We start from the raw sequence: 144,179 nt of genomic DNA on the forward strand, positions 1-144,179 counted from the left end.
CTAGTAATCGATTTCTATATGCATGTAATCGATTACATTAAGATTTTTTTCACATAAACCTATTCTTAATTGATTACCAGCACCTTGTAATCGATTACATTATTAAATTTTCGTTTTCAAATAATTTTTACTCCATTCTAAGGGTCCCTTAATCGATTAATGAGGGTCAGTTTGAATTCCATTCATTAAAAAAAATGATTAAGAACTTCCATATTTTTTGACATCATAAGCAAAGAAAATAAACAAAATAAATTAGGGCAACCACCTATATTTAGTATTCTCGCGCTCATCCACAAACCATCCAGAATTTATATCTTATTCTTCGGCAGATATTGGTGGTTTTATATCTCTAGTTTGGATGAAAAGCTCAATGTAGGTGCAATCATCTCTGATCGAGAAGGTTTTTCGTGCATTCGAATTGAATTCAAGATCTAAAGCATAAGCACTATCTGTGATACTAGCGCTTCTCAAAGGTCCACCATAATAAATAATTGTTGGTGAAGTTAGGATGGAGTTTGAGGATGACGATGGGGTGTTCGGAGTTAAAAGAGAAAGAATTTCTTCAAATGATCTTGTAAATGTCACATACAACTCAATCATTGTGTTTAAAGGAAAAGAATACTTACATTACAACATTTGAAAAATATCTTCATCCGTCTTCAATTTAGATGCCTCATACATAGTATGTCCTTCAAAAGTGATGGTGGGTCGTCTAAAGTAGAGGTTGTTTATGGATGTGTTTGAGGAGCAGGGAATGGTTGCGCACACTTTTTGTTTTAGCATGTTGTATGTGCAGTTGTATGGAATGCAAAATATTTGAGGACTATCACATATGAACTTCACTCCATCCTCAAAGAGTTTCATTTCGTCGTTTGCAAATAAGGTCGTACGTGAAATCTTGAGATTCTGTGATGCCAAACATTTTAGTGGAGAAATTATCCATGTATGGGTTGTGAATGAAGAAGGAAGGGCAAAGGAGATGGAATGAAATCAATTAAATTTTTAAGAGTTGAATTTGTGCAATTGATATAATGGCATGGGCTTCCTATTTATATCCATCATGGATCAATTATTGAGTGATATGAAAAAATATATATGTTTTGCATTGCAAATGTAGAATTGAAGTGGTAAAATTTAAATAGCATCAAATTAAAGTACATGAAGGCCTCACAATTACATTATTTTATTATACAATTACATTCATCAACGATGGTCGCCTATGCCACATGTTGCCCTTCGTGTGGGTCGTTGAGCTTGTCTTTCAGGTTGCGCACACTTTTTGTTTTAGCATGTTGTATGTGTAGTTGTATGGAATGCGAAATATTTGAGGACTATCACATATGAACTTCACTCCATCCTCAAAGAGTTTCATTTCGTCGTTTGCAAATAAGGTCGTGATGCAAATAAGGTCGTACGTGAAATCTTGAGATTCTGTGATGCCAAACATTTTAATGGAGAAATTATCCATGTATGGTTGTGAATGAAGAAGGAATGGCATGGGCTTCCTATTTATAACCATCATGGATCAATTATTGAGTGATATGAAAAAAAAATGTTTTGCATTGCAAATGTAGAATTGAAGTGGTAAAATTTAAATAGCATCAAATTAAAGTACATGAAGGCCTCACAATTACATTATTTTATTATACAATTACATTCATCAGCGATGGCCGCCTTGCCACATGTTGCCCTTCGTGTGGGTCGTCGAAGTTGTCTTTCAAGTTATGGTGGAGGAGGGGGTGACTCACTTTCCTCATCAGTTTCTTCAACTTTGACGGATTGAGAAGCTTCATCAAAGCAATGAAATGGCATTTCTGGTCGAGTCATTGTTGATGTCCCAAACATTTGTGATGGAGCACCACCATAGCTGGTATGAATGTGGCACTGTGGAACCACCATAAATTTGGATGGACCCAAGCCAAAGGTAGACGGCGGTGGGAAAAAACCATACGATGTGGGAACCTGATGAAACGATGATAGAGGTTGCATTTTTTGGACCCTGTTTCCAAAACCAGGAGTTCGATTTTGTGAGTGAAGGAAGCAAGAAAAAGGGCCTATCAATATGCTGCGGGTGATGTGAAGGCAGTTCAAGATATTGTTCAGGCATGTCATACTAATATAGGAACAATAATTAATTGACATGTTTGAAATTTAATAATACAAATTATAAATTATGAAATACAAATAAATAAAACATTCCCACTTCATCATCAAATGATTGGTCAACAAGCGAAATGTATCGGATGGTATGAGTGATGTACCATTGCATGTATGGTGAGTTATCATGCACATAGCCACTCCTGTTGAATGGTTTGCCTCAAATAAGCGAATTGTGACGATTATTCGACAATGTTATATATCGATGATGATATTGTCTCTAATTAATATTCGCCCTCCCTTGGAGATCAATTATGTAAACCTCATACAGGTTAGTCGGGTCTAGTGGGATGCTCTATCGCCAACCAAATTTTTTGACCACCAGGTCAACTTGGTGAAATTCCACAGTCGCAAAAGAGATTAGAGGAACCAATGCCCAAATAATTGGAGAAATATTTATGGTGATTAAGTGATTCACCATTGGTTGCAAATAAGGTGTCCAAAGGAATTGCAAAAATTAAGCCAAAATATTAAATAAAACCAAAAATCAAACTAATATGTACAAAAATGTAATGGAGAAAACGTGTTAAGGAACCTGTTTCAGTTGTATTTTATCAAATTTCTTGCGAAACTCGACCACAATTGTTTGGTCATGGAAGATGGAATGCGTAATTTGACACCATTTTATGCTTAGGGGGAATGCTAACCCAACCACAATGTCGTCATTCGTGACTCGTTCAATTTTGGGAGAGATACATGTCAATCTCTCCCAGGCCCAACACTATAGCAGTAACATGCATCCTCCGATGTTGTCCTGTTGGAACTTAGTATCGTGATCTAGTGCATGATACAAACAAGCCAACACTACTAATCCCCAGCTGAAGTTTGAAACATTAGACAAGTCTCTTAATAGTGGCAAATACATAAAATGAACAAGACTCGTTGATGTATCAAACATCAACATACTACCAATTAGTATGAGGATATGCGTACTTGCATACTATTCAATTGTGCCATGGTCGGTGTTAGCTGGTTATTCCCGAAATCTAGTATTCAACCATGACAACTTGATTCAGTTACATATGAACATATTTTCAAGTGGAATATCCCCAATAATTCTTGGCAGAATTCCATCAGGTTCCCATAAGTAGATCTGGTGACGGGTTCGCCATCTATAAGCACACCCAATTGAAGTGAAACATCCTCCAACGTGACAGTTGTTTCTCCAAGTGGCATGTGGAAGGTGTGAGTTTCAATCCTCCACTTTTCACATAGTGTAGTTACTAATATATGGTTGATCTCCATATTGTCAACCTTCAAAATATGCCCAAAACCAACTAGATCAATTAAATTTCTAATTCTAGGGTCAACCTAATCAATATGTTTTAAAATCCATATTGAATGTCGTCTTGGTCAGAGAATTCTCTCGTTCCCTTGTCATATATCATTTGTAATGTGGTCATCTTGATGACACAAGACTGACATGTTACCCGGAAGATAGTTGTTTTCAGTCATCATCAACTACATCATACAAAAATTAAAATCATTGACAGCATATCATTTCAAGATATTGAAAATAATTTATATAAACAAAATAGGATAATAAATTCCACCGTACCTATGAAATTGACAGGTGATAATCATAAATTTGCATATTGCCATGTTCAACGCTACAATCGAGATAATTCATAATTCGATGTGCAAGAGATGTCGAGCCCCCATCAATATCGGCCAAAACCAATCTCATTCACTGTCAAATTAAATTATTGGTGGTTTGATTGTGGTCACTTCCAAGTCATTTGTCTTTTGTGTCATCACGTCATAGTTGTTTGCTCGTTTGCTCATATGCAAATTACAAATTTTATCGATCATGTTTACAACCTTAATACATAAATAAGGCCTATCAAGTCCAATTCCACCCGTTGCAAAATGAGGACTATTGGTCAACATATACAGGTCCAAATTTCATTCCAAACCCTCAAACTAGGTGCAAGGCTTCCGGACGACCATCAATGACAAGGATCCATAACGAAATGGATCAACCAATTCCAGATAAACTGAAAAAATGTTCTTATTGTTGCACTAAGGGTCATCATAGGGGCCAATGCCCATTTCGCCAATGAATTACGTTCATTTTTAATTTCAATAACTTTATTTTTCAATGTTCTTTTCTTCTATCTTGTATGTCAATATTAATAAAAAAATTTATGCCATTATCATATCTTCTACCTTCATCCATTAAATTTTAGTAAACTTTATTCTCTAATGCATTACAAAAACCTAGAAACTCAATTCATGCACTTGTAATCGATTACAACACTCAAGTAATCAATTACATAATTCTAGAAACTATATTAGGCTATTTGTAATCGATTACAATGTACATGTAGTCGAGTACACAAAGCTGGAAATATAAATTCTTCAAAGGTAATCGATTACAAACAATATGTGATTGATTACATGTTGAAATCGTGCAGGGCGCACACGATTTCTGCTTTGAAATCGTCTTGTATGCACATGATTTCTCTTTTGAAATCGTCATGGGTCCACCACAATCCATTTTGAACGGAAATCGTGTAGGAGGTGAACATTTTCTATTTGAGAAATCATGTGGGGACAGAACAATTTGTCCATATCCATAATTTTTTTTAAACATGTCCATTACTATAATTATCGTGGATGATTTGCCTAGTAAAAAAAAAAAACCATGTCACTGAATCAATAAATATTTAGTCTTCAACGTTCAGTCCTCCAACCACTTATTTCAACGCTTAACCATAATTCAATTAAATAGCTTTAGATAAAGATGTAATTGTTGGATAAATGGTAACTTTAAATGCATGTCAGTTAAAATAAATATTTTCTCTATTGAGTTGGAAAATGTAGCGTTTATGGACACTTTTGCTATGAATTACTAATGATTGAAGAGAGCTCTCTTTAGGATATTAAATCACAGCACTGCGAACATTCAAACATGCCGTAAGAGTGGAGAAACTATAAAACAGGGCTAAAAGGAAAATTCATATAAATAAGTTGGTATTATATTATTGAAAACGAAATATACTACCTGTAAAATAGAAATTAAATATTTAAATTGAATGAGAATGTTTATAAGTTATGGTTGTTTATAATCAATGGAGATATTTTTAGGATTTCTTTTTATTTATTTTTTGTATGTTTTTGAATCTTGCATTTTTACTTTTGTTCTAATTTTTCTTAAAAAAATAATAACATTTTTTCTAAAATGATCTAAATTTAAAATAACCTTTTATCGTAATATATATTGTTTTACATAAATTTAAAATGCAATATAGTTATTTAACGATATTTATTGTAGATTTTAATTACAATGTTTATACCATTCTTTATACATTCAAAGTATTTATCCATTATACATTTGACATGATAACTAATCAGTTTAATTTTTTAAGTTTTGTACGTATTTAAAAATTGAAATAATGATTAGCATATAACCTAAATATTTAAAAACAATTATATCATTTTTTTAACGCCTTATCCTCGAATTCTCTCTAATGTCATTGACTTGAAATTCTTACTTTAAAAACCAAAAGTTCAAAGTAGTAATTACTGTACGACTTGATATATAGTTTTAATATTTTCCCCATTATAATTAATAAACTACAAATGCTTAAAACTAGTCTGATGAACATAAAAGTCCACGATCATTCAAAACAATTTTAATCGAAGTCCAAAAATTTTCCTGAGTAAGAATTGTTGGATCATCACTTCTTCGATTAATACATAAAATACAATAAAAAAATTTAAGAAAAAATTTGTCCTTTGCTCAAAATAAGGACAAACGGAAGAAGTTTGAAATAATAAAAAATTTTCAATTTATTTTTAGAACTCTTTGAAAAGGTTTTTAAAACCAGATATTTAGTATAAATCATAGTATTAAGTTTTTTAAAATATATTTTCTATATTCCGTGTTCTACGTACTAGATTAAATATACCACGAAATTCAATTCAGACATTTTAAATTTCACTTAGATTTAAAGTGGTTAATGATTCCACAATCCATTTATGGCTTAATGGCAAACATAGATTAGGTGAGATGAACCCTGAAGACAAATGCGAAAAATTATAACAGTAAAAAAGTAGGAAGGAATTTCAGTACTATATTATATATTATTATTACATGCAACAACCAACTGAGACAAATTTCAGAAGACACAACAAAAGTGGAGCAAAGTCTGAAACAACTAAGGGACACACCGACACCAAGAGAGACTCGCACAAGTGGAGCCCTCGTCGACCTCCCTTTATTTTTCATTACCTATATGTCTACGTTACTATCATAAATTCTGCCACTGAAAAATTTCCCTCCTTGCCATCTCTTCCTTTCACCACATCCATCTTTCAGAACTTGATGCTGCAATATTTCACAAACCATCAAACACATTAGCTTAAACATAATCATTACACTTTCAAACTAAAATGAACGCAAGACCCTAGTTCTACAACTTCAGAACATATTTCAGACAACTCTCAAGAAATTTTAACTCACCATTAAAAAGGAGGTTAAATACACTTTCAGGTTGTTGAATTAATTAGAGTAATTAGTGTAATGAGGTTATTAGTGAAAGAAATGAGTGAGGAAATAAGTGGTGTGTTGAACATACGTATTGCAGTTGGTGGAGGGGCTGATAGTGTAGGGTATGCTGACGCCACATTTGCTTGGGAGCGAAGCGGTGCGGCCGGGGTTGAGACCGCTGATGCCATTGGAAAGGTTTTTCAGGCAGTTGCACGCGGTCCTGCGGTCAGCGGAGGTCTTCGCGGCGGCGTTCAGGCTCCTCACTCCGTTGCAACATGCCGCCGGCAGGGCTCCGCCTTTTTGGAGGTAGCCGATGCATGGACCCACAGAACCGGCAACTTGCCCGCACGTGATCGCATGTGCTATGGGTGCACTCACGACGACCATGAACACCATCGCAACGATGCATGCAACCTTCATGCTCGCCATCGCCACAGATCAGAGGAACAAATGAGAAGGAAAGTATCACAATATATGTTTGGTTTTGGTGAGTCTCTTGCTCGGTGCTTGCTTGGTATGTAAAATTGTGCAAGACTAGGGTTTATATAGAACATGAGATAGTACTAAGAAGATATTAGGTTGGCCATCATCATAATTCAATATAGTTACGACTTTTGTTCTTCTTTAATTAATTTAATTATTGTGATTTAAAATTTAAGAAATAAAAAAAAAAAAGGTTTTCTGCAACTACATATTCATGAATCGTCGTGATCCTCTTCTATCAAAGAATTTGTGAACACAAATGCTCAAGTGCATGTGTGACAGGTTTTGGTTTGTTGGTAGTTGAGCAAAATTTAATGCAGTGTGGTACATGGTGTAATCGTTGAGCCCACCTGGCATAATGTGACGGTAGATTTGGTGACGGTTGAATGGGATGGTTAAGGCCAAGACACTGGTCAAAGTTTCACTCTTTCTATTTACTGTCACTAATAATGACAAAGGTTTTGAAATGGGTTACCTACATCACTGTTTTCGAGTAACTTTGCTAGTAAATACTGTAGTAGCAGTGTTTGTATTGTAGCAAAGTTCAGTTTTTGCTGGTATGGGAAAGGACCAAAGCAACGTTAGTCACGGCACCGAATTCCGAAAATGCTTTGACGAATCTATTGCATTGCATCTTCTGATTGGTTTGGATGGAGGCACACACTACTACTAAACATTTCAGGGTTAATGGTGTTAAAAAGAAGATAAAGAAACAACTAAGTCATAAATACAATGAGTAACATGGTGTAAAAGGGAAAACTGAGAAGAAAAGCTGGATGTACATTCTCTGTTTACAAAATAATGCCTAGAGAACAAGATATTATCCCCTCATTGCTACTCTAGTAATTTAATAACATTTAATTCCAGTCATATGTAGTTTACTTGTAAAAAGTTTTTTTTATAACGATTTCATATGATTGTGCCACAATATTGTAATTTTTAAGTTTTCTAATGTTTATACAAAATCTCATTCGCATCATCCTATTTATTTTGTACATGGTTACTATATAAAGAAAGTAGTTAAAATTGAGATGATAAATAAGATAATAAGGGATTCGTATAATCGTAAATTATAAAATCGTAACACGAATCATAAATTTTTACTTTTTATAATATATATATATATATATATATATATATAATTATTTAATTTTATAAAGAGAAAAAATTAATCTAGTTTTATTTTTGAGATTTTAAATTACATTTATTAAAATAATTAATGTAATAAAGTATGAAAATACGAAAAAAAATTAAAATAAAATAATAAAGGAAAAACAAATAAAAGAAGACAATTTGTTATTCGTCTTCATAAATATATTAATATAAATTTCTTTATACAATAAATAATGAATAGTAATGTTATAGTTAATAAATACGAGAAGCAATAAATACTAACGTTATAATTAATAAATACTAAATGTATGTTTTGGGTCTATATGTGCTGCAAAATTGGAAAATTTTAATTGTATTAAATTTTAATTGAAAAGTGTTGTAGCTAGATTTAATTGTATTAATTTTTTTATTGAGAAATGAATTTTAATTGTATTAATATTTAATTTAATTAGGTGAAAGGTGGTTGTGTGATTGTGAACACATATAAAATGTATAATTTTAATTATTCATCAAAGAATATGAACAAGTAGTACAACAAAAAATGAAGATTTTACGATTTTGTTCGATGATCCTACTGTATTACAATTATGCATGGGATCTGACTCATAAATACTAAAAAAATCGTAGGATCTTACGATTTTATGATTTAAATCTTGATTTTGACTACCTTTTGTGTAACAGGTGTTGTGGTATTTTTTTCGGAGACCAATCAATGTACTTCATTACTTTGGGTTCATAAGCAGTTTAATCTAATTATTATGGTCCATAAAAAGTTCATTTAAGATGGTGTGGACACAATATTGTAATTTTCCAAGTTTTTGCAAACTTGTACAAAAAGTCATTCGTAGCATCCCATTGATTTGTACATGGTTATTGTTAGGATTAGGGATGGCAACGGGGCGGGACGGGGACGGGGACGGGTTTCGCTATCCCATACCCATCCCCGCAGAAAAAATTCATCCCCATCCCCTTACCCAAACCCAACGGGTATCAAACTTTTGTCTTATCCCCATCCCCACCGGGTAACGGGTATAATCTCGTACCCATACCCGTACCTGTGTTCTAACTACTTCAATATTAATTTTTATAAAAGAACAAAAATTACGGTAAAGAAAACATAATATTATCAAATATTCAATATTAAGAGGATAATTGTTTCTTCCATATCAAATACTTTGAAATAAATTATAATTGTCTACATTTTAGATTAGAATACCAAATAAAATTTCATAAGAACCAAAACATTTATTAAATTTGCAAATTACAACATTGATGAAACTTAGTTGATAAAATTAAAAATATTTCAAAAAAAATATAAAAGGAAAACAAATATTCAAATTAAAATATATTTTAAATGTTTGTTTACTTCAATTTTTAAAATTCTAATGAATCTCTTTTTTATACACTAATAAAAGTTATAATACATCACTTGATCAAAATGACACAAAAAAAAACAAATAATAAACATAACAATAAAATTTTGACATAGATTTTGTATCTTTTGAACTTCAATATATATTGGATAGTGACAAAAAAAATATTCATAGCAATTACATTAAATTTTTATATTGTAGTAAATAAAATTTATTTATACAATTAAAGTAAAAAAATTACAGTAGGATTTATAATGAATTATAAAATAACAAATAATTAGATAGAATATATCGAAATATTATTCTACATGATGAAAATAAACAATAAATAAAAATATTAAAAAACTAACAAATGTGTGTTTTAAAAATAATTTGAGAGACTATTGAAAGAAGTCGCACAAAGAAAATCAAATATATAATTAAGGTATGATAAGATGAAAAATACATTAGAGAACTAATTATTAGATTATGTTTGAAGTGGTTAAAATTTAATAGAAATATCTTTGTCATTAAATTACAAATAAATTAGTAATTAAATTGGTCACTAAATCAAGTACTGATTCAATTATTGAATCGGTCACTAATTTAATCACTGATTCAGACAATAAATCAACTACTACCACCAATGACGAAAAATAGTGACTGATATGGGTTAATGACTAAATCAGTCATTATTTCATGTTTTTCTTGTAGTGAATTATCATATACTATTCCTAAATATCATTATATATATATATATATATATATATATATATATATATATATATTTTAACCACTTCAAACAAAATTTAAAGTTAAAAAATTACAGTATGATTAATAATGAGTTATAAAATAAAAAATAATTAGATAGAATATATCGAAATATTATTTTACATGATGAAAATAAACAATAAATAAAAATATTAAAAAACTAACAAATGTATGTTTTAGAAATAATTTGAGAGACTATCGAAAGAAATCGCACAAAGAAAATCAAATGTATAATTAAGGTATGATAAGATGAAATGAAAAATATCTTAGAGAACTAAGAAAACTTTTCAAATATCAACATATATACTCAATGGTTGAAAAATAACGAAAATTATTTTAATGAAATAAAAGAGTTCTTCAAATTAAACAAAAATTAATAATAATAATAATAATAATAAGTAAAGAATTTTTTTTATATTACCTTAAATTGAGAGTATAAACATTCTCATGTGAAAGGAAAATATATAATAAATAAAAATATTAAAAAATAATAGAAATATTCAAATGTGAGGCATAAATTTTTTTTAATTAACATACATCATTTTAACATAATTACATAAAGGTTATGGTAAGATAAAAAATATATTGGAGATGCGAATGATGTTCATGACAAACCAAATAATTAAAAGAAAAAAAAATAGAAAAAAAATATATATATATATATATATAGGATTACTTAATTAATTGTGAATATTTTAATAATTTAAACGAGAATGAAGATATGGCGGGGACAGGTATTATGGCGGGGATATGTATATCCCCATACCCATCCCCATACCCAACTGAAAAAGTCGGGGATTCCCCATACCCAGTCAATGCGGGGATTCCCCGTCAAAACGGGGACAGGTTCGAATAATACCCACGGGGACAGGTTTATTTGCCATATCTAGTTAGGATTACAGAGGGGGTTTCACTAGGGAGATACAACACACAAAGGAGACCTGAGCTCAACCACATAAGGCATTGACACCACTCTCAACCCAAAACCTTAAGGTAATGGGATACAACACACAAATGAGACCTGAGCTCAACCACATAAGGCATTGACACCACTCTCAACCCAAAACCTTAAGGTAATGGGTTTATGGGTCTTTATTTGAGATGTGAAGGTTGGATTGGCCTCCAAATGCCCCCAAATGAATACCATGAAAGTCTTGGTGCACAAAAGTTTTGAGTTGGTTGGGTTTTGCACATGGCCAAGTTGGTCGGTGCACCACGGCATAGGTAGATGGCTTGGTGGGGAGTTTTGTGAAAAAATGAAATCCGTGGTTTTTGAGATGTGAGGGTTGGAAAGGCCTACAAATGTCCCCAAATGAATACCATGAAAGTCTTGGTGCACAAAAGTTTTGAGTTGGTTGGGTTTTGCACATGGCCAAGGTTGTCGGTGCACCACGGCATAGCTAGATGGCTTGGTGGGAAGTTTTGTGAAAAAATGAAATTCATGATTTTTGAGATGTGAGGGTTGGAATGGCCTACAAATGTCCCCAAATGAATACCATGAAAGTCTTGGTGCACGAAAGTTTTGAGTTGGTTGGGTTTTGCACATGGCCAAGGTTGTCGGTGCACCACGACATAGCTAGATGGCTTGGTGGGGAGTTTTGTGAAAAAATGAAATTCATGGTTTTTGAGATGTGAGGGTTGGAATGGCCGACAAATGTCCCCAAATGAATACCATGAAAGTCTTGGTGCACGAAAGTTGTGAGTTGGTTGGGTTTTGCACATGGCCAAGTTGGTCGGTGCACCACGACATAGGTAGATGGCTTGGTGGGGAGTTTTGTGAAAAAATGAAATTCGTGGTTTTTGAGATGTGAAGGTTGATTTGGCCTCCAAATGCCCCCAAATGAATACCATGAAAGTCTTGGTGCACAAAAGTTTTGAGTTGGTTGGGTTTTGCACATGGCCAAGGTTGGCGGTGCACCACGGCATAGGTAGATGGCTTGTGGGAAGTTTTGTGAAAAAATGAAATTCGTGGTTTTTGAGATATGAGGGTTGAAAAGGCCTCCAAATGTCCCCAAATGAATACCATGAAATTCTTGGTGCACGTAGGTTTTGAGTTCGGAGGGTTTTGCACATGGCCAAGGTTGGCGGTGCACCACGGCATAGCTAGATGGCTTGGTGGGGAGTTTTGTGAGGTAATGGGTTTATGGGTCTTTATTCTTATATAGTGCTCCACTTTCTCATTTTTAGCTAATGTGGGACTTAGAATCACACTTGGATTCCTAACAATTCCCCCTTAAGGGTGAGTCCCTTCAACCACATTGGTACACTCCCCCTCCAGCGGAAGCTACCCCAACCACGAGTACTCCTTTTATGTACTACCATTCTTCTTAATGGGACACGCTTACCTGAAACTCTTTTCAAGAAGACTTTTGATACAAGGACCATACTGCACTCGTCTGAGCCGGTTTCGACCATCGGCTCTAATACCACTTGTTAGGATTATAGAGGGGGTTTCACTGGGGAGATACAACACACCAATGAGACCTGAGCCCAACCACATAAGACATTGACACCACTCTCAACCCAAAACCTTAAGGCAATGGATTTATGGGTCTTTATTTTTATATAGTGCTCTACTTTCTCATTTCTAGCCAATGTGGAACTTAGAATCACACTTGGATTCCTAATAGTTATCACATATGTTTGAGAGCACAAAATACGTCACTTTGCATGAATGCCAACAACAAATATGTAAAAGCAAATTTAAAGTTAGGTTCTAAATAATCACAAAAAATGTAGACGTATACCTTATTCTCCTCACTACATTCACTAATTTCACTACCTTTACTCATCATTCTTCTACTTCAATCCAAGAACACAACAAATAGAAAAAATAGGAATATCGAACAATGGAAGATTTGCTTCGTCCAAACAATATGAACGTATTGTCAATTGTGGGTCCTCATCCACAAACTATCATTACCGGTAGAGGATCGTGGTTGCACAACACTATTGTGACCTAGGTTTTCTTCCCTTCAATTCCAAACCCATCCAAATACACACATGGAAAACCCAAGTGATTCAAATGATTAGGGAAAAAAATGAAGAGGCTTAAATACTACTTTTGTCCCTATTTTCATTGAGTTTGTTCAATTCAGTCTTAATATTTTGTTTTTGTTCAATTTGGTCCTAATTTTCATCAATTTTGTTCAATTTAGTTCTTTTTGCTAATGTTGTATAAATAATTAACGGACAGTGAATGATGTATACCATGTGTCAATTCATAGTTTTTTTATCTTTTTTTAATTTTTTAATTTTTTTATTTAAAAAATGTTCACATGTCAATTCAGCATTGTGTCACGTGACACTAGCAATATCATGTGTCAATGTAGTGTCACATGTTAGTGTCTCATATTCAATTTGGTCCCTATTTAGTTATTTATGCTCAATTTGTCCCAATTTTTTTTAAATGGATCAATCTTATCTTTCTCCAAATTAAAATCAAATTTAATTTTTATATAAATATTATATTTATCAAAATTCACATTTTTATTTAATTTTTTTTAGGGTTACAAATGATTTAAAATTAGAACAAAAATTTAAAAAATAAGGACTAACACCATTAAAATTTTAAGAGGTTAAAAATCACATAAAATATTAAATATTAAATAAGAGGTTTAAAATTATGTGTAAAATTTACAAAGTTATCTAAAGTTATCTAATTATGTTTGTTGAAAAACTAAGTTTCAGTATTATAAAATTGATTTAGTTTGATAATAAAAATCTTTAAAAATAAACACCTCAATTCAACATTTAAACTTATACAAGGTAAGAAGTAAATTCTGTTAGGTTGATTTGTAGTACAATGGCTAAAATCAAAAGTATGTTATATACTTCCTCTATTTGGTACATTAAGGTGCCTTTCAATGACAAAGATGTAACAAAATATTAAATTTTAAAGAGGACAATATATCAAGTATATGGTAATAATGTTATACATTTTTTTCCCTCCATCCTATTTCAAAGCAATTTCATTCTCACCAAATAAAGTACAATTGAAGAGTTATAGAATAAAATTAATTTTTTACTGTGATTCAACTATAAATAATCATATATAAAAAAACTATTAATTTCATAACAATTATTTTAAATTTATATGTATAATAATTTTAAAAAAAGAATCCTATAAATTATTTACACAGTGGACCAGTGTACTCACCAACCTCAACTGTACATAAGAAGAGAAAATTAATGAAGGAATGACTTTTTCCACCAATACTGGTTTAAATTGGTCCCGCTCAAACCACAAACAATTGAAAATTGCTTTTAGATACCTTCTTTCAACATCATTTCTTTAAAAGGACAGCAAATTCACAAACAGATTCATCTAGATTGCAATTTTTGTAACATCAAAACTGAAAATTCTACTAGCATCTTATTTTCTTGTCGTTTCTGAAGGACTCTCTTGATATTATTATTTATAATTTATAATTACAACCAGACAGTAAGAGAAAGATTTTTAGACTAATCTGCACTCCACAGGAGTGTGTAGGTTTATATATATTTTTTAATTTTTAATATAGTTTTTTTTTTATATATTTAGGTAACGATTTAAACAACTTTTATTTACAAATTCGTAATCTATCAGTCACTAAATATACTTTTTCTTTTTGTTTTTATTAGTTGATTATATATTGTTTAACGTGGAGTCACCGTTTAACATGCTAATTTCACAAGATAAACATGACTAGCAAAAATTAAAGTCCTTTTAGAAATATGAATTATACAAACAAATTTCAGGGTGGATTTATGCCTGTATATACTTAAAAGAAAATTATATTTTGACACGCATAATTTTTTCTATATTTCCACTTTACAAAACACCTTTTAATAATAAAATATTATATTTAAATAATACTAATGAATACAAACAAAATTTTAAAATAAAATAATAACTATTGAAGTTATTAAATAGAGGTATAAACAAAGAAGAGTTTCAAAATAACATGATTTATACTTAAATCAACATGTTTATATAATTAAAGTCTACTATTTTCCAATAGCTAATTTGTTTATATACAATGCAATAAATATGATGGCTTTTTTTGTACCAGTTGAGAAAGCTTATTATTGTAAAGGAAATGGAAAAAAAGGTGTGACAAAATATTAAAAAGATATTACAATAAAAGTATTTTTTTTCAGAATCAAATAATTTCCTTTTTCCCACTATTTTGTTTTTTACTCTTTTATTCTTTTGTCTCTAGAAAAGAATTTTGCCCTCCAAAGCTTTCTCATACTTTAGACTACCCTCTTTAGAAAGCAAGGCATGTGTGGTAAGTGTAACATGTACATAAGTTTAGGTCCTACTTATCCATCAGTCATAGGTATAGGTCCTACACATTCTGCACAAATTTTAGGTCGGTAGATCTGCCATAAATGCTGTACGAAAAGTCCTACATCATACTAAAATTATGAACAAAATAAAAAATAATGTTTTTTTTTTCAAAATTGATGAAAGCAATTTACACACTATTTAAACATGTCATGTAAAGAACTTTCTTTACTTATGAGCATTTAACGCACTGTTTAAAGATAAATCACATATTAACCTTATTTAAATTACCAACAACCATTTATATTCATTAAAATGATAATACTCATCTACCGACACGCTTGTCATTACACGTGGATAATACTCATTTACCGACTCACTAGCAATTACGAGTGGATAAAAGATAATTAAAAATGAACATTTTTTATGGAAATACAGCATTTCGTCATTTACTAAACGTTTTCTACTACTTTTCTTTGGAATTAGTATTTTAAAATGTAAATTTTATAGTTAAAAATATGTATTCCGGAATGAGTGAAAATTTGGAATTTTTTTGGACTCCACAATTTTTTTATGAAATCTCAAATGTATTTTGGAATGTATTTTGAAAAGTTCATTTGACACAAAAAATAATAATAATAAATACAGAGTGAAGAAAATTCTAGAAATTTTATTCTAAAACATCTGTTAGAAAATTCTGTTCTGGAAGATTCGTTTTGGAAATAATTATTTTAAAATATGAGGGTATGGGAAGAAAAAACTTTTATTACTCTTTTGTGGTTCACACATTCCTCAGGTTTTCTCATGTTAGTTAAGCTCTAATGGGCCTCTTAATCTGAACCGACCCAACAACTTTGCTTGGCCGTTTCTCCCTGCACCTCCGATAATTTCTTCCACACATCCAAATATTTCAAAAATTTTCAAAATAATATTTCGACTTTAACCCACTAACTAATATGCAAACCAAAAAATAAAAAATACCAGATGTTAAAATCCAGTTAAGAGAATAATTTAACCATATTTTTACATCCAGAATATATATATATATATATATATATATATATATATATATATATATATATATATATATAAAGAGTAAAGTGAAAAAACATATTTTCAGGATAAAAATATTCTTAGTATTTTGGTAATAATTAAGAAAAAGTATTTCAAAAATTTTCTATATATTTCAAATTTTATTTTCTTATTTTTATTAACTAGTGCAGATTTGATATTTTACCTCGCCTTATAGGCTTCGGTTATGGCGGAACTGAAGCCTATAAGGAGGCGGTTTTCATCAACCTATATTGCTTCGGTTCTACAAACAACCGGTGTCGTAAACAGTTTTAGGCCTCGGTTCATTAAGAACCGAAGCCTATTAGGCAGCCCAGAAATGAAAATTTTAAAATTGCCACCAACAAGAACACATTTGGCCTCGGGTGCTTTTGGACCGAGGCAATATTAGGTTGTTTTAGGCCTTGGTTGAAATAGAACCGAAGCCTATAACCTTGCCCAGAAACCCTAATTTAATAATTTCATCAGTGCCACCCCTTTGGCTTCGAGTCCCCTTTCACCGAGGCCATTGAGCCACTTTAGGCCTCGGTTCTTTGAATAACCGAGGCCATAAAGCCTGTTAAAATCCCCAATTCGCGAACCCTGATCATTATTCATCTTCTTCCCCAATTCTCTCTGCACGAACGCTGCGCCGCCCTCTGCCACCATCAGTTCCGACGCTGTCGTCGACCAGCTGCCGTCACCGTCCGTGGGTTTTCGTCGCCTCCATCTCCTCATCCATTTCTCTCTACTGCTCCATTTCTCTCCAAGCCACTTGCACCTCCATCAGACCAGCCACCATTCACGAAGCCATTGCAGCACCTCATCCATTAAAAACGCAGCAGGTCCACCATGCCTCGAAGGAGAAGAACGAAACCTCCACTGCAGCGCCTGGAGTCGAACGAAACGCAACCCACCACCGCGCCTGGAGTCAAACACCTTTGATGAAGCACTCTTCCACGTTCACACGAAGCCTCTCCGGAGAGTCTACCTCTTGCAACTACATCATTAACACAGATTTGCATAAACGACGTTCACGCAGCCAACTAAAACGCGCATCTGGCAGATCTGGAACGCTGAGAAGCAGATCTAGAATGTCGGGAAGCAAATCTGGAATGTCGGGAAGTAGATCTGGAAAACAGATCTATGGCTTCGGTTCAGGCGTGACCAAAGCAGAAAAACGTCTCTATGGCTTCGGTTGACAACCGAGACCAAAAATCAACCATTTTGGCCTCATCCTAATATGTCTCGATTCTAAAACTGGGGCAGAATATCAAAAACAACCAGGACCAAAAGACCTTACTACACTGGTAATTAAAAATAAAAAGGATGAGATATAAAAGAGATGTCAGGAATAAAATAGTTATTTATTTTCTCCGAGGCATACTTAAAGTCCTATAACAATATACATTATTAAATTATTAAATTATGTTAGTACAATAACTTGCCAACCAACATATCTTTGAATTTTAAAATACACTTTCATTCTTGTTATTGAACTACTTTTAATTTTAACTTTTAATTAGCGTTGGATTGTTCCAAATATGAAGATTTATCACCGTCTCTATGTCACATTTTTTTTTCATTATTCAATCTGAAGCATGCATACATACATACATATATATATATATATATATATATATATATATATATATATATATATATATATATATATATACATATACATATATATATATATATATATAAATTTCATATAATATATTAAAAATAAATAATATTTGGAAATAAATTAAAATAAAAAGTAATTAATCTATTAATATATATATATATATATATATATATATATATATATATATATATATATATATATATATATATATATATATATATATATATATATATATCAGGTTAATTTTTTCTGATATTCGATACCTTTGTTAAAGATGCAGATTAGGTAGTGAATTAAAGTAAAAAAAAATATTTTGAAAATTTTTAAAAAATTTGGAGGTACCTAAGAAACATGCCATCATTTTAAAAAATATTTTAAATTTTTTTAAAATACTTCTTTTTCCCTAATTTTTGTTAAATTTTCTCATATCAGTCTTAATTTTGTTTTTATGCTCAAATAGATTCTAATTTTTGTTAATTTTGTTCAATTAGATATTATTCGATACCACTATTTAAATAATTAACTAATTAACGACAATGTGTAACACCCCAGATGGATATTACTAGATAAAGCATATTTCATAAAATTTCTTTTGGAAATTCAGACATTATATAAAGTTCCCAAGCGTGGAAAAATTGAAAACTTTTCTCGCGATAATCCAATCATACTATTCTATTTTTATTACATGTTCGTAATAGATAAAAGCATCATAATGTCTATTACAAAATACAGGAAATTAAAATATAATGAAAAATCTCCCATCGTCAGTCCCGCTCTGTCGCTAAGCATCAGCGTTCTCACCTGAATTCACATCTGCTCCCACGTAACAAGTCACGTGATCATCGCCAAACACAAACACACAAACAAGAAGGGTGAGCTGAGAAAGAAAAATAATACAAACAATAAGATAATAAGAATTGACCCTCACCCAATCTAACTTAGCCAATTTTAGTTTATTGACCTTTTTATAACATTATACCCCCAATCTCATAACCTATATGAGAAAGATCCATTCACAGCCTTGGTCCTTAGGGATTATCATGCTCCCACGAACCTACCCGCTCGTGGTCTAACTCTACGGACCTCCCCGCCCGTAGTCCAACTCTACGAACCTGCCCGCTCGTAGTCCAACATGCGTGAACACCTACTGTGAACCTCCCCGCTCATAGTAGCCTCAAGTGTGAGCACGGAACATATGAACCCACCCGCTCGTATCTCCACACAAGAGTACAACAGATACGGACCTCCCCGCCCGCATTAATCACACATCTCAAATCTCCATTATGAACCTCCCCGCTCGTAACTAATCCAGCATATCCTAGACCAAGACCCTCACAACAATCCATGCATAATGCATAACACACTATAAGCGCATTTGCCACTGCATGCATTATCTTAAAACCAACAGTTTTTCTTTTCAAGTCTATATAAAACCTAAAATTATAATGTCTCTAACATAACCCTTACATATAGAAATAGATTTAAAGGCTATGTCATTTATTTCTCATGATGGCACCACTTCATATGCCATATGCTACCGTTAAGGACAAAATGAAAGGCTCGCATCACAATACCTAACTAACCTCCACTTTAACGAAATTTTCCAAATAAATGGACACTCACACCTGAATCTTTATTTTTAATACTCCTGTTTTAGCATTTTCCATTCGCCTAATAAAGTTGCATACAACTCATGCCAACACATTTTCACTCACTATTTTTAGTAATCAATTCATCCCTGTTAAGAACAAAATTGTACCGCAACTTGGTACCATATATCCAACTAGATAGCATCATTGATCCATATGATAGTTTTCGGTTACGTAAAAGATTCAAGTTGCCACTAAGTCATTAATAAATATATTCGGTTATCGCAACACATTCAACAAATTATATAATAAAAAAAATCCCTTTTAGTTTTAATTTTATTTATTTATTTTTTTAAATAAACTTGCACCACTTCCTACACACTTCATAGTATATTTCATTCATGTTTTACAATTTAATCACTTATGCAAACCAACCGTCAACCAAAGAATTCATGATTCAACCCAAGAAAAAAAGAATTGCACCATTTAAATTTCATACATCCCTACAAAATTTATGCAACCCTAAACTCCAAACACATGTGCTTACCCACTAAAATTTTCCCGTGCTCTTAACTCTATAAAACTGCATCAAATATAATCATTATCATATTATCTATCCCAACGAAATACTTCCAGTAGATTTTACTATATTTGATTATTGGTGATAGCTACAAGCAAAGTAATGAATCTTTACCAAAATATGTTGTAATTCTCTCCACCAATTTCTCCTTAAATTGCACCTAAAAAAAAATTTAAATAATCTTTATCATCCAAGATTTTGATTCCACATTTCATGCTTTTTCTATAATCCATACGATAGAAATTGTCCCAGACGGAAGATTATATATTTACACTTTCCTAATACATCAAGAGTAACTAATCATATCATGACTACACACCTCTCACCATAAATTAATTAAAAGAAATTATAATCATATAATCTTCTATGAATAATACAATCATTATACCACAGAAGAAAAAAAAAAGAAAAGAAAATTTTAAGTAAACAATTTTGAACCACAACCTTCTGCTTTATTCCCAAAACCAAGACATGATACAAAAATCACTAACCCGCAACTGCTATTAATCTACATACTATCATAAGAACTAAAACACAATTACAATAATAATGTCAAGGCCATAGTTTGAATGCCACCACCAAAATAATTCACGGACATTACCAAAGTTCCGAATGACCCAACCTCCATTTATATATCTTATAGTTTTGCCACTGTTCATGTATATTTTTGTTCTTTTGATCTAGATAAAGTAATAGTACTTAATATCATATAGCATCAATACACACAAAAATTATAGAGTATATAAATAAATATATACTACCACAGAGACACCAGTAATAACTTTTTTAAAACAATCAAAACAACAACTTTCTATTACTGAAGCATGATCTGTATAAAAAAAAATATGTAAATTTTTTTTTTATATTCCGCAAGCCTGAAAGTCCTACCAAAAAAAAAAATTAAAACCATCGGCATATGCTCGACGTAAGAACATGCTGAAATTGTGCTCGCAAAGGGAATAAAACACATACCAATCTCATACATGCACAGAAATAATTATCTCAAAATTAAGACAAATAGTGCAGCTCCCCTTACCTGGTGTTTTAGCTTCAAACAATTTCAAATGAATTCTTCCTTGTTTCCCAAAGCTCTCCCTCTTGCCTCCACTCCAATTCCCTCTCTGGATTGCAATTCTCAGCCCTCACTTGACACACACTATGACTCTCTGTTTTCCCCACTCACTCCTCTCTCTCTCCCCAAATTCAGCCCAAAATAAATAACACAAATGATAAAAACGAGATTAATTTAAATTCAAGGTTTTATGACCATTATTTTTTTATTACTGCACCCTAACTGCCTGGTTTCTCAAGGGATTTCTACAGTTTCTAGATTTTTCCATCACTTAGCAAAAATATATAAAAAAATAAAAGGCCAACTTTAACCAAGACTCGAACCCACAACCTTTCAACCCATCAAACATATGCACACCAACAAACCATCACATTATTCCTATCAATTCACACATTCATACAAAGTCAAACCATGTTTTCGCATTCATAATATTTTTTTTTTATAAAACACAATTAAAATCACACTAATGCCACACACTAAACTTGAACCCAAGTCCTCTCAACAGAACTAAGTACTATCAATCAATTGAGCTAGTATTATTTCTTATATAAGACTTGTCAAGAAATTCTCTTAGGTTATTCTCAACCCACAATTACTTGTACTTTATTAATTATTAATTGTATGAATTTCTTGGGTCTTACATTCCCCCCAACTCAAAAGAATTTTCGTCCTCGAAAATTTCACTTACCAGGAAATAAATATGGATATGATTCCTTCATGAGATCCTTCATTTCCCATGTTGCTTCCTGTGTTGCCTCATCCCAAAGAACCTTTACCGTCCAGATCTCCTTCCCTCTCAGCTTCTTGACTCAAGAGTCCACTATCCTTACCGGTCTCACGTCTAGTGTCAGATCATCCCTGAACTGGACATCATCTACCTCTAGCACATGAGTGGGATCTGCAATGTATTTCCGTAACTGGGACACGTGAAATACATTGTGCAAGTTTGCTAGATGTGGTGGCAACGCAATCTCATATGCTACCGGCCTGATCCTTCTGTTGATCTGATATGGCCCTATGAACTTTGGCGTCAACTTCCTGGATTTGATTGCCCTCCCAATACCTATAGTCGGAGTGACTCGGAGGAACACATGATCCCCCTCCTTAAACTCTAGCGGCCTCCTCCTTTTATCTGTATATGACTTCTGCCTACTCTGAGTCGCACGCATCCTCTCCTGAATCAGTTTGACCTTCTCCGTCATCTGTTGTAACAACTCCGGCTCAATAGTCACTGACTCTCCATCCTTATACCAACATAGTGGGGTTCTACATCTCCTTCCATATAATGCCTCGTAAGGCGCCATTCCAATGCTTGAGTGGTAACTGTTATTGTATGTGAATTCCACTAAGGGAAGTACTTCACTCCAACCACCCAAGTGATCCAATACACACGCCCGAAGCAGATCTTCTAGTGACTGAATTGTTCTTTCCGACTGACCATCCGTTTGAGGATGATATGCAGAACTCATTCTCAGTTGAGTTTCTAATGCTGCTTGTAAACATTGCCAGAACCGTGAGGTGAATCTAGGATCACGATCTGACACTATACTAGCCGGAACTCCATGTAATCTTACGATCTCCCGAATGTATAACTCTGCAAGTTTATCCATTGACATCCTAAGATTGATCGACAAGAAGTGCGCACACTTGGTAAGTCTGTCAACTATCACCCAAATGGCATCATGTCCTTTTACAGATCTAGGCAAGTGAGTCACAAAGTCCATAGAAATACCATCCCACTTCCACTAGGGTATATCCAGCGGTTCTAGGGTACCTCCTGACATTTGGTGTTCAATTTTAGCTTTCTGACATACTAAACAGGCTGCCACAAAGTCCGCCACATCTGTTTTCATCCCAGGCCACCAGAATGATTCCTTGAGATCCTTGTACATTTTCGTCATACCCGGATGTATACTGAGGCGGCTCTTATGCCCTTTATCCAAAACCCTCCTCTTCATTCTCCAATTCCCAGGCACACACACCCGATCACGAAATCGTAAGATACCATCGGCTCCCATCTTGAATTCCTTCCCTTTTTCTGTACCCAACCATCCAACAATTTGTTGTAGCTCGACATCATGCCCTTGTCCTTCTCGAACTCTAAAAAGGTATTTGTAACTGTTAACATACTACACCGGATATGGTCACAATCCAGTTGTAATCACAAATTCATATCACGCAATTTCTCTATCAGTTCCAATTCTTTCACCATCAACGAAGACATATGTACCCGCTTCCTGCTCAAGGCATCGGCTACCACATTAGCCTTGCCTGGATGATAGAGGAGCTCGAAATCGTAATCTTTAAGGTACTCCATCCACCTCCTTTGTCTCATGTTAAGTTCTTTCTGATCAAATAAATACCTTAAACTCTTATGATCACTAAAGACTCAGAATTGGGAGCCATATAAGTAATGTCTCCAAGTCTTAAGAGCAAAAACTACAGCAGCCAGTTCCAGATCATGGGTGATCTGACGCTAGACGTGAGACCGGTAAGGATAGTGGACTCTCGGGTCAAGAAGCTGATAGGGAAGGAGATCCGGACGATAAAGGTTCTTTGGGATGAGGCAACACAGGAAGCAACATGGGAAATGGAGGATCTCATGAAGGAATCATATCCATATTTATTTCCTGGTAAGTGAAATTTTCGAGGACGAAAATTCTTTTGAGTTGGGGGGAATGTAAGACCCAGGAAATTCATACAATTAATAATTAATAAAGTACAAGTAATTGTGGGTTGAGAATAACCTAAGAGAATTTCTTGACAAGTCTTATATAAGAAATAATACTAGCTCAATCCATCTGGGGTGTTACACAATGAACCGACGTAACTCGTCAATGTGTTTATATACCCCTTTGTTGAAAGCAAATAGACTAAAATACCCTCTTTCTTGCACCAATGCACCACTCTTCTAAAAGGTATCTTATCAATTTGTATTGGTTTGACTTCATGTACTAATATTTTAGAGAAAGCTTGAGTTAATGTGTTGGTAGTTTTTCAGCTTTATCAAAGATAAATATTAGTATGCTATGTCAAATTTATAGAAGCATTCATGTATTGGAGTATCCTTTAAGGGAGAACTTTCAAAGACTTTGGTTAAAAAGTGATTCTTACATTATGAATTTTTGGATCAATGAATGATTTCATGGTGTTTACATTTTTGTAAGCATATGAAATTCAAAATTTCTCATATTTTTTATGAAAGAAATATGAAATTCAAAATTTCTCATATTTTTTGTGAAAGAAATTATTATTGATACATTAATTAATTTGGCTTTAATTGATAAATAATAATATAAATAGTTTAATATTTTGCATCCATGTTCATAATAAGTAATTTTTATCATAAATTTGGTGTTGTTCTCTACTTTTTATTTTTATTTTTTAATAATTTATGTAATAACAAATAATTAATAAACTTCAAATTAAGATATTAAAATTCGTAATATCTAAAATCATGTTATTTTAAAAATCTTGCTCCAAAATGCCTATTCCGGAATGTCTTTTGTATATTCTGCAAAATTTATTCCAGAAATCATGTTCTGAAAAATTGAATTCAAAATTCAAAACAAAATGTTTTTATAAAATTTTATTCTAGAGCTCCTTTTAAAACTTGTTCTTGAAATCCTATTCTAAAAACTCTGTTCTGGAAATTATGTTGAGAAAAATTCTGTTCTGGAAGATTTCTTTTGAAAAACTTTGAGAACAGGTAATTCAAAAGTCACTTTTTTTAGGGGTAAAATAATTATTTTAAAATATATGAGGGTGTGGGAAGAAAAAGGATTATTCCTCTTCGCGTAACACACATTTCTCAGGTTTTCTCATGGGCCTTTCCATCTGAAGCGACCCAACAACACTTTGCTTTCGTTCGTTTTGGTCTCTAGAAAAATGGTCTTTTATAGGTGTTGCAAGATGCAAATAGCTAGTGTAAATAGCATATCTTCCAGTGTTGATTAAAATCTGTTAAAATTATAAAATAAGATTTATTAAATAAAAAATTAAATTTATAAAAACTACTTAAAAATATCAATTAATCATAATCTTAAAATAACGTATTAAAACATGTTAATTAATAATTTGCTAGTTTAATTTAATCTCCACTAACTGTTTGTCTATGAGCTTCTATTAAAAAAATATTAATTTCTTGTATTAATAAGAAAGTTGACGTCTATCCAATAATAAGAAAGTTCAAGTCTCAATTTTAGAAACAAGAGTTTTTGAAATAATTTCATTATTTTTTCTTCAATTTAAAGTATCGATTAATAAAAAAAAAAAAGTCTCTTCTTAAAGAAGAACGTTTTACTTATCAATCTTTTACTCTAGGTCGCAATATACATTTGCTTGAAATGAACACGATTGCACCATTATACCATTAATTAATATACCTTGTAACACAATAGATCAACCTCACCTCACCATGCAGATGAACTGTTGATAAATCTCAAGATAAACATGTAAACGAAAAAAAAAGACCAAGTACTGAGTTTTTTCCAACATCAAACTTTCTTTATTCAATTTATAAAGCTTCACATAAAAACCATAGGAAGTGTATAAACTTCACACTGGGATAAAGAACACAAAACAAGAAGCTTTGGAGAATCTATCCTCCTTTTATTCTCTTTACTAAGATGTAGTATACGCATGGCTTCTCTTAGCCATTATCATCCAAATCTTTCTCCCTTTCAATTGATGCTGCAAAACAAAACACAAATCACCATCAATACTTTCTTGTATCATTTATATAATTGGCCAACAAAACTGGAATGAACCTTAAGCTATCTAGGTTTTGATTCTAAAGAGTATTTTTTTTATCGAACAATGTCAGTTATTACTCTTTTTTCGAACCAAGTCATTCAAGAGCTCAAAATAGTATATATACATACGTGTTACAGTTGGTGGAGCTGCTGATCTTCCAGGGTATGTTGACCCCACACTTCCCAGGGAGAGCCTGAGCATTAGCGGGATTGAGACCACGAACGGCCCCAGCAGCAGACTTCAGGCAGCTACAAATGCCACGGCGATCGGCGGTGGTTCTGGCACCGTTAAGGATATTCTTCACCCCGTTGCAGCATGCTGGCGGAACAATCCCACCATTTTGAAGGAACCCTATGCACTGTGCCAGGTTACCCTGAACTTGCCCACACGTCATTCCCTCCGCACTGTGTGCACCCACCACCACCATCAACATCACTACCACGCATGCAAACTTAACACTGGCCATTTTTTCAAGGGAAGTTGAAATGATTGTGATGATGATGAGTAATTAGTGAGTTTTAGGGTTTGGGGCTGTGGTGTTTATATAGGGGTTTCTGTATGGAGGTTTGGGTAGGTGGTGGTTGTGAGAATTGAATGTTGAATATCTCGAGGGACTTGGGATATGGTATGGGCATAACTCACTCTGCTAACTGTTCCTGCACTATTCTCCTCTGAGTGACACTTCAATATGCTAGACGGCACCGAATCAAATTTTCTACCTAGTCAACTAATGTTACATTTAATTCAGTGGAATTGAATTTAAAACATTATCTTTTGCCAAAGAAATTTATTTCTTCTTAATTTTCATTGAAGGCATTGTCGACTCAAACACGTATAATCTAATGATTCAAATAAATTTAAAATGGATAGTTTAATTTTATACAATATATCTTTAACATATATTAAAAAGTAGAAAATAAAAAGATGTTTAATGATTACAAATTTTTTTGATTAATTTCTTTTGAAAATATAGGATTTAATAAGGTTAAATTAGACAGTGTTTAAGAAAATGCGAAAATTCAATCATCAGAAGTTTTTTTATTGGAGAATGGGTATATTCGAACTTTACTGAACGTTATCAACTACACCCTAGTTTTAATCTCTTTATCTTGTGAAATTCTTTTATAAGAAGAACATTTATTTTTGGAATAGAAATTAAGAAAAAGAAATCTCAAAATCTCTATTGTAAAGATTGCAATAGCGTCTTATATATTTATTTATACGTAGTCATTCTACGTATGGGTATATGTGACATTGGTATCTGTGATTTAGGAACAACTACGTATGGGTATTTATTATCTTTGAAGAAACTGGACAGCACCGAATGGACTTTCCAAATCTAAAATGAATGAATATTCATTTCAATTAAATGAAACACTTATAATCTTTTATTTTTATATGCATACGAAAGCGAAGATCATGATAAAGTCACTGTTTGCTGATAAAAAAAATGATAAAGTCACTGTTAACTTAATTAACACTGGAATTACTATTTACTGTCAGTAATTTCTTTTCCTTCATCAAGAATGAAATGGAATAAAGTATGTTTAGTAGTTTTTCTTTTTTCAATATCTTTTTAGAATTATTTAATATGATCCTTTAATTTTTTATTTTTTTCTCATTGTAATTTCAATTTTATTAAAAAATTATACATAATCTTTTCATTAAATTGTCATTGATATCATGGTTTAAAGAATTTTAATATGATGATATAAATAACACATGCAGTGAATGATTGATATTATGATAGACAACTCCATTATATACACGTGTCATTTATGTTGTCACACATCTCGAAATAGAAAGGTTGGTGTCACCTTAAATGATCCACTTTTATTGAACAATTACATTACCAGGTTGTCATTCACATATCTCTTGAGAGGTTTAAGCAGATGAATTGACTTACTATTATTTAGTTAACACATTTCCAACCCTTTATTTTAATATTTTTTGTATTTTTGTTTTTCTTTGTTCTCATGAGTTTTTGATAAATTCGTTGTAATATATACTTCATGAATTTTTGCTAAATTCGTCGTAATATATACTTCATTTCTAACAACCCTTGAATTTAAACAAGTACTTGTACTTTTATGCTTTTATTCCTAGTAGTCTGATTGAAACTATGTAGTCCTAAATTGAGTGCATGTATATTGACATAAAAACAAGGTAGCTAACATAGCCCACATGCTCTAAAGTATGACATTCATGTTGTGCCCAAAGTTATCCCATCCTTTTCTCTTGTATCGACGTTTTCTCTTGTACCGTTTTAGTCATTTGTGACAACTAATACTCTGAAGATAAATGAAACATCCCGTAACACCTCATTTAATTAATAACATAAGTAAAGGAAGCGTTACAATAGAATAATATCGTAGCACAGTCATGGAGTTTAAAAGTAACTCCATACAAATATCCAAAACGCGTAACGGAGTCAACCTGAACCAGGTACAAATATTCTACAGTAATCAAATTTGGAATTTAAAGGGCAGAGATACTACATGGGCCGTGGCCCTAAAAGAAAATCCACAAAACAGGATCCAGCTCAGGCAGGCTACGCAGCGAAGTCACCATTCCCCTTTGACCGCAAGAACCTCTCGCCTCTGCTCACATCAATAAATTGATGATCATCGCAAAAGAGAAAAATCACATACAAGACAATCAAACAAGCAAAGGGTAAGCTAGAGCCAAACATATTTTATCATGCAATCATATATGCCTTCATAGTCCAATATACATATATCATCCAAGCATGTTATGACCTTCCAATCAATACACTAAGACTCGACTCGACTCATCCGGATACATATAACCTGGTCGGATTCAGTGGATGCTTGCACTTGTGGTGGATACCTCTGCTCACCCCCGAGCTATGTGTTACAAGTGTTATAATGAATCAATTCCCTAACACACAAGGTTATCCCTTAATGAGTTTCAGACCTCCTGCTACTCTCACCGTAAGAGTCAGTCCGCTCTAAGTGAGACTAACTGACTCCTTAGAGTGTCAGGATGCAATCCTTACCTTGAATCCTTACCTAGTTATATAGATGGGGCACCACCATGGACACCCACTAACAGGGGCCATGGAATTACGTCCCGACCACTGAAGCACGACCCTGAAATCCCACCTAGAGATTTCCAAGGAATTATGCACTAACACGAACCAAGCATACCAGATCAATCAAGAAAGGTTTATCACACATATACATATACATCGCATACCAGCTCTTTATAATTCACCTCTTTCATTTCTTTCCCAGTGGTTCCATACCCTTTCATTACTCTGAAACCATAGTTGTGGAATTTCATCTCATGCTAATACCATGCCACTTTAACACCAACCATCTCATTTGTTTCACATGCCGAGATCATGAAATCATATCAATCAAATTTATAACCACAACTTATCTCATGCATTTCATTTCGCAGGTCTCATACATTATATAGGGTACATCATAAATCAAACATTTCATTTAGCCAAGTGAAGGAAACAACACAACTTCAAGCTAGGAGTCCTCGCTCAAGCGAGAGGAGTGCCCTCGCTTAGGCGGTGGACCCTCGCTCAGGCGAGATCACGACCGGGGCATGGGGAGGCTTTCGCATGGCTCGTTTAGGCGAGCCCTCCTCGCCTGAGCGAGACAACCCCTTGCCCAAAGGTGAGGTTCCTCGCCTGGGCTAAAACAGGAGCATTAGGCCCAGAGCTCTCACGCGTCCTCGCTTAGGCGAGAGTCTCTCGCTTGAGCGAGATAGTGTCTCGCTCAAAACAAGGGCTTCCACCGGAGCGAGAGCTCGAGTGCAGCTCTGATCTGTTCCTACAAGTCTCGCCTAGGCGAGACAGGCTCGCTTGGGCGAGTGTGTCGAACCTCGCTATTGTTTCTCCCTGCCACATTCATATTTCATACCTAAACAAAATGCTAACCAGCCCATACATCGACAGCAGCATACAACTCAACCAATCATGAAACAAACGCAAAACAACCATAATCACACCAACAAACAGGAGGGTTCTAGCTTCCTTTACTTGGAAAGGGTTTAGCAGGGGACCTCGATACCACAAGAGTGAGCACAACAGCTTCGGAACAATTTAGGGAACTGGAAAAACAGTGGAACAAAACATAAGATGAGCTCTCTACAGAACCCTAACTGGGAAAATACGAAAACATAACCAGGGAGGGATGGTACGAGACGAAGGGTTACTTACGTTGAGTAGGAAAGAGCTCGAGCGAACTTGACAACGGTGAGGAAACAAACCCTAGCAGAGGGGTTGACGGCTGCAATTCAAGGTTCTCTGAAAGTGAGTAGAAAGTGTGAGTTAGGACAGACTTAGGAGTGAGCTTTATCCTTTGGGCCAGCCTTTAGGCCCAACAGTTTTTTTTTTAAGGCAACCCTTAAAATATTAGGGCAGAAAACTGGGCCTTACACATCCAAATGTTGATTTAAAGTTTATGAACTCAGGAATTGGATTTAAGTCTATATTGTAACTAGTTTTGATTTTATTAGCAAATACTATTGTGTAGGAGAGATTTGATATTTTATTATTATCTTTGTATTTGTAATTGAAATATTATCTTATTATTTGAAAAATAGACGATTTGTAATCGTTTTGTTTATAAAATATTAACACCCATGGTCAAGGGACAAAATTGTTTTGGCTTAAGGTAATCATTTTTACAAAGCGTGTTAAATTAAAAAAAAAATCACAAATTGACATGTGGCCCTAATTTTAACATTGTTTTGTGAAAAACTAACGGTACGGACTAAATTAAATTACTTTTAAAAAAATCAGCACCAAATTGAGACTAGTTTTTTTATTTTTCTTTTTTTATATATTATTTTCTTTTAGTTCTGAAGGACGTATTACATGCATTACTAAAGTAGAAGGACGAATTTTATATGAACTTTGAGGGAGAGAGATGAATTTCAATTTCACATGTAACTAAAAACATACTTAGGAGGAATAGTTGTTTGAATTAATTAATTGATTATTATGCTATATGTAAGTGTTAAATGATAACACTTATATAACTTAATATTGAGATGAAAATAATTTATTTTTTAAGAAAATATTTTAAGTCAGGTTTGAAATTTTACGAATTTTCTAAAATTATTATAGGTTAGTTAAATCAAGTATTTATTGAAATATTAAGTATTTTCTAAATTTTAAAAAGATAAAACTTATTATAAATTAATATCTTATTATATGTAATTAATGTATTACAAATATTGTGATAAATTCACTAAAATTCACTTAGTAAATATATAATGCACAAATAATTAAATCTACATTTAGTGAATATATAAATAATTTTTTAAATTCACTAAATGAATATATATTCACTTAATCAATACTTGGTGAATATATAAATAATTTTTATAATTCACTAAATTTACTAAGTGAATATATAATCTACACGACATTACAAAAGAAATTATTTGTGAAGGTTATAAAAACCTTCAACAAAATAACATTATTTAAGATGGTTGTGTTAGATTGTCTAAATGCTTAGAATAATGGGGTTTAAATTGTATTTTGAAGAGGTCTATAACCTTTGAAAATTATTCTACACTTTTTGTTCCCCTTTAATTTTTTTTCAGCCTTTCCCTCCAAAGGTTTTACATTGCCCACACGTTTCTCCCAAATTTGCAAATCCTCGTCAAGCTCCATCGTTCATCTCCTTATCTCTATTTTCTCGATTTAGATTCATCCATTGTCATGTACATGAGTTTCTAATCACTAATAAATAATTACATTTAGAGATTAGAAATAACGTAATCAAAATAAAATAGTAAATCCAAAAAATAAATAATACAAATGAGGAAGGTTAAGACATCAACAATATAATCAACAAATTGAAGATGGTACTAACCCCCACAAAAAAAGTGGAAAAATAGAGGTTTAATGTGCAATAAAATAGTTTTAAATAAAGGAGCTTTCAAGCCTCCAAGAAATAATAGTCACCAAAAGATGTTAAAAACCTTCACAAAAAAATCTCCGCAATTTAATTTGGATATCAGGGGTCATCCAAAACCTCTGCAAATAACTTATGGCGACTCTAACTAAGGAGGTTTAGAAAACCTCCACAAATGAATTTGCGGAAGGTGAAAACCCCGTAGATTAAAAAAATAAACATCCAGTAACACTACAAAAAAATGTCTCTTTAGTAACCAATTTTAGTAACCAAAAGTTGTTAGTCACTATAATAATTAATTTAGATACAAATTTACAAAATTAAAAATTATTGGTTACTAAAATAGTCACTATTATAAATAAAAAATTATAATTGGTCACTAAATTGGTCACTAATTAATTAGAGACTAATTTAGTAACTAAGTCATTTTGGTAGCCAAAATCTAGGTAGCTAATTTTTAGTAACCAATTTTCTTTGGTAGCCAAAACCATGGTAGTTAATTTTAAAAACCAATTTAGTGACCAATTATAATTTTTTATTCATAATAGCAACTATTTTAGTAACCAATAATTTTTTACTTTGTAAATTGGTATCTAAATTAATCAATATAGTAACTAACAACTTTTGGTCACTAAAATTGGTTACTAATAAGACATTTTCTTGTAGTGTAAATAATATTTTTTTTAGTGGTTACATTACTAGAAAAATGAAAAATAGGGACTGATTTTAGTGATCGAAAATCAAAGTGACTATTAGTGACCAAATTGGTGACTGAATACTTTTTTCTAAATTCATCCAGAGTCAAAAGAATATATATACATACAAAAAAATAAAAAAACATTTTTTTTTTTGAAATTACACGTATCAATCAGGCCACCACGTGTTTTGCAATGTCAGTCCAATCTACATGACCGTTAGACACGTCTAAAAGTTAAGTCCGTTTGTTTTGGAGGACTAATTCCATGCATTCAAAAGTCTTCATATCTAGAAGATTGGAAAAATGGGGTCATAGGTATGGATTTGTGCATTTTGCTGATGTCTAAGATACCCAAACTCTCCAACGACAACTAAATTATATCCTCACCGGGTCTACTAAGTTGCATGTGAATCTGCCAAGATTTGGGAAGAATGTAAGGCACAATCATATTCAACAAAAGAGCCAAATTACAGGCCATCAAAGCATATATAATAGTGTCTGTGTGGAAGGAGAAAAGGAACCAGCGTACATATACGCAAGTAACAAAAAATTCTGAAGATAACTTCTCGCAAGGACAACACTAAAAAGGTATTACCTTTGAGGTAGAAGAAGCAGACATCATATGGTTGGAAGGAAGCTATATTGGACGAGTTAGCAGCTACATGAAGTTACGTTTGATTATTGAGGAAATTGAAAAAGAGGGAATGGGCTAGGATAGTCTCAAATATATAGGGGAGAATGCACTGCTGATTCAAGAGAGTGGAGGAGTAGAGGTAGGGAAGTTGATCGATGAAGACAAGGAGTGGTGGGAGAAAAATATTGAGTCAATTAAACCATGGTCATCGTCTCAAATAATACAAAACAAGTTAGCATAGGTTAGATGTAGGGGTTTACCTTTCAGGTTATGGTCAGAACACTACTTAGCTAAAGTAGTTGCTCCAATCAATATCTTGGTATCTATTAACGTAGGAACAACAACTTATGAACGCTTGGAGTATGCAAGGCTAAGAGTGAAGCCACCAATTGGATGTAAAATCTTGATGAAAACATATATGAAAATAAATGGTTAGGTGTATCATATTGTTTTGGAGGAAGAGGCGAACAATCAAACACATGTATCTTGTCATTATGCATTTGGTTCCATTTTCTCATCTGAAAGCAACTCATTCAATGATGGGTTCGAAAACCATTGCTTTGTATCTGAGCGAAATGGAAGAACAAAGAGATCAAAGGTGTGGCCAGGAAGGGGAAGATCGAACAGTGCAATTGCCAGCAAACTATGAAGGCTCGAGGGATCAACCATCAATGAAAGAGATAAGTGGCAAGGTAAAATGAGAAAAAACGATCATTGTAGATTGTAAATTGAAAAGAAAAAGCTTGCACCTAAGCTACATGAGTTAAGGGGTGGATAACCTAGTTGTTCAAAATTCAAAAATGGATGACAAAGACCAAACGACTGGAATGATACGAAAGCTTAGTTCTTAGCGAAAAGCTCCTTCATTTAAAACAACACGGTCCACTTGCAATTTTCTTTTAGCTTCTGAGCTTGTGGGACTTATGTATGTACCTGGCCTAAAGGTAGGTCCAATAGAGGGCATGTTATAATGATAACAACCCCTTGAAATATTGGGAATATATGTTGTTATTTGTTATTAATTGTCATTTAAATAATAATATCTCAATTATTATTACGAGGGATATTAATAGAACTTGTTAATATATCCTTTATATCCATGGACTTAAAAGGATTTATATTTACATTATTCTATTATAGGGTGTAATCAATCAATACCTTTACTGATTATTATTTACTATTATCATATTATTTGTTCATTCTTATTAATTTGAGCGTTGAAGAGTCTTTGCTAATAAACTTATCCTTCTATCAACAAGTTTTGGATTAACACCACTCTTTTATCCATTGAGGATCTCTCATTCTGTCTAGAAAATCACTCAGCAAATTTCGATAATTTTCCTTGATTACTTTTATTCTAACACCTAATTATTATTTTAGTGGAAACAATTTTTTAAGCAATGTCTAATTAAAGATGTAACAATATTTATCAATTTATGAGACTCAGAGAGTATTTGTATATGAACTTATCCTTTGCTTTTATCAACAAGTTTGGATTAACATCACACTTCTTACCATTGAAGATCCAGAGAGAGAGTCTAAAAAATCACTCGACAAATTTCAATAAAAACTAATTTTTTCTTGACTGTTTTTATTCTAACACCCGGTTATTATTTTTGTGAAAACATTTTTCGAACAATGTATACCCAAAATCAAATAATTAAAGAGTAACAACATTTAAAAAGAAAAATAATGTCTAAGACATGATTTCATGCCAAGAAATTATAACTTCAGGTTGTTTATAAGCTTTTTAACTGTAATTTTGAATTGAGATTTGCAAGACATTTTTTTTTAATTTTCATTTAAAAATCATTATAAGAACAATATAATCTATATATAAAAAATCAATGTGTTTTTCTTATCAATAAAAAATATATAGAGAGAGAATAGGACAATTAGATTATTTCAATCCATATATAAGTAAAATGTACATACATTCATCAAAGTCAAGCATATAACCTTTCTCCATCTCCCTCTCTAAACAAGTTAACTTAGATTTATAACTAAATTATTACAAATAAATTTTAATTCTACTTTTCACATCATTTCCGGCTTTTTCACCCTTTTCTCAGGTCAACGTGTTCATTTGTTGTAATTAAATTTTGAAGTAGGCAATCAAGTTTTTTGCAGCCTGTATTCTACATAACAATATGATGAACACGTTAACACAATGAACCTATTTAAATAAAAATTTGGTGGTAAATAAGAACATTTAATTAATCAAAAGCATATGTCAAATAACTTTTGTTTAATATAGTTCTCAACCTACAAATTTCGTGGTGGCACATAGCGCATCAGTGACTAAGGTGAATCTTTCATGTCAAGAGAGAAGAGGTACTTGACCCCCACAATGAATTTCTTAAATGTTGACACCATCATTTAGATATTTTTATATTTCAAACCGAGTAAAATTTTAAATAAACTAAAACAGAGAAGTCAGAGAATGTTAAGGACTTTATCTTTGTATTTTATTTTTTAACTAAACGAAGTTTGACTTAAAATATGCAATTAATTGCAACAGTGATTCAGGAGTTATCATTTTTTAACAGTTGTGAAATCCAGTCCCCTTTCTGTCCAAAAAGGAAAAAAAAAAACCTTGTTATTTATATAAGAAATGTTGAACATAAATGCTCATCAAATTATGCTCTTACATTCAAGATATTCCTAGAGAGTGTAGAATGGTTAATACAAGGACAAAAGATTTTTGCTGCAGGACAATAATTATAAATATGCCTTTTGTAATTGTAGGAAAGAGAATATATGAAAGGAAACAACACATTGAAAATTTGAAACCAATGCATAGGCCAAAGTGATGGTTGCTCATAGTTTAATGGCTGTTATTTCTTAATCATAGCCAAAGTTTAAATGAAGTATGAGGGGAATATAGTCCTTGCTGAATTATGATTGCAGAGATACAATGCTATAAAGATGATATTAATATATAATACACCGATTTATACATGGTTATTACATGTTCTTCTTTTAAAAGTCATATTCGGAGCGACAAACAAATTTAAATAGGAAACCAAAATATCATATTCAATTTAAAGTTTTAAGATAATATGATTTTTTTACATATATATTATTCATTTATATCTAATATGAAAATTTTAACTTACCATAAATTCTTAACAGTCTAAATATAAGGTAGTTATAGTGTAATCAATCAACAGTTCATTTTGACGTAATTAGTATTAATTCACGTGTAATCTACCATTTATGAATAAAATATTTTTATATATAACTTAAATGGTTATTAAAAAATAGTAATATTTTAATACTTAAAAAGAATAATAATTTGACAACTCAAAATATTAATAAATTTTATTTTTTATATAAAATATTAGTATATATTATTAAAGCGAGTTATTAAATGAGTATTTCTTTTGTTGTTGGAAAGAGTAAAACTATTATTTTCCTATAAGAAAGTATTATTTCAAAGCTGATGCATTAAGCCGTAATCATATAATCTTAACTACTATTATTTGATACTAAAGCAGGAATAAAATTGTAAGATCTAGTTTTCTCAAGTTATTTTATCAATGTTCGTAATTAGCTTGATGGATATATGATTTACCTAAATAAAACTGGCTAAATCGACTTTCCAAAATTACAATAAAAGCATATAATTAAATTATGTATTGATATAAATGATATCAGTGTAATTTATTTTTAATATTTATTAAACTTTATGTCAATGTTAATTCTAATTTTACTTGAGTTAATATTAGATCATGTACCAATCCCCTTTAGTGCAACTTGTGTCGCTGTTCAGCCTTGGAACATCGTGAGGGTAAAGCCTTAATTTTCTAGAACATGTTATGTTATGTTTTTCACCATTCACCTTGCTTTGTACACATACTGCCATGCATCTTTCCATACTATTATACGTACCTTTTGCATCAATAGTGATACCTAGGGATTTTTTTTCACTCAAACCACTTTCTTGTCAACTTCCAAATTCAATCTCCACTCATCACCCAACCAAATTTCCCATGTGTTTGGACTAAAGATTTGAATAATTTTAACAAATTAAAATACTTGATAATTTTATACTCAAGTTCTTTTTATTTTCTAAACATTTTACTTGGGTACATTAAAATATTATACATCTCATTTTTCTTGGATAAAGTAAATATATATATATATATATATATATATATATATATATATATATATATATATATATAATAGAATTGTCAATTTGGTCTAACCCATAGGATTTGACTCTAATCCACAAGCATCGGAGCCTAAAAAGCTTTCAAAGCCAAAAGATCCATATAAAAATTGTTGCCATACTAATTGTTGCCATCTTTATGTCAAATAATTTAATTTTCTCTAGTTTTTTGTTGGAAATTCTCCATTCCCATTTTATAAGGAAAGCCATATTAAATAACCTTGAGTATTTCACGCCTACTTTGTTGGAAATTCCGACCTTCATCACCTTTGATTTATATATATCTTTTCTCACTTCATCCATGAGATCTTCCGACCCTCACTCTCACCTCCACAAAAAATTTCTTTGGATATTCTAAATTTTCTTCAATAGATTTATTGGCAATTTATGAAAAGGCAAGTAAAACAGAGGTAAAGAAGTCATCATAGATTTTACCATAGTTACTTTCTCCATAAAAGATATGTGTTTCCCTTTCCATTTCAATAATCCATAATTTACTTTGACTACTATTCCTTGCCAAAACTGAAATTTCCATGGATTACCTACTACCATTCCCAAGTAAAGTAAATGGTATTGTCAAAAGATTCAACACTTGGATGCCTTTAATCCAATCATCTTCATCATACTTTTTTGTTAGATATTCCTGAATGACTTTGGCAGACTTTAAAAACACGTTTCAATTGAAAATTGTAGGTGGATACTACAACAAAAAGGGTGATCGTCCTTAGCTTTTCTGGTTCTTCTATCTTTGTGATTTTTTTTTTGACTCATTGTGGGATTGTCGGGCAATATAGAAAGTTCATATTCTTCTTTAGTGCTATCCATTTATCTAAAGCATCCAGGTAGTAGGATTATTCGAACTTCCCAATTATGATAATTTTCACTATTAAAGACTAGTGGGGCCATTGATGAGAGATTTGAGTAACTCTTCCGTACCCTACCCATTGGATAGATATCCGCTTCGTACCGTACCCATATTCGTGTGGGTATCTATTATGCGGGTACCCGCATATTTTTTAAATCTCCAAGGATATTTATGGTTACCCCACAAGTATTTACAAAAGAAAAATCTAATATTTAATAAAAAAATTTACAAATAAATAGAAATTTTTTAAAATCAATTGATACAAAATAATCCATTCAAAATCAATGTGTTAGTGTTTTAATATATTTTTTAATTTAAATTAGAGTATAACGAGTACGGGCATCCACGGGTACGAATATTATGATACCCATACCCGCCCATTAGCATGCGGGTATAAAAAATACTCGTACCCGTTATCCGCGGATATCCATTTCCAATATTCATTTCCTACCCGTTGTGGATTTTATTTACGGATACCAGTAATTACGAATTTTTTTGACATCCCTAACTCAAAGTGCTCCATATTATATATATATATATATATATATATATATATATATATATATATATATATATATTTGCTGATAAAAAAACTCACCCACAAATCTTTAGATTTACATATGAAATGTACCTATTTTATTTGAGAAGTGTGTGTTTTAAAATTTCATACCAAATAAAATTTATAAGTGAAAGACAATTCTAAAACTCAGTTCCCAATAACAAATACAAAAAAAAAATTATATAGACAAACTTATATATGTATATCAGCATCTTAACTTTTCCTCAATATGTTGGAAAATGTTTTGGTGATATATGTTTTGGAAAATGTTGGAAAATCTTAACTTATATATGTTTTTTTTTTGTTAAAAAGCTTTAGGCCGATTCTTTACATTTGTATTAAAATAATATAAAAATAAAGTGACACACAAGGTGAATTTTTAATGTTCAAATTATGGAACTGAAATGCATCCAATGACAGAGTGAATGTACCAAACCATCGTATAACTTTCCATTTTCTCCCAATAACATCAAAGACTTTGATGTATATCAATTTCAAGTTAAAAGAAGGATACACGTATATATAATTGCCAGCGAAAGGGATGAACAATTTTGCTTTTCCTAAACCTAAATTATCAATTGGTTAGACTTTCGCGTGGCTAATTAGCACAGGAGCCTGCAACTAAATCCGCCATAAGATCTGCAAACCATCAAGAAGTCAACTTGTTTAGCACAATACAGCTAATTCCATAGCACGAAACCTTAATTTAATCTAAACAATTAGATATCATGGATGTCCACAACATTCACATTACTTTAATAAAAACATAAGTATGTTGTATAAATATACAACACATTTCATCATGCCCCAAACCAAACACGAATCACAAACCCCTCTACTCTCCTCACTCTACGTTGAGAATAATTCCTGCAAACATGGCTGGAAGTTCTCAACAAAGGGTCAAAATCTGTTTGGTCTTATGTCTTGTTGGTATAGTTTCAGCTTCTGCATATTCAACACCTTCATCATCATCAACAACTAGTTCTGGCACTTCATCTAATTTTCTGCTAAACCCCTTTTTTTATGCTTTCAAGTGTCCCCAAGCCCTTGACATCATTAAGAAACACGTAACCTATGCTGTGGCGAATGAGCCTCGCATGGGTGCTTCCTTGCTCCGTCTTCATTTCCATGATTGCTTTGTCCAAGTAAGTCTGTCATTAATCTTTTTATATGTTTCAAATTTTACCTGCATGCAAGAGCTTCAACATTGTTTAACAAGTGAAATATATGTTCCTCCCACCTAGGATATATACACAACGATCCACACTAATTGATTAGACTAATAATTCCCCATTAGGTCATTTTACGATATTAGTTAATTGTATGTTTTAAAGCTTATAATAAGAAAAATTCCTCAACCTCTTAGTTGAATAATGAATAGTTTACTTTATCATTTGTCGTCCAATTATGTGACTAACAATTTACTTGTGTGACATAGCTATTTAGTAAAATATTTTAATGGACTCTCTGATGACTTCAATCCTTTTAAATATGTTCTTTTCTTCTTTCATTTGAATATAGCATTGAATGTATTTGCTTCACACACTTAAATATACTAAAGGTTTTAGTGTGTTAGCATAAACATAGTTGATATCTTATGTTCTTGGTTTCTTAAAATAGTTTTTAAATATGATTATTATTATTATTATTATTTATTATATTTTATACTCTAATGCTGCTGAAACTTTTATTAAAATGTCAATTCCATAACGTGCTCTACACATTCTCGTGTTAGCTACATAACCATACTAGCCGTTAATTAATAATTGGGTGACAGTGTCAGGGAAGGACGTGGCACATTTTTGTTAAATAAAATAATTTAATAGTATTATGTGTATTGATGTAATGGGTTTAAAATTAAACTTAATCTCACTAATTGAATACAAAATGGAGAGGTTGAATTACTTTTTAATAATATTTAATACATTCATCAATTTAGAGATATTGAACATAGAAATCGAAAATCGAAAGGAGTACGATAATGGTAGCACGCCATTATTATGGCAAATTTCGTTATTATAATATAATGAAACATGTTCTAAGATTAGGTTGCATTTTGAAGGGATGTGATGCATCGGTTTTGTTAGCGGACACAGCAACTTTCAAGGGCGAACAAGGTGCCTTACCCAACCTGAATTCTCTAAGGGGTTTTGATGTCGTAGAGAACATAAAAGCCGAACTAGAGCGTCAGTGCCCCGGTGTTGTCTCTTGTGCTGACATCTTAGCAGTTGCTGCAAGAGATTCTGTTGTTGCTGTAAGTATTCCCTTTAGAAATGGCTAATTATATCACCAAAATATTAGAACAAAACTTCCATGAATGCATTTATACATATGAAAAACTGATGAGTGAGAAAAAATGTTCAGCTTGGTGGACTTGGATGGCCTATTGGCTTGGGAAGAAGAGACTCAACCACTGCAAGTTTAAGTGGAGCAAACTCTGATCTTCCATCTCCCTTTCTCAATCTTAATGGTCTTATCGCTGCTTTCCAAAATAAGCAATTCACAAAAAATGAAATGGTGGCTTTATCAGGTACATACACATCACTGCATCATTCTGCATCTATCGGTATATATTTAGAAGCACAAAAGAATAACAACACATAAAAAATCCAGCAGAACACTCTTATATATCAAACACCTCTTTATGATTTGTCTTTCTTTCACACCATATAGATCATTTTTCTTTCTTCTTTCAAGATTTGAACACCATGAACATTGCTTTCATATATGTTGAAGTAGTTAAACTTGTTGGTGATGACCAGGTGCTCACACTATAGGCAGTGCCAGATGTTTACTCTTCCGATCAAGGATTTATAACGAGAGCGATATAGACACAACTTATGCAAACCTAATGAGAGCTAATTGCCCCAAGGTTGGTGGTGATAGCAACTTGTCTCCCATAGACATCTCCACTAAAGACTTTTTCGACGGTGCTTACTATACAAATTTGATAAAAAAAAAGGGTCTTTTCCACTCCGATCAACAACTCTTCAGTGGCGGTTCCACGGCCATCCAGGTCACAACTTACAGCACTTTCCCGTCACTCTTTAAATTCGATTTTGCTAACGCCATGCTCAAGATGAGCAACCTTAGTCCACTCACCGGCACGCAGGGTCAGATCAGAAAAGTGTGCAGCAGAGTGAATTGAGTTCAGTTCTTTGGTTTCAACTGTATGTGGTAATGCATAATGTGCATGCATTTCCTCATCAAATCTTGCATTCCTTTGTTTGTTAAAGTTTCATTTATGTGTCAATGTTGGACACATTCGTTTACATTTATCGGTAATTTGCCGTTCTTGATTGCTGATTGTTTCAGGAAATATTTTTGTATGATGTATGTGTATTACATAATGTGATTTTTTCATTTTCATTGCAAAATTATGGGTGCATTTTTATGTATGTTCTGTTTTTCATGTTCAACCATATAAATATTTTTAATAAACACCACATGGGTTGAAAAGAAAAGTAATCAGTTAACCAAATGAAAAAAATAAATAAATATATACTTATGGGCAAAGTGTGTGTAAGAAATATGTACAATGTCCTTGTAATTACATCCACATATTTCATAGTTAAGACATGTATATTTGATATAAAAATATCCCTAACCTTTACATTTGATATAAAACCATCCAATACTTAACACATTCAAATATTCAAACAAAACATAGGGTAATAAGCAATTTTGCATGGGAACATATTTCCTTCAAAAAACATAAATATAGTTTCTATAATACGACAGTCACTAACCATATTGTCTATGGCCACACCTCTAACCACTACCAGAAAAAAGCATTTTAATTATTAACGAAATTGGTGGTTAAATAGGTAAAATCGGTTGCAAACACTTAGTTATCAAATTAGCCACTGAAACTAAAAAGTGACGAAAACACTAATTGCAAGATAATTAGTCATCGATTTCAAAATTGGTGGCTAAATAGTCACTGACATTACAGTGGCTAATCGGTACTAAAATTTTGGTCACATCGAAGTACTGGAGACTAATTTTACAACTAAAAATTCAGTTGCTAATTCCATCGCTTATAGAAATGAATATTAATTTAATAAACCTGGTTTTAGTTGCAAATAGATACATTGTTTAATTTAATTAAAATATTATAGGTGTCTAAATGGGGGACGAAATCGATGGCTGAATCGGTGATTAAATCGGCGGCTAAGTAAGCTTACATATATTCCGTTTTTTACTTGCTTAAAAATGCTACATATTTAATTACTAAGTAACAATAAACTCTAATTTATAATATACTGTAATGCATAAAAATGAAATTAGTTTTAAATACATATACAAGTTTTAAATTGCTCTTCTAGTTGATCTAAGCATAAGTTTTGTCACAACCGAGACCACGGCGGGACGACGAAAATAATTTAAAATGAAACAGAGGAGTCGCCACCATAGTTTATTATGAAAAACTATAGAAAAACCTTAAAAAGAATGGTCTTCGAAACCTAATTTGGATTCGGGAGTCAGTTACGTGTGGAGAAGGTATTAGCACCCCACAACACCCGTCTTAAGACGATTCCCTCTTTAATTAAGTATGCAAGATAAATTTGATGTTTAAAATATTTGTTGTTCCCCAAAAATCAAACAAAATAAAAACACATAAAAATAATAAAGATTAAAAAGAAAATTAATTTTTTATTTTTGTTGGCCCGACAAGGATTATACCTTGCTCCTACGTATTTCCATTTGGAAAATCAGGGATAACATAGTTGTTTGTAAAAATTTTGTTGTTTGATATTATTATTTTGTTTTTCTAAATTTTAAATTATATATATATATATATATATATATATATATATATATATTAATATTAAGAGAACTCGAGATTCTACATGATAAAATATTTAGTTATCAAGCAAATTCAAGATTTGACATAACATTTAAAAATGATTTTATAATTTTTTATTTTTATTATTTTTATTATTATTATTAATTAAAAAAAAGAATTAAAAGCCTACAAATGGGTGTCTTGATTATCAAGCAAGTCCGAGACTTGACATGACATTCAAAAGTTATATAAAAGAAAATATAATTTTTTACTTTATTTATTTATTATTTTTTTTAGAGAATTAACGCCTACGGAAAAAACACCTTTTTAATTACCAAGATAAAAATAAAGGATAAGAGAAATGTTGAGCGCATCAATGAGAAACCCAAAATTATCAACATGAGAATCCCGAACACATTTAATCATGTAACAATCCAAACGGTCATATATTTGATGTTATAAGAGAATCATGAAAAACATTACCTTGGGTACTGCTGAAATCCTAGTCTTTAATTATAATAAAATATATGAGGAAGGAATTGGTCCTGATGAAATATATTATAGAAATTAAATAGTCGCATAATATCCATGGTATTGATTATAATTATTAAAGAAATATTGTCTGTAATTACTAGAATCATATTTTCCGTCACATAAAGATCGTGATCAAATCATAACATATTATTCATACAATTAATTCTAATTATTACTAGGAATATTTTCTTTTAACAATTAAAATTGTACCATTATCTAAAAGCATTATTATCGGGAATATTTGCTTCTAAATTTTTTAAAATAATATCTTTTCTGACTGACAAATCAATGAGACACATCATATAAGCGTAAATGCAAGATATTTATTCAAATTATTATAAAAGTATTGCTCCTAATATTATATCCTTCTCTAAAAAAAAAATTATGAAACGTCCTTTTCTGACATGTCATGTGAAGAGTGTAAATAGCAAACAACGGGGTGAAAATATGTACAAAACATTTGGGCTTATGAAAAGAGTGTGATAATTAGATTCTCCTTCTCTTGGCTTTTTTCTGTAACGTCCCATTTAATTTAATACGAAAAATTAAAGGACACGTCACACATAGATAAATCAACAACGCAGTCCTGGGGTTCATAACGTCACCCCTACAAGGCCAGGCACACCACGATGCCAACAAAAGCAGGATAACTGTGTACTTAAGAGTTTTACAATCCCAAGACAACGAGTACAGGGGCCATAGCCCTAAAGAAAACATGAAAGAAAGAAGCGTGAGGTCTAGCCCAGGTGGCTAAGCTGCTGGATCATCGTTCCCTTGCCGACCACGAGAACCTCGCCCATCTGCTCCCATCAACCAGGTTGATGATCATTGCAAGAAAGAACAGCCACATACATCACAAACATGTAACGAAACGGGTAAGCTAGAGCCAATCAACATATTCAACATGCAATCAAGTATATTTCCATCATCTCATCCACATAGCAACCAGACATGTTATGACTCTTCATTCAATACACTACGACTCGACTCGACTCATCCGGATACGTATAACTCGGTCGGATTCAGCGGATGCTTGCACTTGTGGTGGATACCCCTGCTCGACCCTGAGCTGCTCGATCCTGAGCTATGTGATATCAGTGTTACAATGAATCAAAAATCTCTCCCACCACAAGGTTAGCCCTTAATGAGTTTCAGGCCTCCTGCTACTCCCACCACAAGAGTCAGTCCGCTCTAAGTGAGACTAACTGGCTCCTCGGAGCGTCAGGATGCAACCTTACCTTGAATCCTTACCTAGTTATACAGATGGGGCACCACCATGAACACCCACTAGCAGGGGCCATGGAATTACGTCCCGACCACTGAAGCGCGACCCCGGAGGTCTCACCTAGAGACCCCAAGGAATTACACGCTGACACGGACCAACATTCATAAATCAGCAATTAAGAGAATATTAAATTACGTTTTTCAATTCCATATCAACCCTTGAAATTAAGTCCTCATATGCATCACCTCTCAAATCCATACCTCTGATCAATACCACCCCAATGAGTCTAGGGTCTCATCTCATGACAACACCATGTTCCTTTAATTTCAAACCACCCATTCATTTCACATGCTAAGTCTCATACCAACTCACTCATCCACAATTCATGAATCATGCCAAACATATATTTCATACTCCATTATATACATATCCATCATCACACAATCATACCCAACCAACATGGATCACTCGGAAAGCATTAAATAACCAAAATGCAGCACTGTCTCGCCCAGAATCTCGCTCAGGCTGAGGGGCCTCGCTCAGGCGAGTCTCCCCCTCGCCTAGGCGAGAGCACAAAAAAATGGGGGCATGATCAACGCGGGATCTCGCTTAAGCGAGATCCCTCTCGCCTGGGCGAGTTGCCTGCTCGCTCAAAAGTTGAGCGAGCCGCCTGGGCGACTTTTCGTGCAGAGGCCTCCCTGTTTCATCTCGCCTAGGCGAGATTGACTCGCTTGGGCGAGATTTACAGGTCTCGCCACTGTTCTTCACTGTAACAGCCAAGTCCTTCACCAAACAACACATGCAAAGCACTCTTATACATCCAAACGACAGATCCAACCGTACAATTAACACATAATGCATAAACAGCTCAAAAGAAAAGACTCGAAGCTAGAACCCTAACTTTCCGTACTTGGGATAAGTTAGCAAACGACCCAACACGCCCTCGGTACCGAACGCACGAGCTCAACAACTCACGGAGCGAACGAGGAACTAAAAAGGCAGCGAAACAGAAGCACAATATGGGTTACTTGGGACCCCAGCTGTGAAATGAAAGAAAGAAACAATGGAGGAGGAAGAGGCTAGCACAGAACTTACATGGAGTAGAGCACAACTTCGAGCTAGTTTGAAGATGACGAAAAACCTAACCCTAGCAGAAGGGGTGGCGGCTGCAGCTCCAAGCAAGGACAAGGGCAGAGTTCTCTGAAAATGGTAGGGTACCCCTTAGGTTTTAGGGCAGACCTAAGGGCATGTATATTGGGCCGGCCTTAGGCCCAATTACAAGGGCGGAAACAAACAAAGAAAAAAAAATGGGCCTTACATTTTCTTCTTTTCTTTTTTCTTTTTTTTTCATATAGAATTAAAGTTAAAAAAACCTACCATCAATCAAAACATATTTTTTTATTTTATTTTATTATTTATTATTATTATTTTATTATTATTATTGTTTTAACAAAACAAATGCATTTACCCGGACGAAATTGGGTGTTGACAATTTCATATACTCTTTTTGTTGGTGTATGAGTTCCTTCTGATGCTCATGATCTTACATCTAGTACGCTATCTTTGCAGGAAAATTATTCACCCAACTTTGCAAGTTACAGTTAATCAAATCTTTTGTTATGAACCCCACACCAGAATCTAGAGGGTTCCACTTTCCATAAAATCAACAACATAATTTCCAATGGCATTAGTAGAATCACTAGATGACATGCCAAGCTTGTGTTCAGATATTCTAAAAATCATATTGTAACGAGAATGGTGAACCACAAAGTAGAGCCATAAAAAAATTTTCAGCATCTATTTGGCCTAATACATGAGTGGTTGAGATGGGAAAGCTTGGGTAAGTAGGGCCTTGCTTCCCTCCAACTAATTTTGATCTTAAACCATGGGCAAATTGTGGATAAAGAAAACTTGCATCCATCTCCTATTTAAAAGAGCATGATAAAAGAGATCTATAAAAATAATAAGAGTACTAATAGAAAGACAGTTATATTAAAAGAAATAAAAAATAATTCTAAAAGATAGTATTATTATACATGCAAAGTTGGAGAAGCTTTATTAACTTTATAATCATAATGCATTATGGGTCTGTTAAGTTTTCATTTTTAAGAATATAATATAATATTTAGAAGGAAACCTCACTACCTACATTGGAATACCACAACCATGGACCAACCAATGAAAAATCTTGAATCATATTAATCATTTCATTATCATCTCAAGGGACAGACCCCATAAAACTAAAGTTATTAAACTAATATGATCATGTTACCTAAAATGTTTGAAGCCATGACTCCTTTGAACTTGAAGGGATCCTCTGGATTTTCCTCACGCTCTTCCATCCGATTAAAACCTTGGGCCAAGCAGATGCCTTGTTGAGATGCAACCTAATATGTGGTTTAAGAAACATGAAGTCAATAATCATACATAGACAATTAATAGTTACTTAACTAAAGAAAAATCTTCAAAAGAAAAACAAGGTTGCTTAATGTAATATTCAAATCAAAATCTAAATGATGAATGTATGTTAACACAAAAGTTTTTGCCAGTGGCTTCAAGGATTCCAGTATTAGCTAACATGTTTTTACCATTCTTGATTTTAGACAAAAAAGCAACCAGAAAGAGATCCTGGCAGAAAGGCACCGAAGGATGAAACGTGATGATCATAGAGTAAACAAGAGAAAAGAAGAAATGACAATTCAAAAAGTAAGAATATTATATTATTGTATGTGTTTACAAAAGGGAAGCATGTATGTATATATAGATATAAAAGAGAGAAGACGCATAAAACAGAAAAAGCAAAAAGAAGGAATTTGTTCAGACATTTCGTCAAGCACCTATAGAGCGATATGATCACATTGAGCAAAGACCAGAGAAAGCACACTATGTTATCAAGCCCCCTCAAGTTGGGAATATATGTTTTTCATTCTCAACTTACAATAGAGAATCTTGAAGATGGGAGAGCAAGAGGCTTGGTGAAGAGATCAACAACTTGAAGAAAAGAAGAAATGGGGAGCAACTTGATTAAGTCATTGTTCATCTTCTCACAGACAATGTGACAATCTATATCTATGTATTTAGTGCGCTCGTGGAAGACCTTATTCGAAGCTATTTGAATCATAGATTGATTGTTGTAGTAGATAATGGCATGTTGCTTATCAGAAAAGCATAAATCGCATAGAATGTAGGTGAGCCATTGTATTTCACAGGTTGTAGCAGTTAAAGCACGATACTCGGCCTCTGAAGAGCTGTGGGAGATTGTTTATTGTTTCTTAGACTTCCATCAGACAAGTGTATGGCCAAAGTAGATAAAGAATCCCATGACAGATTTGTGTGTGGTGGAATAGGAGGCCCAATCAAAGTTATTGTAGGCTTTGAGTTGAGGAATGTTATGGCGCAAAAGAAGGAGGAGATTACCCGAAGTGCATTTTAGGTAGAGTATAATGTGATAGGCAGGTTATTGATGGATGATGGTTGGTGTGGAGACAAATTGACTTAGGTGATTGACCGAGAAGGATATATCAGGACGTGTGTTAGATAGGTAGATGAGACAGCCAATTAATCGACAGTAAAAAGTGTCATCAACATCATTTAGCGGTTCAAGGGAGATGGATGATGTAGAAGTAGGAGTCATAGGAGTATGGACAGGTGAGCAATTGATCATTCCTATATCACAAAGAAGGTCAAGAGTGTATTTTCGTTGGCATATGTGGAGACTAGTGGAGTTACGAGCAATCTCCAAGACAAGGAAGTATATAATGTCTCCCAAAGTTTTTATATTGAAAGTATTGTTGAGCAAATTGTAATGTGATTAATGTCCATCATGTTGGGACCATTTATGATGATACCATTGACATATATGAGGATGATAGTAGTGAAGGTGGGTTCATGTTTGCAAAATAAAGAGTGGTCAACAATGGAACATTGAAAATTTTTTGGAATAAGAAAATTGGATAGTTTGACATACCATGGGCGTCTTACTTATTTTAAACCATATAAGGAGCGTTGGAGTTTACACATGTGTTTGGATGAAGGGAGTATAAGGCTTGGAGGGGATTTCATATAAACTTTTTCAAGAAGGTCCTTATGTAGGAAGACGTTGTTAACATCTAGTTGCTTGATGAACCAGTTTTGGGAGGATGCAACAGTAAGAAGTAAACAAAGTGTAATAAGTTTGGCCACTGGTGCAAATGTGTCAAGGATGTCGAGCCCTTTGAGTTAAGTGTAACCTTTGGTAACAAGGCGTGCTTTGAAACATTCGATGGTGCCATCATATTTGTGTTTAATCTTATAAATCCATCTGCAAGAAATATCCTTCTTATTGGGAGGAAGCTTTGTAAGAACCCACGTTTGGTTTTTAGCAAGGCATCTAATTCAATATGCATAGCTTTAGTCAATTCGAGGGATTGGGATGCTTCTGAGCAGGTGCAATGTTGAGTGTGAGAAGAAATTAAAAGTATAACACTTTTAAAAGAAGTAGAGATTTTACTGTATAAGATATAATTGTTGATAGGATGCTTCATTGTTGTGTTGACACGGAAGTCTTGAAGATGTGAAGGAAACTTTCTTGGTCTGAGAGAACGTCGAAGAGGAGTATATGTAATAGTTGATTTTTGAGGATTAACGATAAGAGGTGGTGATATGGTTTGACCTGTAGAGCCGTCAACATTAGAAGCGGTGGGATCAGAAAAAGGTAAAGGGAGGCACATAATATTAGGAGAAAATGTGAGATCCTAGTTAATGGTAATGGGGCCATGAGTGGGTGTAATATTAGTGGAGGGGGAATAAAAAATATCATCAGTAGTGTGACAATAATGGGGAGGGATGGGTAAGGAAAGAGAACTAGGTTCAGAAGATTTTGAAGATTGATTGGGAAAATATTTCTCATGAAAGGTAATATGACGAGAACCTGGATTTTGTGATTGGTGAGGTTCAAATTGAGATAACCCTTGGTGTAAGATTGGAACCTGTGAAGAACGCCAACAATAGCTCGTTGATCTAGCTTGGTTATATGAGCCTACAAACTGTTAGTATAATAGAGGCATCCAAAATCCCAAAGATGGGAAAAATCACATAATTTGCCATAGAGTTTTTCATAAGAGGAGGAGCCATTTAATAAAGGTGTTGACATATTGTTAATGAGATGAGTGGCATGTTCCAAAGAATGCCTAACAAGTTAGCTTGAAAGAGTAAAGAACAAGTTATATTAAGCAAGTGTTGATGTTTATGCTCAACTGTATAGTTTTTTTGGGGTGTTTCACCACACGAAGTTTGATGGACAATGCCCTTAGAAGTGAAAAAATCTGTTAAAGTGAATTCAGCACCATTATCATAGTGAATGGTTTTAACGTGACTCTCGAATTGGTTTTCAACATATGAAACAAAGTCAGGTAAAAGCTTTTTGACCATGGATTTATTAGACATGGGAAGAATCCAAGTAAAGTGTGAGAAGTCATCTACAATGGTGGTGAAGTATCAAAAACCACGCATAGAAAGAATGGCACAAGGGCCCCAATGTCAATATGCAATAACTCTAGAATTTTACTGGTACGGGATGTGCTGGCGGAAAAGGGGAGTTTTCTTTGTTTCACAATATGACAAATATCACATAGATGATTATGATTAGGATGAATATAGGAATATTTGGATTGCAGAATTTTCATAATGTTGTGGGAAGGATGTCCCAGTCCTGAGTGCCAAAGAACAATGTTTTCAACATTATAATTGGAAGATGAAAAATTACAATTTAAATTGGTCTAAGATGTATGTATATACAAGCCATCCTTAGTCTTAACTAAACCAATCTTCTCTTTCGATCTTACATCCTATATTATGTAACTAGAAGATGAAAAAGTTAGTTCACAATGAAGAGAAAATGTAAGTTTAGAAATGGAAATAATATTGAATATGAAATAAGGAATATAGAGAACATTTTCAAGAAAGAAATTTGGAGTGAAATATACAGTGCCAACATATATAGCAAAAACATGGTTACCATTGGGGAGATCAATACAAATGGGGTTAATGATATGATAAGATGAGAAATAGGTTAATGAGGTGAAGATATTATCGGTGGCACCAGAGTCCACAAGCTAAAGGGATTGAAAAGGAGAGATATTACTTGGCGAATAGGTTTGCAAAACGGTGGACCCGACAAGATTTGTAGTGGGTTGTGAGCCATTATCAGTATTATTCTTGAAAAGATTTCCAAGAATTTGATATTGTTAGGTAGTGAGCTTTATGTCAAGAACATCAAAAGGTGGACCTTTATCTTTGTTTGTGGATACAGCTTCTTGAGAATTGGGATTGTTAACTTGGGAGGTCTTATTGGTATTGAATCTATGACCAAGGGAAAGCCATGTTTCTTGTAACAAGCTTCTATGGAGTGACCATTCAATTAGATGGAGAGTTAGATAGCTTGGTTTGGCAGCTTGGTTAGTCATGATAGTATAGAAGAGAGAAAAAGAAACAAGAAATGGAAGAAGAACAAGAAAAGAAAAAGGAAGCGAGGTAAGAAACCAAAGTTACGTAGCAGAGCTGTTCAAAGGAAGAGCTCTGATACCATAACACGTTTGTTACCATTCGTGATTTTGGACATAGAAGCAACCAAAGAGAGATTGTGGCAGAAAGGCACCGAAGGATGGAACTTGATGATCACAGAGTAAACCAGAGAAAAGAAGAGATAACAATTCAAGAAGTGAGAATGTTGTATTACTATATGTGTTTAAAGAAGGGAAGTAGGTAGGTATAAATAGATATAGAAGAGGGAAGACGCGTAAAACAGAAAAAACAAAATGAAGGAATTTGTTTAGACATTTCGTCAAGCACCTATAAAGCGGTGATCGATATGATCATGCTGAGCGAACACTAGAGAAAGCACACCATGTAATCAGTAGCTAATAATTTACTCCATGAAGCACTTGATTCCCTAAGACTTCTAAGTATGCAGGAATCGAGGGAAGTTTAACTAGTTCAATTGCATCAACTATTAAGGTAGAAGCTTGATCTTAGTGAAGCTTGATCGACTGACCTATGCCTGTGGATTTTTATTTGTCATATTGAGAAGATTTTCTTCAGGTTAAAAATATTGGTGTGTTCTTTTGAGATTATTGTTACCATTTTTTACTATTGTAGTTCCTCGTGGATTCTTGTAAGTTTGGAAAATTATATCTATTACATACTTCGATATTTTTCTACATGTTATTTACTCCATCATGACTCTTTTATAAATTAATTTGGTCACATATAAACAATGTCTTTTTTAGTTGTGAAATACCATATAGGAGTTTGATTTTAATTTTATTATTTTCAAATCATAATCCTAGTGCAAATATGATAGGATTTGTTTTTCTTTCCTTGAGTGGCTATTTAACCTCATGCACCGTATCAAAATCCCATATTTACTACATACAGGTTAGGTATACATTATAATTCAATAATCAATATATATTTCTCATTACCAACAACAATAAAAAAGAAATCATAGTAAAAGAATTCCAAGTAAGTGCTAGGATAATTTTTGCATGGTATAGCACTTTGTAAGTGATGTAAGAAAAAGAGTTTTTACCATGATTAAAATGTCTTATTTTTGATTTTGTAAAAGAGTTTTAATATATAAATATTACTAAACAGTTTCATCTTTCATGATATTTTTCTTATAAATTTGTTAAAAAATTTTAATTGGTAGATAATTTTTGCATAAATAACTATCTTTTACAAAATTATAAAATTCATAAATAGTTTTTACAAAATTTTCTGTTAAAATTATTTTATACAAAATATTTTAAAAAAAAATTGATATTAAATTTTTGTAAATTATTTTTCACAGCGTATATTTTACGAAAAACAATTCAAAAAAATTAACAGAAAATATATATTTTTTTAGCGGTGTAAGTTGTAGTTATTCTCCTAGCTGAGAAGAAAAGATGGTCTTTCTTCCTACACCTCCAAGCATTTCTTCTGCACCTCCAAAATTTCTTTAAATTTTTAAAATACCCTTTGACCATTTAAAGAAACTCACGGACATCACACCCCCAAAAATACTTTCGGATGTCGACTTCCGGAAGTCAAAATATATGACTTCTGGAAGTCAAAATATATCCCCGGAAGTCGACTTCCGGAAGTCAAAATATATCACCGGAAGTCGACTTTCGGAAGTCAAAAATCATTACTAGAAGTCGACTTCCGAAAATCAAAAAACATTACCGGAAGTCGACTCCCGAAAATAAAAAATTAAGTCAATTTTAAATATTTTTAATTCTTTTTAAAATTTATTTTTTCTAACTTTTATTTTATTTTATTTTTTAAAACACGTATTAAAAATCATAAAACATATAAATTTAAAAAAAAATTACTTTAAAAAATAAAAAAAAATAAGTAATAAAAATACTAAATAAAAAGTTGAAAAATAAAATTGTGTTATGAATTAATGATTGTCCATTGATTTGATACATTTACTCATATGATTCATTACTCTTTATGGTAAATATTTGTATTAACTAAGTTGATTTGTTTCCTTTATGGATTACATATTGTATCTATAAATAGGACTCTTCTTATCAATAATAATACACAGATGAGTTGCTCCCTATTCTCTCATTCTCTATTATCTCTTGTTTCTTGTCTTCTCTATTATATGTCGTCGTCATTCTCTATGTTATTCGCTTTATTTCATAACACGTTATCAGCACGATGCTCCAACCAATTGAGGACTAGTGGAAGCTTTTTCTCTATAACGACAGTGTTATGCGTGTCTCAATCCAGGCTCTTTCTAATCCTTTCTCAAATTATAATTTTACCTTATATTCTTCCTCTTGTGATAAGAATTATTTAACTTTATCAATTTTCATCTTCGTCTTATTATTTTTATTTTTATTATGACGGTGATTATTATTATTACTAATATTATTATGTTATATGCTAGTTCTAAACACGCGAAAAGTTGCAAAATTTGGATTTGTGACTCTTGATATTACAAGGAATAATTCCTTATATTGGAATTTTAAATGTTGAAATACATTTATATGCAATTGATATTGGGATACCATTGAATAAAGAAATAAAGCATCTAAGCAATTAATTTGCTCATGCGACAAAAATATTGTGAAAAGAGATTTCACAAATATTATATATTATGAATTTATTTCATGCCTATGTATGGCTGGCTGGACAAAGCAATAAAGCTTTTGATGAAAAATCATGAGATCCGCCTAATCTGCTCCATTCCCAGAAGTGAATGCAGCAATAAATATTATGAATTTATTTCATGCCTTTGTATGGCTGAACAAAGCAATGAGCTTTTGACCTCAAGAAAATCATGAAACATGTCCAAATTGGTTCTGCTCCATTCCCAGAAGTGAATGCAACAACATTTGATTTATATTTTTATGATCGTGATCATGATCTTGATTTTGGACATGGTTATAAAGATAATTTCAAATACACATTTTGTCACCAGAAGTGGCACGATAATGTGAAAAAAAGGAAAAGGAAAATGTGAAAATATTGACAAAAAGATGAAGGTATATATTATCATTACGATGGTAAAGGCCATTTGAGTTGTACTTATTGTACACCAGAGCATCTTACAAATAATGAGAAGAACATAGAAACACACTTTGCTTATGAAGATGGTGATTCTGATTATGGCCATATGGATGCTACTCATCTTGATATTGTTATTTTCTTTGCTAAAGCAAATGAAAGCATTGATCACCTAATTGATTATGAGAGTGTTGAAAAAAAAAATCTCATATTGATATTTACGTTTATATGAAAAACGAATATTTTGCACTAGTACCAAAAGATATGTGTCTTATTGATTGTGCAACAACTTATACAATTCTCAAGAATAATAAATTTTTCTCTTGTTTGATGATGTGAGACATCGATGTTAGTATTATTTATAGTACTACAAATATATTTGAAGACTCTAGAAGAGCTATTATACTTCTACCAAGAAGTTGAATAGAAACTTATTAAGTTTCAATGATATTTGTCTAAATGGATATTAAATTGAGACAAACAATGAAAAATATATGAAATATCTTTATATCTCTATGATTGAGTTGAAAAAGAAAGTGTATTGGAGAAATTATCAACATTCTCTTATAGTTTGTACTACAAGTTTATTAGTACAATTGAAATGCATGTCATGGTAAACTAGAAGTTTACAAATCAAAATGATTGCCTTGTTTGACATGATTAGTTATTATGATACGAAAAAAAAAAAGGTTGAAAAACTCATGTGGACACGTTTGAAGCGTGGCAGACCTATTGGTTCCAAAGATAAAAACTCTTGAATGAGAAAGGGAGCTAATATGCAAAATGACCTAATCGAAAAAGTTGAAATCCCAAAAAGATTCATTTGACATAATTAATGGTTCGGTTCCAGAAGAACCTCAGGTACCTGAAATGGTTGAAAATGATGAGATCTCAATAAATTATGTCATCAATCATATAATATGGAACCAAAATAAAGTTAACATTGACAAAACTTTTACTTATAACATAGCGATGAATGCTATGAATGACAATGAGGATCAATAAGCAATGATCATTGAAGATTGTCGGCAAAGAAAAGATTGGCCAAAATGAAAATATGCAAAGAAGCATAATTATATTTGTTTGCTAAAGGAAATGTTTTTGAACATATAGTTCGCACACCTGAAGTTATGAAACTCGTTGAGTACATATGGATTTTTGCGCAAAAATCAAATTAAGAATGATGAAATTGTTAGATACAAAGCACAATTAGTTGCTCAAGGTTGTTCACAAAACCTTGTATTGATTTGTGAAAAAACATATTCACTAGTATTGGATGCAACAACATTGCAATATTCGATTATCCTAGTTGCACAACAAGGTTTGCATTTACATCTAATGGATGATGTTACAACCTATTCGTACGATTCTTTTAAGAATCATATTTATATGAAAATCCCTGAAGGATTTTATTTGCCCAACAAGACAAATTCTTAAGAGGGTTATTCAATAAAATTGAACATGCTCTTTTATTGATTAAAGAAATCAAGACGTGTGTGGCATAACCGTCTTATTGAGTACTTATTAAAAGAAGGATATAAAAATGATCCTATTTGGTCTTGTATTTATATGAAAAGATCCAAATAATGAATTTTCCATAATTATTGTTTATGTAGATGACATAAACGTCGTTGGAATTTCTAATGAGATCACAAAGGCAATTGATTACTCAAAGAAATAATTTGAGATGAATGATCTTTGAAGGGCAAAGTCTTATTTGAAATTAGAAATTGAGTATTTAAATAAAGGTGTTTTTATACATCAAGAAGCTTATATAATTAAGGTGCTTAAAATGTTCTAAATGGACAAGTCATGTCCATTATGCACTCCAATAGTTGTGAGGTCGTTAGATGTTGATAAAGACTCTTCTTAGACCTCAAGAAAATGATGAAGATCTTCTTGGTCTAGAAGCACCATATCTTAGTGTCATAGAAACACTAATGTATCTTGCTAATTATACTCGATCTAATATTGCATTTGTTGTAAATTTGTTAAACAAGATATAGTTCTTCAACTACAAGAAGAAAATGGTTTGGAGTAAAACATATACTTCGTTACTTTAAGGGTACTACGAATATGAGCTTATTCCATCCAAATGATTCAGATTCAGACCAATGGGTTATGGATATGCATGTTATTGTACATATTCTTACAATGTCACAATGGTTGATCACAAACAAGATGTTTGTTCACATGTGGTAGCACAATGGTTTCATGAAAGTATATGAAACAAACCATAGTAGCAACATCGTCTAATCATACAAAATTATGAGGAAAGTTGTGAATATGTTTGGTTAAGGTTTATAATTCAACATGTGCAAGAAACTTGTGACTATCCCGAGAAAGATGGAATCAACAACCATATATGAAGACAATAGTGTATTGTTCAATTGAAAGGATGATATAGATATCCAAAAATTCATTCATCTGAAAATATGACAAGTCCATTTGTAAAGTTTTTGCCAAGAAAAACTTTTGAGCAAATGACTCACAAATTCGGACTCTGTCACCTTAATGATGTAAGTTTACATGAGGGGGAGAAATAGAATATGTGATGAACAATATTGTATTAAAGAATACAGAATGTTGTACTCTTTTTCCTTCACTAGGTTTTTTATCCCAAAGGGTTTTTCCTAATAAGGTTTTAACTAGGCACATTCTTTATCAATGGACACTCAAGGGGGAGTGTTATGAATTAATGATTGTCCATTGATTTGATACATTTACTCATATGATTCATTACTCTTTATGGTAAATATTTGTATTAACTAAGTTGATTTGTTTCCTTTATGGATTACATATTGTATCTATAAATAGGACTCTTCTTATCAATAATAATACACAGATGAGTTGCTCCCTATTCTCTCATTCTCTAGTATCTCTTGTTTCTTGTCTTCTCTATTATATGTCGTCGTCATTCTCTATGTTATTCGCTTTATTTCATAACAAATTGAAAAATAATTTAAATTAAAATAATAAAACTTTAAACTTAAAAAAAATGAAAAAAAAAAAAAAATATATATATATATATATATATATATATATATATATATTTCTGTTTTTAGTTAAAGTTTTATTATTTTAATTTAAATTATTTTTTAATATTATTTTTAATATTATTTATTTTATTGATATTATTATAATTATTTTATTTATATATTTCATGTGTATAGTATTTTATATTTTATTTGAATTTTTTAATTTTGTTGAAAATTTAAATATTTAATTTTAATCAAATTTTTAAAATTTATTCAATTATATACTTTTTTATATTTTTAAATTTAAATTTATTTTTATATAATTTATTAAAAATTTAATTAAAATAAAAAAGAATTAAAAAAATCATATTTAAAATAACATAGATAAATAATATATAAATAATAAAATTTTAAATTTGAAAAAAACGAATATATATATATATATATATATATATATATATATATATATATATATATATATTTATATTTGTATATATATTTTCTTTTTATCTTTTTTTAATTTGAAGTTTTATTATTTTAAAATGAATTTAAATATTAAATGAAGCAGAATAAATTTTTTATTCTTTTGTTTTTTTATTTAAAGTTTAATATTATTTTAATTTTACTTATTTTTACATTTATATTTATTTTTCGGTATATTAAATAAAAATAAAATTATATATATATTTATATTAATGTTTCAAAAAAAATATATATTAAGAAATATGAAAACATAAAAAATAAATAAAATAATAAATTAAAAAAATCATTAAAAGTTAAAAAAATAAATTTTAAAAAAAATTAAAAATATTCAAAATAAAATTTATTTTTGACTTACGGAAGTCAACTTCCGGAGAATGTTTTCTGACTTCCGGGAATATTTTTTGATTTCCGGAAGTCGACTTCCGAGAATATTTTTTAACTTCCAGAAGTCGACTTCCGGTGATAATTTTTGACTTCCGAAAGTCGACTTCCGGTGATACATTTTGACTTCCGAAAGTTGACTTCCGGTGATATATTTTGACTTCCAAAAATCGACTTCCGGTAATATATTTTGACTTTCGGAAGTCGACATAATCTTGGGGGTGTGGTGTCTACGAGTTTTCTTAAATGATCAAAGAATTTTTTGGGAATTTAAAAAAAGTTTGGAAGTGTAGAGAAAAGTTTGGAGGTGCAGGAAGAAAGACCCATAAAAGATACCCAAGCGAAACCGGCCCGTCCAAAAGAAACAGTACTGGACAGTCGGATATTTTGGATTCAAATAAATATAAATAAATTAATATGAATAAAACGGGTTTTAAGTGTTCGGATTTTAAATTAAAATTTCCTTTACACTCACATACACTTGAGTTTGTCTTTTTTGTCACAACAGATTATTTTCCCAAAACAAATCATATTATTCCGATAAAATAAAAATCTTAACACCGTAAAAAAGAGAGTTGAATTTTGAGATGGGAGAGGTTGCAACAAAAAAGAAAAAGAAATAGAGGTTGAGTTTCAAAATAGAAGAATGAGGATGGAGGAGGTTGGTCCAGAAAAAAATGAAGGTTAAAGTTTTTATTGAAGGAGTGGGACAGAGAAAATGACATAGAAAAAAAGAGTGGTCAGAATTTTGACAGAGGAGAATGGAAAGAAAAGAGGTAATCCAAAATTAAAGACGAATTTTGAGAGGAGAGAATCGGACAAAAGAGGTTGACTACCCTCCTAAAATTGAATGATCCGTTAAAATTAGGTTTAATACTTTCGTCCTATCTGTTATCATGCATGACTTTAATATCGTGTACCTCGTAATTTATGTTTAATGTGACAAATATCTTAATATGATATGATAAGTATCATTTTATATTTATATTTTTAATATTTTAAAATATTATAAGTTTAAATAGAGATTTTTAATATAAAAATGTAAAAAAACAAAAACAATTTGTATATTTAGACAAAGTGATTTGATATATATATATTTTTTTAAAATTTAATATGTATATATAAATGTATATATAACTTATAGTTAAATTTAATTATTAATTTGGTCTGAAATAAGAGAGGGACTAAATTTAAAAAAAAAATTATAAATAAAAAGACTAAATTGAAAACAAACACTATTATTAGGATGGCAAAGCGGGCCAACCCAGCCTGTTTTGACATGCCCCGTGTTTTGGTCTGCAAAGTGCGGGTTGCATTGGCCCGCCCCGCAATTTAATTTTGGGTTCACTTTTTTGGCCCGCCCCGCCCTGCGGGTTGGCCTGTGGGCTGTCCCGCATTTGTGATGAGTGAATTTTTTTTTTGTGTTGAGCAAAATAATTTTTTTTTTCATAATAATTGATATTAATTTTCTATCGAAATAATTCCAATTAGTTTACCTAATCAAAGACAAAAAAAATAATAACGAAGATGATAGCTAAAATACAATAGCAACATGTCACCTTACAAGACATCTACTTAAAAATTCATAAAAAGATATTCCATATTCAAAAATTAAAATCATTATCTTATATACAATGATTATACATAAACATAATAATAATAATAATAAAAATAAAAGGAACTTAAAGAAACAACCTGATGAATGATGTGATTATTAGAAAATGAGAACATATAATTTTGTAAGCGGGTCAGCGTGCCAGCCCGCCCCGCCCCACCTTTAGCCTGCGAGGGCTGCGGGCCTATGAGGGATGGGCCATTACGGGCCAACAGGTTCAACATCCCAACTCGCCCCGCAATTTTTTGTGCGAGCCTGCGGCCAGCCCGCCCCAAATTGTCATCCCTAAGTGTTATGTGACAATAATATGATAATGTACGAACACGACGTTGATGTCAGTATAACGAAAATGATCAAATTGAACACTTTAAAAAAATTGAAGGACCAAATTGCTTCATTTAAAAAAAGAAAAACTAATTGAATCAAAATTATAAATAAGGGGACTAAATTGAAAACAAACATAGTTATGTGAAATAACATAACATATACGAACACGACATTAATGTTAATATAACGAAAATGATCAAATTGAATATTTTTAAAAAATTTGAAGTACTAAATTGAAAAAATAAAAGATTAGGGGTCTTTTTGAAAATGTGAATAAAATTAAATGATCAAATTAAGTATTAAGCCTTAAAATTAATTATCGTTGAAAAGTTTCCATTTTACATTTAAAATAGTTTTATGAAACAAAAGGAAAAATATTTAAATTTATTTTAAAAATTTAAAAACTATCAAACAATATCCGAGGTAAACAATATCCAAAATAAGCATCATATGTCTTTATATAAAGGTGCCATATATTTTTCTGTCAATCATGAACTTGTGTGTTCACGAACTCTCTTGTCTACAGTAGCTAAAGAATTTCCTATAACCATGGCTGCAATTAAACTCTGCATTAATTGTTTGTTTTTATGCCTTATTGGGATAGCTTCAGCTGATTCTGCTAACAAGTTACGCCCAGACTTCTATAATTTACAATGCCCCCTCGCACTTCAAACTATTAAGGAAGAAGTAACCACTGCTTTGAGGAAGGATCCTACCATGGGTTTACCCTTATTCAGTCTTCATTTCATTGATTGCTTTCTTCAAGCAAGTCTTCATTTTCCTCAACTTTTATGCATTACTTTCGAGAACAGTGCATACAAATATGCATTCTGCATACAATATCCTTCTAGATATATACAAAACTAAACTGTATAACTTACAAGTTAAAGTAACATACAATATCATACTCACCCAGATACTAAACTTCATCTTTGATTTTTATTTTTCTGCTTTTGCTGGGTGAAATGTTGTATAGGGATGTGATGCATCGATTCTGTTGAAAGACACGCAGAATTTCACCGGCGAACAAAGTGGCGTTCCCGATGCTGGTTCTACAAACGGCACGGATATCATAGAGAGGATAAAGGGTAGACTCGAAAAACTGTGTCCTGGTGTTGTTTCTTGCGCTGACATAGTAGCTGTTGCTGCAAGAGATTCTATTGTTGCTGTAAGTATTCAATTCATTCAAAAAAAAAAAAACGAAGCTAGTTAGATTATTATATATACCTATTTTACAAATTAGATTTTGGATAAAATGTAAAAATTTAAGACTTTCTGTATATAAGTGATGTGCATGATTGTTGATGAATGAGACATATGATGATTCCCAGCAAGGTGGACCAAGTTGGAACGTTGGATTGGGCAGAAGAGACTCGACAACTGCTAATATAAGTGCTGTTTCTACAGATTTACCTTCTCCCTTTATGAATCTTTCTCAGCTTCTTGCTACATTCGCCAAAAAGAATTTCACAGCCAAAGAAATGGTTGCTTTCACAGGTTAATTACTTGCCATAATGCATTAGCAATGCTGTTTTTTTCGCAATACTTTAGGGTTATGCATCTGATTATTGTTGGGTTATCTTTCATGAGTCAACAATCTCTTTTCATGAGTCAACAATCTCTCGTTGAGTCCCTAAACTTTTCTTCGTATGATATGGTTATTGGTTTTTCTTCATATGATATGGATATGGTATCAGTCATTCGAATCATTAGTGATTTTTTTATTATAGTTACGTTGTTATTTTAATCTCGAACTATCTGTTTTGATACCATAATTAAGATTTCTTTTATATGGGTTATAGTTATCGAGTGATTATGGTTTTATATATAATATTATATTCTTACACACATAAATATTTTTGATATTATTTTTAACCCAAAATCTTAAGACAAGAGAATCATGAGTCTTTGTCTATTATATCTAACTAGTCCTTCTACCCGTGCAACGCACGGGTATTTTTTATATGTAATAATTTTGGTCATAGCAATGGTTTTTTGGATATTTAATAATCTATATGATGATAATCTAATGTTTTAAAAAGATGTTGACATTTATCAATGGAATAGATCAATTTAGAATGTAATTAAAGTTGTATGTCAAGTTAAGATTTGATTTCATTGAATATTGTCGTCAAGCACCCACAACAAAAATATGACTAATACACTACTTTGTTAACATAAGAATTAAAAAAGAAAAAATTACATACCTAGAATGTATCCTTTGGTATTGAAGTTCATAACTTCCTTTTGTACACAATGACTTCTTTGTTCAACTTTTTCAGTACAATGATTTTCCTACATGGCAGAAAATACATAAATCAATTGATATATATTTATAACAGTTTTGAAATGAAAAATAAAATTCTAAATGACATACCTATAATTGATTTCTTTTCAAAGAGTTTCAAAAATTTCTTTGTACACAACGTTTTTAGTTGTGTTTGTTACCTTTCCATCTTCATCCAATATAAGTATTTTCAATCCTCTTTTGGTTTTGACTCTAGAAATAGCAACATATAGTTGGCCATGTGTGAATACAGGTTGTGGAAGATAAAGGCCAACTCTGGAAAGCGTTTGTCCTTGACTTTTGTTAATCGTCATTGCAAAGCATAAAGATATCGGAAATTGTCTTCTTTGAAATTTGAAAGGCAACCCTGAATCCGATGGCACTAAATCCATTCTTGGTATAAAAATGCTGTCACCAATGTTTTTTCCAGTAATTACAGTTGCACATATTACATTCTTGCCTAAATGTTTGACTTGCAATCTTGTGCCATTGCATAAACCTTTTGCTTGATCAATGTTTCTCAAGAGCATAATTGGAACACCTGTTTTCAACTTCAGTTTATGATTTGGTATCCCTGAACATTTGATATCATTTAAAAATTCAGATGTAAACCATTCAGATTGCACTTCATCTTGTTCATCAGATTGGCAAGGTGTATCTGAACTTAAATAAGTCACCTCATCACCACCAATTAAGGACAACATGAAATCATTTACTTGCTCTACAGAATCATTTGTTGGGCACAAAATTGCTCCATCATCAAAATAATTAGGATTCAACATGTTAACCACAAATTCAGGATAGACAAATTCAACCAATGACAATAAAGGTAAATCTGTGTTTGTAATTAGGATCTGTTCGGGAATTTCAACAATGCACTCACCATTTTCATTTAGATCCATTCTTGCGTCTCCAATCTTCAAAATCCAATCAGCAAATTCTTGAATATCATTGGCTGTTTCAGTATTTGATGTAGTACTTAATCTCATGTTCTTGGATAACTTTAGCACTTTACAACAATTCCATAACACTGAATAGTTGATTGATGATTTTATGATATCAAACTTAGATCCTTTTTTGATAACTGGTAGAATTTGTCTAAAGTCACCTCCTAACACAACTGCTTTGCCACCAAATGGTTTGTCTTTATTGGCATCATCAACATTTCGCATAATATCTCTTAGTGTTCTATCAAATGCCTCAAAACACATTCTATTCATCATTGGTGCTTCATCCCAGATAATCAAACTGGTAGCCATAAGAAGTTTTGCCCTAAGACTACCTTGTGCTATGTTGCAAGTTGATTCTTCATTAATTAACAGTGGGATGCAAAAGGTAGAGTGTGCTGTTTTTCCACCAGGAAGTAATAAAGAAGCAATTCCACTTGATGCTACGTTCAAAACAATCATGCCTTTGCTTCTTAGACCAGCCGACAATGTCTTCCACATAAAAGTCTTACCTGTACCACCATAGCCATATAAGAAAAAGAATCCTCCCTTCTTTGAAAGAACTGCTGTCATGATATGCTGATATACATCAATTTGTTCATCATTGAGTGCCTTAAACAAACTGTCATGTTCTCTCGCCATGTCTTGTTTATTATATTGCAACTCATCAACAATAAATCTATTATTGAATGTATGTACATCTGAAAGATCAAGTTGAGGTAATGAAGGATAATCTTTCAAACTTCTACCATTTGACAGTAGCATTTCCTCTATTTCCAGAAGACATAGTTTTTGTAATTCAGCAGTCTCAATTTGAAGACCTGCAAATACAGATATATAATAATCATATACATATATATAATATAATAATAAACAACTAAACTTGAGAAGATCTTAAATAAGTAAAGAACAATAAATACAGATTATGAATCTGTAAATTAATATTGATTATAGTTTGAGAAGACATGCAATAAGTAAATAAAACAATTAAAATATATATGTATACGAAATTAAAAGAAAAAATATGAAGTACCTGGTAAGTTCATCTCCTTCCTTTTTTGGTACAAAATTCCATCACATAAGATACTCCAAGTACAATTCCAAACTATATCTGGTTTAGAAATTGTATTCATGGACAACAAAGTAACAAATAATCTTCTAAGTTGATACCCACAAGCAAATTCACTTGCTTCTTTGATTGCATCAATATATTCTTTGTCATCAGCCAACAATCCCAAAACATAGCAAGCTTCTTGGTATGTTTCATAATACTTTCCATCAATTGTCTTAATGCTTTCATAATCAATACAACCTTTTTGAATGGTCAGTAATATCCTCAAATAATAAAGTTCTCCAGACCCAGGAGGAATATAAGTAAGTCTACCAATGTTGTAGCCTTTCTTCCTTGGTTTCCATTCTTTTTCTTTGGCAAACCAGACAAATTTACTTGGAAATTCTGAATAAGTCAATTGTTTTCCTTCCTCATAGACTTTGTTAGCTTCAAACCAAGCTAGAAACATGGTGTTAGCATTTTCGTATCTGTTGAAGACCACATTAATATCATCATCATCTTTAAACAAAGCTGATTGTTGGCCAGGAAGATGAAAGGTCAATCTCTGAACAGGAGGCCATCTGTGATGGATGTCAAAAGCAAATATTCTCCAAGCAGCTTCACATGGTGATAGATACCTACAGTCGTAATACCTTTTGATCTCATCAATAATGGTTGATTTTTCAGACTGTGCAGAGTTCTTGCTAATTTTAATAGTAGCTCTGTCCGGACCTTTGTTCACATATTTGAACAAATATTTGATTGAATTGGTCTTGTTGCAATACTCTGTATTGACGTGTGCTTGATACCTCATTAGAAGTTGTGGATTGTAGGGAACAACACTTCTATTGTCCAGCTTAATTCCATTCTTCTCAACAAATCTACCATTATCAAGTCTTCTATAGCATGGATATCCGTCTTCGTCAATTGAAGTCGAAGATCTGAATTTTTTTGGATAAAATTTAGAACATCTTCCTTCCTTCATGCAAGGTGAATTACGTCTTGCAGGTCCGCATGGTCCATGAATCATGTAACTTGAGACAACTTTTTCCAATTTGGGGTACAGATCAGAATTTGGCAATTCAGCTGATATTACTTTATCAATATCAGTTGAATTCTTCAACTTGCTTTCTCCATCCAACCATAAAAGTATATGCGCATGAGGTAGACCTCTTTTTTGGAATTCTACTGTGTACATTCCTGCATATATAAATAAAAAGTAAATATAGTTGTTAGAATTAAATTTAACAGAAAATTATATAATGTATATAACTTCATATATAACATACCTGCAGTGCTTTTTCCAAAGAAGTCTTTTTTCTTAAAATCTGTCATCATTTCATCCAGCTTCATTTTGAACACTCTACATACAATATCAGGTCTATCCGAAGCTGATAACCCTTTTGCTAAGACAAATTCTTTTATTTCACTCCAATTGACATTGCATGTTATAGTAATGAACAAATCAGGATATCCAAATTTTTTACAAATTGCCATAGCATCTTGACAATTGTTGAACATGTATCTGGTACCACCAGTGAAAGAAGCAGGCAAGACAATACGTCTTCCAATTAAAGAAGGATCTGTCTCTCCTCTATTAACAGCTTCTTGTAATCCATTAAGAATATCACAGCGAATTAACTTCTGATTCGCTCTGATGAATGACAACCTTTGCGCTTCAACCATTGTATAGCAATCCACCAGAAACTGTTGGAACAATCTGCATGCATTCACAATATTTCCTGCTTCTACAGCTCTTTGTTGTATTCTAAACGCAATAAATTCTCGCAAAGAAATTCTAACTCTTACCCTGGATTTTGTTTTTGAATGACATTCTCTTATTGGTATATCCTCTTGATAACCATCTTCTCCATATGGAAACATGAGAGGATATTGCAGTGGAATGAAAGCGGTGTGAGTTTCGTGCAGTCTGGTTAATTCACCAGAACATTTTTTTACCACTATATCTCTGCCTACATCCATATTGCCAAAATCACCAACTATAAGTGCAGCTATTTCATCACATGAAGGTGTATTGTAGACTCTGGGGTCTTTGTTTCTGCCTCTAAATAGTCTTAGCGTGAAATCTGATTCCATATGTTCCAGTGACAAATCTCTTACTCTTCTAAAAGTTTTCGCAAGAACATTGTGATTGTCAATCATTTGAATCAAATCAGCAACCAATGATTCATCTATAACAGATTCCTTTGTGTTTGTCCTAAAAAATAATAAAGAGAAAGCATGTCAACACATATATTTAAATATTTCATATAATTAAATTATTTAATATATTGACTGACCTGAAATGGTTGACTCTGTTAGTCATTTCATTTTCGGTATCATATATGTATAGCTGTGCAAACTTTGGCTTTGATCCATGCTCTGGCAATAAACTGCCAATACGGTGATAGTTCTGTCCATTCAGAATAAATTGTGGAGGAGCAGAACCATTGTTCATTGAATTATCAATCTTACCACCAATTGAAGTAAATGCAAACATGCTATTGTATACTCTTATGTTTTGTAAAAATGATTTGCTTCTCTGATCTTCACCATTTAACAAACCTTCAAGAAGATTAGGTGGTCTTTTTAATAGTGGAATTTGTACTTTTCCCTTTTGACAACACAATGAGAATTCAACTCCCTTAGATGTGTTACATTTTTCTGCTCTTTCTTCATACCAAAGTTGAGCTTTACAGTATTGGCATTCCAAGCAAGGTTCTCCAATATTGAGCAATTCTGAAAATCAATATCAAACATTAGAATTAAGCTGCGAATATTTTAATCTGCAGTTATATACAATTGTGTTGGACATTATGTACCTTGTAACTCTCCTTTGCAATACAATTCGTTTGTAGTTGTAGTACTTGTATGATGTTCTTCAATATTAGTAAGATGAAAACTAATTATTGATTTAAAAGGAATTTATATTAAAATCAATAAGTTTAATATCAGAATTACCATCATCTGTTATTGTTGCTGAATCATCGTTTGTGTCTGAATTATTATGTTGTCTTGTTGTTTCATCATCAAGATTGAATCTGTTTTGAAGTGATTGTATGACTTGAAAAGGATATTTCACAACTTTATTCTTAGAAACAGAATGCGACCCAGTTACAACATCTGATCTCCAACCTATGAAAAACAACCAAAAATAATTGTCCTACCTGCATTGGCATCGTTAGTATGAATCCAAATGTAATTACCTGCACTGGAATTGTTCTTATTTTGTCCATAATTTCTCTGACTGTTATTGTTAAAAGCTGGAGTCATTCAAAAACATTGATATAAAATCTAAAATTGTCATTTCAACATGTATATATCAAATTAAGAATAATGTACAAATATACCGAAAGGACTATGGTAAGTTAAAGTAGAAGTTGCAGATTGTGAAGTGATTTGTTGTTCAACTAAAGTACTTGAATAACTTGAGAATTTGTTCACAGTTTCTGCATTGAAACGAAGGTTAGTTTAAAGTGGTACGGATTTAATATTCTTCATAAATAATGTTACTGTTAAGCATTGGAAGAACTTGACAACTGACCAATTTGACTGTGAAATAATGAATTCATATTGTGAAGGTTGTTGTTGTTGTTGTCAACATCTGGAAAAGGATTATTGTAGAAGCATTGTTATTAAAGAAATTAAAAAAAAAGTATGGTGCAGAAGCGAAACAAACTTACTTCATTGATTAAGTTAAAAACATTCTTTAAAGATATAGATTAGAAAGAAAAAAACTTACTAATATCCAACTGTTGTAATGGATTCCTTTCTATATTTTGGTGAAATGATGTTTGTGATACAGTTGGTTTATCTGTGAGTTGAGACGTATGGTTTGCAAATCTAGTTTTCTTTCTTGCATTCTCTTCTTTCTCATCTGCAACAAAAAAAAAAATAGAAACATACAAATGCATCATTTCAAAATAAATTATTGATGAAGAATTAGAAAACTTAAATGGATTAAGTAAGATGTTAATGACTTACATGAATGTTGAGGATTTTTTGCATTGAACCTCTGTTGTAGCAGCAGTTTCCTTCTCAGCCTTGCATTTTTACAATCGTTATGCTCCATTACAGTACAGAAATGTTATGGAATAGTTTCAAAGGTTACAATGGAAGAAGCAAAAATAAAGGTAAGTTGACTCAATGGATGAAAAAGTGTTTACTGTTTTATTCCTATATTGGTGAATGTTTTTGTTAAACTTTTTGTTGTAGCTTGTACCTCTAATCACAATTTTGGAAACACAAATATATATAATTATAGTACGAATGTGTTTTTTGAGAAGAGAAAAAGATAAAAATAGAAGACAAACATAAAAAACAGAAAGAGCATGCAGTACTGAGTGTTACTATATCAGAAACATTCATATATATAGCACTTATTTCAGAGTTGATTTGTTCTTGCAACTAAGAAAACATTTCCTTTTTATGTAGGTACAATCAGACGTTTTTTTGAGTCAGTACTATATATAGTAAAACAAAGAGAACTTTTTCAAAGGAATTATGTACAATCTTAACATCATTATGTATAAAAATGATAACATACAGTCAGTGTACGCACATACTAAAGCAACATACATCCATACATATGATTATAAAAATGATAACTTTTCATTATTCCTCCCACTATATATGTTTCAATTTCATCATATATATCTCATTTTAATTATAGCACAATAAAATTTTATTTCTGAATATGATACCATAACAGAGAAACTTCAAAAAGATTTCATTGATAAGAAGGTAGAACTATACATATGCATTGCTGAAAATAAAAGAACTTGTAGGTTGAAAACTACATAAGTGGCAGAAATTAAAATATAACTATTTATTGTAACTGTAAATTAAAAATTACAATATGTTAGCACTTTGACATTCTGATTGCTTTTCATGTGGTCCACCTCAAACACCAAGTCAATAGTTTGATGAAATCCATGAGCAGTACAAAATTCCTTCCATCCACTTCCAATTTTGCTAGACTTCTTAGGATGATTTCTCAACAGTAGTTTGCACTTCACTGTTTTACGCGGTCCATAAAGATAAATGTATTTAAAACTTCCTTGACGAAGATAATTGCCAAAATTAGCTGGCAAATCCTAAAGAAGACATAAAGTATTAATGAAATTAGTATATGGATTAAATTTTAAAAATAATTTCGAAATATAAATCAAAATACGATACAAACATCCATTTAGTAAAAAATATGAAATTTATCTCACCAGATGGCTAGCATTGCATTGATTTGGATTCAGAAATATTTTGAAATGCAACTTCGGTCCATTGAAAAGGGGTTGATCTGCCTGAATTCTTTTAAGAAATCGTGCAATAGACAAAGGTTTGCATTTACTGGGAAAAATAGTGATGTGGAAGCAAGAATCACCAACATATCCAAAATAAATAGTGTGAAAATCGTGAAGATCATATATGTGCCTTAATTCAGACCATCCTCCAATTAGCATTGGTTTTTGTAAATTCTTGTTATAAGCAACCACATGTCTATTGCCTTCATCATCTCTTAAAGTCCATTCACGCTGAAGATCGTCATCATAAAGAATGGCGAATGCACGATCAACAAAACCAACAACCTCGAAAGACAGAATTTTTTTAACAAAAAATTGGATTAGTTAACGTTAAAAACAGGATATTGTAAAAGAGAAGAAGAAATCCTTCTATGCAATAGAAAGAGTAGAAGAAATCTTGTAAAAGAAAATATGTCTGAAAAGTTTGACAATGAACTTACCTCGTCCTGAAGGTGAATAATAGAGAACTGGTACCTACTCATTCTATAAATAACATCATCTTCATTGAAGTTGTTTTCCATTTGGTTGGACTTTGAGAGAGATAGTACAGAAAAAGTTTGAAGAATGTATAATATCCTTGAACTGATCTTGCCGTCTAATGTTCATGGTAGAATGTAGATCAATATTTATTTATAGAAGACCAATGACAGATGAAAAGACGGGACGATTCTAAATAGATTCTTCAACAGTAACGTAATTATTACTGCATTGGAAAACTGGAAGAAGATAATAACAAAATAAAACATTAAAAATATATAACGTTACTAAAAATGTATTATATTATTCTATTCTATTACGCTACAAATATAATAATATAATATATGTAATATAAACCAATAACAAAATTCCAAAAATAAAATTCTGTAATGTATAATATTATACGTATAAATTTAATATTTCATTCGTACTTGTTGTATAAAAAAATGTCAAATATATCGTAGAAGGTTTAAAAGTTATTAACAGAAGATGAGCCAAAAAAAGTATTCAATAGAAAATGTATATGGCATCCAATTCTGTTGTCAAAACTTAAAATCTGTCAACAGATAATTCCTTTGCCATATTTATATTATTTATGAAAAGTAAATATTATGAAAAATAGACATTTAGAAATAATGTTATGAGAAAAAATATATATATGTTATTTATGAGTAGCACAAGTTTAAAGAAGAATTCTTTTACACCAAAAAGAGGTTATTTACGACTTCCATTACATGATGCTACAAAATGAAATCAATTTCAGCAAGTTTTGATGTAGCTGGAAGTAATCTTTGTTGACAAAAATTGAAAAATGTCAACAATATCTTCTGCACCAGCATAAAAAATTATTTCAAATCTAAATAAATAAACTCAAAAGAGCATAATATTGTTATCATGAATTTGAACATAGAAGTTGAGGTTCAGATGCAATTAAAGATAAAATTTAACATAGAAGTTGATGTTCAGAGGAATTTAAAGACAACAAATAACGTAGACATATTACATCCCCAAAATGAAAGTCATAAAAATAATAGTCTTGAAATAGAATAACTAAAAGTGGATCTCAAATCGCTGATTTTTCCTTCTTAATATTTCTTTTTAAAAGCTTCAATGGAACATTGTCTTCTTCGATGGATTCAAGTGATGCAGCTTTCTTTCCAGATTCTCTCTTATGTGAACTGCTAGCATCATCGTTGGTTGGATTATCTTGGATTAGTTCAGGTGATTGGGATCCAGACTCAATTGTTTCTTTGGTAAATCGGACTAATAAATCCTACAGTATTAAAAGAAAATTTATTAAAACAAAATGGACAGAAGAAAAGGAAAACATGATTAAAATTATGAAAGAAATCATTGATTTTAAAAACATGAATATAAGTTGTATACCTCTGAAATATTAACGGTGGACTCATTCACTATACGCAATTTTTCCCTGCTAAACTCACCATTCCCAGCATAAACATCCTTCAAATAGGTAGAAATAATGAGATGATAGAAAAGAAAAACATTACTGCATTATAAAGAGATTATAATGTAAAAAATATTATCTTAAATTACATCTTACCACAGATTTCAACGAAGAATCATTGAATTTGTCAATGATATCATCATCAACACATATTTTCTTCACTCTGAAAGACTGTTCAAGTTTGAAATTCTGATCGTTCCTACTTTCCACTTTAAAAAGCAGACTTCTATCAACTAACTCATCAAATTGCTTAGGCAAATTTCCAGAAGAATTCATCTACAAAAAAAAAATAATTATACATTGTGTAATTAAATATATAAGTGGAAATATTGAAGAGTATACCTTATCATGAGCGTCTAACATATCAGCACAAGTTTTTTTGAAAAGGGTAGTTGCATCCCTATCAAAGAGGACAAATGTGGTTGAATCGGAAGAGTCCATAACTCGGATCTTAATCCTATATCTGAAAATTGTTAAATAAATTTCATCAACTTCATAAATTAATTTTACCATGTTGTTTAAAATTGACATTAATATTAAAAAACAATTCGTTAACCTTGGAAAGACTTTTATAACATGCTTGTTACACTTTTCACAAAAGAACATCTTTGAATCTGGATAAACAGCTTTGTTGCACACACAAGCAGTATACCACCAGTCATCGTCAACCAAGATATGCTTAATTGTTCCAAACAATATGAAAGTGGTGACCTTTCAATATAAAAAACATTAATGAATGTATTACTGTCAATAGGAAAAATTTTACAATGATACCAAAATATTTTCTAACCTCTTTACAATCTTTTAGACCTTGAATGTTGGTTCTAGGTGTAAGTGTTAAAAAGTCCTCTTCGACAGTATTTTTTGAAGTCTGAGAAAGTTGCGTTAATCCTTGAGAGGGAGATTCATTGTTCTCAATCATTCTGTGCAAAAGGAAATTTTGTTATACTCATAAAAATTAAATATATTATTGAATGTATGTATATCTGAAATATGAAGTTCACGCAATCAAGGATAATTTGCATTACAAAGTAAAGAAAATATAGTGTATGTCATATCTGAAATATCAGATACACTATACTTTTAAATATAAATTTCGAATAGAAATTACCTTGATTTAAGTTCAGATGCTTCCTTGAAGTTAACATTGTACTTAATACGGGTGCAGAACTTACAATTTTGAACTTGAACCTTATCTATATTTAAAAATATATTGTATGTGAGAGTAACATGTAATAATTAGTACAAACTACTTTGTAAAAGTAATAAGAAAATTTTACCTTGAAAAGTTTTGACTTTCGCAAATTCTATGCTTACAGCAGTATTTTGTACTTCTCCACTCGAAAGAAATACATTCATTTCATCCACATAAATACCAAACAAAGTACACTCTATTCGAAACCTAAAAATTTAAGTGCAATATAATGTGAGGTAGTTATTTGGAAAGAAATATAAAAAGGAATTTAATATAGTATAGATATACAATACCCATCGGCTTCTATTGCTATGACATTTAATTTTGTTGTCTTTCCATCAACTTGCAATTCTCTTTCAGTCCCCACTCCGACCAGTAATCCCAAAATATCTAAAATGCATTGTATATGTGCTAAATCAGATACTTTAAAAAAAATGTTTATTAAGAAATAAATTAATACTTACGGAACTAAAAATATTGACTTACCAACCAAATAATCAGTATCAAATGCAGAGGTTGTCAATAAAGACAAAGGTGTGTATTGTGGTTTAATATCAGGAACCAAATTAACATTAACCAAAGAAACTTTTGTACCAAACTGGAAATTTATCTTATAAGGGTGGTGTGTTGTTCTGTATATTCCAGAATTCGGAGCAACACTGAAGTTTTGTATAGCATAAACATGGCCTTCAGAAATGTCATTTTGAAATTTGTAAATTAGAGTACGTCTAATTGAAGCATGTATTTTAGAACCCTGAAACACATAAAATGAACAGTTATAAATTTTAGTATAAATTTGTTTAGCATACCACTATTTAATACATACAAATTTGTAAATGAAAGTAGGTGTAATGGAAGAATTTAAAGAATAACAATAATAATAACCTCTTTGTCTTGAATAACGAACTCCATGGAAAAAGGACACCTCTGTTTAGTGAAATCAGGAACAAACCATGAACGAATGACCCTAGCGATAATATTCCAATTTTCCTTCTGGGGGCTTACTTCGCTTATGCTCTGGCTTTGGTTAGGAACTTCACAGAGAGACATGTTGAACTCAGAAGAACAATATTCAAATGTGAGAAGTAAAAAAGACCGGATTAGATTGGAGACATATTTATACTTACATACATAAATAAGGAACTAATAAGACAAAATTGTTATGCAAACCACTAAAGTAAAGAAATACCAAAAAAAGGTTGAAATCATAAATTACTCATCACATTTTATTTTTTATTAGTCAAAGGAGAGTAAAAGAAGTTAAACGATTAATGAAGACGTGGATAAGGAAATTTTTGAAATGGTAAAAGAAAGCAAAAAGTAGAATATATTCAAATAAGGACAATTCAAACATGTTGTACGAACGTCTTGACAGAAGTCATGGGAATATATATTGGTTAACCCGGCAAATAACATCTATTGATGTCAGAAGGAATCAACTATTGATATTCATTTATTGAAAGGTTTCATAGTAAAGGAAAATTCAGAGAAAAGCATTCTGATCAAAATAAAGCATGAAGCACATTACTTGAAAGTGAATAAAGAAGGGGTTGGCGTGATGGAATAAGCAAAAAACAATTAAGAAAAAAACTGCATATACATGCATACATCCTGGTTTCTTATGCATTCACGAAAGAGGAAATGTAGAGAAAAGTGATAGGAAACGATAATGTCTTAGACGAAATTTCAGAACTGCAAATGTCATATCATTTCGTCTGTAAAGCAACACTACTATATTTGTACATAAAACAAATGAAGTACATACCTGTGATGACTGCAAACGTTAATGGCTTGTAAGAATACGTTAATGTATGTGAAACGTCTTCTGGATGAAGCAACTGTGTTGGATCTGTACAAAAAGACAAATAAAAGTATGGTGCAGAAGCGAAACAATCTTCTAAGAGAAGGAACTGTGTTTGAAACTTGTAGGAGAAGGCACTCGTTTGGATTATTTAAGTTAATAAAGTGAAAAAATAAAAAGAAATATACATCAATAGTACAATTCAATATTTTATGAAATGACGGATGCTTACACCAGAAGAAATGTCGTGGAAGGTGAAAGATAAAGAAAAGCAGTGCAATATGTCATATCAATAGACATTGAAATGAAAGATTAAAAAAGTATTATAAGGGATGTGTATGAAAAGTTTTCTGGAGAGCTATATATTTAAATATAGATAAAAAAAAAATAAAAAGCAGAGACATGATATGATTTGTGTCTGACAGTAATTAAATGCCACAGATTTACGTATATGGAAGAAGATATGGAGCAGGTATGAGTAAATAACTTTGCAGAAGTTCAAAATAAACAGAGTAAAACATATACATATATCTAATATAATAATAAACAACTAAACTTCATACAAAACATACAGATTATAAATCTGTTAAGAAATATTGTTTATAGATTGTTCATAGCGGATGATAATAATCATTTATATTAAGAAGAACATTGACATCATTGCTTGCTTGTTGACCGTCAACCTCAAAAAGAATTAAATCTCTTTCCTCGAGTCCATGCACTTCACGAAAACGTTTCCATCCACTTCCTATCTTGACTGATCTAGGTCTAATCAACAACTTGCATTCAACTCGTGCCTTTGGACCGTAAAGAACAATGTGTGAGAACTGAGTGTTAGCAAAATATTGTCGTAAGTCTGAATTTAAGCCCTGGAAAAAAAAAATGATGGACACAAATTACTTTTGTAGGTGTCAAGGTTAAAGAAAATAAATGATGGACAAAGAAGATAAACAAAATCACCAGAAAGCTTGCTTTGCAGTTGTACTTAGAAAGCCGGAACTCAAAATGAATTAACTTGGTCCTTATGAGAGGAGCATTTGTTCTAACATGACTTAGGAATTTATGGACAGTTGATTCTGAACAATGATCGTATAAGTGTATTTCAAAAACAGAATTCCCGAGATGCCTTAAATAACATAGTTTCGGTGGTTGAATTTGATAAAAGTTTCTTATATCAACCCAGCCATCAGTAATTCGCGGACCATAGGTATTCATGTTGAAGGTAACATGGTGAGCATGGCCTTTTTTATCACAAATAGTCCAACGTGGTCCCAGTTCAATGCCTAATTGAATGACAAACAAACGATTGACGAACGCAAAATCCTTCATAAGAAAAACAACATAAAAACATAATTAGTAAAGGATGTCGGAGAACAGTGATGGTAAATAGTAAGCAAATTCGCAAAAACCTGGTCTTCCATGAAAATAGTAAAGAATCCACCCTTCCATTTTGAGCCAAGTATGGATTGTTCACCAAGGATGCATTGCTTAGTTGTCATCTGTAAAATTGGAAAAATAGGCTTGTTTTGGCAAATATAAATTAAACGGACTGTAACAGTGTTGAACAAATTGTTGAACATGATGAAAATAACAGCTTCTAAGAACGTCTGTTTAAAAAAATTACAGAAAGATAATGAACACAACATAATATCAAAAAGACTGGTTAAAAAAATCAGAGAAACATGCTTATAAAAACATGAAGATCAAAATCGATTATAAAAACATGAAAGGAAGATGAAGATCAAAATCGATTATAAAAAAGGCTGCTTATAAAAACATGCATACAATATGGCAAGAAAGATGAACCGAAAATAATATAAAGACCACTGCTTAGAGACACGTCTGCTGGTAAAAAGGAAACGAAGATGAAGATGAAAACCGAATATAAAAAATGCTGTTTGTAAAAACATCCATAGAATATGGCGAGAAAGAAATATGGTGAGAAGATATAGGAGATGAAGAGAAGTAGAGTTGATAAAAGGGTTTAACAGTCATACCTTTTTGTAATGAATAACAACTTCTGGAAGTGCAAGAGGAAGGCTTGTTATCGCAGTGTAATGGTGTTAATGTCAAGCAGAGAAGATAAGTTAATTACTTTCATCCTGCAAAAAAAATTAATGAAACAAATATATACCAGACAGTGGAAGAGTCTGGACATGGAGATAAGTATGACACGGCAACAGACACTGCAATCATCATTCTCGTGAGAGGTGGAAAAAATAATGAGAAAAACGTTTCAAATTTCTAAACGTCTCTTGGAAAAAGAAATGGTCATTAATTTTATCGGCTGAATGATTTCAAATAATGAAAGAGTGTTGCAGATGATCGAGGAGTTCAATCATCATTACCTCGAGCAGTGGAGTAATTAATGCGGGGAAACCTGATTTGAAATATTAAATTAAATGATTTATACTAATTAAAATTAGAAATATTCACATGTTGCTCAGGAAATCTAATACTATATAATGATTCAAATTTAATGTCTTTTAATGACGTGTATGATTAAAATTATAATTGAAAAAACATTAATTAATATTCTGTTTAAAGTAATGATTTAAATGTAATAGTTTAATTTTATAAAAATATATTAGTCATTAATGTCGTGTACAAAACTCGTAAACATAAGAAAAAATAAAAAATATCATACAGACTAAATGTATAAAAGCAAACACATAGACTAATATATGTTATAAGTGCATACAAAATATACTTGACCTAAAAATCTTCTTATATACATATATATATTTATATATATATATATATATATATATATATATATATATATATATATATAAGAAGATTAACAAAAAGACTATAGAACATGTTATAAGTTAAAACCAGATTAATGGATAAAACACTTTGATATGGTTGGTTGTTGTGTGTCCTTCAACTTCAAAAAAAACCTGACGATGATCATCTGCAGAAAGTTGATGAAGATTACAAAAACTTTTCCAGCCAGTTCCAATCTTAACACAATTAGGTCTTATGATCAGTTTACATTCGACTTGTCCCCGTGGTCCGTGTAGAACAATAGATCTAAGACCACTGTTTTTAAAATAAGTCGCTATTTCTTTTTTCAAATACTGCAAAAAAAAGGAGAAAATATCTTAGTTATTCAGAATGGATGAAAATAAATAATGAAAGAAAAAAAAAACTAACCAAGTCGCTGGATCGACAGTAATATGTTGATAGTTGAACTTCAAAATGCTTTAAGTCTGAAGTATGTAGAGGACGACGAAGAGAAAGATGGTTGAAGAAGTTGGCTTTCAATGTTGAGTCGCAAAAACGTTTAGAGACGTGAAGTTGGAAGGACGAATCTCCAAAATATTTGAAGACAACCAATTTGTCAGACTCATGTGCATAAAAAGATATTAAATCATTCCAGCCTTGGGTGATCATTGGAGTGTGAATATTCATGTTGTACGTAACAGTATGAACATTCCTGTCGTAATCAACAATGGTCCACTGTGAACCAAGGTCCTTCAAATTACGAATTATGAAGAGACGGTCGACGTACCCAAAATCCTTCAGAATAAGGAAGGTTAGAATAAAGAAATACAAACCAAAAATAAAAAGGAATGTGAATGAATAAAGAAAAAACCTGGTGTTTCAAAAACATAGTGACGAAACCACCAAGCATTTTGCCAGAAAGTATGGCTTGTTGTGTGCGCACGGATTCCATTGTTTCAGTAAATAGTGGGTATGAAGAATAATTGGAAGAGAAGATAATGGGTCAGACAAAAGAAATAAGTTTTGTCAGTATGTAGACGCCAATATATAGAAAGAGAAAACGAAAGGTCATTACTGTTGCAAATATAAAGAAAGAGAAATCGAAAAGTCATTCCTTTTGGTAGGGTCCGTACTTACACGTGAAGCGTGCATCAGAATTTATTCAATTATTTGTGAATTTAAAAGTGAAAAAAAAGGACGACTTAAAAGATAATAGGGTTGGATTATTTAACTTAATAAGGTGAAAAAATAAAAAGCAGAAGAAATGACGGATGCTTAAAGCATAAGAAATGTTGTGGAAGGTGGAAGATAAAGAAACATAATGAAGCGTGCATCACAATTTATTCAATTAATTGTGAATATCAAAGTGTAAAAAAAGGACGACTTCAAAGATAATAGGGTTGAAATAATTAAAAAAATGTAAAAAAATAAAAAATTACAATTACAAATTAAAACTTTGTGAACTGTTATTTTGAATACACAGAGAATACAAAGAGTTTTTAAAAATCAAAAGAAGAAGTCGAAATAAATTAAAAATAATAAGAAATTACAACATGAAATAAGCTGACATCTATGACTGGCGTTCTCCACAAAAATGATGAACATAAGAAACGTAATTTTGTGTTTTAAAAAAAAAGTTTGTGTTTTAATCTTCATTTCAAAAAAAAAAACTGAAAATTAACATGAAGCAATATAGAGAGAAGAATAACAGAAGAATATGATCTGCAGAAAGGTCAGAGAGATACCTGGAGAAAAAGATGTATGTGGTTGTACTCTTCATTTCAACCTTGTAAGAAAGATGATGAAGAGAAGAAGATGAACAGATGAAATGTAAGAAAGATATAAATAACCTGGCCAGAGTCGAGTTTTTACTTCAATTTTAAACAAAAGATTGTGCTTGTACTCTTCATTTGAAGCATTTAAACACTGAAAAATAAGATCAAGCAAAGAACCAATAAATATTTTAAAGAAACATAAAGAAAAATAACAGTTAGGTTAAGAAACAAAAAAGTTAAGAGATGAACAACAAAAATGGACAGATGAAAGGGAAATCTCAGATGTTGAAGGTTGTACTCTTGATTTCAACCATTTATGTAACTGAAAAATAAGATGAAGAAAAAAAAACATTAGATCTTTGGAAAAAAATTGAAGAAAAATACCAGTTAGGTTGACAAACAAAAAAAAAAGATATCCACAACAAAAATGGACAGATGAACGGGAAATCTCAGATGCATGTCTTTTTAACCTTCAGTTGAAGCCTGAAAAGAAAACAAACATGATGAACAGAGAAGATGAAAGATGAAATGAAAGAAAAATAGAAAAAACATCTCCATAATGGGTTTTTTGGTGGAAAAAGAAGATGTATGTGGTTGTACTCTTCATTTCAACCATTTCTCTACCTGAAAAATAAGATAAACAAAAAAAAACATTAGATCTTTGTAAAAAAATTCAAGAAAAATAACAGTTAGGTTGACAAACCCAAAAAAAAAGATATCCACAACAAAAATGGACAGATGAACGGGAAATCTCAGATGCATGTCTGTTTAACCTTCAGTTGAAGCCTGAAAAGAAAACAAACATGATGAACAGAGAAGATGAAACGATGAAATGTAAGAAAAATAGAAAAAACAGCTCCATGATCGGTTTTTTGGTGGTTAAAAAAGATGTCTGCGGTTGTACTCTTGATTTCAACCATTTATATACCTGAAAAATAAGATGAACAAAAGAAACCATCAGATCTTTGCAAAAAACATCAAGAAAAATACCAGTTAGCTTCACAAAGACAAAAAATTAAACATCAACAACAAAAATGGATAGATCAACGGGAAATCTGAGATGCATATCTTTATAAGCGACAGTTGAAGCCTGAAAACAAACCAAAAATGATCAACATAAGAAGATGAACAGATGAAATGTAAGAAAAAAAAAAGAAAGCATCTCCAGAATGTTTTTTTTGCTGGGTCGGTCAGAGAGAATGAGAAGATAGAGAAAGAAGAAAGAAGCCGCTGCCAGAGAGAATGAGAAAGATAGAGAAAGAAGAGAGAAGACGGTGGCAGAGAAAATGAGCAAGAGAGAGAAAGCATTGGTGACAGCAGAAGCGGAGAAGACACGGAAGAGAGAGAAAGATTTTCAGATTTGTGAAATATTATACCAATGGATTATACAGTTCAGATTTTCAGAAGTTTTTGATTTTTTTTTAAAAAGTGAAAACGCTGAGAGAGTGACACGTAAGCTCTTTTACTTTTTGTAGATAAAAATTTGAATTAAGAAGAAAATCAGATATATTATTCAATGTAAAAACTTCCTTTTGTTAGTTCACAATTGTATAATGATATTGATATGCAACTTTGATTCACCCTTAACTATTTCCACCGATTATATATACACAAATGAAACTTCTTGTTCAGGTGTTCACACCGTAGGCTTCGTCAGATGCTTATTCTTCAGAACAAGGATTTATAACGAAAGCAATATCGATCCGTCGTATGCAAGATCATTGCAAGCAAAGTGTCCCTTCGTAGGTGGTGATGATAACTTAGCTCCTTTAGATCGTTCTACTCCTCACCGATTTGATAATGCTTATTACAACAATTTGGTGGTGAAAAAGGGTCTCTTACACTCTGATCAAGAGCTCTACAATGGTGGTTCCACAGATTCAATAGTTGAATTTTATGCATCCAACGCTTTACGCTTCAGAAGAGATTTTGCTAATACAGCGATCAAGATGGGAAACTTTGGTCCTCTTACTGGCACCCATGGCCAAATCAGAAAACAGTGCAGCAAAGTTAATTGAGTTAATCAGAAAGTGTTTTTTCAATGGCAGTTCATTATTGATAAAAGTATTATTTTAATGTAGATTTTTTATACCTATATTACTTAAAGTAAAAGTTATTTGTATAAATAATTTTGTTAAGTAATTTGGGTTTATGAAAATCAGATCAAAATGATATTTTTATTTATAAATAATTGTTATTGAAAACACTTTTAATAATTATGTACGGCCAATTTAGTCAGTCATCTAATAGTCAATTACTTATTAAAGTTCCTTAATGGTTAATTAATTACTTCAAACATTGGACAATATTTATTTTAATATTCCAATTAATCAGTACGGACTACAGTGCTGTTTTTTTCCGGCTATCTATTAAAGTGAAATTTTGATTTTGGTTAATACCTCAATTAATTAATATGTTTAATTTGTGTGGTAAATAATGACGTCCATGTATGGATAAATAAATATTATTATTCACAAAGCCTCAAACCAAAGTTAGTATAAACAAGAATGAAACCCAAACTCAATATTTTTATAGATTTTTTTATTTATTTTAAATTCGAGTAATCTATACGTTGGATTCTAGTCATATACAATCTTTGTTGAACAATTTTTAATAGATATTGTCGTGTATTCAAAGAAAAGGTATATAGTAATAATCATATATTATATATAAACCGGAGAACTATAATACTTATGATCGACAATAACTAACTAATGACCAACTACAATACTCTTCATATGGTAAGTTTCAGAATTTCGTCATGTAAATAGCGATAATTAAAAGATTAAAATTTTTAATTTAATTAAAAGGAATTGTTACGTTTTTTTTTATCAAGAAAGAATAAATAAATTATAAAAAAACACTTATGGAATACTCTAATTCTTTTATTAAAAATACTCAACCTCAAAAAAATATGCAGAAGTTTGACATCATGACTATACAAAATAAGAAGTCTTAAAAAAAAACAAAAATAGTTCAATCATATAAGGAAAATATCCTTAATGAAGAGCCACTTGAATCAAAAAGCTTCAAAGCCAAGACCTCTTCTATAAGCCAGTGAAGACATTACCAAATCAGATACAAAATATAAACCTTAGCAAATGAGGAAGCAATGGATATACATGTAGAATAAAGAATAACTATCCACCAGAAACCTTGTTTTACATATTTAGGTAGAATCCAACCAAGAACCAAAATTTGAAACAAAGTTGGGAGACATTGAATCGCAATTACCCAACTGTTTTCTGCCCCTTTCTGATCAATGTTCTTGAAGCCCACATTTGTAAGATGCAGAAATGCAGGATTATACTTACCATAGATATGCGTGTAGCTGTTGCAAACCCTTTTCCACATACAGATATTGGGCACACTTCTAGTTACATAGATACATTGGCGGAAGAAGGTTATGACATAGGGGAGCCATGGCTCCCCCAACCATTTTTTTTCTTTTTTTTTTTATTTAAAAAATAATATTTATATATTATTATTTTATTTATATTAATTGATTTTTATTTTATTTTACTTTTTACATATTTTAAAAAAATATATTTATATATTATTACTTTATTTATATTAATTTAATTTAGATTTTTTTAAAATTTAAAAATCACGTTTTTTTCTCTATTATAATTTTTTATACTTTTTTATTTGGTTTTTCTCTTCCGTGCTTCCATTTCTTTCTCTCATTTTATTTTTATCTCAATTTTCATCATCATTTCCTTATTATTTTCAAAATTAAATTGCACTACGACAAAATTAAAGAGTTAATGAACATTTTGGACTGAGCAATTTCTTCTTGTGAGTAAGTTCATTTTTTCCCTTCTTTTTTTTAAGCAATTTGTTTTCCTCTTGTATGTGGCTTTTCTATGCTCTAGACATATCTCTATCTGTTAGAGATCATAAAATCATGCTTTAATTGTTGATCAAACTCTTCTTTGTGTAGATAGAGCTATTTTAGGCTTTGAAGTTGTGTGGGAAGAGCAAGATTAGGAATCTACTCTAAGGTAAGGGAAACTAATCATTTAGAAGTTATTAGTTTTCTTAAAATATTGAGTTTTGCTTTTAAGATTTAATTTGAGGTATTCATAATTTTATTTTATTTTTTGTAAAAGAATTGACAAATTTATATTAGAAAAAATATGATAAAAAATAAAAGAATTGATTCTTTTTTCAAGAGGAAGACTTGTGATGAAGATGAAAAAAATGCATCTACGTCGTCTAAAATTGAGAAACTTCATGATAATCCAAATATTGAAGAAAACGAAAAATAACTCTCTAAGGTTCCTAAAGTTACATATAATGAATTTGAAAATACTTTTGAACGTGATCCGGGGAAGCGTCTTCAAATCTGACAATACCCACCAAATCAAATTGATGAGGTACGAATGACTTATCTAAAATGGGGTCCATATCAAATGCATCTAGAAAATTATCCGTTGTCTGGAAAGATGATCATCCAAGAAGATTTCAGTACACATGGTTTAGCTTATTTCCTTCATGGTTAGAGTATTCACCATTAAAAGATGCTAGATATTGCTTACCGTGCTATCTTTTTAGTAAAAAACCAAGCGGACGACCTGACTCAGATGTTTTCATTGTTACATGTAATTGAGTTTATTTTTATTGAATTCTAATTGGCAATAAGTTGATTGTCGTTAACATGTTTTAACTTTTTGAATGTTTTTTTATAGGTTTTAAAAGTTGGAGGAGCATTTTGACTAAAAGTAACTTTTTTTTTTATATATTATTGTTGATGATAAACTTTATATTACTCTTTCATATATATTATTGTTTGGATTATATTGTCATGAGTGCTTATTTTGAATAAAAAGTGATGTAAGAAATTAATTTTTTTTAATTAAAAAATAATTTATATATAACAAATATAATTTGGCTCCCTTACAATTTTTGATCAAGTTCCGCCACTATAGATAAATAATTATGTTCTTGATTCCACTTTGCCCCATTCCAAATAAATAGATAAAAATTCATCGAATAAAACGCCACATACATAATATCCAGAGAGTAAGAAGATTTGGGATATGAAGTACCCCGTACCCCAACATATCCATAAAACGTAAAAGAGGCCCCACACGGCCTAAAACAAAAAATATACTCGTGAACTAATAGTATTAGGTCTTGTACAAACAAGAAAAACATAGCAAATAAATTCTCCAGCGATGGGCCCCACAGTGGGCCCAATACCCGTCCAGTCCATCAAGCTGTAGCATTCCTATCATCATTACCACTGCCAGGGATTCTCCCATCTGCTCACAAAAATAGAATCGATGATCATCGCAATAGGAGAAGAACCACATACAAGACAACCAAACAAGCAAATAGGGTAAGCTAGTATCACTAGTGCATATTTTCCTTTTTACCTCGCCTTATATGCCTCGGTTGGCCAGAAACCGAAGCATATAATGGCGCGATGGCATTTTTGCAATTCCAGCCAAGTTTTATGCCTCGGTTCAGCTAACACCCGAAGCCAAAGACAGTTATAGGCATCGGTTCGCGCAAAATCGGTGCCAAAGAGTGCTATAGGCCTCGGTCCAACAAGACCTGAAGCCAAAAAGGGGTATATGGCTTCGGTTGTTAGAGGAACCGAAGCCATAAGGTTTATTTATGGTTTTAATTTCGTGAACCCTTCTTCTTCCCCGCGCCTCTACAACTCCTTCCTCTCTCCTCCGACCACTACAACCACGCGAAGGCGAAGGCGAAGGCGAACGTGAACCCTCTTTGTGCTGCACCTCCCGTCACTGTCGCATCGCTCTTTCGTCTCCTTGAAGAAGTCCTTTCGATCCCAAGGCAATGGTTCAGGCGGCATCAAAACCAACCAATTAACATGGGCAGCCACAAAAAACAAAACCTAGGGTTCACTGTAAAGCAAACCACAACGCCGCGAATGCGACCTCCGCCTCCAGATCTGACGACCTAGGGTTTGCAGGGCTGAGCCACACGACGCCGTTCAGTGAGATCGTAGAGACGTGGATTCAGATCGAAGGGATCCTTGATGTTGCAGTGTTAGTCACAATTGCGGTGGAGATGTGGCCAAAACTGTAGAGTTTTTCAAACCTTATATTTTTGTTGTAAAATCAGTTTTGGGGAAGGGTAAATCTTCCTCAAATCTGGTCTTGATTGAGTTTTTTCTATCATGTTTAATTTTTGAAGATGGTGTTTTCTGTTTGTGGATTTCTTTCTCAAGATTTACAGCACTTAGAATTTTCATCTCAAAATTGTGGCTACTGGTGCTGCTGCTTTGTCACCTTCTTTGTTGCTGTGAAAAATTGCAAACAAATATTTTTCTGCTGCTGAAATTGTAATGGCGATGCAGTTGTTGTGAATTAAAAAATCTTGATGCTGTGACAAGGAAATACAATAACTTCAAAAACCTTGACACTACTGCAGTGTCAGCCGCAATTTCAGTCACAATGCGGTGATGGTGAGCCATTGTTGCAGCTTTGAATTAATTAATTTTTTTTGACACAATGGCTTCGGTTCACATTAGAACAGAGGTAGAAGAGTAGCTCTGTGGCTTCGGTTCAGACCCGAGGCCAAAAGCCATCCCCTTTTGGCCTCACCCTAATATGCCTCGGTTCTGGATCCGGGACAGAATATAAAAAATAACCGGGGCCAAAAGCCCTTACTGCACTGGTGTATAAAGAAATCTTATATCACAACAGTCAATATGCAATCTCAGAGTCAAACATGGATAGCAGACATTCACACGTGGATTTCCAAAATCATTTAAGACTCTCAAGACTTGACTATCCGAATACGCATAATGAGGCACCACCACGTGGCAGTGGAATTATGTCCTAGCAATGAAGCGTCACCACGAGGCCTTCGCGGAATTATACCCTTACAAGAGGCACCACCACGTGGCCTTCGTGGAATTACGTCTGGCCTTGAGACACCACCACGATACTCGCGTGAAATTACGTCCTTATGTTGAGGCACCACCAGGGACTCCTTTTCAGAAGGTCCATGGGATTACGTCCAACAGATGAGGCGCCACCAAGAGCTCTCACTACAAGAGTCATGGAATTACACCCTACCCACACTTTATACTTGTTCCACCCACCAATCAGGAAGTTCCCATAACATCAATATCATGTATAAACAACAAATCATACAACTCATGCTTTCCAATTCGTACCCAATAAAGTAACATACCATTTCCATCTCAAACTCATATATTAATCATGGCATCATCCCGCAACCCTCCTAGTAAAGCATTTAGATCAGACAAACAAGCCACACATCAGTGGACCATTCAACAATAGCACCAAAATTTCCTCGCGGTCTCGCTCAAGCTAACAGGTCTCACTCAGGCGAGAGAGACCCTCTCGCTCAGGCGAGACCCTTCTCGCCTAGGCGAGGGTGCGAATAGGGAAACAATGGTTTTTGCGAGGTCTCGCTTGGCGAGCCCCTTCTCGCCTAAGTGAGATTGCACCTCAATAAAAAAGAAACCAAGTCGCCTGAGCGACCGTTCACACAAAAAAGCTTGGACGAGCCTCTGTTAGTCTCGCCTAGGCGAGGCATGCTCGCTTGGGCGAGAAAACCAATGCTCGCTACTGTTCATTCACACAACAGACAAGCATTCGACCCAGTACAATGTTTAAACAGATCCCCAAACAATTAACAACAACAACCAAGTCATAAAATCATGGAATGGAAGCAAAGCAAGCAATCATTCGAAAATAAACAAGCAGCCCTAGCTTCCCTTACCTGGAAATGGCTAGAGGAAGGGTTCGACTCGAACAGCGGGGACACGACAATTCTCGGGACAGACGCACAAGCTGGAACAGAAAAGCGGAGTGAGTTTTCAGAGTGGTTCACCACGAAACCCTAGCTAGGAACATGAGCACGGACGGAAAAGGAATGAGGGAGTTGTAGAATACTTACACGAATCAAGGAGACGAAGCTGGGCTCACTGGATCGAGATTGGGGTTAAACCCTAGCAGAGCTCTTGGAGAGAGTAGGGAACATGACGGCTGTGTTTTCTGCAAAGTGAAGGGAAAGATGTGAGATTAGGGAAGATTAAGTCTGAATCTCCTTTTGGGCCAGCCTTTATGTCCAATTGATTGGGGGCAACCCTTAAAATAAAAGGCAGAAAAATAAATGGGCCTTACAACCCCACTCAATCCTGGTATTAAGTTAGATCTTGCTCTTTGCTTATTTGACAAATTTAGAATACACAACAATTTTCATATCATAGAGAATTTAAGCACATAGAAGGAGAGAAATACTAATCATTATATGGAAACTTTATTTAAAGAATTTTGGATTTCATCCAAATCCAAGTTGTCACTTGGACAAGGCCAAATATTTTTTCAAGATGAACTTTCCTTTGCTAAAAGATTATCTAATTCCTATGTTTCCAAAATTTTTCCAACAATTGTTGACCATATCTCTCCACACAGTGTTTTGACTAGTGTTTAGGTTGACGATATTAAAGTGTTTGAAATTCACTCTAGCTCTGATGTGATGCAGGGAGTTCACCTCTAGTCAACTATCACACATGTTCCACATCTATTTAGATACTTTACAAGAGAAAAATAAATGTTTCACACTCTCTTCACATGTTAAACACAACTAATATAAGTTGTTTGTAACATGACCGCCTCATAATAAGTTTATTATTTGTTGATAGTTTATCCAAGGATATCCTCCATTCTAATAATTGTGCCCCTAGGGGTACCATTATATTCCATAACATTTTAAAAAAAAAATTCTCAGTCTTCTTCAAATTTTCCTTGTAACTTATTATAGTCTGACCTGACAGAAAGACACCTTCCTTATCTTCTTTCGAGTTTTAATCCGGATATCCCTTCCTAAATCTTTGAACATTTATTATACTATTTTATATAATACTATTTTATCATTAAGTTGTAATGTTCTCAAACAATTTAACACTAAGTTTATAATCATTGAAGTTTAATTCGACATTAATTAAGTTGTGAAGTTTTTAAAACGATTAATCTATTACTAAGTAGTATATTGAAACATAATTTATCAAACTTTTTACAAATTCAAAAATTAAATCATAATTCTCATTTTTACATAAACTAATGTACCACTAGTTTAAACATTCCGAGACAAAAGTACGCAGTCATTTACCTTAGCAATTTTTCTAGGCTTATTATTGTAAAGAGTCTTTACGATTTGGCCTCAACTTCCCTCATGTTATCTCGATCCACCTTCTTTTATTCTAGAAAATGAAATTTTTGAATAAAAATTGTTTTAAAATTTCAATTCTGAAAAGAAAAAAAAAATCATCAACCTTGCCGATAGTATAATTCTTAAATTATTTATTACTTTTTACTTTTTATATTACGTAATTCAAGAAATTACGTTTTTTTTAACAATTCATGACTGAAATTTCAATTAAAAAATTTGTTTGACATTATGTAATATGAATCTTCACACGATTGCTTAATCCGGGAGTTACTGACTCTACTATCTGTTCAGGTTCTGACCCAAACTCTGACTCGGGCTCTGACTCAGGCTCTACTTCTGTATTCTGCCTTCTGTTGGCTACATCACTTTCTGAAACTTCTTCTAATGATACCTGCTCTGGCTTTTTATTTGCATTTGCAAATTCTGCAGTCATGTCCTTATAGAACATGTTTTCATTAAAAGTAACATTTCTACTTCTGATAATTTTCTTGTTTTGGTCATCCCAAAACCTGTAGCCATACATGTCAGATCCATAGCCAATGAAATAGCATCGCTTTGCCTTAGGGTCCAATTTATCTCTACTATTAGAGTTCAACAAAATATATGAAGCACAACCAAAAACTTTCAGATGTGAAAGGTTTACCTCATTTCCAGACCATACTTCTTCAGGTAACTGATAGCCTAAAGGAACTGATGGTCCTCTGTTTATGAGATAGGCTGCTGTGCTTATTGCATCTGCCCAAAATACCTTGGGTAATCCTGACTGGATTCTCATACATCTTGCTCTCTCATTCAAGGTTCTATTCATTCTTACTGCCACACCGTTTTATTCTGGTGTTCCTGGAACCGTCTTGATCATTCTGATCCCATTCTCTGAACAAAACTCCTTGAATTGATTACTGTCATATTCTCCACCATTATCAGACTTCAAACATTTAATCTTTAAACCTGTTTGAGTCTCAACCTCCTGTTTCCACCTTTTAAACACAGAAAACACATCAGATTTATTTTTAAGAAAATAAACCCATACCTTTCTTGTAGAGTCATCAATGAAGGTTACGTAATACTGTGAACCTCCAAGAGATTTCACTGGAGCTGGCCCCCAAACATCTGTATGCACTAGTGCTAGTCTTTCAACTTTAGACGACTTACTTGTTTTGGAGAAGCTAACCTTTTTCTGCTTTCCAAAGATACAATGTTCGCAAGGTCCAACGTCAACATGCTTCAAGTTAGGTATTTTACCTTTTGAGACCATGAGCTTCATTCCTTTCTCACTCATATGCCCAAGTCTCTGATGCCACAAAGAGGAACTGTTGCCAACTTCTGCAATTGATATCATATCCTCATCTGCAATCATGTAAAGAGATCCTCGCTTCTTTCCACGAGCAACAACAAGATTACCTTTCATTACTTTCCAGTGTCCATATCCAAAGGTGGTGTAATGCCCCTCATCATCCAACCGCCCTATAGATATTAAGTTTCTCTTTAAGGCTGGAATATGTCTGACATTCTTCAAAGTCCACACACTTCCATTAGAGGTTCTGATATTGATATCACCTCTTCCTATAATATCAAGAGATTTCCCATCTGCAAGGTAGACCTTCCCAAACTTTCCTGGAACATAGTTAGATAATAGTTCTAAAGAAGGTGTAGTATGAAATGACGCACCTGAGTCCATAATCCATGAATCAATAGAACTATCTAGACTACATAATAGTGCATCTTCAATTTCATCCGTTGCTGCATTTGTTGATTGATCACTATCTTGCCTCTTGTTGTTGTTGTTCTTCCTTGGAGCCCTACATTGATTTGTAAAGTGACCCCTTTTCTGACAATTCCAACAAGTGATATCATTCCGGTATTTTGGTTTTGATTTCTCTCTAGACTTTGATCTGCCTCGGCCTTGATTACGACCTTTCTGGCTACTTCTTCCTCTAGTTTCAGTACTCAATGCTGAACCGGAACTAGAACTAGAAGATTCCCCTGAACTTTTCCTGCGAACATCTTCGCTTAAGATCAGGTCACGGATGTTATCAAGCTTCAACTTACTATTACTTGCAGAATTACTAACTGCAGTAACAGTTGCACTCCAACTTTCCGGAAGAGATGATAATAAAATTAATGCTTTCACCTCATCATCAAATGTTATCTGCACTGATGTCAACTACGCAATAATTGTATTGAAAGCTTCTGCTGCCTTTGACCAAAGCTCCCACTACTTCTCTAAACTGAGATCCCCAAGAAGAAAAAAAAGAAACCAAATCTTTTCTGATGTGGAAGATCAGACAATGCTGCAACCACAGAGCATACTAAGAAAAATGGCTCTTGATACCAATTGTTAGGAACAAGGCAATAAAGGAAAGAATAAAGGAGAGAAAAATAGACACAGAGAATTTAACGTGGTTCGGCGTACAATGTGTATGCCTACGTCCACGACTACACTAGGAAGTATTTGTATATTGGTGTATCTTAAAGTTTTACATAGAGTCTCTTATATAGTAAAATAGAGAACCACATCTCACTATTCTAAGCGATGTGGGACTAAATCAAGCACCATAATTCTAACACGGATATCATAGAGAGGATAAAGGGTAGACTCGAAAAACTGTGTCCTGGTGTTGTTTCTTGCGCTGACATAGTAGCTGTTGCTGACATAGTAACTTCAGAAGAGATTTTGCTAACACAGCGATCAAGATGGGAAACTTTGGTCCTCTTACTGGCACCCATGGCCAAATCAGAAAACAGTGCAGCAAAGTTAATTGAGTTAATCAGAAAGTGTTTTTTCAATGGCAGTTCATTATTGATAAAAATATTATTTTAATGTAGATTTTTTATACCTATATTACTTGAAGTAAAAATTATTTGTATAAATAATTTTGTTAAGTAATTTGGGTTTATGAAAATCAGATTAAAATGATATTTTTATTTATAAATAATTGTTATTGAAAACACTTTTAATAACTATGTATGCCCAATTTAGTCAAAGTCATCTAATGGTCAATTACTTATTAAAGTCCCTTAATGGTTATTCCTTCAAGCAATGGACAATATTTATTTTAATATTCCAATTAATCAGTACAGACTACAGTGCTGTTTTTTTCAGGCTATCTATTAAAGTGAAATTTTGATTTTGGTTAATACCTCAATTAATTAATATGTTTAATTTGTGTGGTAAATAATGACGTCCATATATGGGTAAATAAATATTATTATTCACAAAGCCTCAAACCAAAGTTAGTATAAACAAGAATGAAACCCAAACTCAATATTTTTTATAGATTTTTTTTTATTTTAAATTCGAGTAATCTATACGTTGGATTCTAGTCATATACAATCTTTGTTGAATATTTTTTAATAGATATTGTCGTGTATTCAACCAAAAGGTATATAGTAATCATATATTATATATAAACAGGAGAACTATAATACTTATGATCGACAATAACTAACTAATGACCAACTACAATGGTAAGTTTCAGAATTTCGTCATGTAAATAGGAATAATTAAAAGATTAAAAATTTTAATTTAATTAAAAGGTATATTGTTAAGTTTTTTTTTTCAACAAAAAATAAATAAATTATAAGAAAATACTTATGGGATGCTCTAATTTTTTATCAAATATACTCAACCTCTACAAAAATATGCTGAAATTTGACATTGTGAGATCCAAGAAATTCATAAAAATTAATAATTAATAGAGTATAAGAAATGAGGGGTTGAGACTACCATAAGAGAGTTCTTTGATAAATCCTAGACAAAGAACATGAACTAGTTTGGCGGTTGTGCATGAACTTGGTAGTTGGGAGGTCATGGGTTCGAACCTTGGGTTAAAGGAAAGGGATTTTATCTATATTTTGTTTTTGCCAAGTGATGGAAAATCTGAAAAACTATAGGAATTCCATGAGAAGACAGAGGGGCGTCAGTTTAGGTGCACTAAACAAGAGTAATGGTTATAAAACTTAAAAAAAATAAATTTAATTCGTTTTCTCCTTTAATTTATTAAACTGGGCTGAGTTTGGGAGGGGGAAAGGAGTGTGTGAGAAGGCCAAGAGTGAAAGTGAGTGATAGCAAAGGAAAACAGAGAAGAGATTGGGAATTTTCGTGCTCTAGGGGGGAGTGAGTGAGGGTTGAAGGAATTGAAGAAGATACCTATAGAGGGGGCCTTGGACAACAACCACAACTCATTAAATTTCAATTGGAGCGAGGATCAGAGGTAAGGGGAGCTGTTCATGTTTGTTATTCGCATTTTGACTATTCTGGAATGATTTTGTGGCTTGATAGTTGCATTTTATCATTTTCGCGTTGAATTTCGTGAATTCTGGAAAAATTACCAGAACCGCCTGGCGGCTAAGAGTGCTCCGCCAGGCGACGCAACGTTTTATAGTGTTATCTGGGTTCTGTGATGAATCGCCTGGCGGTCATGGTGGACCCGCCAGGCGGCACGCACTGGAGCTGCACAATTTGACCTGTTTTTGATGATTTTGGAATATGCTTGGACTGTTGCACTTGTATGATATAGGTAATACGTCATTGATGTGATTAGGAATTGGTGTATGAGAATCTGATGGGTATGGAGTTGGGTGCAAACCCATGATACCTATGGAGTGCGTGTGATTGCTATTGTGATATGTGTAAAGTGGCAATATGATAATAAGAAGCTTTAAATCAAATTGCATAAAAATCGAATAGTGTGTTGATTGTATGGATACATGAATTGAATCTGGGCTGAGGGATTAATTGGGAAACACTAGGGATAATAGGTTTTGCAAAGGCGAGGGAACCTGAATAGGTTCTGGAAACTCTGATGTACCGCCCGGCGGTACCTGGTGTACCGCCAGGCGATTTCGGACAGCCAGCAGCGGTTGGCATGACCAGTGGGTTGGAGTGTGCAGTGGAGAATTTCAAATTTAAGTATGGGTGTTGGGGAAATGATTTTGAATTTAAAATGGGGGTACTTGGGTGGTGTAAGAGTTATCTAGTGGAATGGGTTGATGCATGTACTATATTATGGGGACTTGGGATAATTGAATGAGTATCCTAGTAGGACTGTTTTGGTACCATTGTATGCGTGTTCAGAATGCTAATATGAAGTTGTGCTTTTATGAAATGTATGATACATTGATAATGGTTAAAGTGTCATATTAAGTTGATATAGAGCATGTAAATATTTTGAGTGGTGAGTATCATTATAAACTATCTGTTGGGAATGGATGATATGAAAGCAGTGTCCTTGTAAAGAAATGAGGTAAGGCTGATTATGGTATGAGGTCATAGTACCGCATGTACGAGTTGGGGATTGATTTGTGTATGTTTAACTTCCAGTGTTCATGAATGAGTGTTTACTTGGTTGAATGCTTGTGAGTTGGATGAGTTGATGATTGTAGAATTGTAAATATTTGTAAATAGATCTGGATGTGAAATTGATCGTTGCATGTGTTTGGAAATCCCTGAATGTGCTAAACCAGTAGAAGAGAAACTCCACTGGTGTGGCGCCTGGCGGTAGAAAGAGCTCCGCCAGGCGGTAAGCCACGTGACAGAGAGGAATTGTGAGGACAGGCGCCCGGCGGTAGAAAGACACCGCCAGGCGGCCTGGAGCGGGCTTCGCCTAGCGGTCTCGGGAGAGGCGCCAGGCGGGAGTGCAGTGGCAGGGGTCCTTTGTAGTTAGATTCGCATGGACGTTTTCTTTTCTTTTCTCAGAAGCTTGGTTAGGGATATGCTGGATTAGTTACGAGCGGGGAGGTTCGTAACGGAGATTGAGATGCGTGATTGATGCGGGCGGGGAGGTCCGTATCTGTGGTACTCTTGTGTGGGGATACGAGCGGGGAGGTTCGTATGTTCCGTGCTCACACTTGAGGCTACTATGAGCGGGGAGGTTCATAGTAGGTGTTCACGCATGTTGGACTACGAGCGGGCAGGTTCGTAGAGTTGGACTACGGGCGGGGAGGTCCGTAGAGTTGGACCACGAGCGGGCAGGTTCGTGGGAGCATGATAATCCCTAAGGACCAAGGTTGTGTATGGATCTTTCTCATATAGGTTATGAGGTTGGAGTATAATGTTATAGGAAAGTAATTACCCTAAAATTTACTAAGTGGGACTGGGTGAGGGTCATTTCTTAATATTTTATTGTTTGTATTACTTTTCTTTTCAGCTCACCCTTGCTTGTTTGTGTGTTTGTGTTTGGCGATGATCACGTGACTTGTTACGTGGGAGCAGATGTGAATTCAGGTGATCATGCTGATGCTTAGCAACTGAGCGGGGCTACCGATGGGAGATTTACTTTATGCTATGCTCTCCTACTTTTTGTAATAGACATTATGATGTTTTATCCGTTATGAAATTGTAATAAAGATGAGACAATACGACTGGACTATAGCGAGACAAGTTTGAAATTTCCCGCGCTTGGGAATTTATTGAATGACTGATTTTCTTAAAGTATATTTTATGAAAAATTAATTTTATCTAGTAATATCCATCTGGGGTGTTACAGACATCATGGCTATATAAAATAAAAAGTCTAAAAAAAACAAAAGAGTTCAATCATATAAGAAAAATATCCTTAATGAAGAGCCACTTGAATCAAAAAGCTTCAAAGCCAAGACCTCTTCTATAAGCACATTACCAAATCAGATACAAAATATAAACCTTAGCAAATGAGGAAGCAATGGCACTATAACAAAAAATATTTTTACTAGAGGTTATTTATGGCATTTACGGAGGTTTTAACCCCCGTTAAAGGAGTTTCCAGCGATTTGTTTTTTTCCTAGAAAAACCAACGTCGTTAACGGATTACCGACGGTTTTGATTAACACTTGGTAAAGCAGCACTTACCGGCGGTTTTAAAACCCCTGGTAGTCATCATCGGCGGTTTTAAAATCCCTGGTAATTACCGGCAGTTTTAAAACCCCTGGTAATTACTAGCAGTTTTAAAATCCCTGGTATTTACCGACGATTTTATAACCCCTGGTAATTATCGGTGATTTTAAACCCCTGGTAATTACCGACGGTTTTAAACCCCTGATAATTACTGACGGGTTTGGAACCCTTGTATTTATTATGGTTTTGTAATCGTAGTACCTATTCCTTGTATGTAGTTTTAAATCCTTTATACTGTATAACAATACTGGAAGTCCATTTTTATCCCTGGAATGCAATTCATTATTTATTGATGTTTTTACTTTTCAAATTTTCTTAATTTTATTTATTATACTTTTTGAATGCATATAATTCATAAAACATATGATAAGAAAAAATTCTAACATTTAGATATTTATTTATAACTAGATATAACATTCATAAAAACAAGAACATAGTCTATAAGTTCAAAGTAAATAATAAAGTTTAAACGTTCAAACTAGTGAAATATTACAATATCTTTGTTATACTTGTTATAAAGTCAAATAAAATGAAAGTCTAATAAGATTCTTCAACTATCAATCTTGATATGAGTCATTTGTTTCTCCATTGGAAACACTCCTCTGATAAGATACCTAACATTAAAAATAATAATAATAATTAGTAACATTCTTCACAGTATAAAATATATATTAATATACTTAAAATTTAAATATTAGCGATGATGAATGAAACACATGAAAGTCATGAGGCAATTCTCCTTAATAGTTTTGCATGAAGAAAGTCATCATTGCCTTCATTTCATTTACTTGTGATGTTAATGAAGAAACCTATTTGAAAACATAACTAATCAAATTAATCAACCTGCCTACATTTTAACAAGGGAGGCAATTTAATTAACCTTCACTGGTACAGAAGGAAGCAAAATCTTCACCATGTAAGTCTAATTCTTAGATTCATTCGCTATTACTATATGATCTATTTCACCATGTACTCTAGTCACCAAGTTTATGCTACACAAGTTTGGGATGTGAACATAATTATGACACTTGAAGAAAGATTCTATGACTCAGACATAAAGAGCTTCACCAAAGCCATTCAAGAGAATATAACGGTATTTTATGGAGTAGATTCCTATTATCCTAATCTATGATACTGCTTATAAAAGTTTGATGCTTACTCCAAATTCTCTGAAACAGAAAACATGGACACATATTTTTAAACTCTAAAGAAGCGACTCATCTAGTGCTGGATCAGATTTACCAGACCTACCAAAGTCGAAGAGCCTTGGCTTGAATGTGAAACATTAAGCAAAACCAAAAGTGTGTGCGCCTGCATTCATCACATATATAAACATTATCTGATTAGACATCATGGTTGGTAAAATTTTAAAGGAGACAAACCTGAGAGTATTGCTACATCCTTCTTTTCAAGACCCTTGGATATAAACTTGTTTGTAATGTTTTCTAAAGGTTCAAAGGGTAATGGCAAGTTATTTTGCTCGCTCTCACTTGTTGTTGTACCATCTCTATGACCTAGAGGCACATACCAAAATGGACCTTTGCTCTGAAAAAATTACCAAAGCCTTTTATTTAATAATAGGTTAATGTTCATGTATGATTAAATAAGTAATTGTCAGTGTGTATTTTTTAGTATGGTTTATTATATTAAAAGATGACATCTAAGACACATTTCCACCTATGGCAGCCACATATTCTTGAGACCACCACCACTGTACTTAAATCATGTTTTAAATCTATATTTCTGCTTTCTAAGAGATGCCTGTTTATTTTTATTTGAAGATGAAAATTTAGCAATGTGATAGGACCTCTATGTTTGTTTAACTTCTATTAAATTTTGAAGTTATTACATACATTTAGTAGGACTCCTTAACGCAATCTCTTTTTCATTTTATGATCATTAACTAGTATCACTATTATAATAATTTCCTTGTGGATCAAAATTTTACCTTGTGTAGCTTTGATCTTTTAATGCTATCACCAAATTGTGAGAAATAATTTTTACACTATCAATTTATTAAAAAATAAACTAAAAAATAAATGCTAAAGGTTTACACTAAAAGTAATAATAACACAAATAAAATTGAAGGCTTTATATACTAACCGAAGACTTCCGAATGTCTCAAGCAACAACCTTACAAATAGAAGAGTTTCAACAACTGAACGTATCTGACATGAAAAACTTCCATTCCATATTTAACATCTCATGTATAGAAAGAAAAACGATCAAACTATAATTTCATACGTAGCAATTATGAACCATAATAATAGCAAAGAGAAACCACTTGAAAATGTACTTAGTCACCATGGAAAAATAAATGCTCTGCAAATTTTTTTTATAATGAAAAGGAGCCAAATTCTATTTCACGTCAACAACCAGTCCTTAAGGTATTGTAATTTATGATCTTTTGGTTGGAATTTTCATTTTTCAGGTTTGGAGTTAAGATCATTAAAGCCTCCAAGTAGAAGTTAGCAAATTGTTATAATACATTGGAACATCTATGCATAAATTCAACCAAACACCTCCTAAGACAAATTTCAGCATAAACATTATACTGCAAACAAAACCACATATTAGTTATTAGTTCTTTATTACGATCAAGTACTTAATTACGTTCTTTATCCAAACATTCTCAAAATTTAAAGAAAAAAATGGAATAACTAATAGTACAAAACAAAACCAGCCATAAACTATTTACTACAATCATTTGATCAACAATCCAATCTTCTATGGTTGAATTCACACCATCAAACAAGGAAGGCCATCTTAACTTGGCAACCTACAAAATAACCAACAAAGTAATCACAACTTAGTTTTGAAACCGAAACCATATGTAGACTAAAACTGGTCATCAGAAACTTCAATTATTTTTGTGATGTTTTCTTCTTCCATTTGAAATAAAGGGTGATATATAATGAACCTTGAGAGCAAAGATTGCAGTCTCCCCACAACTGTCACATATAACTTCATCAAAGTCCAAAGCACATAGATGACACATGCCCCTGTCTTCCTTCCAAGCATAGAGAATTTTAGAACGAAAATTTTGTGTGCTACAAATATGAACAGAACATGAAACGCCAGAGAATGAGAACAGAGATTACAAAGAATAGTGTTAGATTTTCTGGTTGAAATAGAAAGACACTCAAGAACCACACCAAAACTATAGAAGAGTGTGTTTAAGTTTTAGTTGCAATATAAATGCATGGCTTTTTGTCTCGTGAATTCAAAGAATGTCACATGTGTGATTACTCTTAGAACGGTACTATTACGATCACAATCGTGAATTGCTTCAATGCTCACCAGTTACTCCATATCACCTGAAATTGAAACATAAAAGTTACTATAACCATTAACAACCAAACGCGAAACAACTTCGAACAACTAAACGCGAAGCAACGACGCAGATGCTAGAACCACTGAACAACCAAAGTAGCCGGTCCTAGACGCACCTGAAACTGAATATCTTCACATAACCAAATGAGGGGAAAGTGAGAAATTAATGGCAAGTAAAATAAAAATTGAAAACCTAAAAAAAAGAGAAACCATTACCAATCGGGAGCTATGATTGATAAGTGAAGATACAGACAGGGAAATGAAGAGAATCTGGAAGGTACAATTACCTTTTTTTGGAAGATTTTAAGATTTGTAGTGAAATTGAGAGACGAAGATTTGAATCTGCGACGAAATGGTAATGTAGGAAAAGAAGAAGAAAGCGGTAATGAGTTTTGAACGTACTAAAAATGAAAAATGAGTTTTTGTGAAGAGATGTAAAGGGAGTTTTCTCAGGGTTCATTAGAAAACCTATGATACATTTTTGGAGGTTTGAAAAACCTCTGTTATACTAAAAAACTATCGGAGGTTTTATATCCTACGTTAATAAATCCCCATTAAAATTACTTTTTTTCGTAGTGTGGATATACATGTAGAATAAAGAATAACTATCCACCAGAAACCTTGTTTTACATCTTTAGGTAGAATCCAACCAAGAACCAAAATTTGAAACAATTTGGGAGACATTGAATCGCAATTACCCAAGTGTTTTCTGCCCCTTTCTTATCAATGTTCTTGAAGCCCACATTTGTAAGGATGAAGAAATGCAAGATTCTACTTACCCTAGATATACGTGTAGCTGTTGCAAACCCTTTTCCACATACAAATATTGGGCACACTTCTGGTTACATAGATAAATAATTATGTCTTTGATTCCACTTTGTCCCACTCGGTCTTGGTATTAAGTTAGATCTTACTCTTTACTTGCTTAACAAACTTAAAATACACAACAATTTCCATATCATAGAGAATTTAAGAACATAGAAGAGGAGAAATACTAATCATTATATGGAAACTTTACTAAAAGAATTGTGTTTCATCCAAAAAGTTGTCACTTAGGCAAGGCCAAATATTTTTTCAGGGTGAACTTTTCTTTGCTCAAAGAATATCTAATTCTCATGTTTCCAAATTTTCCCAACAATTGCTGACCACATACCTCTTCACATGTTTTGCTTAGTGTTTAGATTGACGATATTAACGTGTTTAAAATTCACTCTAGCTTTGATGTGATGCATGGAGCTCACCTCTAGTCCACTATCACACATATTTCACACCTTTTTAGATACTTTATAAGAGAAAAATAAGTGTTTCATACTCTCTTCCCATGCTAAGCACAATTAACATAAGGTGTGTTATAATATGACCCCCTGGTAATAAATTTTTTCTTTATTAATAGTTTATCCAATGATATCCTCCTTTCTAATAAGTGTACCCCTAGGGTTTACCATTATATTCCATAACATTTTAAAAACTTTTTTCTCGTCTTCTTTAAATTTTTCTTGTAACTTATTACAGTCCGACTTGACAGAAAATACACATTCCTTATTTTTCTTAGAGTTTTAATCCGAATATCCTTCCTGAATCTTTTAACATTTATTATACTATTTTAAATATAATACTATTTTATCATTAAGTTGTAAGTTTATAATCATTGAATTTTAATTCGATATTAATTAAGTTGTGAAGTTTTTAAAATGATTTATTACTAAGTAGTATGATGAAATATAATTTATCAAACTTTTTACAAATTCAAAAATTAAATCATAATTCTCATTTTTACAAAAACTAATGTGGCACTAGTTTAAACGTTCAGAGACAAAAGTACGTAGTCAGTTACCTTAGCAATTTTTCTAGGCTTATTATTGTAAAGAGTCTTTACATTTGGCCTCAACTTCCCTCATGTTATCTCGATCCACACACCTTCTTTTATTCTAGAAAATGAAATTTTTGAATAAAAATTGTTTTAAAATTTCAATTCTGAAAAGAAAAAAAAATGCATCAACCTTGCCGATAGTATAATTCTTAAATTATTTTTTTAAGTTATTACTTTTTACTTTTTATATTACTTAATTCAAGAAATTACGTTTTTTTTTAAGAATTCATGACTAAAATTTCAATTAAAAACTTTGTTTAACATTATGTAATATGGATTCACACGATTGCTTAATCCGGGACAAATTTCAGCACAAAAAATCTAAACTTGTCAAAATAAAAAAAATCAATCTCAAACAACTATTCACCTTCATGATATTCACTTTAGCATAAATAATGCGTCAAAATTAATTTTTTAATACCTCCCCTTCCTCTGTGAGCTCTCCATACCCAAACTTCAGAAAAACAAAAACTAATGTTGCCTACCCAAATTAACAGATAATAGAAGCAAGATCGAAGAAGGGTAATAATGGTATTCGAATTTGATGGATTTGCAGATGGAAATTATGGGATTGCAAAAATAAACAGCCCGCTTTGTATCCATAACGTAGATCAACAGCGGTCCAATAACAACCGACAAAAGGCCCAATCAACCAATAAAAGCAGACCCTTTCTTCCTACATACTCTGAAAATCTTACGACACTTCAACATACCTGATTGCAAGCAAATTTATATCCCATTTCCTATTAATTTTAATTTGAGTGCAGTTAAGAGGATCCTTATATACATACAAGGAATCTCATGTGTTCGTAATGCGTTTGTTTTTAACCTTTGCGCTAAACTAGGAAGCTTTTGAATTTTTGCATGTGGAGGAACAGTACAAATTAGAGACAATTCCACCCACTCAAAATGGATTCTTTAATTTTTTGTAACTTTAATTTTGCGTCACAGATAAACTGTCCCTAAAATTTCAATATAATAAATTTTAATTATTTTTTAAATATAATTTATTAGTAGAGTCGGTTAAACCGTCTCTTTCCTTTGTTTTTCAAATATTATATTTTGTAGTATTAGGGTCTGAATAGTCGTATTTTCATATTTAAAAAGAATATTTTATAGCGTTCACCAGCAACATGATTATTGCAAAGTTTGAACTTGTGCATATTCCAGACTTGTGGAAACTATTCAAACTTATTATTGGAGAGGTTAACCTATTGCAGATTCTAGAGCCGTAAAAACTACTCAAACTTTATAACACTAACGCTTGCAATGAAAAGGAATTGGAGGTTTTGGATCCTTTCAAGAAGATTCGGAGAAGGTTGTTGTTTGTGCACTTAATGGTGGCGGAACATGTGGTCCTTCTCGTCGTCCGCTCCAAGATCTCATCAATCAAATAGAAAATCTTGTTTCATACAAAATGACACCACAAGCGTTTTAAGCACCACCATTGCAATACATGAGAAGATTAGAAAAAGAAAAAGAAAAGTTGAGAGTTGCAGAGCTATGAACCCTTAAACATGTTTTCGTCTCATATTATTGGAATGAATGAGGTTGGATTGAACTAAGCTGGATGATTTATGGAGCGTAGAAAATTGAAATGTGATGAAGCATTGTTCAATTGATTGAGAGGAGGATCGATGACATGGAACGTTGGATGGCCCATATTGGAGAGTTTTGTGTTTCTTTTCGAGAAAGGTATAGTTTGCATTGGAGTAGTAATTTTGACAGAGGTAATTTATTATGTAAATATAATAAATAAGCCTTTATAGTTCATTTACGGAGATGGATGCACATTTGAGTGAAATGCCTTAAGGATATATGGATGGGATGGCTATTCATTTTCCATTTTCAGGCTAGTGGAATTTTAGAAAAAAAATATATTTATGAAAAATGGAAAATTGAAGTTATAATTAATATATACATTTATTTTCTTATTCTTACTTAATGTCTTTGTCCACGTTACTTTCATGTTTCAACTTAGCTTAAAAGCTTAGTATCAAATTATCTGAGATAAATAGATAAATAAATAATTTTAATTTGTTTAATTTATTTATTTAGTTTTTGTGGGTTAGAAGGATGCTAATGAACTCAACATTTATTGTAGGTAATAAAATATCTTTTATTTTATTTCACTGTTATATACGTTAATGTAAATAAATTTATATTAATTTTTATTTGAATAATACTTTGAGTCAACTTAGAGTGAGCTTCATCCACTCTATTCTTTTTATTTATTTTTAAGTCGTTATATAATTAGTTTAACCCATTTTAGTAGCGTTCCTTAAAAGTCAACATCCTTTTATGAAGCTAAAATTCAATATTCTTGTAGTGTCTTGATAAAAGAATATAGCTTTTATACGTTGTATTTTTACTTGCAAAAGAGGTAATAAGTTGGTTATCAAGTTATAGGATATTGTAGTTCTCTTTATCATAAAAGTTGAATACATGACAATCACCTAAACATGCAAGGAACTTGGAAACAACTAACAAAAAGTTGAATATTGTGATATTCAAAGTGTATTGGGCATTGGAAGGAATTGTGTCTTTCGATATAAAACACATAATTATACTTTACAACCACTACAACATTTTGTAGTTTAAACCACGTTAAAATAGACAATGACTAAATAAATGTAGCCTAAACATATAATAAACAACATTTTTATAAATGTTGTATAAATATCATGAAAATCCATAATTATATACCTGTTGCTTTAAACTATATGAACAAAATCAGTAGAAATGTGGTCTAAAAATATAGGTGAGATTTAAAATTAACCTAAAAAACTGTTGTCTATTACCTATAATTACACTCACCTGTACTATACCTAAAAAACTATGGTCTAATTTTTAGACCACAGTTTTTATAATTAAGATCACAATTTTATGTTGTTATCTAAAGTAATTTTTTTTGTAGTGAACGTTGTTTGAGAAGTAAAAAAAAAAAGTGGATATCCAAAAGATTTACATCGAAGAAAACATGATAAATGTTTTGACAAAGTTGATTAGAATTGACAAGTTTATATAGTTTCATACTATTTGGCCTATGAAAAAAATAAACATGATGGAAAAATATAAGCTTAAGACATGGTGTGTGAAGATTTAATTAACTTCATCAAAATTGTTTAGTGGGAGGATGTGACAAGAGAACTATAATACCACAAAAAATTTATCCTGATGCTATTATTTTTCTTGTTAAAAGCACACTGCTTTCTTAGTATGACACATCAAAATCATATTTATTTTTTTTTCATTTTAGAGCATGAGAGTAAAATTAAAAGAGAAAAACATTTTCCCTTTTTAAAGTCCTCATTGAAGTTGTGTTTCTATTTTCAATAGAGAATGATATTATTTTTTTTTTCCTTAGAGTTGAAGAAAAATATTGCAAATTTCTTTCCTTTAATAAAATTAAATTATTACTTGTTGTTTATTTCATTTTCCTGTTCATCTTAATTGAGTTCTTATGTGTTTATTTCCAAACTAAACATTTTTTGTGATTCGTTTTCTGGATAAAAATGTGCAAAATTTCTTTTGAATTATTTTCTGCATGAAAAATTGACATTGTTTATTAGTCGAGAGATAAAATAAATTTCTGACTCAATCGTCCTAAAGAACCTGACGTCACTATAGAAAGGGTGAAACAATCAACTTTGAAACTACTACGTACTTAACCTTATTTTATATAATGATATATTCTAAGAACAAGGGCAATTTTGAAACTTTCCAATGATTCCAAATAACAAATAATGTATATTTTACAAATCAATATTGAAAAATATTAACTATAGCAAGAAAGTTCATATTTCGGTTTGACTCGATCGAAAGAGATGCATTGATGTACGTTTCCTTTAAAACTACTTTTTAACCTAATCATTTAATGGTTGACTTTCAATAAACAAACCCCATGGACTAAATCAATCCATGACAAATTCTTCTCTCATTTTCTTATACATATCCAAGTGAACTCTTGCAAGTTAAGTATTTTCATTAATGACCCGATGAACGTTTCTTTCACCGAATTGATCCATTCTTAGTCCCAGTCCACCAAGTAATAGGTATGATATTACGTAGAATAGTGCTTCATCTCTATATATAAAGGGGTTGTAGAACACGTTGATCTCCATAACCCACAAACTAGTTCTATCTTACAGTACTCACCATTCATTGCATGATATAAATGGCTTCCTATAAGCATTTATCTGTTTTTCTCTATTCCTTTGTGTTTGCTTCTGTTGCATCAACAACATTTTCATCACTGTCACCTGATTATTATGACTACTCGTGCCCTAACGCTTTGAGCACCATCAGAAGTGTTGTGGAAGCTGCTGTGCAGAAAGAGCAACGTATGGGAGCTTCTCTGCTACGTTTGCACTTCCATGATTGCTTTGTTAACGTAAGACTTTCTATGTTTTCACAATATTAATAATGAGTTGTTCTTTTATGTTGCTGTTATTGTCTTTTATGTTAGGTTGTAGTAGATAATGGTGCTTCTTTTGGATACTGTTTCTATATATGTCTTTTGCATGGCTGATAAAAAGAATGATGCAACTGTTGTAGTGTGATAACTGAATTGGTTTTGTAATTGTGACTCAACAGGGCTGTGATGGTTCGATTCTGCTAGACCCTTCACCCACCATTGACAGTGAAAAGAATGCACTTCCAAATGTTCAATCTGCAAGAGGATTTGAAGTTGTGGATGAGATCAAGCAGGCTTTAGACGAAGCATGTGGAAAACCTGTTTTTTCTTGTGCAGACATATTGGCTGTTGCTGCACGTGACTCTGTCGTTGCTGTGAGTGATATTCACGTTCGATGAAATTTGTGTACATATTATATATTACAAAATAAGGATTTTTTTGTGAGTAAGATGAAAGAAAATTGATTTCAACAATTATGTGTTTTCCCTTGCAGCTAGGGGGGCCAACATGGGAAGTGAAACTAGGAAGAAGAGACTCCACCACAGCAAGCCGTGAAGCAGCAAATGCAAACATTCCGGCACCATTTTTCAACCTCTCTCAACTCATCACCAACTTCAAGAACCATGGTCTTGATGAGAAAGACCTTGTTGTTCTTTCTGGAGGACACACCATAGGATTTGCACGTTGTGCTACATTTAGGGACCATATCTACAATGACTCTAATATCAATCACCGTTTTGCGAAAGAACTTAAGTACATTTGCCCTAGAAAAGGAGGTGACTTGAACCTTGCTCCTTTGGACCACACATCAGCGCAATTTGATTCAGCCTACTTCTCTGGTTTGGTTCATAAGAAAGGGGTTCTTCACTCTGATCAGGAACTGTTCAATGGTGGTTCTGCTGATGCATTGGTTAAAAGATATAGCTACAATTCCAAGGCTTTCTACCAGGACTTTGCAAAATCTATGATTAAGATGGGAGACATAAAGCCTCTCACCGGGAGTAAAGGGCAAATTCGTTTGAACTGCAGGAAAGTGAACTAATTCATTACACAAATGAAGAATCAAGTATGTGACGCAGGTTCTTGAAGGAAACTGTAAGAAAAATTGTTTTGCATGGGTTTGAATTTATTATATTGTAATGTAATGTTTGTAGATGTATCATGTTTCATGATAAAAGATTTGTTTGTTTTTTTGTTTTGATTAAAATGTACTGTGAAGGATTCAAAATAGAAAGAGATTAAGGTTTTGATAAAACTATACGACTACCTTTGATTCAAAATCACATATCAATTGCATGAAATTACTCCATGGCAGCAACATATTTTTTTATCAGAAAAAAACAATTATATTTTTAAATGGTACAATTGTATTTTCCCGAGCTATACATAAAAAAGTCATATACAAAATAAAAGAAGAATAGAATTGTCACTTCATGATATCTCCCTCTATATATAATCTTACTATATCATCCTACTAAGACAAAAACGTGACAAAACGTGTATATTTTTTACAAGGTAAACAATGGTTTCCTAAAAACATTACTAGATCAAGAGGTTCCTCAAAACATTTCTCTATAGAATGTCTTCCCAAAAACTTTATGTTACAAGAGCAATATTGTGACCGAAATTATGTGGGTCACAATTTAAATTTATTTTATGAAAAATGAATTTTGGATTTTGAACTTAATTCAAAAGGATTTAAATTTGATCTAAATACTTGGATTTGGATTTTAAAAAATCCAATCTACTTTTTCTAAAAACATATAATTGAATCGAAAATCTAATCCAATTATTTGGATCTAAAATAGATGTGAATTGGATCATTAAAAATCCAATCCATTATCACCCGTATTCGCGTCGCCACCACATTTGGTGGTGGAGAAGATGTACATACTCCCTATGGACATAAAACTTTCATTTGATCATAGCCTATAAGGTGTAAGAAGCACATGCCTTTCGTTAATGACCCCATGTGCATTTGGACTTGTTTAGTATCTCACCTATTATTTCTTCTTACACCCCACTTTTTTCTTCCCCCAGCCCCCACAAAACCTGTAATTTCCAATCCACTCCTCATTAAAATTGTAATAAAAGTCCCTACACCTCATTTTTTTAATATTTGTCAAAGTGTTCCAAAACGTATTTCTGGATTTAAAAATTTAAAAATACATTATGGAATACTCAATCTTTAAAATATAAAAAAAAAATCCAAATCCAATATTCTAGAACATTTAATTCGAAACTATTTTGAATGGAATGTTTTGAAAAATATTTATCAAGTTAAAAAAATAAAATTCCGAACATTCAATCTAAAATATAATTTTTTTTCCAGAACACTGGTCTTTGGAAGAATACGAAGGTTGATGATGAAGATTGTGTATGCTATTCTCAATCTAAATTTTGTCTACCGATTTTTCAAATTCCAACGCATTCCTACTCCAACGAATCTCTCAAATTCAAATCTTTGTTCAGTGTCCATTCCTGTTCAATTTCATTAAGATGAAAACGTCCTATACTTTTTCATCTTTGAAAGACCTTTCACATATTCTCCATAATTTACTAGGAAGTAACAAAGGAGTCTCATGGTTGATTCGTATTCATGATCAGAAGTTTCATAATTTAACCGTTCATAACTTATCTACATATATAATAAAATTGTATACTAATTATTTTGCTAAAATTGTTTATTATAAATGAATAAATATTTAGAAAATCACTTCAAAACTAATTATAATTTATTTCTATGATTAAAATAATTATAAGTACCAACTATAAATAATGATCAATTTTAGTAACTAAAAATAATTAAAAATACCAATTTCTAAACTAAAAATTATTGATAACTAAAATAATTTCTATGATGAATAAAAAATTATAATTGATTTCTAAATTAATAATTAAAATAGTTTTCATTATAAATTGGTATCTAATTAGTTAATAAGATTTTGACTACTAAAAAAATTGACCTTTAATTAAAAAATTGATTTTTAAATATAATTACTAAAATTAGTCATTTTTAAAAAAATATTTTCTAGTATAGCAAACACGTTTTTGGTGTTGTTTGTTACACTGCATGTACACAAATTTCATCTAATGAAATCTTTATAGAAACACACAAGTGTACACTACAAGAAAATTTCTATTTTGCTAGGAAAATTAGCGAGGGAAAAATTTTGTAGTTAATCCCTCACAAATTTGCGAGGAAATAGCGAAAGAATAATATTGTAGCGTGTCTATAGCAAAATAATTACAGATTACTAGAACATATATTTCACTAGTGCAGTGAGGGCTTTTGGCCCCGGTTACTTTCGTGATTCTGCCTCGGTTTTAGAACCGAGGCATATTGGGGCGAGGCCAAAAGGCACCTCCTTTTGGCCTCGGTTATCACCCGAGGCCATAGCGTCTGTTTTCTGCCTCGGGTCTGAAAGAACCGAAGCCATAGCGTCTGTTTCGTCTTTGCAGTGGTGGCTATGGCTTCTGCTGCTGTTCTGGCTCATTCTCGCTCACTGTTGCAGTGGTGATGATGACGCGCTGTTGTAGTGGTTTCTACTGTTTCGCATGGATCTGTGTGGTGCGAAATTGCACGTCTGGTGAAGATGACTCGCGCTCCTATGGTGGTGTTGTGTGAGGATGCGCTGGTTTCATTGCAGGTGCTGATGGCAGGTCACGGTGGTGCGAGGTGTTGCCATGGTTGTCACTGGTTCTGTTGCAGAGAACACAATGCATTGTGAGGTCCGTGAATGGTGCAGCTGCGGTGGTGGTGGTGGCAGCAAAGTTCGCGCAGAGTTTTCGAACTGACCCGCATCGGGAGGTGATTTGCAATCGGTGAACCTGGACAGCGCGACGAAGGCGACGACGCACGACTATTGATGGCAGATGCTGGTCGGCGACGGAGGCGGAGCGTGATGGTGGTGGTAGAGCGAAAAAATTCGCGCAGAGAGTAGAGAGTTTGGGAGACGATGAATAGTAGTTAGGGTTCGCGAATTGGGAATTTTAACAGACTTTATGGCCTCGGTTCAATTAATAACCGAGGCCAAAAGCCTGATGCTGACTTTATGGCCTCGGTTCAATTAATAACCAAGGCCAAAAGCGCCCTTTACTGCCTCGGTCTTTAAAGAACCGAGGCCAAAAGCCTGATGCTGGTGGCATTTTTGAAAATTTGAAAACTGGACTGCCTTATATGCTTCGGTTCATTTGTAACCGAGGCCTAAAGCCCCCTTTATTGCCTCGGTCCTTAAAGACCCGAGGCCAAAAGCCTGACGAAATTGCAAAAATGCCACCGCCTCCTTATAGGCTTCGGTTCAGCTGTAACCGAGGCCTATAAGGCGAAGTAAAATGTCAAATCTGCACTAGTGTTTGTAACTAATCTCTAACTAATTTGCGAGAGAGTGGTGAAGGAAACAATTTGTAGCTTCTTCATAGCAAAATAACTACAAATTTACTAGAACATATATTTGTAGTTAATTCCTCTCTAATTTGCAATGAAATAGCGAAGGAATAAAAATGTAGCTAGTTTGAAATAACTACAAATTTACTAGAAAATATATTTGTAGTTAATCCTTCTCAATTAAATTCATACTAAAATTATTTTTAATTTTAGTATAAATATATACTTATTTAATTTAGATATTCTAATTTTTTTATAATTTAAATATTTTAAAATTATTTATAATTTAAATATTTTAAAATTATCTTAAATTTAAATATTTTAAAATTATTTTTAACCTTAATATTTTAAAATTACTTTTAATTTAAATATTTTAAAATTACTTTTAATTTAAATATTTTTAATTTTAAATATTTTAACATTTAAAATTTTAAAAATAGTTTTAAATATAATTATATATTAAAATATAAATATAGATATTAATAAATTAATTAAAATGTATAATAAAATAAAAGAGGAAATTATATATATAAATTTTAATTTTAGTAAAAAAATTATAAGTTTAATAAAAATATAAATCAAAGAAGGAGATAACTTATGTATACTTTAACTAAGGATATTTTTTATTTAATAAGATAGTTTAAAAAGAAAATTAGTAAAGCGGTTTTCCTTTTTTTATTTAGATTTTTTCTATTTAGAAACTATCTTTTTTAATTTTTTGAAAGAGACCAACGTGCCACTTGTTCACATCTTCAAACACTTTTGTCTTGTTTCCGTGCTTCTCGTTCACATTTTCAAACACTCAAATGTTCACTTTCTCTTCACTCACACTTTTGTCGTTCTTCTCCTCACTCATACCCTGAATCCTTCGTCTTCGTGCTCATAGTTCAGTTGTGCTCATAGGTACGTGGTTTCCTCCATTTATTTTTTCAATTTTCCATTTTCCCGTCTCATATACTCCCTTTCATTGTCTCAATCTTTCAAGGATAACACTCTTCTCAGTAAATGGAGTAGGTTTTTAGAGATTGAAGGTGAAAGAAGCTGACATAACGTATTTTAAGTTTTAGGATTTTTGATTGATTAAACTATTTTAGGGTTTTATGGTTTGAATAGCAAATTCCATTCAAGAACAAATTGGATGTTTCTATCAAATATATTTCAATGCAATGCATTCAATGTTACAAATTTATTAAGAAGATATGCAATGCTTAATTTGGTTGGTATAAAAAAAACTAATCCTTAGAATGTTGTCAACAGTGTATATGTTGTTCCAGATTTGTTCCAGATTCAATTACTCGAGATATTATATCTGAGTTACTCATCAGGATGCCAAATCCAACACCAAATTGGAAAAAATATTTTGGTGATATGAAAGAAATTTTATTCAATGAGTTTATTGTTAGTAATCATTATGTTAATGTAATGAAGTACTTTTGCATAATAAATGAATTTAATTGATTTTTATTAATGTAGGATAAGTATCATTTTGCGTCAAAATTATGATCGTAGTATGGCAAGAAAGGTTTGGAATTTGACATGCATGAATCGATATTCTGACTCTTTATGTAAGGTAAGGAAAAAGGCAAAAGAAAGGACAAATTCAGATAATATTCAAGACTTAAAGGGTCTTGGACTAAGAGGCATTAGGACTGAGATGTGGAATGGATTAGTAGACATATGGGCAACAAAAGAATGGAAAAAAAAGTCTAATGCGGGTAAAAGCAATAGGGCTGCCAAGCCTGATGCCATGGTTCACACAGGAGGATCATGAAGCTTTGGACAACACTTGAAAAAAATGGTATTCACCACTATTATTGCTTAAACATTCTCTATTTCTAAGAGCCAAAGACTTTGGCTAAGCTTTTATCTAGTGTAATGATGTTCATGTATATTTTGTTATGGTGAATTATACAACAAAGTTCATAAAAGAAAAGATGGTCAATATGTGTCTAACAAAGCAAAAAGCTTCATTGTAAGTGTATGTGTTTATTCTATAAATGTTAAACTATTTATTTATAATATTGTTAACATATTAATTTTGATGTAGGAATCATATGAAAATGCTATGACTGAAAAATATGGGGAAGACACATCAAAGAATCCTATAGTTGACTCTGATGTTTGGATAAAAATAGGGGGTGAAAATAAGAAAGGTAGAGTCTATGACATTGGTCACAGTTTGGATCTTGACACTAATCCACATGTATCATCTTCAACAGTTGAAGGCTCCTCTTCCAAAAATCCAAATGCAACAACTGAAGAAATCACTACTTTAGCTACACAAATATCTAATTTGCAAGAGCAAGTGAAGACACAGTTGCAAGCACATACTGATATGCAAGCACAAAGTAGAAATGCAAGCAATTATGCAACAATAAATGCAAGAGCAAATGCAATATTTTAAGAGAGAATTATTGTCTGCACTAAAGAAACAAGAATGAAGATGTGTCTCAGACTAAAAAAACTTTGTTTTTATTATAATTGTGTTGATACATTACTTTTTGTTGATACATTCTAATGCTTTTGTGTCCTAAAACCATTATATATTGGTGAGAACTTATGTTATTTTGTACAGTTTGCTATAATTGTTGGAAATACTTTGATCATGGCAGGACTAATTTCCTTTTCAAATATGTAGTGCAAATATTGAAGTTGTTTAGACACTCTTGTTAATCATTCATGGGCATATTAAAGAGTGAATAATTATGAAGTAATTGGAATTAACCAAATAATATTTGTGAGCAATTAGTTAAAGATCAGTGAGAATATAATTGCGATAGATTAGTAAGAAAGCAATTGCGACAGATTAGCTACGGATTAGCGAAAACTAAATTATGACAGATTAGCTATGGATTAGTGAGAAAAAAATGGCGATAGATTAGCTACAAATTAGCAAGAAAAAATTGCGATAGATTCGCTACAGATTAACGAGAAATAAATTGCGACAGATTAACTACGAATTAGCGAGAAATTAATTGCGACAGATTAGCTACGAATTAGCGAGAAATAAATTGCGACATATGAGCTACGGATTAGCGAGAAATTAATTGCAACAGATTAGCTGCAGATTAGCGAGAAATAAATTGCGACAAATTAGCTACGGATTAGCGAGAAACTAATTGTGACAAATTAGTTACGGATTAGTGATAAATGAATTTCGACAAATTAGCTACAGATTAGCGAGAAATCAATTGCGACAGATTAGCTACGGATTAGCGATAACATAATTGCGGCGAAATAACTACAAATTAGCTACAATTTATAAAACTTTCTGATTTTAAGTAGCGAGGAATATGCGAGTAATTAGCAAGACATTAGCTACGGAATAGCGAGAAAATATATCCCTCTCCAATTAGCTACCTGGATTTAGCTACCAAACATTACGTAGCAATTTAATAGTTAATCTGTTGCAAAACTAGTTAACGAAGGATTAACTACGGAATAGCTAGGAAATATTCTGTAGCTAATATAAATTTTTTTTGTAGTGTCTTGGGAAAAGGTTTCTTTTTATTTCCAATGGAAAACTAAAAAATAAGGTTTTTTGTTGTATTGTTTGTTCTATCTTGTGTTTTCTATCCCGTGTTGCCGGTAGGTTGCTTTCTCTTGTTTTAATGTTAAGTTATCTAGGTTTTTTCAAAGGAAATTCTTATCTTCTTAAATATATTAGAAGAAAGACTATAGGACATTTTTGGTTTGGAAAGATATATATATATATATATATATATATATATATATATATATATATATATATATATATATATATATATAAAAGTTTTGTCATTCAACAATAATTTGTTTTTGTAATATTAGTGATAGGAAATGAAGATCAAGATTTCAAATTTTTGCATTTTGGGTATATTATTATTACTATTATTAACTTTTGTTTTTGTCATTCTTTAATATTATTATTAGTTATTAGCGATAAAAAACTAATAACTTTTTTATCATAGGTAATAATCATGACTGATTTTTGTTATAAAAGAAATATTGATCACATTAAAAATAGTGCATGTTAGAAAATGATTACTCAAATAATACTAATAATAATAAAAATATGAAATAACATAATAATAATTATTAGAGCAATAATAACACTAAGACATATATATAAATCAATAAATATTAATAAGAGATCGACAATTATAATAACAATAAGAAATAAAAAGTATATGAGGAAAAGAGTAGAAATAGCCTGGGTTGAGGCATACATAACGCTATCCTTAGAGAGAAAACGCCCATACTGCACAAGGCTAAACAAATACACAATCATATGTGTTTCAAATCAAATCATATGCGTTTCTCTCCCAAGATATAACAACCCGTCAAATCGATCGAGTGCAGCGAAGGATCTCCGAACCTTATGAACACCAATGTCTTAAAGATAATATAAAAAGAAAAGAACAACACTTCGGAGAAAACTCTAGTGTTTGTTATTCTTTGTTGTTGTTGTTTTTTTCCCATGCACCTAGGTGGTATTTATAGGTAAAAAAGGAAGACAGAGTAAATAGTAATAAGAATATAGTCGTTAGCCATAAAAAATATTAACCCATAAATTAAAGGTTTATAAACACATGAATAACAATAAGTTTTTTATTTTAATTATTTATTTTTTAAATTATATTAAAATATTTCTAACAATCCCCCACATAATTTAAAAAATAAAATAAAACAAAAAAATATATTATCTTTTAAAACAAAATATTGTAGTTCAGCGTAAGGAACCTTCCGAGTTTGACCCTTACACCTAGTACTTATAAACTTCCACCCGAGAAAATGCAGAGACTTAATTGCCTTGAGCTACATCCCCTGTGACCGGGTGTTAGTAAATAACACATACAATATTGGTGTTGATTATAGGTTCTAATCAGTGGGTGCACGTTACGGCCTTGTGCATGTATCTTGTTTCATGAGTGTCACTTAGAGACTTGCCTATGTCTCACAATGGCGGCCCCACCATCACACTCACTAGGTAAACCCTTAAAGGGTGGTTTGTGACTCACACCCTTACAATAATTGTTTCATTGAGTTTATTAAGAGGTATTTTATAAAAGAATATATAAGCATAACAATGCATATAGCTCAACCTAATTATCGCCACAATTTATAGTACACCTCATCATAGGAATGAGACATAAAATTTAATCAAATTATTTGGTGTACTTTAGTCAACAACAACTTCGTTGTTACCCATTGAACTCCATTTCATGGGATCGCCATTCATGTGGAGATGGGTGTCCATTGGTGCAACTAATTTATGGGCTATAGTCCCATTCCCCTTGACGACTCAAATACTTGTAGTTTATGCATATCATATCTACAATGTTTCTCTTTTGACTTGACAAAGTCAAGAGAGACAATATCATGAGTAGTTAAGTTTCTAATACATTTGTCTCTCATCATTATATGTCAATTTTTCATTGACATTTTTACTAGAAACTTTAAATATAACAATTTAATTATCAGGATGATGCATTGAAAATAGGAACAATTTATGCTTGCATAGTATATCATGACAACAACTTTTTAACATATTTCCATGATAGGACACTTCATCCAAGGTTAAAACATAACCATAACCATAACCAATAGGTGATTTTTGTGTCACCAAAATCAATATTCAATTTACATTAAAATATCATTCAATCATCTCAAGAAATTGGACATATTGTCATAACTAAAAAAAACACAAATAATATTACATTAGATGGCAAAACGGTGAGGTATATATTCATTCACTTTATAATATATAACAAAGATTTTTTTATTAATAGGTATGTTACCATTGCAAGACACCCCCACACTTTGAATTATTTTAAATGTGGTTCTTTTTTCTTTCATAACTCATAACAAGTTTTATCACAATCTTTTGTGTTCAAAATATGGTAAGCATGATATAAAAATTTCACTAATATAATGTTACCATATCAAAGCATTTTTTTTTCTTTCTTTCGTTGCACCAATAGATTAACATTATATGAAAATGTTGCTTAATGAATTATACCATAAATTTTACATGAAAACACCCATTTGTAAAGACATGTATTATCACTTCTCAATTTAATTAATTTTGTACCTCAAAATTTTATAATTTGAATGGTCTCTAATCACAATTTCTGAACATATCAACAATTGTAATAATAGCATGTCATAAATCACAACTTAACATTTTGTAATAATCAAAGAAAACTTATAAATATTTTATTACAAGATAAAGGTACTCAACTCAAACAAATCATCACAAATATATCATTTACCAACCAAAGAACACACTACTACAGTTTTGACTTTTTAACTCGCTCTTTATGCCTCGGTTGTACAGCAAACGAGGCGTATAAACACGCGGTGGCAATTTTGAAATTTTTCAACCTTTAATGCCTCGGTTATTTCAATACCCGAGGCAAAAACTTACATTATGCCTCGGTTCACTCAAACCCGAGGCCTAATGTCTGTCAATATTTTTAATTCTCCCGTCATTTTTAATTTTTCAATTAAACGAAAAGGGTTTTGTCTCGGTTGTTTAAGACCCGAGGCATAAACTTCACACTGCTTTGATTTTATTTGCACTGCAGGAAGGTGGAAAGTTTAGGTTAAATAAACCAAAATCAACCACAATCCTCGTCTTCCTCTCTGCACCGCATTCTTCCTCATTTTCTCTAACACTTCAAACTTTCTTTCTCTCCATCTCCAAAATCAAACCCAATCATTTCCAAAGTTTCAAACTTTCTTTCTCTCCAACATCTCAGATCCAACATCCAATCTCAAAGGTAAGATCTTTCAATGAGGGACGTTGCGGTAGCGTCGCTGGCCATCTGACGCGCCACCACCATTACGCACACTGACGTCGTGGAGACATGGCGGAAGCAAAGGGACTTTGGTTCGCCGGTGCTGCTCGTCGCTGCACCACAGACGACAAACGCACGCCGCCACACGCAGTGAGGGACTCTGGTTCGCCGGTGCTGCTCGTCGCCTCTGGTTCGCCTTCATTGTCGTCTCTGTTCGAAGTTTCGACGCCATCATCCTTTGTTCGAAGGATAGCGTTTTCGTCGAACAGGCATGAGGCGCAGAACAGTGAGGTGTTTGGGATTTATTTGGTGAGACCAGATGGGAGTGGGTTGCGGAGGGTGGAGGTGGGTAAAGGGGTGGAGGGTAAGAGGGAGAGGTTGAATCACGTGTGCTTCAGTGGCGACGGAGAGTGGCTGTTGTTCACGGCGAACTTGGGTGGCGTGACCGCGGAGCCGATTGGGTTGTCGAACCAGTTTCAGCCGTATGGGGATCTTCCCGACAATGGTGGTGGGGAAGATGAAGATGAGATAATGATGAAAAAAGGGTTCTAAAATGGCCACTGTTTTTGTGCTTTGGGTGCGTGAGTGTTTATGTGTAATAGACATTGAATCTGATAATGGAACTCCGACAGAAAGGCTGGGTTGTTTTAATTTTTTTTTTATTTTTAATGTCTATATTAGGCCTCGGTTATTCTAGAACCGAGGCAGTAATGATTGAATATGCCTCAGGTGTAAACCGAGGCAGAAAGGTAACATTTTTTACCTCGGCAATATATACCTCGGGTCTTAAACCGGGGCCAAAAGACTAAAATAACCGCGGCAGAAACTCTTTCATGCATTAGTGACATGTCTAGAATTAATATTGTAATCAAAAATCACTTCAAAATAACCGCTGTCGTTTGCCTTCCCTGCACTAGTGATCAGTCATTCTTTTCATATAAATGTCAAGCTAATTTTTTTTCCTTTGCAAATGTAAAGTTTAGTTCAAGTGTTTTCCATAACACAATAGTAGTTTTAATATGACAAATTATTTTATAATTATTTTCAGACAAAACACTTAAAATGTATACATGATATAAAACATTTTTATCAATGGTAAGAATAGACAATATTAAAGCATAAATTAATATAACAACAAAAACATTAGCTTTAGACATCACAAAAAATTATTCAATGAGCCAAAATTTTATTTATCCATAATTTCATTTATTGTTACCAATAGAAAAGAAAAAAATAATTATACACATAAGTTTTTAGGCTCAGTTGAAACTGGTTTAATTATAACCATAATAAACACATTAGTTTATAAAATGAATTTTTAGTCCATAGCTGTATATTTTTTTATATTTTAGAAATGAATACAAATGAGTAATCAAAAATAGAAATAACAAGAAAATTTTCTCTCTAAGAATGTTAAAAAATGATTACTCAAATAATACTAATAATAATAAAAATATGAAATAACATAATAATAATTATTAGCGCAATAATAACATTAAGACACACACACACACACACACACACACATATATATATATATATATATATATATATATATATATAAATCAATTAATATTAATAAGAGATCGACAATTATAATAACAATAAGAGATAAAAAGTATATGAGGAAAGGAGTAGAAATAGCCTGGGTTGAGGCACGCATAGTGCTATCCTTAGAGAGAAAACGCCTCTATTAAACAATCATATGTGTTTCAAATCAAATAATATGCGTTTCTCTCCCAAGATATAACAACCCGTCAGATCGATCGAGTGCAGCGAAGGATCTCCGAACCTTATGAACACCAATGTCTTACAGATAATATAGAAAGAAAAGAATAACACGTTAGAGAATACTCTAGTATTTGTTATTCTTTGTTATTGTTGTTTTTTTTTTCGATGCACCTAAGTGGTATTTATAGGTAGAAAAGGGAGACAAAGGGAGTAAATAGTAATAAGAATATAGTCGTTAGTCATAAAAAATATTAACCCATAAATTAATGGTTTATAAACACATGAGTAAACAGTAAGTTTTTTATTTTAATTATTTATTTTTTCAATTATATTAAAATATTTCTAACAGTGCATATGTAATATTTTATATTTACAATAATAAGTTAACGTTAGTATTTTTACAATTTATTATAACTTTAATCAATTATAATTTGATTTTGTATCAAATTAATATTACCTATTATTAGTATCAATATAAATATATTATTACTTTTAGAATTAAATATATAAGTAATAATAATATGATAATGATTTATTAATATTATATATATTGATACACCAAAAACAATCTAGTTATTGGATTTTATTTTTATATACTTATAAATTAATTTTTATATAACTACGGAACTTTCAGTAGCTGGAAAGAAATTCATTATTCAGAGATTTTGAAAAATTAAAACGTTCTAAACTTTTAAATGAAAAAGAAAAAAATAAATTAATAGAGGAACTGAACAATTAATTTATTTTTAAAAGGTAAAACCTTTTTTACTTTTTCTTTACAATAGAATGAATAAGTACAAAAAGTATACGTAGTTCGGAAGTACAGAGGGTTACTTCATGAACAAAATGCCTTATTTAAAAAATTTCACCAACCATGCCCTCTAGGTTTTCTTTTTTTTTTTTTTTTTTTTTTTTTTTTTTTTTAAATTAAAGGGTTTTAACTTTGTTTATAAGTGATGTATAGAGTTGATTATTTACATGCAATTATTGTGAATTGATTTGGGTAATTGACTTTTATTTTACTTTTCCGTTGAAGAAGAAATTGAAAAAAATATTTTTTTAAAAAAAAGAAAGAAAAAGTCTTTCAAAAATAAAAACACTTTTTAAATGAACAAAAACCATAGTTTAAAAAACAAGAATTTTACAAAATAGCTAGGCAATTAAGTTATATTTCAATGGACTGAATCAAGGACAGAAAAATTATTCTATCCATTTTTCTACACAAAGTAAACTTGGGGAAATTAACTTCTTCCTTAATTCTTCGTTAACACCTACAATAAATAAATAGTTTTCTTCCATAGGAAATTGTCTTTCACTAGGCCAATTCCACCCTTTCCCAAGGCATCATATAGGGCAGCCACTATTACTACTTAGATATATATTTCTAAATTCTTAATTAATATATAATTGTCTTGACTTTTGACTGAGTCCAATGAACATCATGATGGTGATTTGATCAGGGTTAATATCATTATTCTATTATTTACTCTACAGCTATAATTCAAAGGGAAACCAGTGCAAATCCCAATTAATTAGTTGTTTCTTGGTCTGGCATGTTTGTGGTGACAAGTATTTTTTTTTCTTTTAACTAAGTTTCATTTAAAGATGTAGAAGGAAATCATTCCATCTGTTTTATGTAGAGATATTCAAACACTCTTAAGAATATTTAATGCAAGATTAATTCATAATTTGGGTTGAATTTATTTACTCTTTTATTATATAAGTAATAGGCAAAAACACACTTCAACGATTTAAAAAGAAAACAAAACAAAATGAAGCAAATTGTAAGGTAGGAAGACCCTGTCTATTCTTTAAAAAAATCATACACAAGAACTAGTTGACTAAGGCCACAAAATAGGATTTTGTTCACTATGAAAACATAGCTGGCAAAAACATCACCTGAAAACAATGAAAACTTAAGAAAAACAAACATATATTCAGGCATTTTTGTTTTGTTCTACCAAGAGAATGTGAAGAAGCTATACTTTCATCATGAAAGAGTCAATCTAAAATCACCCATATTCACACGTTCCAAATTAACAATAATAGTAAGGAGTTCAGCTCAATAGCTGAATCCATCCAGTAAAGAAATTATCGAAAAAATTTTAAAATATAATTTATAGACTTTTACCTTGAAAATACAAGATGCTATCAATATGGACGAAACATGATAACATGGGTGTTTGGTAAATTTCAAAAGAGTTAAGACTTTCCCATCAATTCAACACTTTGTATGGAGAGTTACTTTGAACAAAGTAACTATAGAGGATAATTTGAGTCATAACCGGAAAAAACGAAGAAATATATAAAAAAAATGATTGTATAATATTGACCGTGTATAAAATGTTATAAAAAGTATACATACAAAGTTAACTCTAGAAGTCACAAGTAAATAGGCCTAAAACATGGGTCTATACTAAAATCCCCTCAAATTTACAAAGCTACGACTAAATATATTGAGAGTTTCTCAAATAAAAAATGAAAGAGTAAAACGAAGTGCGACTTGGTAAATATATTTGTAATTTGTAGAGTTGAAAGAACAAATGGTAAGGATATAGTGCCAAGTTGAAGATGATGACGAGTAAAATGACAATCTATTTCAATATGTTTAATTCACTCATGAAAAATAGAGTTGTGAGCAATATGAATAACACTTTTATTGTCACAATGTAGAGGCATAGGATCTTTCAAATAGACACCTACATCTACAAGTAACCAACACAACCAAATAATCTCAAAGGTAGTCAAAGCCATGACGCGTTACTCAACTTTTGTGGGTGATCGAGATATAACATTTTATTTCTTACTCTTCCATGATATAAGTGAATCATCAAGAAAAATACACCCCCTAGTAGTGGATTTTCGATCATTAAGATCATCATTCCAATCTGCATCACAATAGGCACGCAAGTCTAAAGACGATGTAGAAGAAATCAAAAGAGACTAAAACTAAGTGCGCCAAAGATACCTAAAAATACGAAGAACAACACCTCAATGAACTATTGTGGGAGCTGAAACAAACTGACTAACAACATGAACAACATGTGCAATGTCTGGACATGTCATAGTAAGATAAATCAAACTCCTAACAATAATTTGATATAAAGTAGAATCAGTCAAAAGAATACCATCTGATGGGAAATATCGTACACTTGTCTCAAGAGGAGTATTAAAAATCTTAATGTTAATAAGCCCAGCACACTTAAATAGGTTAGCAATATAATTGGACTAAGACAAAAGATAACCTTTGGAAGAAGAAACATCCCCAATACCCAAAAATAACGCAGTATACCTAAATATTTCATAGCAAAACGATGGGATAATATAGTTTTTAAAGATGCAATTCCGTTAAAATCATCACTAGTAATAATCATATCATCAACATATAAGGATATCTAAATACGTCCTGCATTGGTTTTCTGACAAGTAATATAGAATCATGATGAGTAGCACTACAAGAAAATGTCTTATTAGTAACTAATTTTAGTGACTAAAAGTTGTTAGTCACTATAGTGACCAATTTAGATACCAATTTACAAAATTAAAATTCATTGGTTACTAAAATAGTCACTAATATAAATAAAAAACTATAATTGGTCACTAAATTTGTCACTAATTAATTAGAGAGCAATTCAGTAACTAAGTTATTTTGGTAGCCAAAACTTAGGTAGCTAATTTTTAGTGACCAGTTTTTTATTCATAATAGTAACTATTTTAGTAACCAATAATTTTTTTTACTTTGTAAACTTGTATCTAAATTAATAATTATAGTAACTAACAACTTTTGGTCACTAAAATTGGTTACTAATGAAACATTTTCTTGTAAACCAAGAGAGATAATTATTGTAGAAAACTTCTGAAACCAAACGCGAGGTGGTTGTTTAAGACCATAGAGGACTTATTGAAGTTTGCAAACTTCAACAAATTTGTTAGAGACACATAGTGGTGGAATCATGTAGACTTCGTCGTGTACGAACAATCTTGCAGTCCCAACAAGATGATGATGTGGGCAGATTTAGGGTTGGAAGGTAGCATTGTTTGACATTCAATTTATGTGTAAGGATGCATGTATTTGTTTTAATATCTATATATGATTAAATATAATGACTTTTCCTTTATGCTTTATGTGTTTGTTTTGTTATTTACATAAGACAAGGAGAGACACATTATGGAGAGAGAAAATATTTTGTTGGGGACATGAGACCTAAACACCTTAATATGTTGTCCTTTTTTTAGGAAAGAGCAAGAAAAAAATGCACTATGGTATAATGCTTCTTTCTGTTGGGATAGAGACACATAACACACTTGTCTCATCTGAAAAGTAGAGATTAAGCTATATTAGGTCATGGGACAAGGTATCAAGTCTCATATCACTACATTCCATTCTCTTAACTTATACTCAATTATCACCTTTTCTCTTTAAGCTTTCACATAGTTTGAGTTTTTTAGTTCCTTGGGATCCCAACATCTATAGTTCTCATACACTAGTGTAGGGGAGGGATTTGACAATAGTTATTTTGACCTTTTGGCTTCGGTTTTACACCCAATGCATATATTGATGAGGTAAAAAAGGATCTATTTATGCCTCAGTTATGAACCGAGGCATATGCGAGGGTTACTTCCTCGATTCTGGAAGGAACCGAGGCCTAATGGGTATCACCAATTTAAAAAAAAAACTTTCTGACCCAATAACAGCATGACACGTGGTCATGATCCTTGTACACACATATGCACCAACCATAGTGTGCCATATCATCATCTTCAACCTTCTCCCAAATCAGAGTGCCCCACCCTCCCTCTCCGAAGTTAGGGTTTCCTCTCACTGACGTTGGCGCCGCAAACCACGTCGGCGGTCTCAACACCATCCTCGTCACTTCAATTCAAGACGCTAAGGACCGCATCGCGTAGATCGAGTATGTCTTTTGCTCCCAACTCTATCCTCAATTTAAATCTGACACTGCATCGAAATGGCTCCGTATCGACAGAGCTTGAGCGCGAGGACGACGAGAACATGGCGCTGCACAAGAACCTCGTGGAGTTGGTGCAGTCCAAGGTGTCCATTCTGAAAGACGCCGAAGAGAAGCAAAACGTTGCATTTTCGAAATTAGAGGACTATTTAAGGGAGAAGGTGAAGTTTCTCATAAGAATCGAGGATTTGGACGAGAAACTGAGGAGGAAGACACAAGAAGTTGAAGAGGAAGGGGCGTGAAACTTGTTTCTGCAATGAAACTTGCGTTCAAAAATGGAAGAGAGAAAAGTTGTTGCTGCTCATGGGAAGAAGACGAATAATGGCGCGATTTCATTTTAACCCTAAGAAGACTTATTGCCTCGATTGATTTTAAACTGAGGCATAAATATCTATCTGCCTCGGTTACATGCAACCTGAGGCATATTCCACTTAAAAAGCAATCAAATATGCCTCGGTTATAAGAGACCCGAGGCATAAACATCTATCCGCCTCAATTATAGGAGACCCGAGGCATAAACATATATCTGCCTTAGTTAGATGTGACCCGAGGCATAAACTTGTTTCTGCAATGAAACTTGCGTTCAAAAAATGGAAGAGAGAAAAGTTGTTGCTGCTCATGGGAAGAAGACGAATAATGGCGCGATTTCATTTTAACCCTAAGAAGACTTATTACCTCGATTGATTTTAAACTGAGGCATAAACATCTATCTGCCTCGGTTACATGCAACCTGAGGCATATTCCACTCAAAAAGCAATCAAATATGCCTCGGTTATAAGAGACCCGAGGCATAAACATCTATCCGCCTCAATTATAGGAGACCCGAGGCATAAACATCTATCTGCCTTAGTTAGATGTGACCCAAGGCATAAAAGTCTGTCACTTGTTTAAAAATATCAAAGCAGCGGGAAAAATAAAAATTGGGGGGGGGGGGCGGGTTATGCCTCAATTCTATGTACAACCGAGGCATAAAAGTTCGAAAAAATTACAAAAGTGGCACTGTGTCTTCGTATGCCTCGTTTGTGCATGAACTAGTGCATATTGGGCACTATAAAAAGTTTATTCTACACTAGTGATAGTTTGTGAGAAGAGAGCTAGCATTCTACGCTTTTGGAGTCAACATTAAGTGAGTAGCCTTAAGAAGTATTTTCGGACAAGGGAAGCTAACTATTTCATTAGAATGTTATTTGTTCATTTTGAGTTATATGATGTGTTTTTGCTATTCTTGGTTGAGTTTACTTGAATCTTTGAGAAATGAACAAGCATGTGGATAAGTCTATGATTATTATATCTTAAATGAGTTTATAAAAAAACCTTTTTTATGTGGAAAATGGTTTTGGGGAAATTTAATAGTTTTGGATGGATTACATAGAAGTTAGGTCGTAGAGTAAAAATCTATTGAACTTTTAATCTCATGACTATTGTTATATGATGTGACCTTTCCAGCATGAAAGAGTCACTATGTGTGTACACTATAATGTGTGTTGAATGGTGATTGATATATGCCACCAGTTTCAGATAAAAGAATGTAGCTAAGAGTGAGAGTCTAAGGAAGTTTCTTGTGGTATTGAAAAATTGTGTGCAACTAGACTATAAGGGTCTTACCCTGTCATATGTTACAAAGTTGTGGGTCTTGGTTCGGCCAAGAGCCTTGCTCTATAGACTTGTTATGCTCGGGGCTTGAACCATAATTTTCCAATATCAGATGACAGGTGTAGGAATCTCTTAGTGTACTAAATACACTTGCACCTTCCACATGTAGAATCAGGTATCATGCATAATTACATGTTAAAAATTGACATTTGTGTACGTTAATATAGAATGATACCCCAAGTGTGTGATGGTTGATGTGGTGAAAATTTACTATTTTTGCATTACCATGGTTCTGTTTATGTTAACTCATTTTATTTTCTTATGTTTTGTTGTTTTATCGTACTATGAATGTGTGTTATACGAGAACAGACGATAAAATAAGTAGTGGTGCATAATAGTGAAGGGTATAATCTTTCCTTAAAGAGTAGTATAGGATGAATTTAAGTATTTTATTTTATATTTAAAATTTCATGTAGGATTAAAAATCCATGTTGTAAGTACTCTAAGTCCTGTAATGATGTTTTGAATATAGCTGGTTGGAGATTTATATATAAATATAAGTCAATTTGATGTATAAGAGATTTTTCTAAGTTTTTGAGTTATGATTGGATAAGACAAGTGTTTAAAAATACGTTATGAGACGATATACCAGTATGTAATCAAACGAAGTGAGGATTAGACATTGTGTTATGAAGTTCGAAGTCAAATGAATGACTAGAAACAATGGTATTAGATGTTGTATCGCGACTTACTATCTAACAGAGTGACTTCACCTTTATCATATGATGGGCATAAATTAGTCACATTAGATAATATGTTTTCCCGTTAAACATTAGATGCTTTAGAGATGCTTAAGGTACAACGATTCCAATCTTATCTAGTGTTAATAGAGGTTGTGACACCTAATTATGGGTGTTAGACTTAAAGCATATAATTATGCAAAATTGTTCGAAGAGATATCCACTTATTGCAAAGGTTTCAAGTAAAGCTAGATATCTAAGAGTTCAAAAACAAGTGTGGGATAGTTTCTTCATGTTCTTTACGTATAACACAAATTACACAACATCATTCCCTTATGTTCAATCTTATCCCTAGTTGCAATACTATTTAGGTCCATTCTCCAAAATGAATTGTTTTACATTAGGGATTGCATTTGTATTCCATAATAATTGAAAAAATTAATCCTTTTTACCCTTAATATTATTCTGTAATATTTTGTATGCAGATTTGATTATATATGTATATGTATATCATACTCTAATTTTCATTCTCATAAATTATTATACATGTGTATATGTTTATGTATCTCACACATATACGAAATTGTGACAATCTGATAGGAAAACAACATGTCATCATGAAGAACATTACCATATTTACCCTTGAGAATCACCTTACCAACAGAGATAAGGTCAACATAAGAATCAATGTGGAAATTCCAAAACTGGAGAAAAATCATGACCATTGTCTAATAACAACTAGAGAATAACACTATGCGAAAATTTTACAACACATAGACAACTTTCACATGCCCTTTGATCCAAATACAGTCACACTCTCTAAAGCAAAAAATTAACTTAAACCTCACGACACACTAATACAAGACTATAAGAAAAATACAAATACAAACTTAGAATGTCTTTAACTTGAAGCGACTAAAACCATGAACTTAGAGTTCATTATATAACCACTACCACCCATGTCATTGCTTATCTTATTTGATGTGAGACTTTCCATAATATATTATTTTCATCAACTTAATACCATCATAAGTTGAAATTATTATACAACCTAAAATATCTTTCACAAAAGAGTTATTTCACAATTTCATCTATTATTCCAAAATTTGATTGTTGCTTTCTTTCCTATACTCCATGAGATATTATTGTTAAACAATTATTACTTGTCCATATTTTCTTCGAATTCGAAAACTACACAAATTCAATCATGTTTGGGCTAAATAGAATGGTTTATATGAAGATATTGATTTAGACTCTCATTCGAGTCTAATCAACGACATTTCTTACAAAACCTACTTCACCCTAACTCTAATTAACTTCTTTATCAAATTTAATAAAGGTATCATTACTCAGATAATACCAGTTTAGAGGTAGTGTGTCAAATAGGTACCCAATTTTAAAAAAGTGTCAATTGCATCCCCAAATACGTTAATGTGCATCAATGCAATCCATTTACTTTGACACCATTAGAATGGTTAATGTTGACTGATTGAGGTTGATCTAAGATTCAATTTTTGAACACGTGGAAATTATGCAATTAGTGATGTGGATTTGTGGCTGGTAATGTAAATTAGAAAAGAAAAAAAAAAGAATTGTGGATTTGGGAAAGTTAAGTTTGTTGAGGGAAAGAACAACATGAGAAGAAGATGAGGAGAACACGATTCTTTTTGGTGTTTAGGTTCACTGTATTCACTAACATAAAAAATGCCTATAACATCACCCATATAACGTCTGCCCGAAAGAAGCCTAATGTTAAAAATGACTGGTGACATTTTTGTAAATAATGAAACTTTTTTAACGTCTGCCCATTGCAGATTAGACATTACTTAACGTCAGTCTCGAGCCACCCCAACGTCTTTTTTTTAAATGACGTCTTCCCACTGCAACACACATATAAATTAACGTCGACCCAAAGCACCATAGACGTAAATTAACGTCGGCCGAAAACAACACAAACATCACTTAATATTGACCTCTCACCTCTTGCTGTCAAAATCTGCATAATATTGTGCGAAACAAGAAAACCCTACATTGTTTTCTCGCACCATCATTGTTGTTTCGTCCGTTCCCCACCGGCGAGCATGATTCGACCTCCCCTATGTGAGTTTGCATCGTTTTCCACCACTAAACTTGTTGGGATTTGATTGTGGATTGATTTTAGGTAGTTTGAACGGAACATTTTTCATTTTCGTCCCCATTTGCAACATTTTGAGGTTCGCCCCACTTGCTCTTTGTCCCCATTTGGCTAGTAGTGAGGAGACCCTAAAGCCACCCTCTCCAAGTTCGTCTCTCATTTTGCTAGAAGAGATTAGTTTTTCATTTCTTTCATTTATTTGTAGTCTCTTGTTCAGAGTATATATATAATTGCATATATGTTTTTTTTTCCTATTATAGTTTTAATCTTAGACTATTTTTTTTTGTTAGTTTTTTTGGCCTATTCCTTTTTTTATTTGAAATTTTATAATAATATTTGTAAAATTTGTAGATAAAATTATATTTATTATTAGATGATTAATGTTTAAATAATTCTAATTGTATTTGATTTTTGATTATTATCGTTACATTAATTGTTATTTTATATATGTAGATTAATTATAATTTTAGTATACACTAAGCGAAACTTAGTTCCCGTTTGAGATTTAGTACAAATGATTAAATTTTTAATCGTTTGTATTAAATCTTGAATTATCCGATCGAAAAGTATGAAAAAATTATTTTTCATAATTGGCTACAACGTGTACATTGAGGTTTATGCATAAATTTGATAAAATTTCGATTGAGGCAAATTTGTGTTGTTGTCTGGATGCATACTTGATTGTGATCATGAGTGATCACTTTCATTTCGTGTACTTTAGAAACCAATGCGAAATGCTGTCAAAATTTTTGTGAAATTTATGATGTTTGACTTCTTTGTATACAAGTTAGCAAATTATGAAAAATAGTTTTTTCGAATAGGTAGGATCTCAACTTATGAGAGTTAAAAGTTTGAAATTGATGGAGTTCTTACAAACATAATATGGATCAAAGCTGGAAGAACGAGCATCACATCAATGAAAAGTATGAAATTAGGATTTTTGAGTTTTTGCAATATACTCAAAAGCATGCAATCTTAGGTAACATGACATATTTTGTCCTTGTGTTTGTTGTCTTAATCAAATACATCACGACTTAGGCACAATGCATGATCATCTATTCATCTTTGGTATAATGAGGAGTTATACACTTTGGACTTGACATAGAGAAGTATTAGACAAGCCTACGACGTCACGAGGAACATATTATGTAGAAGACTTAATGAATGATCATTTAGAAGACATGGTACGTGATGTTGAAGAGAAATTTTTTGGAAAATCTCATTTATATGATTCTCTTAAGTCCGATTCAAAGGAAGAGTTGTACCCAGGATGCACTAAGTTTATGCGACTGTCACCAACTTTGAAATTGCTCAGTTTAAAAGCAAAGAATAGATGGACGAATACAAGTTTCACAAAATTGTTGGAGTTATTAAAGGAGATGTTTCCAGAAAATAACACATTACCTATTTATAATTACGAGGCTAAGAAAGTTTTATGTCCAATGGGTTTGGAATATCAAAAGATACATGCATGCCCTAATGATTGTGTTTTATACAAAGACGAGTTTGATTCGTTGAAGGCGTGTCCAACATGTGGTTTATCGCAGTTTAAAAAGAAAATTGATGGAAATAGTGGCTATGAAGACAAAGATGGTCCACTTGCTAAGGCGTTGTGGTACCTTCCTATAATACTTGGGTTCAAACGACTATTTTTCATTAAAGAAGATGCAAAGAACCTGAAAATGGCACGTTGATGGAAGAAAGTGTGATAATCTTATTTGACACCTAGCTGATTCTCCACAATGGAAGAAGATTGATGAAACATTTCAAATATTTTGTGCAGAGCCAAGAAACTTAAGACTTGGACTTGCTACAGATGGTATGAATCCTTATGGGAACTTAATTAGCAAACATAGTTCATGGTCAGTTTTACTGATGATTTACAATTTATCTCCTTTGTTGTGCAAGAAGAGGAAATATATGATGTTGTATATGATGATATCGAATCCTAGACAACCTAGAAATGACATTGATGAGTACTTGAAGCCATTGATCAATGATTTGAAATTGTTATGGGTAAAATGTGTCGATGTGTACGATTCATATTATCAAGAATCTTTCTGTTTGCATGCAATGTTGTTTTGCACCATAAATAATTTCCAGCATATGGAAAATTGAGTGGTTACACTGTTAAAGGTCATTTTGCATGTCCTATTTGTGAAGAAAGCACAAGTTATATTCAATTGAAGCACGGTCAGAAAATTGTGTATACAAGACATCAAAAATTCATTCCTCTAAATCATCCTTATCGTAGAATGAAAAAAACATTGAATGGAAATCATGAGGATGAAGTTGTAACGAGACCCCACAATGGTGAAGAAGTATACAACCAAGTGAAAAACATTGACATTGTGTTTGGAAAACATCAAAAGAAAAAGACCACAGAGAAAAACATTTTGAAGAAATTATTAGTCTTATTTAATCTTCCATATTGGTGTAAACTTGAGGTAGGACATTGTATAAACGTGATGCATGTTGAAAAACAATGTATGTAACAGTGTCATCGAAACTTTAGTAAATGTAAAAGCAAAGACTAAAGATGGGGTAAAAGCACAATATGATTTGGCTTAAATGGGCATTCATTCTAAGTTACATCCACAATCAATTGGAAGACGCATTTACCTGCCTCCAACTTGTCACACTTTTTTCTAGAAAAGAGAAGCAATTTTTTTGTCACACTCTTCAAATATTAGTAGTCTTGTTTCTATGCAAGATTTAAAGTTAGTGGATTTAAAGTCTCACGATTGTCATGTGCTGATGCAACAACTTTTACCAGTAGTTTTTCGAGTCATCTTACCTACTTTTGTTAGAGGTATTCTAACATGTTTGTGTTTGTTCTTCAATGCCATATGCAAGAAATTTATTGACCCTCGAGTGTTAGATGATTTGGAAAATGAGGCCATTAGACTATTGTGTAAATTGAAAATGTATTTTCCACCTTCATTTTTTCAATATCATGGTTCATTTGATAATTCATCTTGTGAGAGAAATTCAATTATATGGGCTAGTTTTCTTGAGATGGATATACCCAATGGGGAGATACATGAAGATCTTAAAGGGATATGTCAATAATCAGTATCGACCAAAAGAGAGCGGTAATTACTGAAGAAGCCATTGAATTCCGCTTAAGTTATATGTCAAGTTGTGAACCAATTGGAGTTCTTAAGAGTAGACATGAAGGTAAATGTGAAGGTAAGGGGGTGTGTGAAATGAAAATTCAAAGTGTTAATAGAAAATTATTTGATCAAGTCCATTTGTACATCTTAAACAATACTGTAGAAGTTATTCCTTACATTTCACAACACATTCATGAAATGAAATCTACACACCCACGAATGAGTAAAAATGGGCATTTAATGAACACAACTAAACTTTCTTATCATGGTTTAAGAAAAACGTTTAGTGACTCCAAATGTTTCTGAAACTCTATTGAGGCTAGCTAGTGGACCGGACACTCATGTAATTACATATGCGAGTACTACATAAATAATTACTGTTTCTATTCAAAGATGGAAGATGAAAAAATTAGAGTTCAAAATAGGGGTTACACTTGAAGCTGAAGCTGTACATTTCGTCAGTTCTAAGGACAAAAATCCAATTACGACATCCATGAGTTATTTGGAATAATACAAGAACTATGGGAAGTTGACTATGTAACTTTTAGAGTGCAAATTTTCAAGTATAAATAGGTTTATAGTAATTCGGGTGTGGGGACAAATGATCTCGGCTTCAATTTGGTGAATCTTAACAAGATGAGTTATACAAATGAACCATTTATTATGGCTAGTCAAGCAAGACACATTTTTTATGTCATTGATCTAGCCAATCAGGAATGGTCAATTGTAATAGAAAGATGAAGCATGCACAAAAATGATGATAAAGATTATCTATACATACTTGAAACAACATCTTTTTCATCAAGAACCATTCAAGACAAGGTTGATGATGTAACCATGACATCCATGTTATTTGAAGTGATCACAATGGAGGCATATTGGAGAAAATAATACCTTGATAGGTATTTATTTAATAATATTGTCACATTTACAATTTTTTATTTTTCCTTTTGTTTTAATATAATAGAGGTTATTGAGTATATTTTCATTGCTAACATTTCCTAATGATATGTTTTAGGTATGACGAGCTCCGGATCAGACCACGACGAACTTGGTAGATCTGTGACTCGGTTGTCGGATGTTACAAACCGATGGGAGAGGATGTTAGTCCAGTTTGATCCTCGATCGGGTGAACCCAATGGCCCATGGGAAAAAAAGTACTGTAGCATTATTAGAGAAAAAATTTTAAAGAGTCTCGTGCACAATCTTTGGGACTTGAGTCCCCTAATTTAGTACCTGCAATTACGAGATATGAGATGTGAAAGGCTGCTCAGACTAAGTCGACAGGCACATGACATCACAATCAGCTTAAATCATATCTCAAAAAATAGTTAGTACAAATCCTATTCGACTATCATAGTTCATGTGTTTCTCCTTTTTTATTAAACTTACTTATGTGGTCATGATGAGTTAGTTGAGCAAGAGACTCAGGGTTCGTTTGTTGGCCATTGTTGGGACGATGTACTCACAACAAAAATATGAAGGCCAAAACACCCAAGACGTGTGTGTGGTGTTAAAGGTGCCATTAGTCTTCGAGATTACTTTGGTCCTCCACAAAGAAGTAACGAATTCGTAAGTCAAGAGGCCTTGAGGAAGATGGAGCAATAAATGGAGGATAGATTCAACCAATGCATGGGAATTATGAAGCAACGTTTGATGGAATAACTTTAACAACAAAAACAAATACAAAGAACACTTGAAGAAAAGCTTCAGTCCATGCAGTAGCAGAATATGGAGCACAAGTTAGTATGAGTTATTGGTTGTTGAAGAACCCCCACGTGTAGTGGCCATAAGATGACAACTTCAGGGCGGGGAGACTATCCATGGTGTTCCTCTATTGTCCCAGTATGTGCGTGTGATGATTGATGAAGTTCGAGATCCCCATGCTTAAGTGCCTATGCCAACTTCAGAAATCCAATTTGTTGGGGAGGCTTTAGACACATTTATACCTTAACCTAAAACATTGATCATGCCATACTTTAGCCCACCAAAGGTATTATGGCACCATATTCTTAATAGTTCAATCTTACAATTTATTAAGTTTTTGACATCATACCTTACTAAATCTTTATTTCAATCCACCCATCTTGAAAAATAGTTGGTCTGACGTCCATGTGTTATACGTGAAGATGATGAAATGGCAGAAGCAAAAGATGATCCTCTAGGAAAGTTACTTTTGAAATTACACAAGTTGAAAAGATGATAGGCAAAGCTAAAGTAGGAGTTAAGAGTATTTGGCAGGAGACATTGTACATTAACGTGAATGATGCACTAAAGATCATTGTAGGAGACAAGATGTTGAATATTTCAATCATATAACTATGGTGCAGGTAAGATTTTTTATTATATTTCATATTTAAAACTTGGAAATAGTACCTTTTAATTTATACCTAATTTTCTTTTTGTAGGTACATGGATAAAGTCATTGTGGACCAAGGTCGATCTTCCGTCTATGGACTCATTGAACCTCAGACCATTCAACCTTCGGGAAACTCACATGACCACATCAAACTTTATTTGCAAACATGGATGGTTGAGTCAAATAGAGAGATCTACTTGTGTCATACATTGATGGGTAGGTGCTTTTGCTTGTAATATTTTATGAAGTATTATTAAGTATTTCGATTAAGTATTTGTGATTGATGGTAGGTACCATTGACAATATTGGTCATCATTCCAAGACAAATCACAATTGTATGATTTTATTCATGTCATAGGAAGATTCCACATGCTTTGAAAAACATGTTTCAAGAGTAAGTGTTACTTTTTTTCATATCATCTACTATATTATATGAAAACTAACGTATATGTATCTACTTAGTTATATTAAAACTAACCTATGTTTTATGTTTCCAAAATTTCATTAGAATTGTGGGTAAGCCTAAAGGCCAATAACTTAAAGTATTATATCCAAAGGTTGAAACTCATTCATTTTAAAGTTAAAAATTTCCGCATGTCAACTTATGACTTTGATATATGATTATTTTATTTGAAATGTTTAATGTAACAAACAAGAAGATTCATGGGAATATGACTATTATGTCATGTCTATGATAAGAACAGTAATTCGAATTGCAATTAAAGATTATTGGATAGAGGTAATAATATATATATATATATATATATATATATATATATATATATATATATATATTTCACATATTATAAATCATATCAAACTTTAAAGAATGACATTCATACATAATGAAGTTGTTTACTTTTTCAACGGTTCAATAATTCATCACCTCTACCAGATGACATTATCCAGACACTAAGATAGGAGCGGGTAGCATATCTATTAGAAAGATGGAGTTGATACCACTTGGATTAGAACTGTTTTCAAAAACTTTGTTGAATAAAAATTTCATGATGAAACTTTTAGTTTGGTGTTATTTGTATTAATTTCGAATACTTTAGTTTTATTAGATATAATTGTTAGTCCATAAATGTACTAGAAATATTTAGAAATTGTTCTAGATTTTTTTTAGGTGTAGGAATGTTGTAAAAATAGAAAAACTTGAAAAAAACAATACTTTTTAACGTCTGGTAGTACCTTGACAGACGTCAAAGGACATCGAGTAAAGTAAACCTCGACATCATTTGATGTTTGGCAAGGCACTACTAGACGTCTACAACCTCTAACACCGACGTTGGATAAAGTTAGTCTCTCCTGGCCCCGACGTTAATTAACGTATGCACCGCTTTTCGACATTAATTTTGATGTCACCCAATACGATGACGGTGTTTGGGCAGACGTCAAAAACCGAAAATATCCGACGTTAAAAGTCTTTTTTGTATTAGAGATTTGATGTTTTTGTAGTTTCAATATTTTGCTTTTGTTTTTTGTAATGCGGTTGAGTCAGTATTACTTTATTGATTTGGTCCCCCACTATATGTGACGGTGACGGTGTTGAGGTTATAGTGTGGCACCCCTTTGTAAATTTTGTTGCTGTCTTGGTTGTATGGTTTGTAAATTGTGTTTCACAATTTGGGTATTTTCTTATTTAACAAGGATATATAGATAGGGATATAATAGTTGAGATGAACGAGGAAAATTTCGAAGTGGTGGTTCACCATGGAGGAAGGTTTGTAAATGATGGGTCACTAAAATACGTTAGAAAGAGTAGTAGTTTCTTATGTGACCTAAACAAATGGAGTTACTTTGAGATAATGTCAATTTTGAGGAAAATAGGTTATGTGAATGTGAAGGAGTTGTGGTATTTAGTAGGTGGAGGTTCTATTTTGGAAGGAAGGTTGGAGTTGTTGAGTGATGATAGAGGTGCATGTCGTAAGGTCAACATTGCCTCATTGAATGGCCAAGTGCAAATTTATGTGGTGCACTTCATGTGTGAACCTCAAGTAGTACATATGTTAGAGGACCAAGCTATTGTGGAGTGGAAGGGTCATGACCAAGGTCATGAGGAGGGGGAAGGCCAGGACCAAGGTGATGTGGAGGGTGGGAGTGAAGCAAAGTATAATGTGGAGGGTGAGGCTAAGGAAGAACCTATTATAGAGGGTGGGATTGAGGTAGAGGATAATATGGAGGGGAAGGGTGATGAAGAAGTTTTTGTGAAGGATGAGAGTAAGGGTGAAGATAATGTGGAGAGTGAGGCTGATGAAGAAGATGTTGTGGAAGGTAAGGCTGAGGAAGAAGTTGGTGTAGAGGGTGGGAATGAGGCTGAGGAAGTTGGTGTGGAAGGTGAGGCTTAGGAAGAAGCTGTTGTGGAGGTTGGGAGTGTGGCTAAGGAAGATGGTGTGGAGGTAGACTATGAAGGTGATGATGACTTTGAGGTCAATAGTTGAACTGAGTTTGAAGGGGAGTCATAAGTTAAGATGAATTATATGATGTCATAATTGATGGAAAGGAATTTGAAGATGAATTGTATGATGTTAGAATTGAAGGACATAAAGTGGCTGGAGCAAGTGGGTGTTCTGGAACAAATTCAAAGGTTAATGATGTGTATGACAAGGGGTGTCTAATACTGAATGGGAGTTTGAAGCATTAGATAGTTGTGAATATAGTGATACAACAGATGATGATACAAACATGTATGGTCACTTTGGGATATTCTCAATGCCCAAAAGTATGGAGGACTACATTGAGAAGTTGGGACGTACTTCACTGAAAAGGAAGAATTCACTGAGGCATATAGAACCTATGGTGTGTACAATGGTAGGAAGTTAAAATTTTTTAGAAATGACAAAAGAAGAGTTTGTATGAAGTGTTTGGGTGTCAAAGGTAAATGTAAGTGGTATGCATATTGTGCTTATAAGGCTACACAAAGTACATGACACTAATGAAGATTATCAACATACACATTCGGTAGAGAATTTAATGTGCTTTTAATGACTTCAAAGTGGTTAAATGGGAGGCTAGAGAAGACATTACAAGAGAACCCAAATATAAAGTAGACTGACCTGAAAAACAAAATAGGGAGGAAATGGAATATTGATGTTTCAAGATCTATGACCTTTAGGGCTAGGAATATGGCATATACCAACATTGATGGATCATTCCAAGAACAATGTAAATGAGTTTATGACTATGCATATGAACTTTTAAGGTCAAATCTAGGTTCAACTGTGAAAGTCCATGTTGATGAAAATGAGGGTAATCCAATATTTAAACGACTATAAGTATGTCTCAAGGCTTGAAAAAAGATAGATTTTTCTCTTGTAGGCCTATAATTAGTGTGGATGGTTGTTTTCTGAAGGGAAAATATGGGGGAGAACTATTAACAAATGTAGACAGAGATGGAAATGACCAAATGCTTCATTTGGCATATGCAGTAGTTGAAATGAAGAATAAGGAAACATGGACTTGGTTTCTTGATTTGATGATTGAAGACCTAGGTTAGGCTGAAATTTGTTCCACATTCACATTCATGTCAGACCAACAAAAAGTAAGCTCTACATTTTATTTCTGGTATGCTTTTAAGGTTTTTTATGACTTGTGATAATTTAACAATGACTCCTTATATACTGAATTTTGCATGGACTATTGCCAACTTTGTAAGAATTGTTGCCTAGTGTGGATCAAAGGTTTTGTGTGCGACATATATATTCTAATTTCAGGAAGAAATTTTGTAGGCAAAAAATTTGAAGCCTCTATTATGGAAAACAAAATATTGTACACACCCTCAAGCATGGGAGGCTGTTATGAGGGAGATTAAAGACTTGAATGTAGATGCTTTTAAGCACTTGATACAAATGCCCCTAAAGCATGTAATAAACATTATTTTTATCCAACTCTAACATTGTGTACTATTTTTAATTTGATTTATTTGTTTTGGAAGTAGATTTTGGTCCAGGTCTAGATTTACATCAAGGCCTGCTTGTGAAATTGTTGTGAATTACATGTCTAAGGGTTTCAACAGTACAATAGTGGATGTTAGGAGTAAGGACATCACAACCATGATGGAAGAAATACGAATGTACCTCTTGAAGAGATGGGCATCAAATAAAAAGAAGATAAATGCATTTGAAGGTTCTATTTGCACAACAATTAAAGACAGACTAGAGAAAGAAGCAAAAAAGATTAAATATTGGTTACCAAGGTAGTATCTTTCATAGTTTTTTCATTAAATCTGATTCCCTTGTGCATTTATTTATTTTGAATAATCTTAATTGCAGTTAGTCTAGACAAAAACCTTTTGAGGTCCTCCATACTTATAAGGTTGGGGAGAAATTTGTGGCATACATAAACAAATAGGAATGTAGCTGTAGGAAATGGACCATAACAACAATTCCCTACTATCACGCACTCACTGCCATTAGATTTTTGAATTTGAATGGAGAGGATTACCTCCCCACTGTTTTTAAAGTCAACCTATGAAGAGACATACTTAGCAATGATATATCCTGTGAACGGACCTCATATATAGGAAATGACCTCTTATTGTGATATTTTGCCTCCTGTTAAAAGAGTCTTGATTGGAAGACCAAAAAAGAAACGAAGGTTAGAGTCTTGGGAGATGAGGAAGGACGACACGCAAGTAAGTCAAGGTGGAACATGTAAAAGATGTGTGTTACTTGGACACAAACGAAATAGTTGTCCCCAAACACCTCAAATAGAGCAGCAACAAACTCCATCAAATACACAGGAAGGAATAACAATTTCTGAACATGGTGAACGAACTGAACCAAGCTAGCCAAGTGAATCACTTTAACCAACTCAGCATACTCAACCAATTGAAATTAGTGGTGGTTAGCCAAGTCAAATTACTGCATCTTCACCAATTATGCAATCAGGACCACATCAGCCAAGTCACCCAACACAAGCAACTCAAAATTCTTCATGCCAAGACACCTAAGTACCTCAACCAAGTCATATTTCTTCATGCGATCAAATTCAAACAACAACAAGAACCACTTATAGAGAAAAATTGTCATTTAGGAGGGTCCAATTTCAAAGCCATGAAGAAATGATTGCAGTTTTTTTTTGTATGTTGAATATGTATTTCCTTTGTATTGGATCCAATTTATTTTTAAAGAACAAAATTATGAGTTGCCAGCTTTAGCAGGTGCTTTTATTTAGAATGTTATATGTTTTGAAGAACAATATCGTATGTGTGCATTTGGAATTTTATTCATCTGTCTTTTAAGCAAAAAAATGCGTATATCATTGACTCCATTTAGGATTTTATTCATCTATGTATTCAGCAAAAAAATACGTATATCATTGAGTCCAATTGGGAATAAATGAACACCTTATTTGGAGTTAACTTTTATTTAAACTTTTATAATTCATGTCCTTATTATAGAACTTATATTGGTTATCATTTTGTGTATTACTCAAACAATTCGTGTCCTCAGATGGGCACCTTATCTTGATTATCACTCATGGTTCTCTGTAAATAACTCAAACAATTGATTCATTTAACAATATGACTCAAACTTCTCATTCATTCAATAACAATTCATTATGAAACCAATTTTCCAAATACATAACTTCGTACTCACTACACGAGCGACTCTTACAAAATTTCAACAATTGTTTGCACTAGTGCAGTAAGGACTTTTGGCCCCGGTTATTTTCGTCATTCTGCCTCGGTTTTAGAACCGAGACATATTAGGGCGAGGCCAAAAGGGGGTGCCTTTTGGCCTCGGTTATCACCTGAGGCCATAGAGACACTTTTCTGCCTCGGTTGTAGAGGGACCGAGCCATAGGTTCACAATATTTTTTTAATTAAAAATTTCGAAGAGATTTTGGCCTTGCTTATGGTAAGAACCGAGGCCATATAATTGAGATTGATTTTCTCATTTCTCCACTTAGAAGAATGTACTAGTTTAGTGCCAATATGGTTACTGAAGCAATTCAAAAAAGGAAATAGACATTTAAAAGAAAGTTGATTATATACAGTTACTTGTAACAATGATTAATAGACTTATTCCAGCCTGAAAACTAAAAGAGGAAATTACAAGTACAAAAACAATAGGCATGTAATGCCAATAAAGAAAGCTATCATAGAAATCTCATGATCACCCTTGATCATTTGACTACCTCACTTTCAGATCTCATGAACAGGGAGGAACAACTTCAAAAAAGGAGAATATCATTACAAATGCCAGCATCTCCATGCAGATATCTCAAACACGAGGAATAAAGGATTCTTCACACTTACAACAACCAAAGTTATACAAAAATTTGCAAAACAATATTTGCTATCTTATTTCAAACGAATAGTCAGTATATACGTCTTGCCAAACCACGTTTCTGTTACTCTCTTGCTACCACTAACACACATAAACTTACTCATCTGAGTTCAGATTAAAGGTAAAATAATTAATTGAAGACGAAAAATGCTCACGTTTTCACTCAAAAAAAGGTTTAATTAGTAACTAATTTTAGTGACCAAAAGTTGTTAGTCACTATACTGACGAATGTAGATACCAAATTACAAAATTAAAAATTATTGGTTACTACAATAGTCACTATTATAATAAAAAAATTATAATTGGTGACTAAATTGGTCACTAATTAATTGGAGACCAATTTAGTAACAAAGTCATTTTGGTAGCCAAAAACTAGGTAGCTAATTTTTAGTGACCAATTTCCTTTGGTAACCAAAACTATTGTAGCTAATTTTGAAAACCAATTTAGTGACCAATTATAATTTTTTATTCATAATAGTAACTATTTTAGTAATCAATAATTTTATACTTTGTAAATTGATATTTAAATTAGTCATTATAGTGACTAACAAATTTTGGTCACTAAGATTGGTTACTAATGAGACATTTTCTAGTAGTGTTTCCTCATCCACGTGCTGAGCTTGCCATCAAGATGAGCACAGTAGATCCACTCATTACTCGGATCAGGCAACACGCCAATCTCACGATATAGGTAGGAAACGCCGCCGTCGCAGGCGACGCAATGGCAGTGGAGGACGATTTGTTGACACCCGTTCTATGAAGTTAATCACCGCTTTCCCCATCCCTTGCCCGCCTGCATCCGCCGCTCCTTTCATCATCGCCCTTCGCTGGTCACTCCTCCCTCTCAACCGTCACCTCCTCTCCTCTGAGCCCTCCTCCAACCACCTCCTCCTCGCTGCCGGAGACCGACAAGGTCGTATTGCGCTCCTTGATTTCCGCCTCAAGTCTCCCTGTGAGTCTCCTCGATCACATAATCAATCTCCAGGTGCTAAAAAACTAAAAGCCAGACAAAGAAACTCATAGCACAATGATGAAGGATTGACCCCAACCAAGGATGGAGGCAAATGCTTAAGAAGACTAAGCATGTTTAGAAAGGAAGTTCACTAATCCTTCATCCCTTTCATTTGTCTTTGCTATTTTTGATTCCCTAAGTTGACTTGTTGACTATAGTTGACTTGACTTAAGCCAACATGCTAATCTATGTTTATTTGCTTTGTAGGTTAATTAGGAGTAAGAAAGCAATGCTAGGTGGCACATGGTGATTGGGGAGCATAAATGATGTGGAGGAGAGAGTAAAAAAAAGGCATAAAGCATAAAGTAAAAGGCATGAAGCAAGTGTACCTATGTACCTTTGGTCTCCTTTGTTTTTAGCACACTTTGGCCACTTTTTGGAGACATATGAGACACATTCTTTGTCTCCTTTTGTGCTAGAATGAAATTAGCCTTGCACACACCATAGTTAGCTCTTTTGTCTTTCATTTTTGTAACCTTATTTGACATAGTTTCTAGAAGCTAAGGTTAGGTTTTTGTAGAGACATCCTTAGGTATCTTTTATTTTTTTAGAGGCCCCTAAACTCTTCTATATAAGGGGTGCTCCTAGACATGTAAAAGGGTTGAACATTTTGAAGTAAAAACACTCTTGTGTCTCAACCATTTGTGAGAGTTTCCTCCCTTGGGAGTGAATACTTTTAAGCCTTATCTTGCATAGCAAGTGGCGGCACACATCCACTCATCTTCAAGGTTGCCATGGCTTCTAGCCTAGCCTTGTAGTGGCGTGCTTCTCACATTTTTACCATTTCTTTCCTTTCCATTTTATGTTTTCTTCTTCCTTTAATTGTTCCTGGTTTTCTATGGTTTATGTGTTTTCCATATCCTTTTTGTTTTGAAGCAATCCATCATCTTCTTCTATTGAGCTTTGTGAAAGGAATCTTTACATCTAGATAACATGCTATCTTAATGTCCAGTAGGGATTTCACTTAGCTTTCTTAATCAACTTACACCATATTCAATAATCTTAAAAAGGAACAAGATAATCCTTCATCACACAAATTAAGAAAACTCCACCGATGATAGGCGAAAACAAAACCCTAGGCGAAGGGAAAAAAATTTACGGAAAATACACACCGATGCTATAAGATTGTGCGACGTAATCATCGGAGAGAGGAGGACGCATCCACTTGGATAGTCGTGCAATGAAGGCCTGGCGCTGCTTGATGTCGCAGAGAATGATGGACTCTTCGTCTTCTGAAACAAAAGTTTGGTCGATGAACACGTCTTCGTCCACGAAGTCCTCTTCCTGAGTCATTAAGGATTGCTTCGGCGGTGGAGGTTTTGGCGCCACCATCGTTGTCGCGCGCTTTCTTGAGGCGTTATTGCTCATTGGAATCAGAAGAGAGAGAGAGAGAGAGAGACGAAAGCGACGAGTGCAACGTGGCCAGAGGCGAGACGCGACAGTGGTCGGAGTAGCGCAATGGCAGCACAACGTGGTTGTAGAGTTTCGCATGGTGGTGGTGGGTGGCTGAAGCAGTAGGTTGCAGAGATAGAGTGAGAGAGAGAGGAGAAATGCAACGTAGGGAAGAAGAAGAAGGGTTCGCGAATTTTGAGCCCTAATTAAATTATATGGCCTCGGTTCAATTAATAACCGAGACATATAGCCCTATTTGGCCCCGGTTCAATGCCACCCGAGGCCAAAGACATAACGGTAGTGGCATTTTTGAAATATCCAGCCATGTTTTTGGCTTTGGGTCTCTAGAACCGAAGCTTATAACCCTCTTTTGGCACTGATTTTTTTGAACCGAAGCATATAACCCTCTTTTGCTTTAGGTTTTAGCTAAACCGAGACATAAAAGTTGCCTGGAATTACAAAAATGCCATCGCGCCATTATATGCTTCGGGGTTCCTGGCCAATCGAGGCATATAAGGCGAGGTAAAAAGCAAAATCTGCACTAGTGTTTGTATCAACTTACAAACCAATATTACATTAATGAAACCCAAAAAAAATATAATCCCAGTTAAAAATTTAACTCATTTTTCAGAAGCCACAAGTGATTTTTCCAGATTATAAATCTTTCTCCTTTGTCTCCCAATGGTAGCATCTTTTTCATTCCCATTATCTTCATTGAACCATTTGAAGTAATTGCACCCTTTAAATAGGTTATTGGCACCACTCTACCGTCAACAACCAACAAAAACAAATTGTCTGTTAACACATATCCATTTCCCATTGCCACATCACCACATTCTTAACGCTGTATGTGAGAATCTAATGGGATGAACTGCATTGATACACATTAACGTATTTGAGGATGCAATTGACACTTTTTCAAATTCGGATATCTATTTGACACACTACTCACACTCTGGATACTATCTGAGTAATTATACCTTTAATAAATTTACATATTGGTATATATTTTATCCTTTAAATGGTGAATATTGTAAATGAATTCCAATTCAATAATTTTGACTATATATATATATATATATATATATATATATATATATATATATATATATATATTTGTCGCATGTAAATTGCAGCTTCTTGTAGAACACTGCATCGAGAAAATGGTTTTCTTAGGTAGCTTTATTTTATTGTGGACAACGTTATATCAATACTTTTAAGTTGTAGGTTTTAAGAAAGGAGACTTTTATGAGCTTGACTAAACTTTATCTATCTTTCCTACTGGACTTTGTTAGGTGGCGTGAAGGGAAATTATATTATCAAAATGTTACCTATATTGAAGTGAATGTGTTTGAATGAAATTTTTCAAGCACGTGGAAATTAATTACATTTTTTTAATTCTCATCATTTTTGTTTTTCTTACAACGATATAGATGACGCAAAACATCCATTCATGTTACCTATAACATTTTCGAAAAATATTTGTGACTACTTTAAAATAACTATTTTATTTATATTTTTTCATTGCACAAAAGTGTGAAATATTGTTTAAAAATGTAAACTCAATTTCATTTTTCGAAGCACGTACAATTTAAAACTTAACTTTATATGATAATACGACCATCATTATGTAAGAACTGAGGCTAATCTTATATATTACCACCAAGTTTTTCTAATAATTTCCTTAGTGGAAGCTTATCCTTCCTAATTTCTCTATATGACTAGTCCATAGTGTTTAGGGGTGGACAAAAAATCTAATTTTTTTGATCCAAACTACTTTTGCTCCAATCCAATCCATTTATAATCCATTTTATTAAAAATCTAATCCATTTAAAATCCATTTAATGGATCTGGATTTCAATGTAATCTAAATTTTATATATTTTATGGATTGGATATCCATTTTAAAAATCAAGATTTTTAAATATGGA

General features: G+C 32.5%; 5 protein-coding genes, 2 long non-coding RNA genes and 1 pseudogene across 7 annotated transcripts; 4 read left to right on the top strand and 4 right to left on the bottom strand.

Annotated features, from left to right (window-relative positions):
- Window positions 1-6,216: 6,216 nt before the first annotated feature.
- LOC114165055 (non-specific lipid-transfer protein 1-like) lies at window positions 6,217-7,178 on the bottom strand. The gene is made up of 2 exons (XM_028049702.2): window positions 6,741-7,178; window positions 6,217-6,490 (listed from the first exon to the last, which is right to left on the bottom strand). Exons 1-2 carry the CDS (start codon window positions 7,079-7,081, stop codon window positions 6,478-6,480), a joined length of 354 nt encoding a protein of 117 aa, XP_027905503.2. The 5' UTR covers window positions 7,082-7,178; the 3' UTR covers window positions 6,217-6,477.
- An 18,866-nt stretch (window positions 7,179-26,044) lies between these two features.
- LOC114165082 (non-specific lipid-transfer protein 1) lies at window positions 26,045-26,845 on the bottom strand. The gene is made up of 2 exons (XM_028049735.2): window positions 26,448-26,845; window positions 26,045-26,256 (listed from the first exon to the last, which is right to left on the bottom strand). Exons 1-2 carry the CDS (start codon window positions 26,783-26,785, stop codon window positions 26,247-26,249), a joined length of 348 nt encoding a protein of 115 aa, XP_027905536.2. The 5' UTR covers window positions 26,786-26,845; the 3' UTR covers window positions 26,045-26,246.
- A 13,101-nt stretch (window positions 26,846-39,946) lies between these two features.
- Window positions 39,947-42,534, top strand: LOC114167299 (cationic peroxidase 1-like). The gene is made up of 4 exons (XM_028052354.2): window positions 39,947-40,302; window positions 41,220-41,411; window positions 41,522-41,687; window positions 41,920-42,534. The coding sequence occupies exons 1-4, from the start codon at window positions 40,033-40,035 to the stop codon at window positions 42,303-42,305; spliced, it is 1,014 nt and encodes a 337-aa protein (XP_027908155.2). The 5' UTR covers window positions 39,947-40,032; the 3' UTR covers window positions 42,306-42,534.
- A 4,772-nt stretch (window positions 42,535-47,306) lies between these two features.
- LOC114166667 (uncharacterized) lies at window positions 47,307-48,636 on the bottom strand. The gene is made up of 2 exons (XR_014985284.1): window positions 48,294-48,636; window positions 47,307-48,092 (listed from the first exon to the last, which is right to left on the bottom strand). It is a non-coding gene; the product is annotated as an uncharacterized LOC114166667 (long non-coding RNA).
- A 12,879-nt stretch (window positions 48,637-61,515) lies between these two features.
- LOC114165487 (cationic peroxidase 1-like) lies at window positions 61,516-82,176 on the top strand. Its single transcript, XM_028050099.2, has 4 exons — window positions 61,516-61,797; window positions 62,009-62,200; window positions 62,364-62,529; window positions 81,696-82,176. Exons 1-4 carry the CDS (start codon window positions 61,582-61,584, stop codon window positions 82,079-82,081), a joined length of 960 nt encoding a protein of 319 aa, XP_027905900.2. The 5' UTR covers window positions 61,516-61,581; the 3' UTR covers window positions 82,082-82,176.
- On the bottom strand, window positions 78,383-79,057 carry LOC146883205 (uncharacterized). Its single transcript, XR_014985369.1, has 2 exons — window positions 78,718-79,057; window positions 78,383-78,641 (listed from the first exon to the last, which is right to left on the bottom strand). It is a non-coding gene; the product is annotated as an uncharacterized LOC146883205 (long non-coding RNA).
- A 23,168-nt stretch (window positions 82,177-105,344) lies between the features above and the next one.
- Window positions 105,345-106,995, top strand: LOC114166496 (peroxidase P7-like). The gene is made up of 3 exons (XM_028051236.2): window positions 105,345-105,716; window positions 105,920-106,114; window positions 106,234-106,995. Exons 1-3 carry the CDS (start codon window positions 105,501-105,503, stop codon window positions 106,780-106,782), a joined length of 960 nt encoding a protein of 319 aa, XP_027907037.2. The 5' UTR covers window positions 105,345-105,500; the 3' UTR covers window positions 106,783-106,995.
- Window positions 106,996-109,336: 2,341 nt separating this feature from the next.
- LOC146883206 (uncharacterized) lies at window positions 109,337-112,531 on the top strand (annotated as a pseudogene).
- Window positions 112,532-144,179: the final 31,648 nt, after the last annotated feature.

The sequence above is a fragment of the Vigna unguiculata genome, chromosome 10 (genome assembly GCF_037176805.1).
Source record: "Vigna unguiculata cultivar grain cowpea cultivar isolate G323 ecotype 2 chromosome 10, ASM3717680v1, whole genome shotgun sequence".
Classification (NCBI taxonomy): Eukaryota; Viridiplantae; Streptophyta; class Magnoliopsida; order Fabales; family Fabaceae; genus Vigna; species Vigna unguiculata.

Excerpts from the sequence above, each read along its gene's own strand:
- LOC114165487 (XM_028050099.2), top strand. The coding sequence starts at position 61,582 with ATGGCTGCAATTAAACTCTGCATTAATTGTTTGTTTTTATGCCTTATT. Across the intron at positions 61,798-62,008 it reads TCATTGATTGCTTTCTTCAA|GGATGTGATGCATCGATTCT; the intron begins GCAAGTCTTCAT and ends AATGTTGTATAG. Across the intron at positions 62,530-81,695 it reads AGAAATGGTTGCTTTCACAG|GTGTTCACACCGTAGGCTTC; the intron begins GTTAATTACTTG and ends CTTCTTGTTCAG.
- LOC114166496 (XM_028051236.2), top strand. The coding sequence starts at position 105,501 with ATGGCTTCCTATAAGCATTTATCTGTTTTTCTCTATTCCTTTGTGTTT. Across the intron at positions 105,717-105,919 it reads TCCATGATTGCTTTGTTAAC|GGCTGTGATGGTTCGATTCT; the intron begins GTAAGACTTTCT and ends GTGACTCAACAG. Across the intron at positions 106,115-106,233 it reads CACGTGACTCTGTCGTTGCT|CTAGGGGGGCCAACATGGGA; the intron begins GTGAGTGATATT and ends TTTCCCTTGCAG.
- LOC114165055 (XM_028049702.2), bottom strand. The coding sequence starts at position 7,081 with ATGGCGAGCATGAAGGTTGCATGCATCGTTGCGATGGTGTTCATGGTC.
- LOC114167299 (XM_028052354.2), top strand. The coding sequence starts at position 40,033 with ATGGCTGGAAGTTCTCAACAAAGGGTCAAAATCTGTTTGGTCTTATGT. Across the intron at positions 40,303-41,219 it reads TCCATGATTGCTTTGTCCAA|GGATGTGATGCATCGGTTTT; the intron begins GTAAGTCTGTCA and ends TGCATTTTGAAG. Across the intron at positions 41,688-41,919 it reads TGAAATGGTGGCTTTATCAG|GTGCTCACACTATAGGCAGT; the intron begins GTACATACACAT and ends GGTGATGACCAG.
- LOC114165082 (XM_028049735.2), bottom strand. The coding sequence starts at position 26,785 with ATGGCCAGTGTTAAGTTTGCATGCGTGGTAGTGATGTTGATGGTGGTG.